General features: G+C 37.9%; 1 protein-coding gene across 3 annotated transcripts; it reads right to left on the bottom strand.

Moving 5' to 3' along the window:
* Positions 1-5,277: 5,277 nt before the first annotated feature.
* CGNL1 (cingulin like 1) lies at positions 5,278-77,895 on the bottom strand. Of its 3 annotated transcripts, XM_067305608.1 has the most exons (20): positions 77,867-77,889; positions 58,464-60,060; positions 57,995-58,089; positions 56,935-57,028; positions 55,625-55,726; positions 54,664-54,812; positions 53,288-53,423; positions 49,963-50,175; positions 32,763-32,969; positions 32,204-32,308; positions 25,584-25,736; positions 24,730-24,900; positions 21,285-21,446; positions 20,341-20,430; positions 12,115-12,198; positions 10,172-10,296; positions 9,501-9,609; positions 8,441-8,604; positions 7,637-7,790; positions 5,278-7,483 (listed from the first exon to the last, which is right to left on the bottom strand). In XM_067305608.1, the coding sequence occupies exons 2-19, from the start codon at positions 60,039-60,041 to the stop codon at positions 7,652-7,654; spliced, it is 3,876 nt and encodes a 1,291-aa protein (XP_067161709.1). In that variant the 5' UTR covers positions 60,042-60,060; positions 77,867-77,889; the 3' UTR covers positions 5,278-7,483; positions 7,637-7,651. The 3 variants fall into 3 exon arrangements, with proteins under 3 accessions (XP_067161709.1, XP_067161708.1, XP_067161710.1); XM_067305607.1 differs by having other exon boundaries at positions 5,278-7,790; positions 77,867-77,888; XM_067305609.1 differs by lacking the exons at positions 5,278-7,483; positions 7,637-7,790 and having other exon boundaries at positions 8,516-8,670; positions 77,867-77,895.
* Positions 77,896-121,210: the final 43,315 nt, after the last annotated feature.

Below are 121,210 nucleotides of genomic sequence, written 5' to 3'. Positions count from 1 at the left end.
GCTCATCTCTGCCACAGAGACCAGTTCCAAACAGCACAGTCTCCTCTCCCCTTCCTCTCCAAGGGCAGCAATATCTTCTTTAATCTCTCCCAGAAAAACACAGTGGTAAGCACATCTTCAACCAAAAGCCCAAACCAAGAGAAAATAGAGCACCACATACACAATTTCTTGCCGGAAAAATGGTAAGAGAAAAGGTGAGTCACACAAAATAGACCCTTCTGATACTGGCAGGCACTTGGGTATTCAAAGTTTGAAGGAGCTGAAAGTACTTTGTAAGACAGAACTACCCACATTGCACAGGTGCATGCAGCGAATCGGCCTCCGTTCACAGCACAGCCACAGAAACGCATGCTGCTCTGTTTTCAGCACTATCATTTGGCTCAGCTGGACTCTCTTAGGATCTTTGCTGCAGAGGCACACAGGCAGCAGGCATTCCCTAGGTACAAGCATAGCTTGTGCCACTCTTGCTACTGCATTGTGTTCCCTCCCAGCCTTACCCTGAACGTTCAGAATATTTCTCTGGAAATAAAATCTTACATCCATCCCAGCCTTAGATCTCTGTAGATTTAAGGTGGCTTGAGTGACATTCAGTGCCAGGCTCTTTAAGGAGGATAGATGGAAGAACAAAATCTGTTCAACCAGAGCTGGATCCCCTGTTGATCTTTCTTGCTATCTTTTCTCCCTTATCTCACACTATCCCTTTGCCAGGTTTCATCCTAGCTGGACTGCATATAACCAAAGTAAAAGGACTGCTCGATATGCTTAATGCTAGTGAAAATAGCTTTGTAATCCAATAAATAAGGAATTGTTCACAAAGCCCATTCTGCTGAAGGAGCAGAAATATACAGAAAGCTTAGAAAATCTCAAAGAAGTTACCTGTAATGAGTCCCTTCTCTGCACTCACACAGAAGTGTTCCTACAGTTTTCCTTATTGGTGAAGTGGAGAGCGTAAACTTTCATCATCAACCTGTGCTCAGAATTTAAGTAAAATTTTTTTCTTGCCTGTTTTTCTGCTAATGATATGGAGCTTCAGGATCTGAATAAAACAGCAAATTGTTATTAGTTATAGAGGAATGACAGAATGTTCCCTCTTTCACAAAGCATACAATCTCTACTGATATCATATGTGCTTCATTGGTACTAACCAGTAAAGGACTGTCAACTTGTACTGATGTAGGGGAGTCCAGTTCACTGGGACCCTTCCAGTGAGCCAGCCTTTGGCAAGGAGCAACTGAAAGACACCTGGCACTTTGTCCTGAAAAATTCTGGAAGCTAGTATTTCTCAGGAATCAGGTGGCCACAGTCTTTTGAGGTGAAAAGGGGTTTTACTAGATTTAAACTCTGAGTGTATGAGGTCCTAAACAATTTCTTAAAAGGAAAAAAAAAATCGAAACCAGGAGATTTTCACAAGAGTCATTTTTCCTTCCAACCTTTCCCTGAAAAAACATAATCACTGACTGTGGTGGCAAGTGAAATATTACCCTTAGGACACATGACAAAGTCATTACTCCTACAGAAAGCCACTATTACCATGAATTTGAGAATCTGATCAGACCAATAACATGGAAGGGAGAACAAAAGGAGGTAAATCGTGCCTCTTGCCATCATGGCGCTCTCTGACAAACTAATTCAGCAGCTTTGCATCAGGGCTAAAATCACTGTTACTCTTGCCTTGCAAATACCATTCTCAGCACACAGTCCTGCATAAAGTGCACTATAGTGTGCAGTTGTACTTTATACCACACTTCATCTTGTCTTTTAAAGGAAAACACAAGTTGACAGACAAAACCTTCTCAAGTATGCTTGCAACTTTATCATTGAGATAATTATTTCTCTTTGCTCTCATGTCACAGATTACCTAAAATGCCTAAGTGCAGTAATGGATATAGTAACACACGGAAAAATTAACTGGCATCTTCATATGTGCTCATTCAGTGCTGCACAGGTCCAGCTGAATACTGATGAAGTTAATGGGCGCCTTCCTCATGATTTCAATGGATGGTACTTTGGGCCACAAGATATATTATTAGGGGCTGTGATATCTTTTTTGTGAAGGGTTTGTTTACGGGAACTGAGTCAGAACAGTGGTGATGCTGGAAAAAATTTGGGGAGTAAGGACTGTCAAACCTGCACCAGGTGGGGAAGCCAGAGTTCTCTATTCAGCTTTAATTTGGTTCTGACACTTGCCAGCTGTGTGATCTCTGTCTCACTTCTGTCTACATCAACAATCAGATAACATATACTTTCTGGGCCTGCTGCGAGGCTAGTTAATATCGCAGAGCCCCTTTAAACAATAAGCGTTTACAAAAGCTAACAACAGACAGCTTAGCCTGACCCTTTGAAGAATAGCACGGAAGGACGTACTATCTTCTTCTTGTTTTATTCTGCATTTATTTAAAAATGCACCCACTATTTCATGATACCTCTTTTTTAAGCCAGGAAGACAGGGAGGGCTATGCCTACCTTTAAAATATATAGCTTTTACCTGTACTTGTCCATTACCAATCACAACGAATGTAGTCAATCTGTTTATTCAGTATGAAACACAGTTAAAATAGTTTAGCTGTCCTGCAGTGTAACACTTGGAGTACTCAGATATACAACCTCTAGAAAGAGCAACCTCTAGAAACAGCAAATAACCACTGCCATGCTGAGTATTGGCCTTTTCTAACGTGCAACAAGATGTGCCTCTGTACTGGTGAACAGATGAAGCAGTATAAAGCACGGATTGCAGATGAGGGAGATACAGAATTGCTGCAAATAACTGAATCACAATAGTGATGTTTCACTTAATGACAGGGATTCACAGAGGAAAAAAAGACAGTCCACACAGACATTACCAAGCCAGAGAGCATTTTTCATCTGACAGCCCCTGCCCTTGGCCTTGACTGTTGAATCTTGCTTCCCTCTGCTCATTAAGTTTTCCCTTTCTTACATGTTAAGAGAAAAACATTTACTACCAATAAACTTTGCTATTCATTTCCATACCTTTTCCTCAGTAGTCCAGTCCTCAGGAACAAGTTTCGAAATAACAGCAAAATTTTCCTCAGTATAACATAGCAGGGTCAGTAGGTTAAATATGTGCTAATCAGCACATTATACAAATAAGAACAAATTAAAATGTGTTATAAACCTGGCAATCTCTAGAGAATGTTGCTTGTTCAGCAAAGTCTGTGAGCATTTTGTGATGTTACTTGATAACTGCAGTTGGTAAAAATTAAGCAGCTGAAATGTGTAGCTCCACTCATAGGATAGGAAGCTCCAGTCAGCTAAAAACGTCAATGTTTTATTACTGAAATATGCTGCCTGATCCAGAAAAGGCCTAAAAGCTGAAGCTATTGCACTGTGGAGCTCACTCAGCAAAGGACACAGCTGGCCTGTACAAATGAAGAATGCACATGGCTTCTGGAATAATTTAGAAAATCTATAATAAATCAGAACAGATTATTTAACTCAGTCAGGAAAGAAGGAAAGAATTAAGTTGAGAAGGATGAGGATAAATCAGAGGAATATGCAAATTAATCAACAAGTTATACAATCTAATCACCAGCAAACTGTACCTTGGGGGAAAAGGCTGCCTGGGGAATGAACAATAAAAAGCAACCCACAATGCTGACCTAAGAAAATATCTGCCTCGTCTAGGGCTTTCCTTAAATCAGGTAGGGCATGGGGAAGCTGGTACAGGGGACAGCAGCAGAAATAAGACAACTTTTTCCTTTTCCTTTCTCTGTGCAGTAAAAGGAGAGAGAGGACCGCTGAAAGACCTTAATGCTCCTATGAAAAGAGATGCCTTCCAAACTCAAGGGCATTAAAATCTGTTAGAAGTGAAGAATATTCTTGATTTTATTACTTGGACAGTGAGAGTGAGAAATTAGTGGAGCACAGGAGGATTTTGTTTGTTTGTTTTAACAGTTTGCATTGTATAGCAATTGGCATCGAAAGATCTTTAAGAACTTGCTAAATGTTAGTGATTTAAAAACATTAAAATACCCCTTCCAACTTAACTTGTGTTCTCATATCTACAAAAGTAGGCTCAGAAAAATGAGAGGCTCTGCCAGAGCATAAAAGGCTAGGGAAAAAGCTCAAAATAGAATCTAGACTGGATTCTTAAAACACAGAATTACAAATGACCGCACATGTCCTCTTAAGGCATAAGTTGTCAAAAACTGAATATGGCAATATTAATCTTACACAACTGTTTGAAGAACATGTTTATTTAGGCAGAATAGAATCTTAATGAGAGAGACATTTTCTTTGTAGAAGGTTTATCTCTCACTACATACAAATGGTCAAAATCTCAGTGAGATAAGAAAGACTATTAATCCTACAGATGGCATAAAGTTCATTGTTCTTCACAGATTAATAAAGACTGAAAGAGAAGCATCCATTGTATCTGTCATCAGGTTAGGCTCATAACATAAGTGATGTTGCTTGGATCTGCTTAGTGTATGAGATGCTATGGTATCAACAAAGAAAATGGAAGGACCTGTTGCCGAAGGCCTCTACAGCTCAGAATCAAGCTCATTTATGTAATATACCAAAAGCTCTGATGTTTCTGCAAACCCCTAGGGTCTGAAAGTCTCACAGACATGCTTCTTCGCATATTCTGTTATTGCTTTTACCGGTCCAAGACCTCAGCTTCTCCTGAGATTCAGAGGTGCATTTAAAGATAGACTACATGAAAATGGCAGGCAAACTTCTCTAAAATAAATACTGACTTAGGGTAAATTTTGACCAAAACTTGACATGAGATGGAATGAAAAGATTGGACTTCCCTAAACTATTATCTTTGTGACAACCAAGTTCTAAACCCTACCCTGACCATAGCTAGAGCATTTATCAGACACAAAATGTAATTAGTGAATGGATATTGGTATTTGCATGTTGGTAGCTAATAATCTGACATGTGAAAAAGAGGCATTTCTAATAAATGGAGTCAAAGCGCAACAATTTCCAAAACAGAGTACAGCAGGATTGTTTTACTTTCTTGAAAAGACTTTAGAAATAAACTACCCCAATTACCGATGTGATCCAATTTGAGTGCATCATGTATCAAAACAGAGCTACAGATTGTTCTGTGAATGAGTCAAAATGCCCTTTTCAATATCTTAAGAATTTCTATGATTTTAATCACATAATTTGACAGCTCTAAAGAGGAAATGCCATTCTCAAGTCTAAATGAACAGACATTCAATGCAGATATGGCGGGGGGAGTCTAATAGGCAGGCTCTCTCCCGCTAAAGTTCACAACAATGTCTCAAGGAGGAGACAACAAGAGGGGAGCCCTTGTATTTTATTTTAAGTTCAAATGAGAAAAGGAATCTTCTAGATATTGCACATGCTTTACAAGTAACAAGGAAAGTAGCTATCCAAAAAGAATAAAATGCAGAAACTTGTTTACAGCATTAATATTTCCTGGATAAATATTTTCCTGTTATATTTTAAACACAAACATTTTCCTAGGAAATTCAAACATCAGATCAAGCTAAATGTACCATAAAAAGCAGAACTGAAAGAGCTGGCTGACATTTTATTTTAAGTGAATTTTATCTTTTACAGTTTAGTGTAACTGGAGGTAGCTGTGATATTAAGTGATTTTCTCCCAGTGGTTTGAAATAATAGTCATCTATGAACATGAGGACAGAATGCTGCAACAGAACAAAAATTGGAATCAGTTGTTTAAAGTTAAGCCTAAAATAACACATAAATGAAGCAAAAAATAAATCACAGCAGGTTATATGATGATTGTCAGTACAGTATAGTGCAGATCTTCCTGGAGGAAGGGCTGGTTGTATGTTGTCAAAGTAGTAAAGCTAGCACCACAAAAGAATAACATGCTCTATGCCTGAAACGACCTGAAAAGATGTACAAGATTCAGAGACAGGTTATTACAACTATGCAGTTCATATTATTTCCCATACATTTCAAATCATCAAAATCATGTTGAAGGGAATTATATGGCAAAAGAGTCTGTAATCTACTGTGCACGAATAGATGTCTGATCCTGCAGGCAGTAGTTTCATTTCATATAATCATATGAGAACTGCCATTGTCAGCACTTGTGCCTTAACCACGTCTCAGCCTCACTTTCAGAGTTGCTACATTTATCCTTGAGTAGATGCCTGTGTGGCAGTAATGGAAGCTCCCAGAAACTCCAGGTTAAAGTATTTTTACAATTACATTAAACTATTATTTGGTTCATTCAACAGAGAAGTAGTCACTTAAGTGTAACTGGGAACAAATGCTAATAATCAGATAGGACTTAGCTATGACTTGTTATCAAAATTATATAGTAGTGCACTTTCCTTAAGATTCTAGATTTGCACAAGAACAAGTTTGTCTGTGTAATATAAATGGCACAAAAAAAATTTTTGCAATAAAATGGAAAATGCATTTAAAATAAAACCTGCAATGCTCTTTTTTTATTTTCCCCTCAACCTTTGTTCACAGGATGGATCTCCCAAAATGCAGATACTGCTATAAACTGAAAAACTAATATATATCTGCATATATGATCATACACTGCAAGATTTCACAAACAGATGCTAAAGAACAAATTAGGAAAAAAAAAAAAAAAATCAGATTACAACCTTTGTATTTTCTGAAATTGGTGCAATTTCTTGCCAGGTGCATAACATCCCAGGATCAATTAATCAACACATTTAGGCATGTGCTTAATTCAAATGCCACATGTAATTTTACTGGAATGGCTGGGACTCCTTAGAGGCTTTAAGATAAGCCTGTCCTGGTGTCCTCAATTGAGCAGGCCTACAGTGTTCTGCACCTGGCAGTACAGAGCCCACTCTGGGAAATGAAAGATGCCAAGTAATAACTCACCTCATTCTCACCCTACCCTACTGAGAACAGAAAGCTTCAGAAACAAAAGGTTACAATAAAGTTATAGGCAAGCCTCACTCATCATGCGCACATGATGGTCCCTCTAAAGTCAACAGGCAGTATCTGAACTTGGAGATCTAATTCTGCATGCTAGCATTTGATCCCTAATACGCATAATACATACAATAAAACACACTGATTTTAAAACTGGAACATACTTTCTGGCTCAGGAACTGTGAATCTGCTCCCTAATACACAAAATGTATTAGTTTTGTTTTGTTTTTTTCTTAGTTAAAACTCAAATATAACATTCATTATAAATTTATGTACTTTACATATGGAACTGATTTATATAATATTTGAAACTTTACAAACTTGTACTAAAGTAGTCAATAAAATGATTAGTTTTAAAATATTTACATTCTATACATCATTTCCCCCTACTTATAATTATTAAATAATCCTCTGTGGCTTCTTTAATTTTAGAGAAAATCTTTTAATAACTACAAACTAGTTTTGAATTATTTTCAAATGGCTCTTTACTTAAACAGAATTTTAGCAAAATTGTATTACCAACATGAAACGTCATCCCTATGTTTTCAGTAGCAGGTATATATATTCATGTTTCATAATGCAATCCTGTTTTCTACAATAAACAGAGAAGATCCAAATAAGAAAATGGTACAGTATGGATGGAAACATTATATTCCCAGCTCTTAAATCCCTTTATGTCATTTGGCTTCTAGAATATCCAGTCTTGGTAATTTAGGTTATTCTTCCAGTACTTTCAAGGACTCACAGATTCAATACTTATTTAGATTTTTGTGTCATCATCTTTTGACAAGTTACTTCCTGAAGGTGCTTCACAGAGACTATCTCCATCTGTGCTGAACTCATCATCATCATCATCATCATCAAAATCAGTCAACGCTTTACTTGGTGACTTCTTCCGTCTAGTAAAACAAAAATACACAGGTATGTGGTATTAAAATTGCACATCTACATGTGGAACACTTATGCAAAGCCCATAAGATTGATGGGTAGCATCTGCATTTTTGAAGGATGTTAAAGAGACTTGTGATCCAATAGTGGCAAATTATCATAGACTATATCTTATACAAAACAGATATACGAGAAAATGAAGTTGAATCGTTTATATCTTCAAGCACCTCTACCTAAGGGCACAAACAGGGGAAACTGTAAACTTTGCACGCTGAGATGTTCAAAGATGGCTGAGGAAACTAAATGCAAGACTGCTGTTCCTCTGAGTTTTTAGCAGGAAATTTTCTCCACTAATAAGTGGTTAGAGTGCTGAGTCCCACCCACTTGTTTCCATTTTCTGTCCCCTGCCTCAGTGACTTTACTCAGCAGACAGATCATGGAAAGAAGGTTTGGGCATCCAGAGCACCCAGGAAGGAGTTGGAGGATATTTGTAGAGAAAGATATTGCAGGAGAGTTTCACAGCTCTGCCTCTGAAAGTCTGTCTGCTTATGACAAACTTGAAGTTTGTTAGAGGAAGCCCCCGGCTCATGGACCGAGGGAGCAAGAGGTCAATGTTGCGAGCATTTGAGATGTAACTGTAAGGTCCAACAGGTCACCCTACCTTAATTCCTTTTTCACAGCGTTAAGCTGTCCTTGCAGTTGTTCATTCATGTCCAGTTGCTCTTCCAGTTCTCTCTGGAGTTTCTTTTTGGCACTTTCCAGTCTGTCTATTTCTTCTTCAGCTTCTTCAACTTGACGTTTCATTGCTTTCAAACGCAAACTCAACTGAAATATTTACATGTCAGCTGATTAGAGGACTATTTTAATAAAGGAATTTTATTCTTCCAGCATCTATGAGAGGGAGAATAAAGACAGAACTTTGCCAGTGTCATGACACTGCAAAACTGCTTCAGAAGTATTCAAAAGTCAGCATTAGACTTTGAGACTAGTCAATTGATAGGATACAAATTTTAAGAAAGAAAAACACGACAAGCAAACACAACCTCAATAAGAGTAAGGTGGTATTATGGGATGGAAAGAGCAAGTTATCAATAATGGAAGACTGTCTGGAGCTATTACTGTGTCTTAGTAGCAACTTTACCAGGCAGATACTATAAAATATATTAAAAAAAAAAAAACACAAAAGATTTTAAAAGATTGTTCCCATGACAGACATTTTGAAACACGCTATTCATTCTCTAGTTAGTATATTAACTACTTGACCCACGTACTGAAACAATCCATGTTTTAAGCAAAGAATCAATAAAGATCCCAGAAATGGCATAGCATATTGCTATTAAAATACCAATATATGCCTAACATTTATAGCCTATATTTAATAACTAAAGATAGCTTCTTTCTTGAAACAGTACTTTATAGCAAGACAGAATATATTATTTGTTGGTGTATGTATTTATGATTATATTCTCTGCTTTTAGCTTTATTTCTTAAAAAAATATAGAATTTCTTTATGCAAAATACTTCATTTTCATAATTTGGAAATGAATTAAAATTTTCTATTAGGCAGAAGAATATGATGACAATGGGAATAAAGAATCTCATTAAATTGGAGTTCTTAAACAAAAACAGTATCTATCTATATTCTGAAATATCTTTTATATATAATGATTTATGCTAGTAGGATTAATATCAGATATTTGCATATTAGTCTTTCCCTCTACCTGGTCCTTTTGATCAGTCAATGAGAGATGTTCATCATCTACTTGCAACATTAATTCCTTCACTTTTCTCTCAAGTCTGCGGTTACTTAGTTGGAAATTAGCTCTATCCCTGGAAAAATAAACAAACAAACAAACAAACAACAGGCTTGTAGAAAGAGGAACTGGGATACTTCCAATCCTTCTGAGTAATTTCCTAGCAATATTCCAAGTCTTCAATAAATACTAATGGCTTCTGCTTTACTCACTGATTTCATGCAACATACTAGAGTTTTGTTCAAAAGCCTGAACTGGTAAGGAGAATTTCTTTTGTCTTCAGAGAAACATTTAGATAAAAAATACATTTCTCCAAGTGTAAACTATGAAGTGAATAAGCAAACTGGAACGTTAAACTACAGTTAGTATTTCTAAGGCTGTTACTGATGGCAAACATTGATAAAATAATGAGATATGTAACCATGTTACATTGCTGCCCAGTTTTAAACTTATAAGTATGAATATAAGTATTTTTAAAATTTATAAGTATGAATAATTTATTGTATGAAACAGTAGCCATTTTAATTCAGTGCTTGTCAAAAAAATTAAATTCATTGGCCTAAAGACTTACCAGTAGCAAGAGGTCAAATTAACATATATAAACATAAATATTTTGATCTTAAGATAGCTAATTTTACCTCTCTTCATTTTCAAGTCGTTCTTCTAGCTCTGCAATCCTTGTTTCCATTTGTGCAACAAGTCCCTCCTTACTGGATCGGTAAGAACCTTCCAGGTGAAGGATTCGGCTCTTCAAGTCCTTATTCTAGAGTTGGAACATACATGATTACTATATACATGCTTTTGTTAACAAATACCACCTTAACACAAAATAAGTTTCTTTAGAAAAACATAAGGTGATAAGTATGTTTTTATTTCATGAATATAGAAAAAAGAGCCAGTGAGATTTTACTGCAAGACTAGGCAAAATATCTGTAGCCAAGAGCAAACACATCTTCTATCACTGTGTTTTATCAGTAAGAGTTTAATGTTAGTCCCGAGTTAAAACTGTAGGCTTGAAGGCCCCTCAAACTCCAGATGGATGCCAGGCCCTTCCAACACCATTTTAAAAATCGTCAATATTTCATAAATAACTTTAGATCTGTCTTATTCTCCAAGCTTAATTCTGTTGTCAAATTCTGAGTCCCTCCCATGTAACTCACTGGTGCATGGATAATACAAGCAGACGAAGAAACAACTTGTATCCAATACTGCTTTTACTCCAACAAAGCTGCATTTGCCTGTGGGTTTCTTCTTTCCTAAGTGTCCAGTGCTACTCTGACTAGATAAGTAGTTTGAAGAAGTTTTTGTCTTTGTAAGCAGCATGATTTGTAAAAGCAGGTTTTTTTGCTAAGATTTGCACTTTTATCTTTATGAGGCTAGGCAAGCCAGGTTTTCAACAGGGACCTTGAGATAAAGTTTCAGAAAAAAAGAAAAGTTACATGAAGAACAGAAAATGAGGCTTTGTTGTTATACAACTTCAAACCATTATCTCAGATTTCTAACACTGTAAAAAAGGTATAATAACAGAAAAGTCAGCGCTAAAATAGAAGGATGTATGTAAGATATATCAGTAGGTGGCATTCCTCCGTCTCAAACAATTAAGAATTAAGATGGGATCCCATTTAAGTCACCAAAAAGTTAGGTGTCTGGTATGAAATTGTTGTCTAAGTTTCTTTTACAATTTTTTTTTTTTTCTCTTGAGACTGTCAGTAAGATGTTCACTTGCTAAGATATCTGTAGAATAAAAAGTCACAAAAAGCTAGAAAGTATTTTAACATACTTTCCATCACAAATATTAAAATGTATGAATCATATTCCTTCCTAGGTAACAGAGAGTAACAGTTCTCCATCAAATCTGTATCTTTTCTTTCAAAGACATGTCACTTTTTCATTTGTTTGCTTCTATAGAAGAAAACATTGAACCAAAATTGGAATTGCTTGAAATGGTGGTCTGCCTTCAAGAGTATTCCTTAAATGCTATTAAGAGTTTGAAAGATAGCTCCTTCAAAAGTGATCAAGGGGTTTATAGCTAAACTAGCTAAATATCTTTGATATTTTATAGTCTTTCCTCTGTATTTGTCTTTTTAAAGTTTCTGTATTATGGCTCAGTTTTATTCTACTAACAAGCATACAAAATCAACTGTTACATTTCTTTATTTTAATGTCTTTGATCCTCAAATGTATAGACAGAACTTGTGCAGTAGAGAGATGCCTGCACTCACTACTTCACAAATGTCTATTAGATTGTATAAACAGGTATATGTACAGTTTGAGCGCTTATTATATAACATTTATAAGTTGTAATAAACCTCAAGCTATAGAAGAGGTATACAGAAAGAAAAAAAAATACTAAGAGCAGAAGTAACAAGATTCTAATACTGTAAAAATAACATTATCATTCTTTTGAGTATAAATGTCAAGATACTCATTTTTTTAACCTATTCTTAATACAACACATACTTCCAGCACACTCTGGTAGAATAGTGCCTGAATACTCTAGTCCTTAAATGCTTAGTTCCTAATGAAAACAGCGAGCTGCACTGTTATCTTGCTAATGTGATGGTATGGCAGCAAAAATTACCTGTCTTTCCAAGGAAATTTTGTCACACTCCAAATCTTGCTTTGTAGCTCTTTCCTGAAGTAGCTCAGTTCTCATTTGTTCAATCTATTATACAAAGAAAAGCCAGAAATATTAAGAAAAGATTTAAATTATATCTATCTATATGATATTGTGTACATACACACACACACGCACACACACACAGTCCGTATCACATCTCTACAATGAAATAAAATTCACCCATTCTTAAAACTCAGGACATATGAGTGATTCCCAATAAAGTTTACAATTATAATCTTGGACAAAATTTTTCCCTTCAGGAAGCCCACATCATCTCCAGTGCTTTTTATAGGTATTTTCCAGTCACATGGGGGATTGCTGATGACCAGTAAATATTTTCTATATTGAAATAGCAGGGAACCGACCTCTAGAATGTCACATGAGTCTTCAAACACCTTCTACAGCTGTTTTCCTCATACTTAAGCCTGAAGCTCTGAACTGGCACCTTACCTTTAAGCTGCTGGCTAGTCTACTTTAAAGTTTGACTTTACTAAGCACAAACTGGTATCTGCAGAAAAGTGCCTATAATTCAGCAAGAAATGCTACAGACAATTTATCAGTTTTCTGTGCTTGCAAGAATAGTAAAAGCTGTTTTTCAGCAGACTCTGATGCATGCTAGCTATTAAGATTTTGTTCCACAAAACCGGTCAATGTCATGTCCGTCACACTGCGAGAGCACTGACTTCTGCACTTGAGGTGTATTTTTGTTGTACCTGCTGTTTTTTCTAAGCCTTTGCTACAGTTTCTGTAAATATTTCAGTTGCATCTTCAATAACAAAAAGAAAAAAGTATTCTTCATGCATAAGATGTTAAAAAACAACCTGATCAATACAGAATCAACATAATAATACATAATTTCTGTTTATCTCAGTATTCATTTTGACTGAAAAAAAACAAATGTTCTGAAGATCAAAGAGAAACTCTAAATTGCCTGGCAGCTGCTGTTGCAACTTTTCTGGGCTAAAAGAAAGTCAGGAATGCCCAAATGCTTTTCTTTTCCCTTACAAAATGAAAGCAATGCTGAGAATGTGAAGGTTAAACAAGTAGAGTACATAACAGTTTACCTTAGGCTTTTCTTTCCCTTTTTTTTTTTTTAAACCACACTATAATCTTAAAAGCCATATTTTTAGTTAATCACATGTTAAAAAGAAGTAATTTATACTGTTTCTATAGCTTCTAAATGAATATATGAATACAAACAATGCTGGTAATGCATGCAGTTGCATATGTTATGTGCCAGTATGGTTTTGGAATGGTAGAAGACATTCCTGAAAACTAAGGTCATATCAATTACTGGACTACAAATGTTAGCACATGGCTGTGTTCTGGCAACAGCTGAATAATTTCCTAATAGATTTCATTGCCACATAGAAGCTTAAAGACACTGATTTCTCTTTTCCTTTAAATACATTAACTAAAAATCAGCAAAGTTATTTAATGAGAGATCACTTAAATACTTTACTCTTCTGTGCTCTATGAAAATATCTTTAATGGGACAATTACCAGATCAAATAACTTCCAGATAACACAGGCCCATCTACATTAAACAAGTATTTCAAAAACAGCCCCAGACAATCATTAGTAGCTGTCAGTATGATCTAGCTTTTCTCTTATGAAAGAAAATGAGCAGCAACACCTTCTGAAAAATTATTTCATGAATAAATGCAGCCATCACACACATTAGTGACTCTACTCTTCCATTCCATATACAAACACATACATGAAAAGAGGGATTACACAAATTCATTTTGCTATAATTGTTTCAGCCATTAAAACAGGCACAGAAAAAAATTGAAACAGAATCTGAGGTAAAAAGAATGACTAATTAAAAATACAACTGCTAACTAAGGAAAAGGTTTGTGTTATATGTAGGAACTTGCTTAATGGATTACAATGTGGTTCCACACTCTAAAGCTCTATTGTGCTCTTACTGTGCTCAAAGGCTGTGACGAATTTGTGCAACCTTCCCCAGATCTCAAATTAAGGAAGTATCGACTATTATATTTCCAAGATGACTGCTACTGTGGTTGGGCACTTCATGGTAAAAGCAACCTCACAGAAAAACTGTGGGAGAGGGAAAAAATACTATATCTGATTAGGATCAGAAAGCCAGGTGGAAATACATACAAAAGCTCATAAAAAGAGAAGAGTAACAGGTCACAAATCTTGCTGCGGGAAGGGGAAACTGTTTTCTATTATCTCCTTGCACTTTTCTTCAGTAAACATGTAATTAACACATGCAAAGGAAAAAAGCAGTTGTCTGCCAAAATGTGCTCTGAAAGATTCCACTCATTTCACAGCAGCTGCTCCGGGTAGGCAGCATGCAGGATTTTGTGCTTCACATTCTACCTTTAATATATCTTATATATATATATAAAATCTAACATATTCTAATTATGTTAAAAGAATAAACTAGCTGTGCAGCTTAAGGCAACAGTTATCACAGCTGGATTTGAAGAATGCTAACAACAGCATTTAAAAAAGCAATAGTATCAGATTCTACAAAGCTTTATTAGACATAACAGCATTTTGTACCAGCTTTAGGATTAGAAGCAGCTGTTGAGTTCATTATTAGTGTAAGTAATTTGATTTCTAGAGATATTTTAGACGCTATCACCATCATTTACTATCTCCCACTGGGCTCATGGCCTATGTTTCTTTTGAATATCTAAATAGGGAAAAGTAAAAATATATATATGTGCTTATATCTATTAACCTATCGTACATGCACAGTTCTCAAGTATGTACACAATTCTCATGTACATGACAAAAAAAAATGATCTTTAACAAACAGACAAGCAAAAGGCAGACAAAAGCCTTTGATCCTTCATAATTGAAAAGGAACCTTCATCTCCATGTTTTCATTTATTTGCTTCACACACCTGGTGCCAGCTAAGGAGCAGGTGTACAGCTATCCATTGGGAATGCTTTACTAAAAGCAAGTGAATGATGCAGCCAATGCAACTTTATTCTTCTATATTTATTCTAAAATTGCCATGGAAACTAGTCCTTTTTTCACGCTTACTGGAAGCAACTCTGGAGTCAATAGACTCATGTTTGCATTTTCACAGAACACAAAAACTGATGAGGGTATCTTAAGTATGTTTCAATCACGTTTGCAAAAGCAAAATGACACAAGGTATTCTACTTCTTTGTAGACAAAACTGTCACGTACTAAAATACTTGTCTTCTTCCTGCTCTCTTTAGCCTCAAAGAGCAGCAAGAGTGCACTAGCCTGTGCATGTGTGCGTGCGTGTTGAAGCCTTTGCTCTTACCAGAGCTGATAGTACATAATCATTTTAAAAGTAATAAGTTATGATCCACCTTCCCCCAATATCTCAGCTGTTGCAAACTTCCTCAAAGTTTTGAGCTATTTAGACACAGAATTTGGATTCTAGACTATCACTTTTCAAATATAATGAATAAACATATTAAATTTCTGATTTTTTGAGGAAATGAGAATGACAGTCCTAATCTATGCTAGTCACACTAAGGACTAACCAGCATTTCTTCTTTGCAGTAATTTATTAATTTCAGCATATACTCTTGATGTGTTTTTTGTCTGTCTACTTTGGTTTGGGTTTTTGGTAATTATAGTGTGTGTGCATGCAAAAAGAAGGTATTTTACGGTACCAGAAACCATTGGGATTAAAAATAATAACAGGAGTTTATGGGACACAGGCAAGTCAATTCAAAGAAAATACACACAAAATTAAAATCTGAAGCAATTACAAAAATCTATTACTAAATTTAGGTTATTAAACAAACCATTTAGCATTCCAGTACCAACAAGGATTCAACCAGACGCAGGTCTGATTGCACAATGCAGGAATATACATCAATGCATACTTTACCTAGACAACCTAACTGCCCAGAAAACAGGAAGAAGAAACAACATCCGTACAGCACGGCAGTCCTATGCTTACCGAATAGTTAATAAAAGATATTGAAGAGGGATTTGCAACAGAAGACAGAAAGTAACCTAGTGGATTAACTTAAGAAATCCATTTGTGAATGTGTAATACAAGAAAATCAGGTGATACAAAAGTGACGGCTGGTTGTGGACAAAGGAGAAGACAAACAGACACATTGCAGTGACAGAGAGTGTCTGATGCCTTCTTCAGTCATGGTAAGGACCAAAGGTTAAGTCAAGACTACCTTCTACAGAGCTGAAGAAGAGAAGCAACAGAGAATGACTGAAATTAGGTTTCTGCAGCTATGTTTTGAAAAGATCTTAACAGTCAGAAGATATTTAAGATTAGAATGAAGAATTTTTGCATTTTTAAGGACATTAAACTACTGAAGACAGGATAAGAACTTTCATTATCTTGGCAAATTTTCTATAAGTTAGAGACCTACAAGTGTCGCTGTAAGGAACTAAAAGTTACTCCAGATCTACCTTTTACCTGAAGCTATGCAGAAGTTCGCTAAGTTACTGGCATCCACTCCAGAGAATTTTTACTACAAGAATGTTTATTCACTGAGAGGTAGATGGAGACCGCTTCTTTTATACAAGCACTTTCCTATCTTATGCACACACAAGCAGGCTATAGCTGAAGAACAGGATTCTTTGCATTTCAGCAATCACATGGCAGAGCCAAAGGACAGTCTGACAAACCCCCATCAGATGAATTTTAAGTGATGCCCAAAGATTTTTTTTTTAAAAGTAGGCAACCCAGGGAAAACTAGAAATTTTGCTTTGCTGCAGTATTTCTTGAGAATGAGGTAGGGAAGATGAAAACCGTGTCATGCAGTCCTTCCCAGATTCAAAGGGATATTTAAATTAGAAAGGGGATAACGTTTCATGGTAAATGGAATGTGAACTATCAGCCTTGTCGATGCTTATTCAAACATTTAGCTTCATGCAAAATATAACCAGTTGTTTCAATTTGTTTTTACTAGAAATTTGTGCATTATACTTCATTATCAGTATATTAAAATAACATATTTATGTTAAAAAACATTTACAGAAACACAGATATTACCAAAATAAATCCATTATCATTTCTCATGTCATTATAAATGCTTAGCAGACCCTGAAATACTTTTTAGTAATTTGACTACTTAGTCATTCTGGCATAAAATCAAAACAAAGCAACCTTTGTAACTCATGCGTGAAATGAGAAACTCCAGATCTCAAAATAAACATGTCTTTTGCCCATTATGTAACATTTTTGTCATGATCTGTATTTTAGGTTTCTATTTAGCTAGCAAATTAAATTACTGCCTTACCCACTGTTACAGCTATGACCAAGATTATTTCATCGCAGGCTTACAACACCGGCACAGACTCTATCATTGAAGGTTTCCTAATTAAGCAATAGCATGACCCCAGATTATTGTGGGCAGATAATAAGAGCTTTTCACACACACACAGCCTCAGAGTCTGTATTTTATCAATGGAATAATAGCAAAGAAATTATACTGCAATCAAATAGAATCTCAATAACTTGAGTCCCAATAAAGTATTAATGGTGCCTTGGTGTTTCAAGGATGCATGAAAGGAAGCTGAGCTTTAACTCATTTGAAAACTCTCCAGCTGTCTCAGTGGAAGATACAATTTCATTGACATGGAAACTAAGGCTTTATTTTCTATTCTCCTTCTGAAACTAAAACTATTCAAAAGAATACCAATAATTCGTTTTTCCTGGAGAAAGAAAGAGAAGTGAAAGCAGGATAGACTATTGTGTGCTGTACCTCTGCAAAGGCAAAAAACATTTTCTGATCCCTGATACTGCAAGACAGCTACATCAACACATTCCTTCTCATGGACCTTGCGTACTACTGACTACAGACCTGTGGCTGTTTTGCTTACTTTTTTAGTCGTCAAGCACTATTCTCTACTTTTCTGTAGAAAAGAAAGATTTGTAACAAATCTTTGTTACAAGAACTATAATTTCAAATGTCTGTTTATCTAGAAATCTGGAAAGAGATTATTCAGGCATTTTTCTTCAACAGAGTGAACTACAAGTTCTCTTAGGCTTGGTGATTTCCAGCTCAATGGCCTCATTTCCATTAGCCTATTCCACTCCCCTCACCCCCACCTGCATTTTCATTGGCTTTATTGAATACAGAGGCAAAATATTCATCAATTTGAGGAGGCATACCTGGATTATTTTTTATCTTGATTGATACTTCATCATACATCATGTGCCATTGCCATAACTTCTTTGTTCTACTTATACAGTCAAAAACTTTTTGTTAAATGTTTGAATTACTTCGCTAGGTCTCACTCAACTTGGCAAATCTCATTTTATCTTTACATTTTCTGGCCCGTGAGAGACAACATTGTTAATAAAGCCTTCTTCCCTCTTTCTAGACTCTATTTATTCATATAGTGTTTCTGGAGCTAATAATTCACACTTTCCTACTGGTCTTTTCTTCTTAACTTTGATATACCTTCTTAAACAGTTTTTATTCTTATGATTGAAATGAATTGCTGGCTTCCTCTCTGTTGACACTGGCCAGCCTCATCCATTCAGCTAACTTCACTAATTAATTCCCATAATTTCCCGAACTCTGCCTTCTCTGAAATCAAGACTCTTATCTGCTGGCCTACTTTCCATTAAGGTTGAAATGAATGGAAGGTTAAAAAAATTGTCTTTCAATCTAAGATACTTTCTACAGCCAGCTCCTCTCTGATTGCCTTATTATCTAAAGCTAAGCCTAGAATAGCATCATCTCTGACTGCATTAATGACTGCTTCATGAAGAAGTTGACTGCATGAAGAATATCTAATGATGGCCACTGGTCTTCAAGTCTTTAATTGCAAATTATGTCTTCTCAAGATAAAATTTCTTGTACTGTTAATTTCCCTAACAACATTAGAGAAATCTCCATTGCTAGCTAAAGGCAATCTCAGTAGTTTACTGCAAGCAACAAAAAAAATCTCTTTTGGGGCCATTCTTCCCCAAAAACATTTTATACTAAAAGTTCTGTTTTATCTTATTTCCAGGACATTTTTAGCAAATAATTGTATTTTTTATTTATTTTAATTTACTTCAATTATTTCATTTTCAAGCCCTGCTATTCTACATGCTATTCTTACAATACTAACTTCTTTGAGCATTTTGCTATACTTGACTGGCCATCCTTGATCCATTTCCAAGGGAATCTCACACTGCCATTTTTCTTTAGTGTCTATCGGACTTGGCCTCCTGGGTCCCTGTGCAGTGCTCAACATTTCCTTGCTTCTATGTTTTACAGTCTACAATATAAACGTAATGTTTCTTAATCTGAGAACATTTTTAAATGGTGTTTACCCAGCTTTTAAAAACCATTTACATAGTTAGATTTTTTAGAGTCAAGTTTTTATGCAAATAAAATGGTCTGTGTACACAGGTGGACTTTTTGCATACAGAAAAACCTGGGGAAGAAATATTATGTGTGCAGGTATACCGAGAGAAAAAAGGGAGACAAACTATCTGGAATCTTACACATTACTGGTTACACATAGGTTTTTACGGGCAATATATATTTCTACAAATAATTCCGTATGCAACTAATTTCAGTACAAAGAGAACACGGCATTTCTTAATAAGTAAATGTTGAAACTGTTAAATAAGTATGCCACAGTCAGTCTCTGTTTTGAAGCTAGCATATGGCATTAACAGAACATACAATCATTTGTGTGTGTTGGGTGGGTACAGATCTGAATCCCATGTCATATTTTATAATCACACATTATATAAATCTAAAAACTTTTTTGAAACACTGAAGTTTCAAACTTCTGCAAGAATTGTGTGGTTTAAGTTAGGTTTATCTTCTATTTAATGATGCTCTAACAGACTGTACTATCTGCTTGAAAAACTAAGTGGGGAAAGGTTGTACACTGATTAAAGAATGCACAGAGCAGGAAGGTCTACAGGAATAGGAATGAGAAAATCTGGGTTCTGTCTGTGGTCTGAAACAAATTTTGTGGATGATCCCGGACGATACATAACTGCTGTAGGTTTCAGTTTTCCAGTGAGGAAAATAGGAAAAAAACTGATCTGTTATGATGCAGACAGACATATTTAATCATGTTTATGAACCTTGGCTTTTTGGATTTAATACTCTGCTTAAGTATAGTGTATAAGCCCTATTGCTGGTCATTATCTCTTTACTTAATTAAAAGTGTTTGCAATCCTAATAATACTTTTCCTCATCATTATACAACAGTTGGACAATGTAAACTCAATCAAATACCTGTTCTCTGCATCTATTGATCCTCTCAGACAACAAATCTGAATTAGTCCTTTCTTCATCAAGCTCAAGTTCCAGGTGAGATAACTTGTCCTAAGTGGAACAAACAAAAGTAATTTCAACATATTAGTCTCCCATCCTCTTCAGACTGCTACCAGGTCATTCTTCCATAAACTTCAAAGACTTAGACTGTCTGAAAGGAAAGACTTGAAAAGTGAAATGCCTCTGAATACATGCAGAAATTCTAGAAAAAAAAGATGGTAGTAGATAAGCCTCTGAAAATAAACTTGCTTGTTTGATAGAAGTAAAACAGAACTTTTTTTTTTAAATCAATTCTACAAGTTTTAAGAAAATAAGAGAAATTCTGTAATTAAAACACTTGTTTCTAGAAACACTTTTCAGATTTTCCAAGTAACAACATACATTTGAAAAATTTCTTTTCAATAATCAGAACATATGAGTACAGTACAATGATAAAAAAGTGCTTATGGAAGTCAAATTTGGGCTTAATTGAACTGAACAATTAAGCTAACCCGATAACAACTGAGAAGTACGATGTTATTTAGGCTCCTGAAATGAACTTATATTTAATGCTAAATAGAACTCCTAAATACTTTTGAAGGTCTGGGTGAAGGGTCTATGAATGAAAATATTCCAGTTTTGCCTGATGAACTCTAGATGAAATTAATTAAAAAGAACTTCCGTTTGTCATCAGTTAAAGAAAATAATGAAAGAACACTTACAATTGCTATTTAGAATGCATTATGCTGTAGTAGATTTGCTAACAGATCACCTTCAAAATACTTTAGAATAATTCTTGCATTACTACTGCAGGGATTTTCTACCACATCAAGTTAATTTGTTTCTTCCCAAGCAGAATGCATGTAAAATAACTAAATTATTCTAATCAGTTTAATAAAATACCACTCCTTAGAAATGGCTTTTACCTCCATTAATTTGATTTGCCTTGCCCGATCATCTTTCAAGTGGTTTTTAGCCTCCAGTTCATATTCTAAGCCTCTCACAGTCTGTTCCAGCAGCTGAGTTTTTGTAATTGCCTCATCCTGAGCTCTCTGGTGGTCCCTCAAGTTTTCTTCCATAAGATGCATCTGAAACAAAAAGAATCACAATCATATGCTCTATACTATGCTTTTTATAAATAAGTGATATCTGCAAAGGGTATTACAAACAACAGATCTGGAAAAACAGACCATAGTATGATAGGAATTACATAGAGCAATGTGTTTTTCACAGTAACTTTTGTTTCATCCACAAGATGGCACCAACCAAAGGAACTTGGATCAAAGTTGATACTGTAGAGGTTCTGAGGCTCTAAAGATGCCTTGAACAACATGTTCTACAATCACAGTTATACATAGTCATATTTTTTATTTATTCATTTTTACCCAGTTACAGCCAACCAAAATTTTTACACCTTTGTAAATGGTTATATCTTTGGAACTTTTCCAATACCATTCCTTTCCTTTCCAGACACCAATACTTCAGCTTTTTCATGCTTATTTTTGTAGTGTCTGAGGCACTTTGATTACATTATATCAATGATATAATTGCTAACATACCTATGTCTAATAAATATAGCAGGGATATCTGCTGAGAAAAGAAGCTTCCTATTCTAGTCACAATGTACACTCAATAAAACTATCTAAAGACTTCATAAAAAAATATTAGTAGTGGGTGGGTTTTAGGTTTTGGTTTTAGGCGAGATTGTGATGCTTCCTTATGTTTGTAACTTAATTTGTGACATGTCTATAATATGTGATCAGAGGTTTCTTCTTCAGCATGCATTCTTCCTCAGTTTGGTCAAGTGCTGATTTTAGTGATGAAGCTAAACTAATGTATTAGTGACTGTTACAGAATTTGCTATCTATTGCTAAGTCCTAACAACAGCAAGTCAGACATCTGCAAAGTGCATGATCTGGTGAACAGCTAATAAGTGCAGAGATTTGTATGTTAATAGAAGTATCTTATATGTATTTAACATTTCAGAATGACATTGGATTGACAACTCTTAAGATGGGAGCCTTTTATGTATCTACAGAGAACCTATAAGAGAGGCAGCAGCAATGAAGAACTCCCATGTTGCCTTGCCAGAATGTTTCAGTTTTGCTGCGGCTCCTAGAACAAGAAGATGCTCTTGTAGCCATGATCAGTACAGTCCTCAGCTTTTAATGAGACTCTCGAAAAGAATATTAGGTGTGCTATGACACCTACCCAAGAGGATCTTGATGGACAACAAACTCTTTTGCATATACTGTGAATAGCAGGACTATCTATTTGTACCTCTTGTTAAACACAAGAAGACAAAGACAGAATAAAGATTTTCACTTGTCCTGAATGTTTAGTCTCTCTAGAAAAATCTACTGTTTAACCTGCCTTTTCTATCATTTCAAATTTTGCTTCCTCTTCTGCAGCTAGTTGCCATACTACAATTTTAATGCTCTAGCAGTTTAAATATTGCCTTGTGAAGATGTAGAATTCCACAGCCAGTAATATTTTGCCCTTTTCAGAAGTGTTTTGATTGTCTTTTTGTCAAATAATTAAGGTTTACTTTTTTCTGTGTGTTTTTTTGGTAGTTATATAACACTAGAAGTATTTTTCGTAATAGTTATAAACATATAGTGCACATTTACATAAACATATAGATTTTTATATATCATATATCATTATATCTTTTGTTCAAGAGGTTCACTTTCATTTATTCAATTTAAGAGCCATGTTCTTAATATCCTGGTTTTATCTCTCACAGTTCATTGTGACTCTTCAGCTCTTTACAGAAGCTCTCCATCCTTGGATGGAATAAATACAGAAGGAAGAATCACAGAATCGCTGAGGTTGGAAGGGACCTCTGGAGATCATCTAGTCCAACCCCCCTGCTCAAGCAGGGTCACCTAGAGCACGTTGCACAGGATCGCGTCCAGGCGTGTTTTGAATATCTCCAGAGAAGGAGACTCCACAACCTCTCTGCGCAACCTGTTCCAGTGCTCTGTCACCCTCACAGTGAAAAAGTATTTCCTCATGTTCAGATGGAATTGTCTGTGTTTCAGTTTGTGCCCGTTGCCTTGCGTCCTGTCGCTGGGCACCACTGAAAAGAGTCTGGTCCCATCCTCTTGACACCCTCCCTTCAGATACTTGTACACATTGATAAGATCCCCGCTCAGTCTTCTCTTCTCCAGGCTAAACAGGCCCAGCTCTCTCAGCCTTTCCTCATAAGAGAGATGCTCCAGTCCCCTAATCATCTTAGTAGCCCTTCGCTGGACTTGCTCCAGTAGTGCCACATCCCTCTTGTACTGGGGAGCCCAGAACTGGACCCAGCACTCCAGATGTGGCCTCACCAGGGCTGAGTAGAGGGGGAGGATCACCTCCCTCCACCTGCTGGCAACACTCTTCCTGAGGCACCCCAGGATACCATTGGCCTGCTTGGCCGCAAGGGCACATTGCTGCCTCATGCTTAACTTGGTGTCCACCAGCACTCCCAGGTCCTTCTCCACAGAGCTGCTTTCCAGCAGGTCAACCCCCAACCTGTACTGGTGCATGGGGTTATTCCTCCCCAGGTGCAGGACCCTGCACTTGCAGGGTAGAAGGTAGAATAACACACAGGAACTACACTTCCACTTCTGTTACTGTTCTTTTAAATTAAATGTAAAAAAAGCTTGTTAAGGGAAGAAGGAAACAGAAGTCCTGAGTTGGAAAAATCAAACTATTAAAATACTCTTTATACAGAAAACATCTGTGGCCAGCATATTCTCATGGCTTTTCCAAGTGCAGAACAAGTATATGTAGACCTTTAAAAGACTGGATTGCTTTTATGGCAGAATTTACATGCTAAAAGGCAGACACTTCAAGACTGTGGCTGATTCTTGGTTGCACAGACAGCTTTGTCATTTAAATCTGCAACTTGGCTCCCACAAAGAAAGAAGAGAATGTATGTCAACTCTTCTAAAAGATAGAGACAGGCTTTGGTTTTGTTTGTTTCTAAATAACTGCTTGTCTTTTTCTAATTCAAGGATATTTCCACATTCTAAACTCCTTCAGCACTGAACATTAAAAGAGCAACAGATCATTAATGGAACCCTTGTCATATCACTTTGATACATTCATTTGTCAAACGCTCTGCACTTATCCATCCACCCACTATTCCATCCAGGAAACCCCATTTCCCTAGCAGAAGTACCACAGTGATGATCATCACGAAGAATGAAACACAAAAGCACACTGATTGAGATCAGTCTTCCCTGATGATACACATCACATGAATCTTTGCTATCACAATCACACAAGAGCGTGATAGCAAAGATTCATCATCTTAAAAATTATCTGAGCAGAATTCTAGGTCAAAGGCTAAAATATGTTATTGAACTTATGAGCCATTACCTCATCCTGCATTTTCATGGTTGTCAGGCGTGATTTTTCTACCTCAAGGTTTTTTTCTTTTAATTGTCTCTGCAGTTCTGCAAGTTCCCTGCGATTTTTCTCCTTGTAGTCATCAAGCTGGTTCTGAAACTCCAGAGCTGATGTTCTTGAGACTTCTACCATTACAGCCATCTGGGAAAAAAGCACGTATAAAACACAGAGTGGTATAAAAGATCATGTTTAATATACCAAAGTGTTTTTTCTTCCAGCTTCTCCTATGTTCAACCCAAAATTCACCATTTGAGAATACTATCAAACTTGTGCACAAACAAATGAATTTCTGTGTAGAAGTGCAAAACCACAAAATGCTAAGGTTATTTTCTAACAGAATGTATGGCCAGACTATGCTCTTTTTGTCTGTCAGCAGTTCTTTCAGTTGGCTGACATAATGAACTATACTTTCACACTTTAGGATATCAATATCAAGTTGTATGTTTTACACACAGATGGCAAAACTAAAGCTCTAATACAGTAGCAATTTGAGGAATCAGCTGTAAAACAGTGACATCCAGCTGACCAAGAACTGACTTTGATCTGTAGTATACACTGGAACTAAGCTCAAATCTGGAATCTTGTTTTAACAAAACAGAACTGTTTTACAACAGTATTTTGAGATAGCAGTGTTCCAACTACTGTTCCAGTCCTGAAAGCTTTTATTGATAGTCTCCAGGTTAAAGAAACTAATAGCAAAGTTCACATTTCACTTCCTTTTACATGTAAAAATACCCCAAAACTTATTTTGCAATTTGGCAGCTCATTTGCTTCTGTCTGTTAGATATTTAATCTCCTGCAGCCTCTTTGGAATGCACTCATACCTCCTCCTGTAACTTTTCAATGGTCTTGTTTAGTTGCCATCGTTCATTTTCCATTTCATTCTTTATCTTCTTCAACTGTTTCTTCTGGTAAGTTTCATCTTTTAACTGCTCAGTTAACTGTTGTCGTTCCTGTGAAATACAACTAATGTTCTCCTGCAGTGGATTAAAAAAATATATATATATATATATACAAACACACACACACACATATACACTTATATACACACACACTTAAATGTACACCCTCTTTTCCAATATATTAAAGAAATGTTATATAACACACTGCGCAGCAGTAATACTAGCAGCTGTCATAACTTGAGTAAAAACCTAAGTTGGAAAAATAAAAAAGTTTATGGACTTAGAGTTTGTTAAGACAAACATTTTTTAGTGATGCAGTGCTTTATCCTTCCTATAAACTTCTGAATCTTGCAGCATTCATAGGATATAAGGTAGTCCATTTTCATGGTTCTATTGCATGCAAAAGCATACATTCATCTGCAGTTGCATACATGTTGGCAAATCTTACCTTCTACACAAGCTTCAATACTGATTTCAGGTTTCTTATTTTCCTATGTGCCCCCCTTTAATTCAGTCTTAAAGGATTTCCCAACAAAATAGTCTTCCTAGGCTAAAAAAATAAATAAATAAATAAAATCTGTTCCTACCATGAGAGAGAAGTGAGGATTTTTTTCCCCTTGCTGTGCTTCTATAGCACCCAGAAGCTCTATTCAGGATGATGTCCCACTGTGATAGGCACTGTGCAAACAGAACTTTCTAGCAGAGATCCCTCCCCTTCCTGAAGGGACATCTCACATTAATGTTCAAATAAGACCTCCATATCTGGATTAAATTTTGAATGATCTGCAGAGCTATGCTCTATGTTCATCTCTCAGGAGCTCCAGAACACTACGTATACAAACAGACCAAATGTTTCTGCAGTCATGCTCAGGATGTTTAAGAATTTGGCACCTCTCAGCTTCTAAATCCTGCCCATCAGCAGGAGAACTGACTGTCACTAGTTCATTCCAGTGCAAGTAAGGCAGGTTGGCTTATAGCTGCACGGTGGGACCCTCACCTCTTCCTTCTCCCTCCGTAAAAAAATACCTTCATGGCCCTACTCTAAATAGATATTACAAGGTTAAAACACAGTTTGCTTTTATCAAGTCGGAGAATCACCATGAAACTGACCAAAACCAGATGACAGACACTTTAAATTGTTCAGACAGAAAAATGTAAAAAAATGAAAATAGTCATGAATTGTAAAAGCATTCCAAAATATAGCTTTAAAATTTAATTCTGTTTTTAGAAATGCAAAACTCTGCTGAATATCTAATACTCATGCTGTTTACTTTATTATATTTAAAAATACTTTAAATGTGAAAGCACATTAGCATTTCTGTAGGCATTGTAGATTATAATCTGAAATAAAACTGTACTGTTACAAGAGAAAAAGAATGCTGTCGAATGTTAAAAGGTGAAGTATTTTTAGATTTTTGTTATCTCTTACATTCCTGTATTTCAGTATTTTTAACCCATTAACAAATGCATCTCTGATACAAACAGGAGTTAAGGGCAAATGCCAAAGTAGTAGACACATAATCCTAAAATATCCTGGGGGCTACTAGATGCTGTTCTGCAAAGCCTAATTCTACCACAGAATTAATTTAGCTGACACCACAGGTTTTTAAGAACCTTGAAAAGGTTCGGCTTTAGCACTTCAGTGCTAAAAACTGCTGAAATCCTGGGACCCTGCTAATGTGCCATATTCCAACAGGCTATAAAAACCTCATATGCTCCCCTCTATCAGTCTTTCACAGATCATTTAACTTTACAGTTTGTTTACACATCCTTCAGAAACAAACTGTGCAGACACAGATCAGTGAAATACATTGTGGCAGAATAATGGTGCTGGTGGGAAGTTATTCTGCATTTGCAGTTTGCTGAAAAGGGAGGTAAACATCAGAGCTAATCTGGTCACTCTCTGTACTTCAGAATTATCAACAAAAATCAGTCACTGATATCAGATAACATTTCTTCTACCAGCTAGGGCAATTACCAAATTAATAATAGATGTGAATAATTACAGCATTTATAGGAGCCAGTAAAGAGGTGGTATGACACAAGCACCTCAATTTTCATTAGGTCACGTCATGCTAACTTTTGCCTTATTTTCAGATATGTAGCAGACTGAGACCACAGAGTTTGAAATTCAGCTTTTTCTCCTCTGGGTTATATTCTGGCATCCTGAAAAGAAAATGTTTACTTTCCACACATTGCATCTATCTGTTTCCATTCTCATTTTATTTTCAGTTTATTACTGAGAAGGATGGGAAAATCAATCCTAAGCACATTACTAAAAATTAAAGACACTAAATTTTTAATTGTAATTATTCTAATGGAAAATGCAATTCCCCAATAATCAACTTTTTCCAAGAGGAAAATGTCAGTTTTGCTAAATTTATTTTTAGTTTGTTCAATAACAAACTGACAGCAGCAATTTTGTTTCACAGTATCATAGGATCTGAAGTTCAGGTGCTTCATGCTCTCATTCTCCCACATCTGTTAAAATCTCTCGTGTCCCTCTCTCTCTCGTGATGGACCAGTATCTGCTGAGCCATTTGACATGCAATAGGAGTCACAGGACTAAGCATTTCCTGGGCCCAGGAGAGATCCTATCACCCTCCAGCCTCCCCTTCATTACATTTACTAGTGACTGGAGAATGCAAAGGTTTCTCTGTGTATAGATAGAAGTATGTGGCTGAAAAAATACACACGATTGTTTTTTCTCTCTGAGACCAACAAATTATTAATGCACAATCAGCTGGTTGATGTGCACACTGAGCACAATTATGCTCTTTGGAAAAGTGTGTAATAGCCAATCGTTCTCTGGGCTTGATGAATTCTACTTGGCTGGAAGTGGTGGGTTTTCCCCACAGTTCTGCATAATTTTCTTCTTATGATCTATTTAATAGGTGTCCATACTAAGATCTGTATTATTTAGCTAGCAAACAGGTCACCAAATCATTTATTTTTGAAGTAACAAGATTACCACCGAAGTATGACAACATCCTAGCTGTTTTGCTAAAATGTAGCCAGCTGATAACTTGATAACACATGTGTAGGGTACAAATATTCCCAATGAAAACTGAGCATTGCAATAGAAATGATCTTGTTCTAATAAAAACCATTTTATACTACAACGGACGCTACTGTAGTCCTGCAATAGCATGGGAAACAGCATGTCTTCCGCAGTTTCTGATTGACAAACTAGGACATGATATTTCTCTGTTCTAGATAAGCTGATAAAAAAAGAAAAATACTGATAAAAATTAGCATGTCTAGCCTAACATACTTGAGAAAGATGCTAGAAACAACTGAACTTCTATTTATGTCATTTTTCTTAAGTATTAAAAAGGCTGATGAAATGAAAATCTTGCTACTGACTATACAAACATTTCAGTTTCCTCAGTTTCTAGCCTTTGGATGTACTTTACAGAATTTCAATATTTGAAATTTGGAATATCCTATAGGACAACTTGAACAGTCAACTCAAGTTGAGTATAACTCCTTGAATACTGTTTTCCTTGAATACTGTTAACTGGAATTGACTGGCCTTTCAGTTACAACGTAACCACAACTCAAAGTCAACAGTTTGTCAGTTGCCAATTTAAAACCAATCCGTACTTGCAATCAATTATTTTGTGAAGAAGCTTAAGTGTTATTTCAGTGCAAGTAGCCTAACTCTACAGCAGTATTTCTCAATTTCAGGTCAGTGGGCAGTTAGTCTAGAAGACAAGGAGCCATAAAACAACATTAAAATACACCCAACATTTCCACATACCCAAAAGAGGAAAGAAAACAAAATAGGGAAAAAGAGAGTGGCAAATCAAAATTCAGTGTTCAGTCTAATTTTTGTTTTCGTAGTAGCCAAAAAGTTACTATAGTACTTGCATTATTTTTTCCAAACAGTATTAGTTGAACATTCTCTTTACAAAATTAAGAATGTCTTTTAATTGATAACTGAACATTAAAAATGCATTTCAACTGAAAGTGCTTCACAGCACTATCTCTATTTGTCTACAGTTATTTAGCACAACAAAGACATAACTTTCATACTTTCCACCCACGGAAAGAATGCTATATTCTGATCATTTAATTTAACAAACACAGAATACTTAGCACTACTATTCAAAATGTTGGTACAGTTAACATTTTTTTAAAATATATTGCAGTACCATGTGTTCTACAGTTAAGTTTCATAACAATTACATTTAAATATTTTCTTTCCTAACAAGTTCTCAAGAAACTTCCAAAAGTGTTCTCAATGTTGCAAAGATTTTAAGATGTAATTCATTTTTTTTGAACAGCAGACTACAAAGAGGAGGCTATCACAAAATAAGTTATAATTCAGGGGTTATGATACTTTTTAAAAGTGTTTGAGCATCATAAAATTGCAATATATACCAAGGCTGATTTTGGACAAAATCATTAAAACTAATTGTCTATGATAATCACTTATGTGTACTGCAGCTTTAACTTTTCTGAGTACAGCTCTGGGTTGGAGGAGGAACAGATTTGGCTATGTTTACTGTAACTGTTTCAATTCTATTCACATTTCCACTGTCTTTATGTTAATCTATCATTAAAAGTTATTTGCATTACATAAAAAGCAAGATGGGCCAGTCAGGAATTAAGTTTCCACTGCGATAAACATCATTACTGTGCCAGAGTTTGTGGTCTAAACTGTCAAAGGTAACACAAGGCTAAATCAACCTACTGCAGAACATTGTTCATAAAAACAAGCACAACTCTAAAGATAGAAAGGCTGAATTGTTCCAAACCAAAGGCACCGCTCATTACATCCTGAAGTCCGTTACTGCTTGCATCCGGTGGACATGAGTAGTGTAGAATCAGAAATGGAGGACTAAACTTGGTGTGTCAGAAATTTGGCATAACTCATATGTAAAGTGGTATGACAGACTTTTTTTTTTAATCTGTCACCTTTCTTAACATTCTTTAATTTGGAGAGCCAGCCAGGAGGCAGCAAAATTTGGCAGGAGGCCTGGAGGGCAGGTGAACAGAAAGACAAGAACATACTTTTCAAGCACCTTGGTCCAAAGCTAGTCAAGAGCCAGGAAATATATGTGGTGCATTGGTTCATGGTGTGTAGGAATATCAACTTGCTAGACTGTGAAAAAGGCGGTTCTTTGAGCACAGGGCTAAATTCAAGCTACTGATGAGCAATGAGCCATCTGTTGTGCCTGTACAGACTATCAGTGAAACATACAATCAAATTTGGAGAACCAGTGAGGTAGAACAGATAGAGATTTTAAAAGAAAAAAAATAATCATGGATGAAACAAGAAATTCCAACTATTTACTTTCAAAGAATGTCGGATTTAAAGCATCATTTTGTAGAAATAAAATATCCTTATGCATACTGTTACCACCTTATATTCTTGAAGCTGATATCATTTTAAAGACATAAGATTATTCTTTTTTTTAATGCTGTTTTTTCATTTTACTATAATTAACTGAACAATACAATTTTCCCTTGATTTATTATCCACTGGTAGCCAAGTTTCATTTTCAAAATTCTAAAACAGTAATGTAAAACTTGTGTTGCGGACAACAAGAAAAAACATCCCTTCAATTAAAAAAAGTTTCTGGCAACATGTATAACCTTATATTTGTGTCTGACTTGTCTAATGGAATCATTTAAAAACTCTGCTTCTAGAAGCAAAAGCAGGGGAATTTTAAACTATCTAACACTGCAGAAACAAATGCTTTTACAGTACATGTAAAAGGCGAATTATGAAGTTTGCACCTTTTAAGTTTGCACCTTTTTCAGATACAGGATATGATGTCAACAAGAGGAGTTATAGGATTTATTCACATTTGTTTCCTTACTAAATACATCTGAATTTTCACCCTATCTGAATCCTTCTGTCTTTACCCCTACACAGTGTTGCCAACATCCCTTTCCACTGCTCTGAAAGCGCCATGCTCTCCACACTACTCATTTCAGGGCTAATTTAGGAGACAGCATATCCTTCCCTGGATCCTGAGTAGAGGAAGGACCAAGGTGAAAACAGGACTTCATACACAGTTTCAGAGGCTACCAGTCCTTATGATAAGCGCTAAATTTCTGTGGTTTTGAGATGAACTATACCAGTTCCATGCAACATTTGCAAATAAGACAAGTTCATAAAAATAAAACAAAAAGAGAAGCCGCTTTGCTGATCTTTGTGTCTCCTACTTATATTTTAGTTCATATTCAAGTACCCCCTTTCTTTCTCTTCCATTTAACTAGCTACCTGCAACACAGCCAGAGTTGAATGATCATTCAAAATTATAAAACAGATTTATAAAACCCTAGACAGTTCATTTTGTGATTCATCTCCCTCAAATTTCTCTAGATCCATTAAAGGGAAAAAAAACTTCAGCAAGAAAACAATTTTAATCAGATGACGCTATGCTTTAACACTGCAGTGAGACTGGGACTTACAGGAAAGGTACTTCAAAAAGAATTAGACTTTATTCTGCAGAAAGTAATGGTGACTCAGGAAAACATATAGGAAACTTTAAATGCAAATATTCCAAGTTTGCTCTTGCCCTGACCTGCATATCTTCTAGCTGGCTTTCCAAAGACTTCTTTAACACCACCAATTCTTTTTCCTCGTTTCCAGCATGTTCCAAAGCTTCTTCTAATTGTTGCTTCTCTTCCTGCAATGATATGATTTGATGTGTTCAGAAATAGTGGTAAGGCCTTTAATCTGACATCATAAGACCTACAGTTAACCAGTACCATTTAAGTAGTGCATGCAAAACTGCAAATACTTAGCAATACATTCACTGGCTTCCTTGTACTTCCCATTTCCAGATATCCACATGACACAACTCTCACTTATGAACTGACCTATAAACTATGCTCACTGTTGCAAATCATTGACATACCCATTTCCATGCTGAGACTTGCTTTTACACTGCTTTTCACGAGAGAAATCTTTCCTATAACTTGTCAGTAAACTGCATCTTGCTTCTTGAAAACCAAGGCTTTGCTCAGCTTTCTAAATGACATTGCCCATCCTCTTACTTTTCAGCTTTGTTCTTCTACAATGTGTTGACCATATCACAAATAGGAAGAAGACTACTTCAGGGGCTTTTTTTCTTGACGTACCTCATATCTCTTTATTTTTTCCTTTGCTGTATCTTCTTCTCCTTTCATATTATTGATTTGGTTGTACAACTCTTTAATTTTACTCTCTAGCTCACCAACTGTTCTCTTCAACTGTTCGTTTTCCTCAGTCAGCTCCTTGACTTGATTTTGTATACTATTTCGCATCTCTTCCGCAGCATTTCTTTCACTCTCAAGGACAGCAGCACTCTAGTAAAAATAAATTATGCAACGTTAAAAAAAACGCAAAAATAACTGATGTTGTTTCCCAACACAAGTTTCACCATGGCACCACAGCAAATACAAATAGGATATAATGTTAAATTGTCAATAAAGAATTAACGTTAAAATATGTATGTATTAGAAACCTGTATCCTTATTCAGATTACTGTGGGAGAATGAACAAAGAACTTTTTTTTTTCCTCATGCATAGGTACATGCTAAAGTAACACACAACCTCTGTACAGTCTCGTGTCTCTCATCCACATATTCTTACCTTAACATCTTCCTTTTTATTGCCCTAGAATATTTTCATTATCAAATCCCATTCTTATGTATTTCCAGGCGACCTAACAGATATCAAGAGCCGTGTGGGCCTTTAAGGTGGCCAAGCACCAAGGCACTGCCCTTTACATCCACGCAACTATTTGTGGGGCTGCGCAGCGAATCAGCTCTAAGGAATAGAACCAGTTGGTTTTTTTTAAACATACAAAGAAATCTTTCCCCCCTCAAAAGGGAGGAAGGGGGATGCTTACCAGAAAAATGCCACAACCCGTCCCAAAACACGGTCCCACAAACTGCTGTGCGAACACAGCCGAGCAGAAGGTGAACGGGCAGGAACAGGCTGGGAATACCTTACAGGGGTATTGGTGCAGCTCTATCTGCATAGTGTCCAACCACCACTTTGGGGCTGTACTTATTCAGAAGAAGTTCTGCTTGGTTTTCAGTTGCTGTCTGAGGATGAAAGGAGTTCAGCTACTGAGTTCAATTCGTGTTCAGAAAGATATGCTTTGTATATTTTTTCAGAAACTGAAATCAATATACAGCACAAAGACAAAATTATAATAAACTATTCATCACATGGTTTATCACATGTGCAGCACGTAACTTTTCCAAGCTAATCATCACCTTAGTCTCACCACTTAACCTCCCTAAAACATGCCCTACCATTTAAAAGGCTCTGCTTTCCCCTAGTTACAGTTAAATTTGATGCTTAAGTAATATTGTGGAACCCATGAAGGAAAGTATGTTTATACTGTTACACTATACTATATTGCTATACTAAAACACTGACTTCATATGTACATGTAAACATTTATTTCTGTGGAGTAAAGAGCTGAAAGGATCTAATCTCTGCTCTTCATTGACTAGTCAGTCAGAATTCCCTCCAAAGGAGGGGGAGATAAAATCTGAGATAAAGTTTGTAGTTCTTGCTCCTTGGCATTCAGGATCTGCTCTGAAGTAATCCTCTGTACGAGATCTAGTTCTCACATACAGACCACTACCTTCTGCATTAAGACCTTAAAGAAAATAAGCACACTAGAACTACCATGTAGGTCAGTCCAGACTAGATCGTCTCCAACAGCAGCCACAGCACGTGCTTATGGAAGAAAGAATAGGAAGAACTATGGCACAAGAATTTCCCTATTGCATCCTCCCAGCTCCTACTGTTTTTTCTGTCTGAATGCATCATCCATTAGTTTCTCTAAGCCTTTTTTGAATCCATTTATACCTTTGGCCTCGACAGCATCTGGTGGCAAAGGGTAATTATCCATTAATTACTGAAGCATAGCATTTCTGCATGTGAAATCATGCTTACCTGTGTAAAAACAAAATAAATAATTTGGTGCATCTTTGTAACTAACTATTTTGTAAAATATTTGATGGAAATATGAAAACCACTTTCCAGTTATGTTACTTGTGATTGTAGCTCCCAATTCTTCTCTCCCTCCAAAACAGGCTTAAGCAACGTTATATAAGAGGCTGTTTACAAACTGTGCCCTCCCTAGATTGTTTTCTAGCAAGCAACAGCTTTAAAAACATGCAAATTAGTTTGAGAGAGCAGTAACTCAGCGAGCACTCAGACTGTCTACAGGGTCAACAAACTCATACGAAAACTGGCAACATAAGCAGGCTGACAAGTTCCGGTCTTTTGAAAATACTGAAAAAACTTGTTTTTTCTGAGTATACAACTGCTTAAAAAGCTCTGAAATAGATCTCTTTTGATGCTTTAAGTTCTCACATACTTTTCAATAGCAGTTATATATTCCTTTAATTTTTGCTTTTTGCATACTGCGCAGTTTTACTAATTAGCAAGCACTCCACCAGTGGCTCCTTTTTGTCTCCTTTCCTGGTTTTGGAGTGGAGTGAAAGCAGCCGGGGCAGGCTGGGGAGCTCAGCGACAGGAATGTTGATTCGTCTGTTCTTTTTCACCCAACTGCCTACGCAGGCTGCACCGGAGGCGAGCACCACCGCAGAGCCATGCTGTACCTGACCAATCCAGCACCTCATCTGCCACATTTCACGCTACTTTCCCCACACAGGAAGCACTGTTTACTCAGAATAAAGCACACACACATGCATAAAATACAAACAAACAAAACCCATGCATACACACATATATTTAACTGAACAGGTTCAAAATTAAGTTCAGCCTACACTGATGCAGTCATATATAGAGATCTGCTCCAAACTGTCTTTTGCTGTATGCATCTTAGGATACCATCCAAGCCATTCTAATTAAACTAAACTGGTATTCTTTCATCTCCTTCATTATGCATTTCAGTAAGTTAGTGAGATGCAAGCTGAACTTTTGTAAAAGGTAGCAAAGTATAAAGAGCAAGTTCCAAGTACTGCCTTCGCTAACCTTCCTTAAAACCTTGGAAATAAATTGGGTGTATAAGTACTATCTGCCTGAAGTTCCAGCTGCCTGTGCGACCAGCACTTAATCAGCAGATCTCCACAGGTCTCTAATGACCTTGGCATTTTTACAAGGATTATACTTTCACATGAGTGAACTGTTCCCAAACACATTCTCTGACATATTAAGTACAAAATTCCTTTCTTTTACCCTAATAGGCTATGTCTTAAAAGGTACCAATAAAGTATATATGCACGCTTCTTCAAGATGCTAGGAAAACTCTGTTAGTATATATAGGAAGCTTTATTCTTAATTGTAATTGAACTGTGGACATTTTTCTTACATAGCTTGAGAGTAGGAGAATTTTTCTTCAAAATTCAAGTGTTGCAGTACAATATTATTTCATCATTTTTTAAACCTGTTCTGGATGAGATTGAAAAGAAACACAGGAGCATCTATCCTATCAGTTTACCCTAAGACAGTAGTACAATACACACAACGAATGGAGAATCACCTTCTGAATATCATTCAGGATGGTATTAGAAAAAACAACAATACATGCGTATCTTCAATTTGATAGTGAAATTTAAACAAAGTCAAACTGCACAAGTATCACCTAGATATTCTTTGAGAAGATAATGCATATGTAGCAACACTTCTCCAAAGGAGTTAAATTACATGGCAGGGTTTACATAGAAACAAAAAAAAGCCTATCTTCACTTATCCCCAATGTAAGTAATTTGATGAGAATCACATGCAGAGCTCTCCACTGGCATAAATGAAGCTCCTAAATTATAATAGCTTTTGGCAATATACAACCTGTCCTGTAGCATATTACCACACAAACTTAAGGTATCACAAAACATCATGTCTCTTTCCTTCTCCTTTTCTCCACTGTTAGTCTTATCCTGCCTTCCACATTGCCTTCTACCTCCCCTCTGGGTCTCCTCTTGGGAAAGCACATATAAATGACAGAAGAGAGCCTGGGTATCATTAGAAAGGATACGCAAAGGAAACAAGCACTTTTACATGAGCCCGGGAGAATGTGTGTGTAGAGATCCCTACTGAACATATGCTTTAGAGCAGCAGCTATCAAATCATACGCAGACACTACTGAACCAGAGAAGGATCTTTGGCTACAGAACCCTATATGTGGGCAATGAACACTATGACCATAGGCCCAAGCAACAGTAGGTTAAATTTACTGCTCTGTTATTAGAGAGGTCCCAGAGGAAATGACCTACTAAGTTCTCCATGCCAGGAGAAGACATGAAAATCACTGCACTGAAACTAGAGAAAAATTACTATATGTGTTAACAAATTCTGAATAGCAATTACTGTGTTTTATAAGCTAAAACTGAAAGTGGCAATAACATAGACAGTTTAAGGTTGAACAAAGATGGTATTCACTAACAATCAGCGGTAATCCTAACCTCTTTGATTCTGTCTACATGAGCAGAAAGGCATATCTTTCATTTAAAATTCAGTGACCAACTCACACATTCAAAAAGGAGTTGAATGTTGTTTGCAAAGGCATGAAGTTGGAGCAGGTTAGACTGAAGAGGACGAAAGCAGAAGGATAACTGAAAACTATAGGGCTATTAAGCACAACTGAGAAAAGCATATCTTTTTTGCCCAGACAGGTAAACTTCGCAAGTGTAAATCACGCTGTGCATCTGTACCCCTTTATTCCAAGCATGACTTAATTGTAATGGTACTGTACATGAATAACGCGAGTTAACATAAGGTCCTTCAGGCACAATGACACTACAACAATTAATGACTGCTGTTGTTTCCCATTCATAAAGCATTTACGTTGCTACATTTGGTATTTGTGGATGCTGGAAAAATTTCGGCAATCTTTTTAACTAAGTCTATACAAATTAAACCCCCAGTAACAGAACTGTAGAAAGGTCATAAAGTACTTACTTAAATTCAGTATGAAACTTTAACAAATGTTATTTAATATACATACGATCTTCAGTTCACTGGATTGCGGATTGCAGTCTTCAAAGAGCTGAAATGTGATTATGTACGTAAACACATGCAAAGCACATAACAGATAAAACTGGTCAAGCAAGATTCTTGAAGACAAAAGCTGGAACGAACTACTGTATATTCAGACATATTTGCCATACCCCCCAAAAAAAAAATTGGAGAAAAAAAAAATTATCAAGCATTGAAGTGGACTCTTCGGATCTTAAATTAACACACCTCAGTTCCAAGACTGCAGTTTCTTCCCTTTGGTATATAAGGCATGCTTATTCCTTCTTAGTCTCACTTGCTTGTTGTGACAGTATGTTTTAGTTAATCAACTTTTTAAATTGTGGAGTTATTTTTATTTAAGGTAAAAACCCTATAGCATTTTCCTTGTCACTTTTGCTTGCCTGCATTTTAATTTGTCTTTTCTTCCAATCTGTCTGACTTCCTGGGCATTCAGTGCCTTCTCCTCCCTACATGTAGTCTATACCCCAATAAGATTCCCATCTCTTCTATCCATGAAAGGATAAAACCTTCCTCTTAATAGCCACATCTTTGCAGACTTCTTATACAGTCACACCTTCTTCTCATTTATTACTTTTTGAACACATGAAATATTTCATTATGCTTTCTCAAAATGTCATTTTATCACATTTAAATTCATGTTTTAAGACTGAACAAGCCTCATCAGCAGAGTTAAGCTATGGACATTAGGTAAGGAGTAGATAAATGAAGTTGGCAACAAGTTGCAAATTTCTGAGAAAATGTTGAAAAACAAAAAAGAGAAACAAAAGACCAAAAGAGCCTCTCTAGAAGAAAGCAAGCATAGTTGTAATGACGAGGTCCCACAATGCAAAGTCCTCTGGAACCGCTTGAAGATAACAATCTATATTTGTATTAGCATGGTTGTACAAGTTCTCAGCTCTCCTAAAGGAAGGAAATCTGAAAAGTAAAAGTTAGATTAGGTGGTACTGATTTATTTCTTTTACTAAATGTCATACACTACTGAATATAAGCCACAAGCCATAGCTGAGGAGGGCAGAAATCATAGGAAGTATCAGTAAATACAGTATTAAGTACAAGATCTGCCATTGAAAACTCCGAAGTTAACATACCAGATGCTATATTTATTTCTTCTCATTATAGGGAAATACTGCATTTCTAAAATAACATTGGTCTTACACAGTTGCATCAATTTAATTTCAAGTATTTGAAAGCAAATTCACTCAAGTCACTGTCACATTTTGTGTGGACACTCAAACTAACTTACATATCCATATAGCATTGGTGCTTACAGACACATAATTAATGTGATACACAGACACAGAGTAAATATAAATATACCAATACAGCTGTAAGCAAGCAAAACAGATACAGATATGCCCCTTACTTTAAGACAGTATCTACTCGTCATCTGTTAACTCTGAACGTTTCCAGTTACAAATTATTTGCAACAGAGTTCAAGATGCTTTTGTTCACTTCTCCCACACAATAAAACGGCTTCTGCTTCCTGATTTTGTCATAGTGCCATGTAAAGAGGCAATTCAGAAAACAGCCTCTGTCTGCACACGTACCGGTATTACTTATTAGCCCAGCACTGGTACTGATACATGCTACATGTGCACACCAACACATACATTAAAAAATATATATATTGAAATCTCTATAACTGAGTTCAATCCTAGTAGCAGTGACTGAATTTATCCCTAGGACTTCCATACAAAAGGTAGTTAATAAGATGTTGACAAAGTCCTAATGCAAATTACTGTTCAAAAGAAATGTATAATTACCGTTATTAAAAGACCATGGTGATATCATCTCTGCATTATAGCAGTATCTTATCATTGATATTAAATATGGAACATTAAATAATTTCATATAGCCTTCAAATCAAGGCATTAATTTAGTACCATGGGCTCAAACAACAATATATAAAACAAGTTATCAAATCCTAAAAGAAAGGTCAAGGGTGAAAAATCAGTTTCTGACAACAACAACAAAAAGATCATACATGGAGGAAAATAATCTACTTTGGCCAACAAAAACCACCGAAATCTTTTAAAAGAAGTTCTCATGGATTTTAAGTTCTGGAGAAATATCAGGTCAAACTAAACCTTGCACAGGCATCTTAGAGGATTACTCAATCAGCTTTGTAGGCAAGTACAGATTTTGAATGGCTGGCTTGACATTAGACAAAAGAATGAAAACTTCTCTCCTGAAATAAATATATGGGTGGATGTGAGATACACTGTTTTTTCTCAAATATAAATTCTGAAGGTAAAATGTGACAAAACATTGCCAAATCAACACAATATTCCTGACACCTCATGTAACTGAAGTAATTCTAATCACTTCTGAAGAGCTTAAATATGATGCATCTCTTACGACAATTCAAGAATTCTCTTGTTTATAACATGCATACAACTGAGACTAAGATTTCTCTCAATGAAGAAAATTTCATTCAGAAGCATATGTAATTAAGCTACTTAATTACTTTAGCTTCAGCCCTTTAAATTTCCTCTTCTGTTCCGCAGAATCTGCCTCACTGAACAGACGTTACATCTGTGTAATAAATACAGAAATCTGCAGAATTACTATGCTGACAAAGTTAGGGATGCTGAAAACTAGGAATGCAAGTTACATGTTTCTGCTAAATTTTCTTGGGACACACAACCCTCATGGTTTATACTGACAAACCTGTGCTTTCATGATTAAAACTGATTCCACTTCACCTTGCAATATGGGAAGCAAGGCATACTGGTAAACTTCAGTGAGGGGTGCAACTGTGCCTGTACTACTTCTGACAGAGATAGCTTGATCAGGGTAACACCTCTTCATACCCCTGCTAGCATGGCCTTATTTCAAATTTACTTGGCTCAGTTTCTGAAATTTCCTGAAACTAAACTGGATTAAGTCACAACTTAAACTGAGACGCATAAATGAATTATTTTAGTCACATAGCATGATTAAAGGTAGCTATTCTGCATATTAAAAATTTCATCAAGGAGTTTGTAGTTTAATTTTAAACCAAATGACAAGTCAACTTGCATGAATCTATGGAATCCACAGCAAAATAACCAGAATGAAAATCTCAGGTAGAATGAAAAAGGAGTTGGGAAGATGCAGGACTGTAGGAAGGGTACATTGAAAGCAAAGGAGCAGAAGTGGTAAAGGTTGTGAGAAATGGGGAAAAGTGTTGTACCTGATAAAGTACTGTTTTTTCTGGTAGCAACAAATATCTGTGAAATCTTTGAGGAAAGTCTCGTCTTCAATAGTATTGGGCCAGATAGAAAACTACAGACTCCTATTTACCTCTGAGGGCTTAAATAGCAGAGGACTCCATGTCATCATTGATGTCACCTTAGAGTTTCATACTTGTACGAATGCATTATTATACAGTCTTTAACTAGATGATGCCATATGGCAGCATGTCCACAGAATCACTAGGTCATTTACTGCACAAAGCAGACAATGGTTAGAGAACAAATCAAGGCTACACAGTGAAACAGGCTGTTGCTGCAGAAATAGAAAGGAGTGTAATGAATGAAGCAGTAAGAGAAAGAGTGGCTTCACAACCAAGGTAATTGAATGCAGCCCTGGAAGATCTGAAACAGAGATTCTTGTCTCTGCCAAAAGGTTCCTATGTGATGAGGCAAGTCACTTAACCCAAACTTTCCAGAGGCGCTCAGTAACTGCATGTTCCTTATTTTCCTGACTGATTGATTTGAGACCTAAGGTCTGGTTTCCAAAGTGCCCAGTGCATGGCTGCAACTGAAGTCAACAAAAATTGTACTCCGAACATATCAAGGACTATATAATGCTTAACATTATGTCCTAGGCATCTCAAATTGAACAACCAAAACTAACGGATTCTTTTGACAGTAATCTCTCTACCTCCTACTTTTCTGTACCTAATATGAGAATTACATGACTCACAGAACTCATAGGTGTTTTGAGAAGATTAAAGCTCAGGAAACAATCAATATAATTCTCTTTTCAGATTAAGTTTTGAAAAGTGTATACTGAATGCAGGAATAGACCAAAGTCTGAACAATGTTGATAAAATACACTGTTAGAATAAGTCTTCATTAATGAGTACAAAGCTACTTCTAACTCGTAACAGGAGGGTTGAGAAGAGAATGAGAGAATGCATATTCATACATGTACTATTTAATTTGGTATGCCTACCTGATCTATAAAGATTCACCCGGCTTAAGTCTGCATGTCTGAGCCCACGACATGGCTGCTGGAGTTCATAAACTCTCAGCATTTCATTTCCAGCTTCAGGCCTAAGTTAACTCTCAATAAGGGAACAACAGCAGTGGAATTCAGTTCCCTCACTTCTCATCCATCTCCTTCAGGTTATTTTGCCTGAGAAGAGATGAATCTAATGAAGTTTGGCTTTGTGTCCTTATATATAATTATATACACATCCAGAAACATTTTAAAATATATTAAAAATAGTCAAAGCAAGTTTAAATAAAACAATAAAGATTTCTACAACATAGGATTTGGGATGACCTCAACAAGGCAACTGTATTTATCTCACTCTCAATTTGAGTGAAAGTAGTGAACAGACTTAAAGAATCGGAGATGAAGCTCAGTCAGTACGAAAGGCGTTCAAATCTTTCCCACCATCCATCACAGTGTCAAACCCAAAGAAACCAGACAGAGCACACGGGCAGCGTCCTGGAGTTTCAAATGAAATACTCTATTTCAGCTTAAAGAAAGCAAAAAACCTCTTGGACAGGAATGCAGAAAATGTTCTGTGACTCCACACCTTCTTTTCTACCACACCCTTAACACTGGCAAAGACATGCGAGCAGCTATGTAACTCATTAAAAAAAGGTTTTGGCTGACTTGGTGTTTCAGCTGGTGAAATTCCCCCTCAGCAATGACCTTGTAGCACAGGAGCTTTAGAGTCTTTCACACTATACAAGAGGGGCTGAAGTGAGGGGAAGCTAAGTATCTCAATCACAGTTTATTAGGATTGTTCTATTTTGGCTAGATTTGATGTTTATTAGGCACAACTCAGCCAAATTTTCTGATAACCTTTAAATTTCCTCTCAGAATCAAGTCCAACCAAGTAAAACTGAATTCAGCTAATTAACTGTTCACTCTTTAAATGCCATATTTGAAGCACAAATCTAAAGAATAAATTTCCATTCAAAATGAGCTAGAACATAAATAAAGTTTTTTCTTTTAATAGAAGTAATAGACATTCATACAGTCATACTTGTAGAATCAAAGTAAATGACATGATAATCTTTCAAAACCTCTGGAAAAAAAGGGAATGGTATGGCTGCTCCCTTCACTTTCTTCCCAGTGTGGAACATTTAAAGTATTAAGGAAGATATAGTCTGCTGAAGGCAACCCTAAATATCCAGTCACATGGGTCACATTTTAAATTTGATGTGGACTAAAGATGTTTAGCTTCATGAACTGTACCTAAAAAATTTCATGTGACCTCAGGGATTAAGGTCTACCCACCTGTCTCAGCTAATCCTGATAGTAGCTGTAATGCTCCTTACCACTTCAGTGAAGACAGCATCAGAAAACAGCATTATTCAGGTATGGTCATCCAGTTTTTAAAGCTCATGAATGAAAATAATGTGTCTTTATTTCTGTTTGTAATTCTTTTTTTTCCCCTGCTGTGTAGCTTTGGGCAACTCTTTTAACCTCAAGCATTATTCCTTCAAGCAGTTAGAGGTCCTGGGATGAGTAACATGATAATAATTATATAGATAATAAAATCTCACACCTCTAAAAAAGGAATGTGAAAATTGCTTAAAAGCTAAATGGGGTATTATGTCTACCAAATAAAAAAAGAAAGCTTCTGGAAAAAGAGACTAAATGGCCTTATTACTTTTCTACCTTGCACCAATTATATTTATTCTTCCCATCATTTCAAAAGGAGACCTAGCCTGCTTCAACACATGACTATGCATTTGGAAGTTAACAATGATTAGTTACCTATTAAAAGGGTCAGTGTGTTTTTATCTCAGTGAGGTACACTGCAGTCAACCTGAATTCTCACCTACACTTCAAGAGATTACTCAGTAAGCAAATGCACAAACTTATGAAAAGGTCAGACTATTTTTCTCTCCATTTCAGCCAGAGCCATTCTATTAACTGGTTAAAAACTATTCACTTAGGACAGTTTAGGGACAAGATTTTTTCTTGCCAGGACATTTTCACAGATCTAAGTGGTATCGTATCCTCAGTATTATTTTCAAAATTATTTAGGTTTTGATTTATGAAATGTAATGAAAGATTTAAATGCATATATTTTTTAATTGAGAATGCAACCCTTCTTTACATGGAACTGATTAAACAAAATTTCCTAATATAAGCAGGACCTAACATTCACACAGTTAAAATAACCAAAGCCAGGAAAGTATTAACCTCTCAACAAGTAGTTATTTCAGTGTCATATTATCCTCTTAGCTATGTATCATGACATACTCATTTTGGCTCACGCTAACAGTTTTGTCAAGGTCAGAAGTTGTTGCAAAGACCAGAGTAAAATATTAACTAGGTTCTATGCTCATGTTGTACCCTACTGAGTGGACTTAAACAGCCACACACTCCACACACTCATGCAACCAAACATATACTTTCACAGAACAAGCCACCTGAATGTATACACACAGTCTTCTGCTAATAAGGATTCAAGATCCTCCTGATGATATTAACAAAGTATCTGATACTACAAGCTCTTGCCATTTTTCAGAAAGCAAATAAATAAATAAATAGATCTCCCAAACCCAGACTAACTGAAATAGTCCTGGGTGAACTGGATTAACAATGGTTTATAATAACTATCATAGATAAAACAGATGTAGACAGATATATGATCCATTGTGGAAAGAAGCACTATCATGTTTGTAGCTGTATTTCTTCAGGATGCTCAGCACATTGCTTTCCCCATGAATAGCAAAAGTCATGCTAGCCACAAGGGCTAACAAGCCAACAGGACATGGACTTTATGGCAGCTGCCTTCTGTTTTTCCCCATCTTACAATCATACAATCCAACTTGAATAGAACTTTACAGGACAGTTTTGCTCAAGGGTTTTCTTGACCCTAAATGCAGTAAAAAAAAAAAAAATCACTTGTAATTTGCTGGGATACTGGATTTGTAGCCTCCTTTTTACAGCATTACTTTAGGAGAAGCCAGTGCAGATTTGTTTTTCAATGCACTCACACAAACATATGTCCCTGCCAAACAAATGGAAATGGAAGACCAGAGGAGATGGAACTTAAAAACTTTGCTTCACCACCAAAGACAAAGTCACCAGATTACATCTCTGGTGTGCTTCTGCAGCATGTTTATTTTTCTAGTTGACAACACAGCTAATATTCCACAATTCATTTAGCATTTAACTTAATGGGTGCCTAAAAACACACATGATGCTATTACCAAACAACTTTCTTTCCACACACAGAACAGAAACTTATGGCAAAACAAATCATAACTGTGTCCCAGGTTTTCCAAATACATTTCTACAATGTATGTTTCCAATGGTGATGCACCTCTGTGCACCCTCTTCCCTCACCTCATATGTGGGGTCACACTGGAACTGGATCAGAAACATACTTGGGTTAAAAACAAAACCCTAGAGGCTAGTAAAGGAGGAAAGAAAATAAAGAAATGAGAGAAGTCTTTTCTGTGGTTTTGGGTTTTGGGTATATATATATTTTTTTGGTAAGCCAAGTCAATCCACTGATCCACTGTATCATGTGACCTCACAAAAATTCGACAACATGCAAGAACAAGCTACTAAGGAGAATGGGAACTTCCTAAGCTAGTGTTCCTACCAAGAGTTCCATATCATGAAGGGGTTTCAGGTTATGTGCAAAGGAGAAACACCAAATATTGCAAGTGGTAAGGACACATGAAAGGACATGGGAGAAACAATGGAAGAAGTGTAAAGAAGAACAGCAGTGGAAACATAAGTACCCCTGTCATCCTTTGGTTCAGCTCTGCCACTAAATCTTTTCAGTATCCCCAAAGTACCAGTGAACTTAGAAATAAATTACCTTGTGAATGACTTTTGGACCCAGAAACATAGCTTAAGTAGATTACTGTTACTCAAACTAACTTAATGGCATGACATTGATTTTTCTTACATGGGATTCAGGTTGTTTATTATCAAGATGTCCAAAGTGATTAAAACCATAACTTTGTTGCTGTTAATGGAGTGCACAAATAAAGACATTCAAGAACTGTTCATATACCTCACTAGATGCATTTTCCATGGAAACGTTGGCTTGGACTAGTCACTCCACTGCCTATAGACTCTATACAGTTTAGATTAGTAACTACCTGGCTTCTACCACATAAACCAAAAAGTGTTGTCTCAACATGGCAACGGTTGCCTCAGGCCAAGAGAAAAGGAAAATCCACTAGCAACATTTTAAATCCTTGTTCATCTTCTCTAAATTCTTCCCAACTGTACTCTATCTTGTTGGAGGTGAGTGGACCAAAATTAGACACAACATTCAGGATGCAGATTCAGGTGAGTTACAGATATCTATATACAGGGGCATAATGATGTTCTTAAGTTCAAATAATTCCTATAATTTCCTGCCTTGATTGCTGTCAAGCTGATGTTTTTATAGAGCTATCTACTATAACACCAAGATTTCACCTTAGAGTGGCAGAAGTTAGTTTGGGGACTATCATTTTTTACGTAAAATTTTAAATAATTTTTCCATGTGTATCACTTTATAGTTATATACATTAAATTTACCTATCAGTTTACAGACCAAACTTCTAGTTTCATACAGCCTCTCTGCAAAGCTTCACAATCAGTTAATGTCTTCACTTTACCCACGATAACTTAGGCACTTAGGCCACCATGATTTGGTTTTGTACAGCACTGTTCTACAATAGCTTCTCAGAGTATATCAAGCTTAGTTATGTTTCATTTTACATTTAAACTGTATAAGTCAAGCCATATTTACAAGTAAGATGCACAGTATATATCAGTATCATTTACAACACTTAAGCTAGTTCTTGTTAACCTTTGCTATTAAAGAAATGGCTTCTGATCTATGTGGGAGATTTTTACTGCTAGCTTTGAAGAAGAAACCTGATACTCTCAGGTCATGCAGAAAAGATACAGTATTCACAACCACCTAATACACATCCAAAAAAAGGGAAGTTATCAGAGATTCTTCTCATATATGATACATGATATTTAATATTATTTTATTTTAAACAGAAGGAATACATGTATAGTTTGTAATGTGCAGAAGGTAACTATTGTCTTCTGCTGTTCTTATCACTTGCTCTGATAAAATCCCTTCTTCCCTTTAGTCACACCACATGTCTTAATACATACATATCAGTTTTAGTTCACATGACCACAAGTTTCACTGCACTCTTCAAGTGTGTTGATAAATGAAACAGCTTCTGAAGTTTGTATGTTCTATCTCTTTGTGGATCAGGTCAGAAGTATAACGGACACTGAGTAAGTCAGTCAAGGTCAGGCTTAGACAAGCCTCGTCAAAGTGGAGGTTTTTAATGTGATGGTTACAGACTTCTCTGAACAATGACATTTGTGCAGCATGCTTCTCAAAACAGGTCACAATTTGACAGTGCTGTGCAGTTAGCAACTGCACTCTCCTGAGCCGATACGATTTCAGTGGAATTTGAACAGTACGAACTGCTGTTTGCGGCAACCTTTTACCTACAGTATTGTATTTCAAAAGCTAGTTCCAAATTTTGCTGAAACAACAGCCTTTCATCTACACTGACAGCAAATTCATGGTTAAGTAGTACAATTTGGCCTAATGTGTTGGAGGTTCAGATTAAACGATGTAAATTTTTAATACTACACTAAAATTAGGAGGGGATTCTTAATCATTTCTCCTACAGAACTTCTAGGGACAAACTCATCCCTTTTTAGTTAGGGAGGCATTCATTTATTAATTTATTACAAAGTTAAAGGTCTTTATTATCCCACAGAGATATGTTACGGAAGCAGAACATTTTTACTGTTTTTACACGGAAAACAATTTGGTCACAGTTTTATTAAACAAGCATTAAAGAAAGAACAATCCAGGTATCTCAATAAAAACACAAGCAAATATAAAACATGAAAATTACTTGGAAGGGTGAATTGTAGCAAAGAAAATCTAAATCTTAAGATTAATGGAAATAAAACTTAATTCACTATTTGTATACCACTGAGCTTCATATAGTAATCTCTCCCTCTCAAAGAAAAAAAAAGACACCCTAATACTACCACATCAGTGAGCACGAAAACAGAATTGCCTATGAAATATCCTCCTTTGCTCTCCCATCAGATAACCTTGACTATGTTTCTAACATGACAGACCCATGTGGCATTCTAATCACACAGACTAAATGCTCTTTACAGTATCTGCTAACCTACCTGATGTCTCCAGTTGCCGAAAATTCTGTTGATTAAACACTGGCACATAAACCAGATTAATCATAGGACCAATAATTTACATTGTACATAAGATTGCAGCAGATCACTCATTACTGTAGAGTCTTTCTCCCTGCAGAGACTGGTTATACTTTTCTCACAGATGATACATTAAATACAACAACTAATATCAGGCAGCAGGCATATAGCTAATGTTGTGCTTTAAAATCATTAAGGACATTAACACCAGAGAGAAGAAGATACTTCTGAATAAACCTGATTAATTTTCCTTAAATTAAAAAGAACACAAAATCACTTAAAGTAAAATGGGAAGAGTAGAACTTGTGCTTAGAGCAACATTAATTAAACTTCACTTTTGAACATCTTATTAAATTTACTATTAGACAATGTAATGCAAGTAAAGAACAGCTATTTATAACTATCCCTAATCCACAGCAACCCAGTCATAGAGCCATTTCCCAGACTGTGTTATTGTTATACCAAACAGACTACTCTTTCATTTCTCATCAGTTGTAATTACAGTTCCATAGTTGAAATACAGTAAATTACCATGCAGTACCTTTGAAAGGTGGTTCACTGAGGTTAAGCTGTCACTACAATTACTGTATAATAAAAAATGATGATTTTAAATGCTCCAGTTTTCTCTCAAAGAAAAAAATATGAATTTAGTTCAAACAGCTCAGATGAGGCAAATACCTCCAGGATGACATAAACAATGAAAAACAAGAAATTTAAGCAAAGCCAAACAATCTCAAGTAGAAATGCAAAGCTCTATAAATAAACTGCTGCATATAAACTTTAACTACTCAATAAACTTGCACATTTAAAAACAATTCTTTACAAAAATACTCTTTATCAGAATTCATAATCATACAATATCTATCTAGCATTTTCCATAGGAGCTTCATAAAGCTTAAGAGACTTCTTTTCAAGTTTAATTTTAGTTCAATTCTACATTATGTTTTCAGCCATGACTATCGGATAACTGCAACTCACCTAACACCAAAGAGGAGTGGGAAAAGGTATAAATTAGCACAAACATTTCTAAGCATAAAACTGGATCTATAATTTTGACTTTCACATTGGTCAAGGAGAGCTTGCTTTCAGAAATTTCCTCAACTATTTGACACAAACATAAAATGAAGAAAGGAGATACTGAAAAGACACAGACAACTGTCACTATAAAAATAATACTCAAAATGTTACGAGAACTGTTTCCTTACAAAAATCTTTCAGTAAATTGCTACTGCTGTCTCTTTTCGAAAACAGTACCAGATACATTCTTCTGCAAACTGTCCCTATTCTCCCCAACAAAGACTGCCTGATCACGCTGGAAAAGGCAATTCTTTCAGTCCTCTTCTCCTCCCTGGTTCCAGCCACCCGCTCCCTGCTGTTTCCCTTGTGCTGGCAATCATTTGACCATGTAGTGAACAAGATCAACTCGGAGGAAGGGGGAGAGGAAAGAGGGAGGAAGGGGGAGAGGAAAGAGGGAGGAAGGGGGAGAGGAAAGAGGGAGGAAATAGAGAAGCTCTGCCAGAAGCTCCAAAGCTGTAATTTCAGGAGTATCAGTGGCAAAGCACAGTGGCACTCTTCAGGCCATTCTCAGTGTTTCAGTCATTCCACTTTGCCCAAGACAAGCAAATGGTCCTCAGCACCATTCTCCCATTCATTCTCTCCCAAAAGGTTGTGATGAAGCAAAACCAAGCATGTAGTAAGTAACTGTTTGAAGAAAGGACCACAACTTCAGCTCTGGTAAAGAATCAAAGCATTATATAACTGTATGAAATTAGACTTATTTTCAGCAGCTAAGAATCTCCTAGCCCAAATCTTTACCTATATGCTTTACCAAGAAAAAATTAGGATCTGAAAGCATGCAGTACACAACATCTATGATAGGTATGATTTTTCTCTGTAAAGATTAATTGTAATTACTTATTTCACCTCTGTTACTTTCTCCAGGCTCTGCTGTAGATCCAGCAATTCTTTATCATGTTGCTCTTTAATTTTATCCATCTCCATGTCATGGCTAGACACTTCTTCTTTTAGTGCTCCTTTTAAAGCTGTAAGCTCTCGCTCTCTCTTTCTCAATATCTCTTCTTGTTGATCCTTTGCCACTAATACTTCTTGCAGATCCTGCTTCATTTGCATCAGCTCCTAAAAAACATTAAAAACAAAATTAAACACAACTAGCACCAATTACTCCAGTAACTGGGCATTAAGGCAACACATAAGAAGTTTCTTAACAACTCTGTGTATGTTGCAGTATGCCAAAACTATTAATGTTAACAAACAGATATAGCATTTCCATTCTCAGATCAATTATCTTTCAGGTTCATGAAAAATATTAAGTTCCCAGATACTATTGAGATAACGCTATTGACCATGGTGTTAACATGATGTTCATGTAACAAGTAGTTCTTAAATTATACAGTTATACAGTATAGCTACTGTGCAACTCAAGATGTGCTGAGAATAATTCCCAAAGGAGGAATTAACTGTTCCATTTGTGTTGGAGAGAATAAAAGCATTTCAGTATAAGCCCTGCAAGGCCAGCTTTGTTTCTTGTATGACTGATGCATCATTTGCAGCTTTTATAGAAAGCTAGGGATTTACTAAAACCCAAGATTATTAGAAGTATTAATGTATAACTGATGCTTTATACAATGGGTCAATAGATCTGATACCACAAAACTAAGAAAAAATTTTCATGATGTGTGTTATGCTGTCTGTAAATAAAGCAGGAGTCAAAGTAAGGTTGCAATTTAACAACTCCCTCAGTCTCACCTCCACTAGCAAAGAAGAAAAGCCTTTTTACTTCTCACGCTGCAGGAGAAGTGAACCCAATGATAATTCCTTGTTGGCTTTTCCATTGAAAAGAAGAGAGAAAATTACTTCTGCAAGTTAAAATAGTTCAACTTGCTGAGGCGCTGAAGGCAAAACAAGTGCTTTCCAACCGAGTCCATGCCTCCATACCCTTTCTCTTCCCACTGTGTTTCCCCTAGAAGTCATTTCCCCTCTCCAAACTGCTGGGAAGGAAGCACAGAGTCAGTGACCCTCCTGGGGACAGCCTTCACCTTTGCTGCACTTGGCTCAGCCCAAACTTCCAACTGTCTACCATGCAGAGTGCTAGCTTAATACTTAAGATCCTTAACAACTGACAACAGAATCAAATTATGCAGATACAATATTGTTAACACATTTTATTGCTTTGTATTTCTGTAATTTTACTTTTAACCTTGTAGCCAGATTCTTAACCCTTTATTTCAGAAGCATAAACCTAGTAGTATCTTTAGATCTTACCTAGTAAGAGGGAAGGTCTCCCAGGGACCTGAGAGGTGCTAGTACTCTGTTCCTGGAGAACTCCAAATTTACTTACTTACAAGGTGAAGTGTCAGAGTGAGAACCCTACAACATGTGCCAGCAAGTTAGGAACAAGCAGGGTAAGTGTTTTCTAGCAAGCTGTGAGGGTTGGGTGGCTCTGGTAAATTTAGGTACCAAGAAGGCAGAGGTAGGGTAGACCCTGTTGGAAGGTCCAAGTGCCTCCAGGTATCTGTGACATGGGGAAAGCTGGCTCATAACTCATCTCTTTCTCATGATGATGGTACTTTGCTATAATGAAAACTATACACCCATGTCCTCAGGTTTAGCAGCACTTTTCAATTAGCCCTGATGTTATAACCCTCAGCTGGTGCACTCTTGCTTTCCCTTCCCTTAGTTCTTGTTGTTGGCATCTGGAGGGTGCATTAAAAACTTCTTTCCCCATCTGTCCCTTGTTTCTGTCTTTTAAATGGATATTTTTGTTACTATTCCCTACGTTTAAATCATGCCATGATACCAAATGTATTTCCCATTTTTCCTGCTGTCATCAGCTTTTTGAAATTACAGCCTTGCCTGAAAGGAACCAAATAGTTAGAATTTGTTCTTTATTCTTGGATCAGTCACAAAATTGTAACTTAAACAAGTCACATTCACAGAATATGCCATTCTGTATAACTGCATATTTCATTGTCTAAATTAAAATACTGCTTACAGTCCTCATGTGGTTTATGTGAGTACCAATTAATTGCTATGAAATTCTTCAGTGAGCATTCCACAGTTATTGATCATAGGACTAAGGTAAAATCCTGGACCACACATTTTTCTGTTTTTCACCTGTCACTGTAAAATCTATCTTTTCATGTTTGGACCCTCAGGACATAAAGGAAGGAATTCATCTTGAAAAATTACTGCACTGCACGTTTGTAGGCACAAACTACACAGCTTGTGGGCACGTTTTTCATGTCTACCAAAAGAACACAAACAAACTTTTAATTCTCAGAAGTTAAGCAAGCCATTTCGTCTCTTTCAGAGGAAAAAAAAATTAGCAGACTTTTAAAGGAATTTTTAAAATACTGTATTATATATGAAAAGCAGTATGTTTTATCTTTCTGATACAGTTTACTCTCACATTCTAAAATATGGCACTGGCCAGAAGAATAAATACAAACATGTGTATACAAACACAGTGTAAAACAGCAGGAGCAATCATAAAAGCGTACAGCTTTTAGTATTTCTCAAGCACTGAATAACTTCACTTTCAAAAAGCGTACAAACTTCCCCAGCAATGAGACATGGTAAGTACACCTAGACCATTCCTGGCAATATCCACACCAATATCCTGCACCAATATCCACAAATCAAATAAACAGTGTTCTCTATTTCACCATCAGTAAAAATTACTACTATTACCAGGGAAACAGCTGATTCTTATTGCATCCCAACATGACAGAAAAGCCATAATAACTTTTCTGTTCCTCTTCAGATGCTGTCCCTTCTCCTCTCTCCCTGGTCTCATCAATAAACAGTTAACAATGTAGAGACTGCTTTCAGGAGTTCTTTGAATTTTCTTAGTGGAATCTCTTCTGGTGTTGCTAATATGTACACCTCTACCTTTTCTAAACATTCTTGAACATGGTCTTCTCTCTTCTGACCACAACCCTTTTTGTGAAAACAAACAGCAGCAGCATTGGATAACTCAGTTGTCCCTCATCCACACATTATTTGTTCTCCTTTTCTGTAAAATAATAGGAGTTATACGTTGTATTCTTTTTAGTGTTAATTTAGCTATTTTAACATACCCTCTTAAGTCACTTACTAATGTTAAATTATTTTGGATAGATCAAATGGGAAAAGCTAAAGCATGTCTGTCTTCTACTATATCTCAGTTCCCACTTTTTGTACATTTTTTTGACCTTTTGATCCTTTTTCTAGTACTTTTTTCACTAACCTCAATCAGAACTTCCTTCTCCCCTTCATCAGTATGTTTTGCATTATCCAGTTCATCATGCATCTCAGACAGCTGGTCTTGAAGATCTCTGATCTCAGTCTGGTATTGTTCCCGCTCCATCTTCACTTGAAAAAGCCTCATCAGAAAAAAAAAAGACATGTTTTTTAATTTGTGGAAATGCTAATTTGTTCTTCCAAATACTAAAAAGATATGAGTACCTATTCCCATGCTCCCCACCAGGTAACGGGATAGAATGAGGCAAAGCAATGACATGTCAGAGGGGTAAAAATGAGAACTCTTTTTAATAGATATTTAAATGGAAAGGGTTTTTTTTTTGATCTAGCACCCAGACAATTGTCTTGACTACAGTGCTCAAGCATTTCTGTATTTTAAAGACTGAACTATACATTATGACCATGAAATATTAAAAACAATTCACATTTATAAAAAGATTATAAATCCAGCAATCTTTCTTTTACTTCAAGATATTCCAAAAATACTCAATTTTTAAACAGTTGAAACACTTCCTATAGTAACAAAGGCCACTCTGTATGATTCACAGAATCACAGAATGGTTGAGGTTGGAAGGGACCTCTGGAGATCATCTAGTCCAACCCCCCTGCTAGAGCACGTTGCACAGCATTGTGTCCAGACGGCTTTTGAATATCTCCAAGGAAGGAGACTCCACAACCTCTCTGCACAACCTGTTCCAGTGCTCTGTCACCCTCACAGTGAAAAAGTTTTTCCTCATATTCAGAGATAGAACTTCTGTGTTTCAGTTTGTGCCCGTTGCCTCGCGTCTTGTCGCTGGGCACCACTGAAAAGAGTCTGGTCCCATCCTCTTGACACCCTCCCTTCAGATACTTGCACACATTGATAAGATCCCCGCTCAGTCTTCTCTTCTCCAGGCTAAACAGGCCCAGCTCTCTCAGCCTTTCCTCATAAGAGAGATGCTCCAGTCCCCTAATCATCTTAGCAGCCCTTCGCTGGACTTGCTCCAGTAGTGCCACATCCCTCTTGTACTGGGGAGCCCAGAACTGGACCCAGCACTCCAGATGTGGCCTCACCAGGGCTGAGTAGAGGGGGAGGATCACCTCCCTCCACCTGCTGGCAACACTCTTCCTGAGGCACCCCAGGATACCATTGGCCTTCTTGGCCACAAGGGCACATTGCTGCCTCATGCTTAACTTGGTGTCCACCAGCACTCCCAGGTCCTTCTCCACAGAGCTGCTTTCCAGCAGGTCAACCCCCAACCTGTACTGGTGCATGGGGTTATTCCTCCCCAGGTGCAGGACTCTGCATATGCCTTCCATTCATCTAAACGTTTTAAGAAAAGGAAAAAATTCCAGTGAATAAGTTTTCTAGAACAAACTCACTCCTCTAGGTTTTGTCTAAGTTCCTTCTCACTTTCTTCCAGCCGCTTTTTTAAGGCATCTTTTTCACATATATTTTCATCAAGTTGCAACTGAAGTTCTTTCAGGGTTGCTTGTGTAGCATCTCTCTCTTCTTTGGCATTTTGCTGATTCTAAATTGTGTACAACAAAAGTTAAGCAAGATAATAAACTAAGCATAAAGAAATCAAAGGCTCGTTTATTATGATATAAAAATAGCCATTTCATGACTTTGTTATTTTCAGTTGTAAAAGTGTTTACTAAAAGTTATGAATATTAAAACACACAAAGCACAGCTTTCGGATTTTTATGAAAAACAAGAGAAGTCTCTTCAGAATTAACTAAAGAGTTTCAAGTATATTGATTCTTATCACAGACTCAAAATGGAAGCCAATCTGTCCCTCTCATGTCTTTAAAGCACGGTTGTACTTAGCTACATTGCATTCAGTACTGAAAATTAATGCTGTAATTAATAAACAGCAACTACCTAAGTAATACAGTTTGTCTCCCATTCCATATATGTCTCCCTGCAGTCAACAGATTTTAACATCTACCTCTGCAGATATTTAAGAAAATTTTTGTACATATGCCTAATATTTTAATTCACAGCTCCAAGCTCCCTCTCAAATACTACTAAGAAAGAGATTTCTTAAAAAGGGTAACTATGCTATGAGCAGCTATACTATCTAAAACTTACCAGTTACCCCACAGGATGTTTTAGAACCCACTTAATGCAACAAATATTATGTTCCAAATCCTTAACTACATAAGCACCAACAGCTTACAAAGCATTCCCAAAATGTAGTCTCAAATAGAATACTTAGTGAAAATTGAACAAAATATATCATTTTCTTCTGTACAAGATTCAGTTGGTTCATCTGTTGTCACTTATTTAGAGAAGCATATCTGAAATATTCAAAAGCTTTCTAACAACAAAATGCAGTACCCTAATTTCTAGATCCAGTTTTTTCTGCAACTCTTCCACTTTCCTTTCAAGTTCTGTTTTTTGTTCCGACAAAGCTTTCACTTCAGCTGAAGAATCAGAAACCTACAATTAAATAGAGATGCTTACTCCAACAAATTCAAGAGGTTTTCTGACAATTTCCTTTTAAAACCTAAAATAAAACCACAAGAAAGGCTTATAAAGTATTGCATCAATCGCCTGAGCTCACCTGGGACTTTTCATATGGGTCAAGCCAAGCTAATATTTTCAAAGAAACCATGATTTGATTTTCACATAACTTCTTAGTAATTGCTCAAAGCATGTTGCCAATAAAACAGAAAATACTGCAAACCTAAAAAAAAAAGAATCAAACTAGGCAACATCTGAATTAAATCACTAATATTCGAGCCAAACTTCACTTTGAGATATCACTGATAACACTCAACAAAGGAAAGTGTGCGGCTGTGTGTCTGTCTGAGGACAGATTTTCAACTTCTCTTTTTTGTAATTATTCACGTGTTTTATATTTTTATTTTCATTCCTTACAGCCCAAGATAAAATAACTCCCAAAAGCAAGCGTTTAGTCCTTTTTATGCTATCACTGCAACAACTGGGAATTTCTTCACTTTTTTTTTTTTTTAAAGAACTGAAAAACTGGTGCGTCACTTAGCAGGAAATCATAACTTTTTAATAGGCAGATTGTCAAATGATGTTATTGCAACATAATTTTAAAATGATATCCTAGATTACTGCTTTTTTAACATTACATACACAACAATACTATCTCCTCATACATACCTATTTTCATCATTAGAATGAGAAGATGCTCCAACATTATTTTTAAAAGCTATATATGTGAGCTTTTTCTTTGGTCCAGCAACCCTTTGATGTCCATAAGATTTACTGTTAAGCATTCATCTCTCTCTTCATCTAATATGTAGAAGCAAAACGAACCCCAAGACGGCCCTCATGGCAGATTCCTTTACATTCTTTTTTAGCTGTTACCAGGAAGCTTTCCCACAAGGCTGATTCAGTAAAGAACTTAAGTGAGAGATTATCATTAATTTACACTACTGGGAGACTACAAGAACACTCTCACTGAAATCAGTGATGGGATTCAAATTTTTGAAGTAGAACATGTTTAAGCACTCCTTGTAAGAGATCTGCAAAATATTCTTCAAGTTTGCTTATGTATCTTTGCAAACTGTGCACCTCAAAGATATCCTAAGCAAATTACCAAATTTAGACAACCTAAAGGTCTGTGTATGAACACTGCATCACTATGAAACAAGCCAAAACAATTAATTATTCACCTGTGCATTTCCAGCAGCTCTTGACTTTAAAGTCTGAATTTTCTCAAAAACCAAGTTGACTTTTCTCTTTGTGGCATCATCATTATCAGCACTTCTGAAACACAGACACAGTGTAAGTGAGCAGTGATATGACCAAAGACACTACTACTTTGGTAGGAAGAAAACAAATTCAAAGTATCCAAACTATTGAAAATAACCACCACAAAAACCTACTACAAACAAGTCAGAAATTATCTTAAACATGATTTCATTAAATCATTTAAAAGAAGGTTGTTAAAAATTTTAATTGCAAATGTTTCAGGAAAAAAAAAAAAATCACTGAACTCCTTAATCACAATTCTTTTCTACAGGATGATGGCTGTGAAAAGTCAGGTATTCAGCATGTATATTATTCAAGAAACCTACTGAAATTAAAAGTAATTAGCACTAGGTTCTTCAAGTCCTGACTACTGCACCATAAAATACCTTTTAAACTGCTGCCAGAAACTGCTACATCAGTAAGAAACTTCAAGGATGCACCGAAATTTAAGTGTATCACATGTACTTTAATTCATCTGTCCTTCCTTCCTCATCTTTAAATAAGTTATCATTAGAAAACACAAAAGTGAAAAAAAGATACAGGTGGAGAAAGGATTCAATGCACAGCAACAAGAGAACCTCTGTCAAACTAAGAAATACAAGCACTTTTTTTAAAACAAGCTTTTTTTTTTTTTTTTTTTTTAACCACTAAGCTCACATGAGGTACGATTCAAACTCTTCACAAACCTGCTTATCACAGTAAGTTCATCTCCAAAAGTATTTAAAAGAAAAAAATCAGATTCTGATTCACCATTTCCAGGTACATTTAGTCAGATCCTGAACAATACCTCATGTAAGTCTTGATTGCATGGGTATGTCGAGATCCTACAGCACCTTAAAGGATAAAGCTGAGATACACAGTTATGAAGTAGTCATTTCATTTAGTTATAGTTTTGATTTTACAGTTTCAAAACAAACATAGTAGAAAATAAATGTTGAGAAGATACAATTTCCCCTCTAGGAGTTAGCTATGTTTACTAACCCTTCTTTAAGGTAATTGTAAAGGATCTGTTTAGCTGTCTCTTCATTTGTTTGCTGTGCAAGATCTTGCTGGCCTTTTAAGAGATCAGGAGTTGCCTAAAAGGAACAGATAAAATGTCAAAAAAAAAAAAAAAATCATATGAGGGTTTGCAAATACAACTTTTACAATCAAAATTCTCTGTTCTATTCTATTATGAAGAAATATACTTACTGTGTACCTCCTTGTCCCCACCATATTCATTCTCTCAAACAAGAATGAGACTGTTTTCGAAAATATTTTTTCTACAGCCTCATCCAGGGGATTACTTTTTGTATTTACAATTCTCCAGAAAAATCCTGCTATCCCATTCAGAAGTATTACATGATGGGAGTTTGCTCTAATGAAGAACAGAAAAATATGCATCTAACAATATGACAGCTTTAGTATACTACAGCACAAAATACAACTTAAAGAGTAAATTCAAAATTACCTGTATACTAGGGATGGATGAAAATGTTTTTACAGAAATCTTCTTGGCTCCTGTATCTGGTGGAACTGTAAATCGGTTTGGCAACAACAGAGTAGAAGTTACTGTTTTAACTTCCTCACTCTTACTCTGTCCTGGGAGTGTAGATGACCTAAACATGAAGCTCTCAGTTCTATTTTGTTTATGATACTGCAAAGAATTGAAATGGCTGTTCTGAATGTCTTTATCAGGCATTTGCAGTTTTCCAGTACTTCGAGCCAAACCTTTCATCTCTGTGGAAGGAAGCTTCTGATCTCTAGGTAACTGCTTATGAAGGCAAACTTCAGATGGTCTTAGCAAGTGCTCAGTTGACTTACCCAAGCTTTTACTGAATTCATGTAAATAATCTGAATTTACCTCAAGGCCTAATGACAAGGCACTATCAACACTTCTTGATCTTTTACGATCATCTGGATGAATCTTATTCCTTTTTCCCATCCTACCTCTTCTCTGAGGACCAGCTTTCTTATCAAACTTTTCAATTAGCTGATCTACTCCTGGAAGTGAACCAGTGTCAATATCACGGCCAGTTCCAGGTAAAAATGGAATATACCTTCTGTTTTCATGCCGATTAACATTGTCTGCATAGATGGCATACTCTTGGTCATCAAGTAAAAATTTGTACAAGGAATTTGCAGAAGTGGGAGTAGCTGATGAGGATGATGATCTTCGTGAGTCATCCAACACTGGCCCAGCTGAATCTTGTCTGCGGAAAGGAAGAACATCAGGTCTAGGTTTCCTTGTTTCCAGATGAGCAATAGGACTAACACAGGCGGATCCTCCTGCGGATGAAAGTGAATCTGAAACATGTGCTTCATTGGGACTGATCACACTACTGGGACAATCCAATGTCTGCTTATTTTGGTCTTCCACTGACCTGTTCAAGTGTATTTTTTTTGCACTTGCTTTGGTTGACTCTGCAAGATATGGATTTGTTTTCTGTAGGGACACTACTTTGGATGAGGAAATCCAAGGCCTTGCTTCAGTTTTACCTTCATCTGCAAAAGATTTAGATTTACTGCATATAGAAGATTGGTAAGTATCCATGTTCAAGTTATTTTTTTCAGGATCATAAGGCTGTAAAAGCTCAGGATGTCTTTGAAAGTTCAACAAACTGGAGGATTTCAGTGTCCCATCTTTAAAATTCGATATTCCATTTTCTTTTTCATCCATATTGGTTACCTTTAGGCTTTTAAACAAACAGGGTTGCACATGCTGTGTTCCAGGAAACTTTGTGTGTTCACTGTTTTCGTCCTCCAACTTAAAAGCAGTATTAGAGTCTGTGGTTGGCCTACTTATAGTCTGAGAAATGACCTGCTGTTCTTTTCCCGATGGAGGAGGATTTTCTGACAAACATCCTTCTGTATTGTTTAGTACTATGTAAGGATGTCCATGAATTCCCTGGACTCTAATACTGACACCATAAGACCCTGCCTTCGAATTTTGTGCACTGCTAGTTTTTTGAGTCTCCTCACTGGCAAGTTCAAGAGTAACTTCATAGTCCTGCTGCACATGCTTAAAACCAGCAAAATACGGCTCCATGATTATCAGAAGATTATAGCTGTGTAGAAAAATATATATATATTTTAATTAATTGTTTAAAATACTTTAGATTAATTGCTTTATTCAGCCATTCAGCGTGACTCTGAAAATTAAGTGATATGCAATGAAATGAATACACAAGCTCAAAGTGAACACATTGTGAAACAAAGACAAACGGCTGACTGACAGATTCTGTGTCAATGACATTTTATGAATGTAAATATTATGAAATAACAATGGTGCAAGATTACCTACATATAGCTCTTGCTAGTTGCTTTGGAATCAAAATATTTCAAATATAAGCAAGTTTAGTATTTTTTGAGTTAACGCATCTTTTATTTTGGGTATCTCCACTATATTTACTGAAAGAGCATACCATCACAAACCAAAGGTCATTTTACAGTCAGCAGTTAATATCAGCCATATTCACACCTAAATGTAAGCCCAGAAGGGTAAAACAAGCAGGCAGTTTTAGGCTTAGGTAACTAAAGCACTGCAAGAAAGGTCAATATCCTCATGCCTCTAAGTTGTGCTTTTTATCTGCTTTTTCAACTTTTGTTTTCAGAAATGGAAATGTGTCACTGTTTCCTCTAACATTGTCTCCCCATGTCCTGTAAAACCTTTTATGTCACTATCATATTTTATAGTAAAAATATTATTTGTTTCTAAGCACATCTGAAAATAAACTTTTACATCTATTACCTCATTGTCATCCATAAGTATAAACTATGCTACAAATTAATTTAAAAATCTGATTGTGGGCTTTTTCCAGAAAACTCTAGCTGGTGTTTTAAAACAGATACTTTGTTGAGCAACAGAAATGGAAAAATACTTTTAGTATTTCCAAAGCTGATAGTCCATTTTTCAGGAAAAACAGAAATGCTAACTCAATGCTATATGTGCCAAAACGGTTTCAAATCTAGAAAACAACAAATTAAACCCTATTTGCACTTTAAATATTAAATCCTGTTTTTTCTTTCTCTAGGCACTGTTTTTGTGGGCAGTTTTACTTCACCGTCAGTTGTGTATTATGAGCAAACAGCCAACTGGTTAGTTACTCATGGCAGAGGTAATGCGGCAACAGTAGGAGCTGTGTCTATAGAAGACTGGAAAAGAAGAGGGTGACAGACTGATATGAAACCTGGACGGAGTAAACTTTTGAACTAAGCTGAAGACTTGAGTAATCACTGCAGCCTGACAACCAGATCACTAAAGAAAGTTGAATAACTGACATCCAAGGGGAAACTGAAACAGCAGCATTATTCTTTAGAAAACAAGCCTCTGTAGCCAGTTCCATTCTTCTTATGTATCTCAGCATGAACCATCTTCCTCAGATATTCTAAGCAGCAGCAGAATTACCATTTTCTCACAGTGATTTAAAAAGCTTCACTTGATATTAATAACGTGCTAGTCGCCAGCCAATTCCTCTTCTTTCTAACATGCCAGCTCCCCTGAAAAGCCTTCTCCTCTCCCTAAAATCAACCCTAGGTATTCCTCAACTGCAAATTCCCTTCATCTGAAGGAATCAGCATGTTCTTCTCAAGACACAAGGCTAGACATCAATTGATTGTTTTAATGAAGAAGAAAAAACAACAAAAAAAAACAGTCTCCATGTCAAAGTTTTCCTTAGCTACAAAAACATTTGGTAAACTAGTTACCACAGGGGTTCACTTCACTTAGTAAAGGGAAATAAAACAGATGCCATGAATCTGATCTCAATTTACGACTTCCTGCAGTAGGAAGAGAAACAGAAAAAAGAGAAAAGCTCCGATGAGCCAGTGAAGGCCGAGGGAGGTGCAGAAATGAAAGAGGAAGAACAATGGAAGGAAACACAAGCACCAATACACTTCATTGTCTTAGGTCTCCTTTCTATAGATTTCTCCATACTATTTGACCTTCTTTTCTGATTACCTATAATATCTCACATTAATTACACTGTTTCTGTGAATAAGCAGAAGAAAAGAAATGGCAAATGGCAGAGGCTGACTTTAATCACTCAGAAGTCAAAGAAGAGACCTCCATTGATCTGTTGGGTTTTTGACCAAGACACTGAAATCTGCTACTGAGCAGCACTGATGCTGGCTGAGACAGCAATGGAAGAAAAACAGTTAATGCTGTACAGAGTTGTAACTTAAAAAAGACAGATACTATAAAGGAAACAAGCTACACAAATCTAATAAATGGTTGTGCTGAAGCTGGAAAAAGAAGGCAGGCTCTTCACTGTTGAGTGGATCCAAATTAACAGTTCTTTTTTCCCCAACAGAAACATCAATGCCTTTGTACAGTTTTTTGTTTCAAAGCAACAAAGTAGTTTAAAAAATTCCTAACTTCTTTTGAATAAAATAAATAATTTGAAGCTTTTATTCTTTCAATTTTTATATTATTTTATAAGATGTTGATCTGGAGTTACTACTACAGATATGTTGCAAAATATTCAAAATTTATATCATTACTAGTTTTAGCAAAACAGCAAATTTAAAAATAAATTTTCTCGTAAATTTTTTAAAACTAATCTCTATGGTTGTCTGGGAAAAAAAAGAAATCAATGTCACCAAGGCATGATCTAAAGTTCTAAAACAGTAATAATTTCTTAAATAAAATTTTTTTCAAAACCCAGAAAAATGATCAATCCTCACTACATCTAAAAAAAAAAATTAGTAAGACAGTGTTACAACATATACTTCAGATGAACAATAACATCATTAGTTAAAATTCAGACTCCATTAATTAAATCCATCTTTTGATGCTGAACTAAATTTAGACTCCAATATTACCAAAAACCCACTTAATTTTCCCACTCTACATTCCAATTCATATGGTGACAGAAATAATTTGCCATGCTCAGTCTGAATGCAAAAAGATGCACTCAGTTCTAGCTAGGCATCATCATAGCCCAAAACCAGTGAGTAGAAAAGAATATGCATTCATAATTTTGATTTTTAAAATATGTATTTGTTATCAACTATTTCACCACTGAACTTTCTACAGATACACTCTGTCCCATACTACCACACTGCTTCTTGTATCTTCAGGTGTTCTCCATGCCCTCATCCCCAAATGTCTTTCCTGTATACCACTCACTTAAGCATTAGCACTACAGAAATCAACATATCTGGGGAAAAAAAACAAAGATTTAAAAGAGGAAGCTTTGAACTAATTCTAGGGTTGTTCTTTTTTTCCCGTATTTATAGACCTTTTACATTTTCAACTCAGACCTATTACAGAATTTTTACTGGATAAGAGCACTACAGCAGAAATAGAGTATGTACTTTCAAACACAAGAAATAAGTCCATATCATAATGATATGTTGGACAACTTATTATGTTGACTGATATATTGCTATTAAATATACTGATATACTGCTATTAAAACTGAACAGACCAAAAATCAAGACATGAAAAACCACTGTGGTTCAGAAAATGTGTACTGGTCCTGCCATTCAAATATTTGGAGGCTTTACTTAGACTTCATATTTTGTTAGATGTCAAGCCACAGTAGGTAACATCCCACAAACTAGATATTACCAAAGTGCCTTTTTTACAATATATGAAAATTATAAATTTTTATTAAGAAAAACTAATAACTGTTTAATTACAGTTACATTCATATTTTTATGCACACATTATACAGTCTGCATCTCAGGCTTTGCCAGGCATGCAGCAACAGATTAAGATGAGAGCCTGAAGCTATTACTCTCCCATCTGTCTGCCCTACTCCTCGGACAGATGTCACCATCTCAAAAATGGGGGCATCTGAATCATTCATGAGTCTACATTTCAGCCACCAAAATTTGCAGCCTGGCACACTAAGGTAAATGCAAACTATCAGCCTCGTTTTCCATACTAAAAATGACTTAAATTCTGACATGTGACAAAGGGGAGGAGCTGGCAGCTGGGTGTACTGGCAGCTGCAACTGTCTGCTTTTAATCCTCTTTAAGTCTGCTGCAGCCCTCAAATGTTATGAGAGAACAGTTTGTTTACTATTAAGCTTATGAAAAGAGGTTAGATAATTTAACAGTAGTTAAGAAGAGATTTTCCCTATTTGTGGGGCTGCTTATTGTCTCCTTGTAGTTACTTGTTAAAGGAAGAAGCCTTTTTTAACAGAAGGAGACAAATTCAAACATTGGGATTTCTGCCATACTAACTACTTTTAAGTAGTAGAATCTTTTTAGTAATTTTATTTGCAGTCTCAAAAAAGTTTAAAAAAAAGAGACATGATTTTCAGAAAATACAGAAGCAGTGATTCTGCAAAAATTCTTAATTAGATAAAAGACAGTCTTTCTATTATTTTGTAAAACCAATTTTTATCTCCTATTTGTGAAGTAGATGTTAGCACAACAGCTTGTACCAATTAAGCAGGACATAAGAAATAACTACTTTAACAAATTATTTTCTTTTGAAAATATTCCATTTGCTAAAATGATAGAGAATATTTATAGTCAAGGACATACAATCACCAATATCTTTGAGATGAAAGTTCAGCTGCAATTTAGAACAAAGAAGGTATGTTGTCATCTTCTGATTGGTAACCTTATCTGCTGTTCACAGCAAGCCAAATTTTACTGAGCAACAAAGTTTCACCTGAAAACTTGAGAACAGTCCAGAAAAAGAAAGAGCCTGACTTTCTACAGTTACATGTTATTAACTTAAGCAGCTGGACTTACTAATCACCAAACTCAGTAAATCCAGCCATTATCTCAAGGAAGTTTTAAAGAAGACAGAATTAAAGATCCAGGTAACCTAGTCAGACACAAGTGAAGCAAATTTGCTCCACTAGGTAACACAGTTCTACAGGTATCATTGGAGAGGATATTCCCTGGATGCCTACACTTTTTTGAAATTTCAACAAAAAGGTCATTTTCAATCAAATACCTCCCTGAAGACTGGCAAGAGCTGAAAGAAACAGACATCAGAAATGAGTTTTCCATCGATTCAGCCTGAGCTTGCAGGTCTTTGTATCTATACACACATACGAGGCCCTTCCTTGCTTTGAAACCCAGTGAAAATTGTGTGCAGTTCCTGCACGATCACACCCACTGCTTCATTAGGTTACCAGATCAAGTTGCTTAAAAATTCAGAATGTGTTGGTTTGAATGATACTTTACTTCAACTTATCATTTTCCCAATCATCTTCAAACACCACAGGCCACAACATGCTGCCACTGAAAGCCATAGTTCTGGCACCCCACTGCTCTCAGCTGCACATTCCCCCTGCTCCTTCAGTGATAGCGCCAGCCACTGTGCAGCCACATGGCAACCCAGATCACCTTTACTGATCCAGCAAAAAATGGGCAGTTTTCTATCAGATCAGCGAGTAGGGCACCAGGAGATACTGGGATCATCTACTTTGGCAGCAAAATGGACTCAGACCAGTCTGAGACCAATCACAAAATCCCAAACTGAATTTGTGTTTTAGCCCCATTTTCAGAGGACAGAAACCTTTAAGCACTCCTGCAAACAAAAAGATTGGCACAGAAAGCTGTTCAGGCATTTGGGTTTGAGCATTTCTTTTCAAAATAGCCTTCATAAAGGGCCTTAAACCCTCATTCTGTAAAAAAAATATTGGCCTCCAGTGCATATGAAAGTCCCACATTTTATCACTACTCAGAAGTGGCTTCATTTTTCTTAACAAATTATTTTGGCCAAAAATAGAAACTATGACTTTTTTTAATATATAAAAAGAACTTCTCAGGAGAGGGTCTCATGTCTGAAAATCCAGTACTCTACATTGCAAGGCATATTATTCTCTAACAGTTTGTTCTTCAGTTGTGATATGATACTTTACAAACTACCATGGGAGTGGAACACTGAAGGTTTAACAGGTCAAAAACATTTTTAAATGCCTGCAAAACATGTCCTTTCACAGCTGCTATCACCTATTTAAAAGTTAGCTACCAGTAGTTATTTGAAATCTTGCCTTACAAGAAAGAAAACCCCTGTAATTTGGAAACCCTACTGCTCTCCTTGCCAACAAAAGCAGAAAAGAGTGCCTTTGAGAAACATATTCCTGTCCCAGAGACGTCCCTTCTCCCTGGCAGCTCTGCAGCACTCCGAACACTACAGTATCAGAGAGGCAGGGAATTGCAGCCACTCATCAGTGACAGCTCTTCCTTAGCCAAATCTATAAGCCAGACTTATCCAAAAACACGGCTTTCCAAATCCCATGCTTAGCATATGCAGCTTGCTCACCTGTCCCCTGCCTCATGCACACTCATTACCAAGAGTGCCTCTAACACATCCACAGTAAAGCACCCTGCACTTTTTTTGCTTCCAGCACAGGGGCTGACTAGTTTTCCTAGTGCCGGATAGCCAGGGCTCCTGCAATACCGTATAGGCAAAGGTGTTGACCAGCATTTGGGGGCACTAGCAGATATATTCGCTTGCCTCCTCCTTGAGCCACAGATCCTTCATAGGCATTGGCTTACACATACGTATATATTCCTTAGCATATATCTAGTAAGCGCATCAGCCCTCTCGCACATATAGAAATATGGAAAAATACAAAGAATCTCGCTTTTCCAGTTTTTTCCATTGTACTAGGATGATCATCTCTTGATGACAGAAAAATAGAAACTCCTTTGTATCCAATATCATAATCCTGAAACTCCTAAGACTGAACCAGGCAAAGATTCTTCAGTAAAGCAAGATTAGAGCATACCAGTATCTTTCAGAATTTGTGTAATTCCAAAATTTTCAAGCTGCTAAAGGCTAACTGATCAAATCACATTTTCATTCTATGCAAGTTACTACTAACCCACACACAAAAAGATGAAAAAATTCACTGCCAATACTACTTAATCAGTGCCTTAAAACTGGACTTACTATACTGGATTAGATTTCTAACCCATTAAGTGCAGATTTCCACCTCTGAAAGTAGATTATCCCATCTGTGACAGAAGATTTTATTTGGCACTGCTGAGAAATATGAAAGAAGAGACACAATTGATATATTCATGGAGTGATGATTTAGGAGTACGTATTCCTTCTTGTCTTTCATATTAATCAATTGATATACTTGCTATCAACGAATGCCCTAAGGTACAGGATTTGAATAATCTAATTTTGACAGGTGGACAAAACTACTGTTAACTTTTAAAACTCATCTATGGCATTTAAATGTCAGATGGCTTTGTAAAGCTGACAGAATGCTATTTAGGAACACATTTAGGACCCATAGGCCTCCTGCTATCAAAGAGAACTCCACACAACATTGCATGTAAGTCTATGCAGCGCTAACTTAAAATCTTAAAAAACTTGTTACATCTCCACCCACACACTCCTCTTTTAAGGCTCTTTCAGAATTTCACTCATCTAATAGTCAGTAACCTTCCAAATTCATACATTAACAATGCATAAATATCTGTTCTCTTTGCCTGCTATTAATTTAATCCAATGCCCTTGCCCTCACTTTATTTAGCTCTTCATCTAATTCTTGCTCTTGGACTGATGAAAAAGAATGTGAAAGTTGTAGAATGATATAGAAAAATTTAAGCTTACACAGCTTTATCCATATGTTTTTTTTAAAAAAAGGGATGTAACAATTTATGGATGTTTACTCCAGGTTTTTCACACATGCACAGCAAAATGTCAGGAAGAAACTATAAAACCTGTCTTCCAACTTTACATAAAATTGAGCTTGCTCTCCAAGCTAAATAAGAGATTCTCTGTGCAGCTGACTATTCAAAAAGCAGCAGCTACATCGCAGAAAGACAACCCGGGTGTTAGGTCAATAATAAACGATAGTGCTGTGGAAAAAAAAGCACAGGAAACAACTTCAGGAGAGAAGAGGAAGGAAAACTTGCATGCTATGAGGGCAGAGAAAAGGAAACAGAAGATAATTCATGGAAAGACCAAATGCTGTAATGTTTTTACACTTGGTAGAACACAATCTCACAAATACGCCTTGCAAGCATGAGGGAAAGCTGCATTACTGTCAACCCTACCTACAATCGGAGGGTTCTGCAATGGGAAAATGGGTTTGGCTGCTGTCTTTTCCTTTTAATCTATATGGAGGATGGCTCTGGGCAGCTGAGTTCACTTGATCTTCTGTTTACAGGAGAGCGGAATAGAGAAAAGTGAAATTTGAAAGCTCTAGGTATGTGTCTGTAAAATGGCATAGGTGAAACAGAGTCATGATGCAAGCTGACAATATCCAGCAATAGACAGTCCTCTGAAATGACAAGCTCGCCATCTTTCCAAGATGTTCCTTTTCCCCAATTAAGTTTTTTTTTTCACTTGAAGCATATTTTCAGTCTTTATAAAATTATATATATGATATCTAGAAGCCACTCCCTGCAATTGCTAGAAAGCAAATCATGACAGCTACAGAACACAAGAAAACTTCCAGATCAGTTTCTTTTTGTCCCTATACTAACAGTCTGTAAACTATCATTCGCTTCCTAATGGTCAAAATTGAAGAGTTTCAGAAGGCCTACCCAGAGAATTTTCTGCAATATATCACATAATAACTCAGTATGGGGGCCTCTGGCAGGCAGCTGTGGAATAAAATGAACCTGAGAGAGAATTATTTTATGCTTAGTCAACTTTTCTGATGACAGCATCAAAGACCTAGCTAAAGATTCTATTAATGAAGAACTGGAAAACAGACCACTGAGCTTTAATATATTCACTCCATTTACAAGAAGCCAGAAGGCTTTATGTTCCACCTCTTTTTCCTACCTATTGGAATGAAAAACACTTGACAAATTCCATGCTTGAAAAATCATGAGCTGCTGGGAACCCAAGCCATATGACATACATTACTCACAACTCCAAAAAAGTGCAAGCATTATACCACAAAGACTTATACTTGGCATCACACAGGCATGAGAGATCAAATCAAGGTATCTTTTCAGCCTTGAAGACACAGACAGAATAAATCCTACATATTTCAAAGCAATACAGTAATTTATATTCTTCCAAAATGCTATATATAAATGAAATGAACAAACTATTCTAAACTGGGTGCTGAAATCCCATCTACCACCTTAGATAGAGTCCATCCTCATGCAGTCCCTGCATGCATCTACACTCCTTAGAGGTTCCATGCAAGGAGAGAAAAAACAGTGCTTGATCTGCTGCCATCCTTTATGGCCCCCAGGACTGCAGACTCACATTTCACCATTACCAGCAAAGAAGTTCATACCAGTTGTTGGTTCAGGGTGTCCGTGGTGTCTGTGTAGAGAAGTAAATGCTAGAGGACCTTGCATCCACATTGCACATGGGCACTCTAGCCGGTCACTGAGGTTATGCCATGTTTAACCTGGTTCCCCCAGGAAGGAAACTACTTCAAGTGCAGCTGCAGTGCCCTCACATGTGCTCCACAAGACTCCCAAGAATTGGTACAATGCACGCTTGCACCACGCAGAACCCCTCTAGAGTACTAAATCACAAATTGCAGACTCACCATGTAGTCTGCACAACAAATTAGGAATGTGCAGCTCTCATCTACTACTTTTCTTGGCCAGTAAGTCCCCTGGGTTGTTTGTGATCCCTTCACTTGTTATCAGGTACCCCAGCATTACTTATTCATGTTTCTGGTACCAGTTGCTTTTCTGTCACCAACTCTGAAGTCTGCTGCCTGAGTAATCGCCACAGCCACAAGAATCACAAAGCCAGAAAACGGATCCATAGCTAACTTCCTGACCCCTAATATGGAAAATTGATAAGAGAGCTCCGGACTGGAGAATTCAGCCTAGGTGTACAGTTGATAGGTCCTTTGTGCAAGTCAAACTTGAGCCCTTGCACTAGCTCATATTGACCAGTAAGAGATCATGAAAGGCATCAAAGGAAGTAATTGGGAACTGATCCTGTTCTAGTCTTATATTTCTTCAAAAGAATAGATTTATAAATGTATTATTCATAAACTGGGGCAAAAGGCTGCCTGAGGTTGGGAAGGAAGGTCAAATAAATGGGGTGACAAAAAGCATGTGTATGTGATCCAGCTACTTACAGCTGGTCAGATAATCCACTGAAAAAGGCAGTTGCTGCACAATCAAAAATTTCTATAAAAATATATTGTTTTTTCTCAAAATTTTTAATGTTGGGTGAAGTCAAAATGAAACATTCATTTCAGGTTTTTTTTAATCCAAAACAGAATATTTTGCACTTTTTCTGACCTAAAACATTAAAAAACAACAACAGCAACAAACAATTATCTCCTTATGAAAGGAATAATTCCAGCATCCACATCAGGATCCATATAGTTCCATGCCTCCCATAAATAAAACATGTTTTTTCTTTGACCAAGGTGTGAATAAATACGGTAATTACATGGCTCTGGGTGCATAATGAAAAATGAAGTCCAGCCAGGAACTCTGACCCATATTTCTTATACTGATTTCAGATAACAACCAAAGGATGATATGTCAGAATTTCCTGAAGGATGAAAACTCCAAATATCATTTTTCTTTCATAGCCATTAGTGGAAGCAAACGGTCACATTTAGGCTAGCATGGATTACACAAACTATTTTATCAACTTCTCCTGAAAAGCAGTGTAGCAAAGTGGTTGAGTCTTGGATTTGTTGCCTTAGAGATGAGGATTTTGGTTTCAGTTCTGCCCAAATATTAAACAGCCTTACTCAAATGCTCAACCTATAAAACAAAAGATTGATAGTCACCTCTTCAAGGATAGGAAGAGAGTTGTGGTTAATGAAGACTGGGAATGGAAGGAAACATTAATAGCAGTTAGAGCAAATGCTGGGCCTAAAACTACTCTTCCTTTGGCTTACAGCTTGGTTCATGTTCCTGACGACTGAAAAATGTCACGTGTGAGGGAGTCTCACTCTCTCAAAATGCAAAACACCTCATTAGTCCTATATAAGTATGTGACAGATCAGCCAAATGCTTGAGCTGTGTGACAGCTCACAGGTTTTGTTAGTTTATTTACATTTTTTTTTCAAAAAGGAAATTCTGTTTCAATGGCTGTAAGTCAACAATAAGACATCTTAGCAGATCCTCAGGTCTCATAAATTGTCAAAGTTTAATTGAAGACGAGGACATAATATATACCGCATTTTCTTAACCTGCTATATATTAATTCAACTAGTCATAATTTTACAGGATTTATTCTCAGATGCAATATAGCATTACCTACTGACCTTGCTTACTGGGTGAAAATTAAAGCCTTAATTTTTGTTAATCATAAAAATGTTTAGAAAACTCATTTCTTCCACAATATATTAAACTGTATTTCCATTGAAATATATACTTTGTATCATTAGTTAAAAAGCTCTTTTTCTTTATTAAAATAATGGATTTCTAGATTCTCCCAAATTCTAAACAAGACACAATTGGAAACTAAAGGCATATTAAAATTCTACTAACACAGAAGTCAACCTGTATCTGTAATATAGTTCTAAAAGACCGATTCATGTCATCTGCCTCCACTATTCAGGCCATGTATACTGTGGTATACAGTTAAGTCACTGGAGGAGGATGGAGAGTTGCTTTTTTTTTTTTTTTTAATCGTTATATTGGTTCAAGTCTTCTGTGGACATAGACACCTGTATAAGCATGCTCATACCACTACACTGCTCCATCTTTCACAGGAGAGTAATATACACCTGTACAAGCTCTTTTATGCCAGTATCACTGCAACCAGTCTACTGGGGTTACCTACTTGCACTTTAAGTATACTGACACCATTGCAGTACAATCAGCATTTATAAACTTCAAATTCGGAAAACAAGCAAACAACAAAACCTTGTAAATATTTATCTCCAAGGTTAATTATATACAGATGATCTGACCACATTCAATTTTTCCTTCATTTTATGACAAACTTGCAAAAGAGATGGAAAGAAAAACATACCAACAAAATCACCAAGAGGAATTCTTATTTTATATATTCTCCTCCAGTTTATCAAATCATAAATGTTCATTTCTACTGAAGAAATTCAGAAACATCAACTGAGTGACACAAGGATACTTAGAGGTTCTAAACGCAGCTTGTGATTTTAAATACAATAGCTGGTTTGTACCCAAACATCTAATACTATAGTTACTCCACAAGAGATTCTATGTTGTTTTACTACATTTTCCTCCAATTGTCAGCATTAGAAACTTTGCATTTGGTTGCAAAGGAAATTATTGTAATACATCCCAATGATATCATTATTGTTTAAATAAAGAGTATCCTGTGCATAGTTTTAGAGGTTGTGGCAAAAATCTCAAGCTTGTTAAAAAGAGTCTTTTAGAAAGCCTTTCTCAAAGAAATGGAAGCAGTTAGAGCCACCTTTGTTAAAGAAGTTTTGCCAGTACTTCAAGGACACAAAATTCTTTTTAGTATTATCTAAAATGATGTTCACCTACTCAAAAAAAAAGTATTCCTTGGTTTTAGATGTCACACATCACTGGACCTTCTACACAATATCTCCACCCAACAAAAATATAATCTTGTCTACACTAATTACAGGTAAAGCAACACAACTGACCTAAAATAGATGCAGTCAGTGTAACCTTGATTATACCAGTGTAGTTTATTCCCAAACAGAAATAAGATTGAACTATATTAGTACAACTGTGTGTAGAGAGTGAGGTGTATTATTACACCTATATGAAGACACGAAAAAGAAGGGTTAATCTCTAAGGAAATGCAACTATTTAAGTATAAAAATTATAGGTAAAATAGACTTTAGGAGTCAGATTTATACAGCCAAGACAGGGTCAGAACTTCACATGTATTCAAGCTGGTTATGGCTCCAATTTTTCTATTGTTAAGCTTGGTCTTAATTATCATTGTATTCTTTAAACACTTGGCTTCACACCCATCTAGTTCCTTTCAACTAACTCAACCATGCATTTTAAATTCAAATATGAAGTCAGAGCCGTGGGCCCTGAGCCCAGACACCATGAGACACCAAGATGATATCATCATATTCAGTCTGGGAGGCATAGGCTGGTAGAGAGCAGAGGCCAGATACTCCACAGAGGAAAGGAGCTTCACAGGGTCCACCAGGAGAGGCAGCACTGGGAAGCCCTTACCAAGCCCGCGCAGCCAAGGCTGCCTAGCGTGGACCCTCCTTGCACACTGAGCGCAAGTTTAGCCAGCTCCACAAGCTACCACTCTTCTCACCCTCAGGCTGGAATAGCATAATGGCTGGGGGGAAATGAGAGAGATGGGACTGCTTCTTTATGAGGCTTAAAGTGCTTGTGGAATTATAATGTAACATTACATCCCAATTGTTCTCGCAAACAAAGGCTCCTACTGCTGGACCAGTTACAGGAACCAGACATTTGTTCTCTGGGTGTAACAGCTAATGATGTGCAAATGACTGTATGAAGGCATATCTCAACCCATCGACAGCTTCAGCAAGGCCTAACAACATATTCTGAGCTAGAATCACTGAAAGCACTCCCCCATACCCATATAAAACCTGAAAATTTACCCCTTTGTGCATTATGCTTTATGTTGAGATAGATCACAATTCATTTTCCACTTTTAATTTTGAATGCTTTTATGTGAATAAAATACATTTTTCCCCTTCAATAAACTTCAGTAGCTCTCAAAAACCTCTTTCAGTATAATTTAAAATAGGGCTGAAACATTCCTAATGGCTGGTAAGTACTTACAAGACTTCTGCAAGAGTGTATGCGCACATGCACATGCACATACACACACACAGAAATACATATACACACATACATGTATGAATGAATGTGTAAGCATGAGCAGCTGAGCCAGCAAGTCTCATTTTCATAGTATATTTACACAGTTTTAAAATCAACACTTTTAACTACATTAAAATGGTGCATGTTATTTACCTAAAACTTAATAATTCTTCAGTTCTGCAAATGCCTGAAGTCAAACTCCTGTCACGCTCAGACTGCTGAGAGTCATGTGGTCACTTGAATATTAATTACACCTAAAACGCCTGCCTGGCAAAGCATGGGCACCCTTGCAGAAAGGGGCAGCTGTGCTAATAATTCAGGCATGTTCCAGCCTTACCAATCTTGATGATGGCTTTTAAGTGAAAGTGCTTTCTAAGAAGTTTCTCTCATCACCATTATTCCTCGCTGCTGACTTCACCAAAATCAAGCACTGAAAAAGGTACTACAGAATATCCATTTTAGATTTGATACTGTCTGGTTAATGTATCTCAGAAATACAAAAGATGGAACAACTTATTTTAAAAAACAGAGTTCATCTTGGCTAAAAATTTAATTAAAGGCATACATGGAAAAACTATACTAGATATTTAAAATGTTTGGCTATGGATTTTGTCATTCGTTCTATTTCACATAAAACAGAAGTTTTTGTATTACTCCTACACTTGGATAAATTTCTTCAAGAAGGCTGCCAGCTCTGTTGGCAGAGATGGTACAAGGTCACAGCAAATGCACTGAGCTCTAATCCCAAACAGTGGTGACTCCATGACTACCACTTCACTAAATCTTCAACCCATGCATTCCTAGCTTGTTAATTCCTCAGGTTTAAACATTAAATTGTCATACTCAGCCATACTGAAAAATATTACCATTTAGATTTAACTCCACTCAGAGAGGCAAGGCCAAAATAGTTTCTGAAATGTGTTAATGTTTCCAGATAAACATGTCTGAAACAGTCACTCTGAGCACACAAAATACCTTCTCTCATGCAACAGCCTGATAAGATGACATTCTCCAACGGGGTTAGAAACATCCTTTTGCCAAAGGAGGACAGAAAACACATAAACAATTTTTCTTTAGCATTTACTACCAACACAGCCTTCAAGACTTACGAAAAAACATGTAAACTGCCAAACATAAGCTGAGGATGAGTTAAGACTACTGTCTCCTTCGGGATGCAGTTTGTTGAGATCATGGCTTCAGCAGCAAAACTAGAGAAAGTCTAACATCTTCACCTCATCCTGGCCATTCATGATGTAGTTCTTCTTCCTCCCTATACTGTGCAGAGGCAGCTCTTTGTAAAGCCCGGTTGTGAACCATGTCACTGAACTGTGAAGATAACCTCCTCCCACCAAAAAAAGGAAGGGGATGCAGGGCAGAGAGGAGGGGGAGAAGAAGAAGAAGGACATATACTTCTAAGTCTACTTCATCTGAATACAAAGGCAGTATGTAACTCCAAAATTTCTGCTGCTGTTCAGAATTGCATAGACAGGCTGCAGAAGTGAAGAAACTAGTCTATCTTTTTACTTTTCATTGCCGTTTTTCAGAAAGCTGTTGGCATCAGTGATCTTGACCAGATTCTTGCTAAATCCTCTCCAGCAACACAAGTAGGCACCAACCTGGATTGCAAATCATTTTGCATCATCAGGCTTATGTGCTTGATAATAATACAGACATTTTCAGGTTATCATCCCAGTGAAAGAAAGGACCAGGTAATAAAGACAACATCATCCTCATGTGTATAACTTCAAAAAGCAGAAATGGTTAAACCTCAAGCTGCAGAAACTACACCAGTCTATTTTCAGTTAACTTCTGACATCAACAGAATTACCCAAAAATACACAGGGTAGCTATTTTTAAATAATAACTTGCCCACCATGATGCAGGCTGAATGGACGCCTTGCAACAAACCGTTGCAAAAACACTCATCTCTCATTGCTGCACGACAAAAGATTTAAATATTTAAGGTCATGCCATTTCACCTACACATTTCAGATGACACTGCAGACACTAGACAAACCAGTTTCACCAGTACCCCGAGAAATATCAACTTCCTATTACGCAATACATGACAGAAGAAGGAACAGAAGCATACTGTCACCCATTCTTTTTTTCTGTTTTACCATCCTTTTATTGAGGTAAAATTCTTTACACAGGATCCATAACTGCACCACAGACCAGGTTTGCAGAAAACTAAATTCCACACCCTCCGTATATACCCTGTGAAGGGAAATCTAAGTGCCTTCTCCGACATTTTACTAGTGACAATGAGAATCTAAAAGTGCAGTTAGCAGAAATTAAAAAATGCTCAATTGCTTGGAGACAATTCAGGCAGCCTAAACAGTCGTGACATTTATTAGATTTAGAACAAGCATAAAGCAATCAAGTCAGATGCTGAGAACAAAAACAGTTGTGTTACACACACCCATGGAGAACACAGTCTCTTTGGGAGAGCACCACAAATTCTGTAAGCAAAGAAGTTAGCAGTGATTACCCCTCCCTTTTCATTGCTATTATAAGGTTACTGACATTCACTAAAACAATTCCCTCCAGTGTGTATTTGCATTGAAGTGGAGTTTGGAAACAGTTAATGTCATCTGCAATTCCAGGAGCTTTTCCAATGATTAATACATTTGAAAAACAACACTAAATATTAAATACATACATGTATACATGTAAAGATATCAATTCTTTCATAAAACTTTTAATCTGAATCACTGACTTTTTTGTTTAGTTCGTATCAAGTTTGTTAAACAGATTGCCTTTCTTAATATGATAGACTTCTTCACGTAATATGCTGCTTACCACACTAACGGCACACTCCAATACTGTATTAAAAGTTTTAATTTTCATTTATAATCTTTTCAAAAGAAACAAAAAGTCTGACGGCAAAATTGCACTCTAATATAAAAACCTACTAGCGACTTTGTATACTTTTATATTAATCAGCAATCACCATAGTATACATTACGCATATAGTGGAATTTATTCTGGGTCTAGCACGGGGAAAAAAAGATGAGGCAATTCAATGACATTTCTAGAAAATATAATTTTTTAATGATTATTCTTGCTAGTCAAATGATTTTTCACAAACCACCACGAAAAGGTTACCCGTGATTTGGTTTTGCCATCTTAATTACACTTTTACAAAACTTTCAAAGTTCTGTTAAAACCAGCTCTATTGAGAAAAGCTTAAATATGAGGTATGTGACAGGGTTCGTTGTCAGAATAAACATCAGACACTGAATCTGCCAAATTTATATAGGTATACCACAAATCATTATATCCTAGGGGTTTTCTGATTCATCTACAGAAATCATCTTTGTCACGCTACGAAGGTTTGATAGTCAATCTTACATGAGTGTGCGCAAGTCAAACACAATGCAGATATTCAGATATATAAAACCACCTTCAAGGGTAGGTTCCCAATATTTCTACTTTGATAATTATTCCAACCATATTGCAGTGATTTTTTTTATATTCTGTCCCGAAAAAAAGAAATCAGACTGTAAAGCGAAATCACATGCAAAAAAACAGGAGAAACATAAAAGCTGTAACAACTATTCTTCCGTCAACTGGTTATCCAAATTCACCGCAGAACTTCTATCGCCGCCCTGATCTCCCCACAAAGTTGTCATCGCACGGGGGGGAGACAAATCACCCCCGCTGCCGAGCGAGCCGGGAGGAGGCGCAAATGGCCGAGGCGCCGCTCGGAGCCTTCCCTGGGAAAACGAGCACGCAGCGCGCGGACACGCCCTTTGGCAAAAAAAAGCCAAAAAAAACCCCAAACAAAAAAACAGAAAGCCCACGCTAATAAAAAGGGAGTCGCAGAAGTCAGGGTGCCCCTGCCTGAGGAATGCCAGGAATCCCCGGAGGAATGTGCGCGGCGGGCGGCCCCCCACGCCGCCGCCCCGGGGGGCTCCCGGCCCGGCCCGGCCCGGCCCGGCCCGGCCCGCGGGGGGCGCGCGCGGCCCAGCTCCGCTCACCTGAAGCCACGGGCCGGGCCGGCACCTTCCCGCTGGAGTCTCGGGGAAGGAGGCGACGGCGCCGCGGAGCCGCTGCCGCCACCGCCCCCCGCCGCGGGCAGGAGCCCCCCGAGCCCACCCGGCCCCCGGCGCGCCCACGGGGAGAGTCAGGCGTCGCGGGGTCCCCGCGCGGCGCCCGGAGCCCCCGCCGCCCCCTGCCCCTGCCCGCGCCGCCGCCGCTCTCCTCACCGTCCCGGGCCGCCTCGCCCTGTGCCGCGGGCGCCCCGTCAACTTCGCGCCGCGCTCGCCGCCGGCCCCGCCCGGGCCGGGCGCGCTCGCAGCCGGAGCCGAGCGCCGACTGCCCGCCCCCTCCTGCGAGGGAGGGGGCGCCGGGAGCCGCCGAGGAGGAGCCGGGGCCGGAGCCGGGGCCGGGGCCGCGGCCGCGCCGAGGAGGGGCCGCGCGGGGGGCGCTCCCTCAGGTGAGCGAGGGGCGGGCGAGGGGCCGCCTCGCGCGCTGCCGCCGCTTCCCGCCCCGCGGCCGTTGCGCGCCTGAGGGGAGCGCGGCGCGCGCGGCTCCCCGGGCCTCCCCCCTCACAGCCGCCGGCACCAACCGCCGGCGGAGCGGGGAGCCCCCGTGGCACCTCGCCCGGCGCCCTGGCGCCCAGCCGAGCCCCCGGCCCAGGTGCTCCCGGCCGGGGGTGCGTTTCTGCGGGCAGCGCGGCGGAGGTAAGCGGGGGCTGGGGAGCCGCGGCTTCTCGGAGCGCGCCCGGGCTCTCCTCGGCGGTTTGAATGGTTTTTGCAATGTCTTCCACCAGGCCAGAAATATCACCAAAAGGTGTTCCCAGATTTCCAGAAAATTCTGCCCATGTGGGGAGACCTGGAGCGCTGCCGTGCTGCGGTTATCTCCCTCAACCCGTGCGCAGGGGAAGGCTAGCTGCCTAGGGCCGCAATTTTAAAAATGTGGCGTATATCACATCCTTGAGTGACTATAAGCATCTCAAAAGAATCGGGCCTCTGTTAACCCTTTCCACCCTCAGAAATTTGTTCTCAGGGTTTAACTGAACCAGCTAAAACAAACGGTAGCATTGTCTTGGAAAAAAAAGACTATAGCAAGTACACTGAAAAAAAATCCAAAATTTAATGATAGGCCCATGTCTAGAACAGAGAGAGAAACGTAAGGCAGTTAACATGAGAAGGAAGAATTCAGTATATGAGCCATGCAAACCACTTACAAAGTTGTTCTACAGAACAGTATGTATAGGCACACATCCTCTTCCAAATCCAGCTGTGCTGGATTTGCTTTTCACATTTCTGGCACTTCCCATGCACTTCTGCTACTTCCTATGTCTCTGTCAAAAGAAGCCTAGTTAGCAAACACCTACAATGTAAACTGTAGGATGTTGTGCAAGTTTGCTGTAGAGAATGCCCCTGCCTTAATTAGGATGTATAAACAGAAGGGGTTTGACTAGAAAAGCAACTGTTCTCAATGCAACGTTCATAGTGTCATTTCTGGGACACCATATCCAGTTTTAGGTTCTGTACTGGAAAAAATAAAAAGCTCACATGAATCTAGACTACTTCAGAAAATTAAGGGCAAAGTTGCCAGTCAGTTGAACTCACAGATATGTATATGGCCATATGTTACTACAATTGAAGTGTGAAGAAATATGCTGACAGTTTGTTCAGTTCATACTCTAGTTTTGTAACGTGGGAAGGTATTGAACTTAATAGGCAACAAAATGTTTCACTAAAGAGGTGTATACACCCATAATTTTCAGGAAATTGTTAGAGGTGAAATTAAAACAAGTGTTAATCAACAATGTTATACAATAATACATTTCCATGGCACTTAGAAGTAAAACGGAAAAAATATGAGAGATTCATTTCTTTCTAAAACAGCCATGCCACAATGACTATTAGTCATTATTATGTAGTCTTTAATTATTTTTTTTTATTAAACATTACCTATCAGGTAACAGTTCAGGAAGCAATTCAATTCTAATGTTGTGTGCTCAGTATTACACTGCTTAGGAAGCTGTTCTCCTGTCCCACATTTTTTTGAGATTTTCAGAAAAATTGTTTCACATAAGAATGAAGCCAAGATTTTTTTTCTTATCTTTTTCTTGGTATTAAAAAAAAAAAACAAAGAAACAAAAAAGCAGGACCATAGAAGCACAATTACTAAAACCGTTATTTGAGCTATGGGAATCCCAGACTGACGAGCAGACCTTTGACTGGATTTTGACTCACAGTTTTATCCTAAGCTTTATAAGCCTTTGAGGAAAGTTTAATCTGAACCTGTACATTTTCATGATTTTTCAAATGGTATTTTCAGTCAAACATTTTGTCAAAGAGTTCCTCACAGATCTTTGGCATATTCTGAACATCAGTTTTATACGTATTTGGTATAATAATGCTACAAATATTAAGACTGTTCAGTAAGAGCCACAGTTCATCTGGAATTCAGTAAAAGCTCAAGATCGGCCAATTAGGTACAAATTTTTTGAAGGAATGCATACAAACACAGCAACCAGACAGAATTGCATGAAAGACAAGAGATAGGTCATATACAGAATATCATCTCAGTGCAGACTACCATTTCCTTTCCCACTCTCATCTACCTACTTTTCTCTTTCTCCTCTTTAAATGAAAGCTTTGGTCCTTGTTTACAAAACTGGCTTGACACCATGATTAATGTCTCTCAGTCCAGGCAGTGTATTAGCAGGCACTTGTGAAATACAATACAAAATGGAGTAAGCAGCTAAAGCAAAAACAAACAGTAATGCCCTAGCAGCTTCTGCTGCTGTAGATTAATTCCAGCTGCTAGCTACTCCAGCACACCTCAGGTATTGTATAGCACTCCCTAAATTCAGCTCTCCTTCCTCATTGAGTTAGAGTGTATTGAAACCTTGAATTTAAAGTGCCCTAGCAAAATACATGTTTATCTCTTACTATTCAACTACATAGTGAACTGAATTATGACTCTTTATTATATTCCCCTGATTTCCTTACAGGAAAGGATCTGAGCCAATAATTTCTCTCATGGTGGAAAGGAAAAAATCCTCCTTTCTCACAGCATATAGATGCTTGAAACACTGCTTCTGACACAACTTTTACAATATATATTGCAAGGTTTTTAGTGATTTTCTTAAATTATTAAAAAAGGTTAGACATCTGTTACTTAAGAAATGACAAGATTATCCCTATTATTACTGTATTCAATAGAGTATGTAATAGACATTTTTATCTATTTCTTTTTTCAAGAAATACAGTCTTCAAAATTCAGGTCTCCTTTCTAGTCTCTACTATTATTTTCACCTACTTGTTATTTTCTCAAAATATTTTATCTTAAGCAGAATGCTTAGAGAGTTGATTATAAAGTTATGGACAAGGCACTTCTGAGTTATACAAGCATGAAAAAGTACCCTTTTATAAAAATTAGAACACTTCAGCTATCACAGAACACCAAGAAACAGTCACATTTATACATTAAATTTACTATGGAGTAAATTTCCTCCCAGAGGAGGATTTGGTTTATTTGAAGAAATTTAATTTTACACTCTTGCCAGATGCTTTCCTAACATATGATCTCTGCTTCCTCCAAAGATTACCAGAAAGGGAGGCCATTCTTTTTTTTTCACCTTTCTTGTTTTTTTTTTCTTTTCCCAGTGACTTTTTTTTTTTGGTAGTCTGTCTTTTATATTTGTCATCGCATGTTTTCCCATATGCAGCTGCTAAATGCCCAGAGTATTGCTGATATTACCCAGAGCACTAGGTTTCCTCTGTCTCTAACCCATGCACACAATGTGGAGAGGCGCTATTCTAAAAAAAAATCTGAATAATCACAGCCATTAGAGCAGCTATCCAGGAAAGTATTTACAATGCAGGACTTTCTTATATTTGCTACAGTAAGATGTGGCAAATAAAATGCCTAAAATGACAGATGAAATTGTAGAACAAGAGATGAGTAATTTCAGGTATGCCTTCATTAGGAAAAAATGCAAGCTTTTACTTCAAGTTAGCTAATGCATGCTAAATAAAAGGTTAGCAGATCAAGATTTAACCATAAATTGTCATCTACAGCTTCACTTTAGTTAGCTCGAGTTTACTAATACTCTTCCTACTGTATATAAGACTGGAAAATTGTTAATCTTATGTAAGAAATCAAGGGTGAGAGAAGATACTCAAGGGTGCAAGGTGACTGGGAGGTGAAGAGAAGAAGGTAGCATTGTCTTTAAAAGGTGTTTGAAACACACACAACACAAAGTTTGATTGCATATAATATGATAGTTCCAGTATTAATTTAATACTTAGAATATAATTTAGTATTTAACTGAATATTAGTACTGATAACAAACTTGAAGATTTTTGGCATTGTTCTATGTCTAGCCACCATGAGACTTTTTGACCTCCCATTCTTCTTGGGCAACTTTCAGCTATATCCAGTTTTCTTCCATCACCTTAATACAGTCTTGGTCCCACTAGCCATACTCAAGCAATCCTAGTAAAGACAAAAGAAGTTTTGCCAAGAAGAATCTACAGAATGCCTAGATACTACCAAGCACACCTTCATTAAAGTTCGGTAAAACATTGTTACTGTTATCTGCTCTGCTGTTATCCACTTCTCTGTAGCTGCTCTTGGACAAGTCCAGCCTACTAGGATTCAGCTATGCCCACACTGCAGAAACAAACTCTTTTTTAGGGGGTGGCACATACTGAGTCGCCATTGTGCATAAATTATATAAAGTTAGTAATCTGGTAGCATTAGTAATGAGTTTGAAGAAAACTTAAAGGGAGAATTGTTTCTGTCATCACAATCATAAACAATGGATAACTTATCCAAAAAAAAAGTAAATTACATAGCTCTTTGTAGATGTAGCTCTCCAGAGCTATTACTCTTATTTATATTATAATAAAGCCTGCAGTATTAGGACATTATGCCAGGCATTGTCAAGCTCCATGCAGATACAGATTCTTTCCCAAAAATGCTTTACAATCTAAGTAGATACAAGATTTAATCAGAAAAAAGAATACAGAAGGCGCTATGTTAAAATCAAAAACATATTTCATGGCAAGATAGAGACTTTCTGAGTAATTTAAAAACCCAGTCCTTCATCCTGAAATAACATACATACACTTAATGTACAGCAAATGTAAACATTTCTCATGTATTGAAAGATAAGCCTAACATAAATATTTGCAAAATTAAGGTCTAAATTCTTAAGATTGGCATACAATGATTGCATCCTGGAGACAAATATGTTCTGTGTATTTCAGAAATACTTATTTCAAATCTTATTTTCCCTTCCAGTAGCTTCCTTTTGTTTACAGTGCATATCAAAGATGATCTTGTTTTAGGGTATACAGGCACTTGAACATGTTGCCAGTGTACCAAGGAAGCCAGAACACAAGCACAAAATTAATGCTTTTGTGTTTTAGAATGTACTGTTGAGGAAAAATATAGCAGTACAAAGTTTGATTTAGTTTATTGTATCTAGGAATTAGTCCCTTAAATTGCATGGGGATTTGCAAACATTTGCATCTTATATTCAGTTTTCATAAAAGTGTGCATGTGCCTTTGATAAGAACTAGGGCCAATATCCGCCAAAAAATGTAGACTCCATATTTTCTATATGTAAGTAAAATTCTAAATATATTCTTGGATTCAGACCCTGGCTTGGATATTCTGGATTTAAACGTCTGAAACAGAGATAAAATCATCTATATCACATGTAAAAGTACATTGTTAAAATCATTAACTAATTTTTTTTCATATAGGAATGCTTTCATCTTAATTAGTCCTTCATTTTTTCCTGCTTTTGAACACAGATAAGGAAAAAATTCCAAGCCTATGAAAGTCTAATCCAACACCTTTCACCTAACTGTAATTTGATGTGTCTGTCAGCCAGTATAATTCATGATGTTGTGCAATAGCACCGCCTGGTGGGAATAATTATTTTAACCATTCTGATACATCTCAGTAACATGCAAATTAAGACCAGAAAAAAAAAGTATTACCTTTAATATTCTTAAGAGTGTTTTTAGCTTTAGACAGCTTCCACACTCTCTTAATCAGGTGAGGGAATACAATCAAAATAGCTCTGTGAAGCAAAGCTCCAGAAAAGGCATAAATGTTTCAGTAATGGCCAATATAAGAGACATTAAGGATCTACTCACAAAAATAATGTAAGCAGAAATTGGTTCTTCTTTTTTAAAGGTGAAGCACCACTCCTGATACTCCTGCAGTATCTTAACCACTGATTCACTGAAGACTTGAGAGAATAACAGTGTCTTTCTAAATCTAGGCAATACCCAGAAAGACATGTTAAGAAAGATACGTCTTACAGGACTGGAATTTCTAGCCTTTATAGATTTGTTTTGTCAGGACTTGTGACCTGATGCAAAAAACTACTTAAGCATGTACTAAGCTTAAAATGCACTCTTCAGTCCTGTTGATTTCAATGGACAGTTACTTAAAATTAAACATGGAAAAATACTCAGGGTTATAACATATCACTTGGAGACCAAAGTGGGGAAAGGCGGGGGAAAAATGGATGAGTGATCTGGAAACCCTTTGCTTTTTCTTTTTTTCAAGGAAAAAAATGGAGGTAGTAAATACACACCCAAATTTTTTTATTCACTTGGAAGGGTGGAAACCATCGCAGAATAAAGCCTAGTCTCTCCTAACTGAAAAAATACATCCTGTGTATAGTTTCTCTTAAAAAAAAAAAATATTAGTACACAACAGAGGAAAGACTATTAACCTATAAACAAGAATTACACTCCAATAACAACAAATTATGCCTTCATAGTATCAGATTCACCATGTCAGGAGCCAGTGGAAGGGTCTGCATGAAATTGAGGGGTTGCTGAAGAGAAGATCCAGAGGCACGCTACCTTGTCTCTCCTTGCTTTGAAGCTCCAGGAAGGACTTGTCACGTGTTTTATGGGAACTGTTAAGCAAAGTCTAAAACCAAGCAAGACCAAAGTATTTGCACACCAGAATGTACATGTGCATAAGCACTTCATGGAGAATTAATTTTTTTTCAATTTTTCAGTTCAGCCTGTGAACCGAGGGAAGTGCTTTGTTTTGCACCACTCTTGCAAAGAGTATTCCAAGAACTACAAACAAACAAAGAGAGAGAAAAAAAAACTCAGGGAAACTATTTCATCCTGGCCTTTACTGTGGTTATTTTCTTACTTTCTTTTGACACTTGTAAACACTGTCTAGGCCTGGGTTTGCACTTCAAATCCCGCAACAACTTCTTAAGAAGTTAAAGCCTAATACTAAATCATCCCAGAACATTTAAGATACTTTAAATCCTCAAATATGGAGGCTTTAATGATGAAATGGGATCTATTTCTGGCACTCATGCAAAGCCTGCTTGTCCTGATTGGGGCTTCAGGCACTCACAAAGAGCTGTTCACACAGATCTGAGACTATAATGCACTGCAGTTTTCAGTTAACGTTTTCTCTAGGTAAAAGAGCTTTTCTTTGTTAGATAGTGTTTTGTGACTGTAGAGGGTGCTCTTAAAATACTGATGATGGTAGTAATGTCCTGCAATCGGTTTCTCTCTCTAAAGCTTATCAATTTTAGGATGTTTACTTTTAGCAAAGAAAACTGTTACACAGTCTGTTTTATTTTGGATATGGGCAAGAGTCACTCTCCACATTTGTATCCAAATACATCCCTTCAAACTTTTCTGGGGTTAGTTTATTTTCGCAAGTGTGTTTCTGCCAAACAGTGATCATATCTTCTGAGAAAACTATTGGTGATGTCTAAAACAAATTGAAAGAAATACTAAATAGAGCATATTTTTAGTTGCAAGGCCATTCAGAGTTGGATAAGAGCTTATTGTTCCAAAGAAGTCATTTAAATGTTCAAAAAAATTCTTCAGTTAAGTGAAGTTGGTGCTCCCACATTATGCTATCTGGAATTCTGTTGAGAAGGATTTCATTTTATTTTGTTATACTTTTGTTGGTCCTTAGGTGAATTGCTCCCCTATGTATTTGCTCTGCATATAGAATTAACTCAGTCATTTGTTTGTTGTAGTGAGGGGAACATGTCACTTTATATTTAAAAAGTACTTTAAATTGTAATGTCGAGGAAAAATGTAGCAGGACAAAGTCTGATTTTAGTCTATTGTATCTAGGATTTTTCTTCCTGCTGGTTCAGTTAAAGAAGTGTAACAAACAGTTTGGGAAATGTTACCTCTTTTCAGTGAGGGTAGTCTCACATCTATAAAACTCAGAAAGGTAAGAATTTGATTTTAATAAACAGAGTTGATTTAAGTCAGTTCTAGTACAGTTTGAGAAGAGTTAAGTTAACATTTCTGAGGTCTAGACCTTTTTCTTGAGACCATCACTAGGTTGCAGGCTTCTGCTAGCGCTGCTCTGTCAGCTATGGGTGTGATGAGATGGGATTTTTGACTGACATGATTGTGTCAACTAAAGACCATACTGTAACATACACTTATAACAGCAAAACTACATTTTTTCTTATGTAGCTTGTTAAACTGGTAGGAGCTGAAGCATTTTATACTGCAGAAGCACAGTTTTGCCAAAGTAATCTTTTACCGACAATTACCCTGCTTATACTGGATTTGTATACCTAACCTGAGAAGGTATTCTTAGACATGACCTCACCTAGTAAGACTTTTGCCGGTGGTTGCTCATTTGAGACTCAGCCAGCATGGCAGAGATTTAAAATTAACCCTATTTTAGACCAGGTCAACAGAAGATACTTGTTATGTATCATAATGTTACTAAGGCTGTGACTTGCAGCACTTTTGTAACAGCTCTGCTATAGGCACGGTTTAGAGCACACAGCCCAGTGCAGCTTGTTTTTTGGGGGGAAGCCCTTTAAGCTTTTTTGGCTAACTTCAGCAGCATCTACTCTTGGGAGTCTTTGCCAAGATCACTACATTAGAAAACCTTTTAAATGCAGACCGAGCTTAACATGTGTTTGCTGGCTTCTAATGAGATGAATTTGGCATGTTCCAATCTCCAGTTTTCACATCAAATTCACCACTCTATTAACTTGCAGGATAGGGTATGTCCCTTACATGTTTATATACTACATCAAACAAAGGGAACTTTATATTACCTAGGACTGTGACTGCAGACTTGCCATGTGAATAGTCATATGAAATGCTGTCTTTGTGAGAGCTGGCAATACTATCTCATGCATTAGGCAAATCCCTTTGATACAGGAAATGATGCTGCCTGAGGTCCCATCATGGGAAATAATTCTGATGCCCCAAGTCATATGACAGCAAGGGACACAAAGATAGGCTGAAGACAGGAAGTTTGTCTTGTAGGGCCTGCCTTCCTCAGGATTTGGTATTAAGTACTAATTTCAACAGAGACAGAAATCTAGGCTTCCCCCAACTTTGATGAATGCACAAACTATTCAGATAAATAGCTGTGTTTAATCTCTTCTTATCACAGTATTTCTGGTGGGCGGGCAGTGTTTTCACTTCCATAGGAGAAACTAGAAGTGCCTCCCCTAAACATCCCATATACTGGAGTTCTCAAAATGCAAATCTAATCCTCTCAGGAACAGTCAAGACTTGAACCCAGACTTCTGCTATCTGAATCTTCTAATCACCAAACTATTAGATGAAAAGAGGTAATGCTGCTTTTTTCTCCTGTCTTGTGAGAAAAGGTTGGTGTAAGTTTCTAACTCCAGAATAGGGTTCACAATTGTGTTTTGGCGATTGTTGCATCTTGACAGCTTGCATTAAGGGACCTGAATACCAGAAACAGATGGGACTCGACATCCATCACCCTTTCTTCAGTCTTTATTAGTGGCCAGTTGGGGTGTTGCCCATCAGCTTTGGTCACTTCTGTGTTGGACCCTTTTTCCCCCTAGTACGGAAGGAGCCAACGCACCACATTCTGGATTGTAGATTCCATTGGGCAGGAAAGCCTCACAATACCAAACCCTCTGGGGACCTAGCCTGCAGCCACTTCCAGAAAACTACCCAGCACACTCTAAACGCAATCTGCCTTTACTGATTCACTTTTTAAAATACACTCTACAGTTCTAGCAAAATCCTAAAAGATCAGAAGAAAAATCTTGCACTGTACAGTATTTACATACTTCAAGCAAGGAAAGCTGCAAATGATGCACATGTTGGAATGACAATAAGACAAATGGAACCTTTCATTGGGGAAATGCAAACCAGAAGACAGATAGCTTGTTTTGCTTTAGGCAAGGCATGAATGCAAACATTTAAACTGGAGAAACTCCCCTTTCCTTCTGTGGCCCCTCTGAGCCATTACATTAATTACTTGGAACTATTTACCTACTTCCTTTCATTTAGGCCCCAGGTGCAGACACTCTTGATACCGAAAATGATTTTCATTCTTTTCACTAGGGTGGAAACAAGAATATATGGAAACACTTATCTTTTTCTTTCCTAAATGCAAGAATGTGAGGAGAGACTGTATTGTGTATATATTTGTTGTGCTTGATTGTTTTTTAACATCCTCTAATAAAAAGTGAGAGCCGCAGGGGGTTCAGTGGTTTTTCTTTTTCAGAGTGTAACGAAAATATTTGTTTAGTTTTGTTGTAATAGCAGGGGCAGCTGGTAGTGTTTGCATTTATGTGTCTTCTAACACTACACTGAAGAGATACCCCTAATCTTTGAAGAAAGACAAATACCTAGTTTTGCAAATGTGCTGACCTGTGTTTATAATGCAGTGGCTCTGAGAGTCAGCCTTCTTTGGCAAGCAGAATGTTAGCCTGTTTTTAAAACGTGTCCTTAAAATATGACCAGCCAGATCTGGGCACAGTCTTGCATACATTAAGTTAGAAAATGAATGGAAGCATTAAATGTTTAGAAAATAAAAATCACAACAAAGGTTCAAAATTAAATTACTAAATTGGCAGCAAGGAGCTCAATCTCAGTATCTAAGATTCTTTTTGGTAAGATAACCATGTCTCTAAGCCCTTGCCTAGAGGTTCCCTTCTTTCTTCTCTCTAGGGAAAAAGAAAATGAATTAAACCTTTTATTGTCCTCATACTGAGAGGTTCTTCTGCTCCTGATTATTTTGGAATACAAACAGACTGTGGGACACTGACTTTATAGATATCTTTAAATAACAATTAACAAAATTCATGGTTATTTGCACAAAGTATATTCAACTCCTCCCTTCCCAATAAAGAGTATCAGGGTAGCCCAGGTCATTGAGGGGCAGCTACTGGCTTTGACTCCCCCTGCCACAGCTGCCTGGCAGTGGGCCCACGCTCAGGAACAGCCAGCTGGCTCTGCTATGCATTTCAGCTTCCTCCAAGTTTGCATGTGGACCTGTAAAGCAGCTGAGTTTATTTTGCCTGATCAGCTTATTTGTTGTCAATCCAGAGAGTTTTTTCATTGCCATGACTGCTGCTTATGTAGTCAGTGTACACTTGAAGTTTTCTCCATGGCCTATGTGCTCTGTCATTTCTGCTGTTCTGCACCGTCTCTTCGAAAGATCAGATCTGTTTCACAGATTTTGTTAGGTGTCAAGTTAATTCAGCACTTCTTTGTTCTGATCCAATTGCTTGTCCAGCTGTAGAAATTTCTCTATCTGCTAGCTTCATTAGAGCAATAAATGGCCCCTCACAGACTCGGACTATGAAAAAGAAGAATCCTTCCTCTCCTTTCTCTTGTGTTTCAACTGCACACCTGCCTATACCAAGCTATTAGGGTAACCCTTCACTTAGAAGATCTTGTTAGACCACAGACACCTCCGTTCATCATTACTGATGTATATCAAACTTGATTTTAATCAGAAATATAGAACTCCCTTGCAGAACTGCGGCCAATAATAATGCAAATAAAGTCAGCCTGTTCTGTTCATCTTCTGATGTCAAAAGAGGGGTATAAGTAGCTTCTGTCATATAAACAAAGCTTTGAACTCTAGGACGTAAACCACCCATTCAAGGATTTTCAGAGGCAATCTCAGAAATATTTCACTGTCAGGAATAGGAGAGTACCTTCAAAGTAAAGAGATTATTTCCCAAAAATCACTGTCTTTCTTTAAATTAAAAAAAGGGGGCCCAAAGTATGCAGGAACTGTTTTTACAGAACAAACTAATGCCCTGTCAAGTTTTGTGTACTGTCTTGAATAGAAAGATCCAAAAGCGAAAATACTTCCTAAAGTACTTTGCCAACTGTGCAACAAAACACTAAAGAGAAAGGTATCTTCCTGTTCCCATCTAATAAAATAATTTTTCTGGAATAGAAAGATATTTGACCTAAAGAGTATAATAAGCAGGAATTGTTACTCATATAACAATTCAGTCATATTTTTAATCTCATTAATTAATATCCGCTTGCATTTAGTTACCCACATGAGGGAAAGAGGTATTTTGTAAAATGTTATTTTATTATCTGGTCCTTTTTATCGTATGTGGTTTTCTTGCTTAAAAGAATAGTGCTAAAAAGCATTTGTACTGATATTCATTGTTTAATCTAACCTTGTGATCTTTAGTTACTTACACTCTCAGCTTGGTAACACTATTTTTCACAAAACTGTCTTGAGTATGAAAGCCTTTCCGCATTGTTTTTAATCGTTCTCATCTTCTGGACTTATCTCTATGATTGTGGTGTCCTTACCCAAAAGGGAATTTGAATGAGGAAAAATGGTCTATTCTCAAACTTCCATACCCAGGGGAGATGAATGACCTTGTCATGGGTCAATGGTGGCCTCTCTAAGCTGGGCTATCAGTGAGTGAGGAGAGCACATTGACACAGTGGCATTCACAGGCATAGGAGGAGGCATTCAGCTGTTTGAACAGCTATTCCTGTTCACTTTTGAAGAAAGGAGTCAAATCAGCTGCAGGCATGCCTACTGGCTGTTTGACATGATAACAACTACTTAGTCACACAGTTACCTGCAACAGGTCTTATAATTTCTTCCATCTTAATTTCTGTTCTTTTCCTTTTACATGCCATGGCCATCATCACATCTTCACTTTGCAGACTTTTGTAAAGGCACTAACGAATGTCATTCCAATAGTAGTCTATTCCACACAAGTTAACAGGGCCATCTTATTTAGTGTGAGTTATTTTTAATTCAGCTGGACTCAAATTCATCTGCTTTAATAGTACACAGTTATTTATCTTTGCCCTGTGTCTAAGTTCTTCACGACCTTCCCTATTCTTGACTAACTATATCATTTTAGCTTGCAGCTTGTCAGGAACTTCTGTGGGTATAGTCTGTGCCAGCAGCTAGCACACTAAAATTGTCTGGCAGGTAAGTTTATTGTGACTGAAGCTTAGTCAGGATGGCATCTGAGCTTGTGTTGAACCTGGGTGTGCAGGATTGCTCACATACCTGAAGCTACTGGTACTATTTCTGCATGGGCACCTTCTTGAAATGGGGCCTTCATCACCTGTAAGCATGAGCAGCTGCTGGCTTACAAAAGAGTAGATAATTTCTCTGGTATGAAAGTCTGATTTACATTCTCTTCTCAGTGTCTAATACTGACCTTTATCTATTCTGCATTCACACATTCTAATTCCTGTTACATACCTTTCCTATAAACTCAGTCAGGATTAGTATGAAAATATATAAACCTGGAAAAGATTTAGTTTTAAATTGTAATGTGCTTGAGAGCTAGTGATTATATTAGGCATGGAATCTATGTAATTCAAGTTTTTTCCTGCTATTTGTTTTTTTACTTTGAATGAAATTAGGCTGATTGTGAAGAAGTGTTAAAAAAGGAAGTTGAAATTTTTGAGGGATATAAGATGTTATCACAGTCACAGTATTTGCGGGGGGAGGCTAAAAAGCTGAGTGATGCTAACCAATAAATACAGTGTTCTTCATGCAAAAAGACTTGGGAAGAAAACAATTCCTTCTAATTAGGAAAGTAATTTTAAGCAGAAAAAGAAGTAAAAGCTTAAGGACTGTTCTTGTCAGAGATGCTTCTGAGAAGAATTAGGGCAATAGAGGATTATTGTTTTGTTAAGCCTTTGATTGAGATCTCAGACTTTCATCAGTTCTGTAGCAATGCAAGCAAAAGATCTAAGGCTCAAAAACATCTCCAGAAAAGAGATCTTGGAGTAAGAAAATAAAAATAACCCCAGACTAGGATTTAGCTTTTAGATATTTATAACTCCTGATTGAGAGCCAAGGGAAAGTTTTTCCATGATCAACCTGCTACTTTGAAAACCAGAAAAAAAAAATGTTGCTTTTGATTTCTCAGTAAAAACCTCAGTTATTTGAAAAATTCCAGACCAGAGCATGAAAGATCCTTTATAGAGGAAAAACTCCAGAGTTGTCATTTAGGGGCTGCCTGGTATAATCAAGATTAGACCCTTTAATGAAAGCAAAGCTCACTTATCTGATCAGATCCTAGCATAATGGTGCTAGCACATGATACTGTTCTGTGTAAGTTACGTAACTTTGTTGTTGTTGTTGAAGAGCAGGCTTCCCTTCAGCAGCATGTACAACATTTTTAACTAATTCAGATCCTTGAGAACTGAAACAGACTTTAAGGAATAAAAACAGTAATTGAATATTTGTTAACAACAAAAAAGTCAAACCTTTCAGTGAAATGGTTAAGATGAAAGCAAGATATGAAACTTAAAGAGAATCAGAGAACCTGGAAAAAGATGTTGACAGGCTTGTGCACTGGCAATGTTAAACCACAAACTATGAAGTGTTAGGTTTTTGCTTAAGTATTTGTCCACAAGACTGTGTTTCCTTAATAAATGCTAGAGATTACCCACAGCTCATTTGTGTTTGCAGGTTTTCTAGTGAGCACATGTGGGTACATCCTACTATTTATCAGCCACAACACACTGAGGTCACAAGTCCCCTGGCCTCATTAGAAGACAGTGAGCCAATTGAAAGAAAACTCCCTTCTCCCCTGGGGCATCTGAACATATGGTGCAGGAGTAATATGGTTAATTTTGAAACAGTCAGATCTGAGAAGAGGCTAAGCAGTTAGGCAAAAAGTAGGTAATGTAACTTTGTCTATAACAGAGAGCTAGCTCTTGTGCCGGACAGTTTTGCTGTTTTGACAATAGTAGTGGACTACATCTTCAAGCTTTTCAAGGTTTCTTTCACATTGAGAAATAAAGATTAAAAAATTACAATACTAAAAACTTTAGTGGAACAATAGGAACAGAAGCATGATCCTGCTCCAATGTGGAAGTGTCTCAGAGCTTCACAAAAATCAGCAACTGAATATAGAGTGCTGGCATGCTCAGACAGCATAACCTGATGTAGGAGCATTGTATCATCAGGATGTTTTTTACATTAAAAAAATACAATGACAGAAGAAGAGAAAGTGGTTGATTAACTCTTTACAGGTCTAATACGCCACATTAAACAATTGTTTACAAATTCCACAATACAGACTTGTGTTTGCCATTGCCCAGGTCACAGTCAAAGCCAGAGTATGGAAAGTGCTAGCTGCTGTCATGCCATCACTCTTACCTTTTTGCCTTGACATCAAAATAGGGTGCCAGTTCCTGTGGTTCAGACAGCTTTTTGCTAGGACAGATAGTTTTTGGAATGTCTGCAAGTCAGAGTCAAACCTCCCACCATCCTTTTGCACAGGGAAGCTGGTATTGCTATTGTGTGTGTGTGTATAGCTTTTACCAAGCTAAGGAAATCCGGCTTTAAGAAGAAAACATTCACTAGAACTTTTATACTTTGAATGCAGACCTTTAGCGTTTTGTTCAGAATGGTCCTCCAGAGAACACAGTGAAAACAGTGTCTCTTGGAACAATAGAGAAGCTTTCATCAGCATTGAGAATGCAACTATTCATTGTTTCTGGAGCCAAATAAATCCTCACTGTTTGGTGACACCATATATTCAATCAAAATAAAATGACTCTTGGTTTTCATTAATTGTTTTTAAGATGTCACATTCCCTGCTGAGTATTAAATCGGTTCTTTTTATAAAGCTTAACTGGAAAGCACTAAAGTTAGCTAACAGGGAACGCGGTTTCATTGCCACAAATAAAAGGCCACTGTTCTACAGCGTCATGACACAGTCTCATACTGATGTAAATAACGTATGAGAGTGGATAGCAGCACTTTCCTGTCTACTTAATACTGTAAGTTCAAACTTTTGCATGAGGAATAGGCCAGAAGAGAATGTTTAAGCAGTACTTCTTAAAACAAACTTTCCCTTCTGTGTTTCAGATACATAAGCTAATTACTTATTATATTCTTAACTCACAAGCTGGAAAGATGTTTCAGAGAGCTCTTCCTACAATATTTGCACAATGAAAGCATATTACCCAATGACAAAGTGTTTCTGCAGCTGAAAAAAAAGGTATTGGGGTAGAATAAATGGAACAAATGGAGTAAGGCAAATGTTGGGATAGAGTGTCACATTCAGTTACTTCCTTTAACCTCTTCCACAACATGCCAAGAAATGGAGTGACTGATTTTGTTGTCCAGAAACAGCTGTTGTCCTTCAAGTTTCTATGCACATGGGTATGAGTGCCTACACATATAAATGCATGTATATGTACCCAGCATGTTTCCACACACTCATACCTTGATGGGGAATGCCTACCTGTAACTTTTTCAGTCACCTTCAGCCTACAAGCAGTTCAAGCACAGCTCCAGCACCAGGGTTATGCTTTGTTATCAGCAGAAGGGCTGCAGTAACACATGGGTAGTCCAAATCCCTGAGTAGAAACAAGACAGCTGTGGATAATGAACCCAGTATCACTGGACAGTACTAACAGAGTTGTGCACTGGAATGGGAACCTGGAAGTGGAGTGACACCTGGAAGCCACTTCCTGCTTGTGAAATGATCTCCCTCCCCCTTCCTCTCAAAGATAAGTATATACCATGTGGCTTTTTGCCATAGCGAGTTTTTAGATTTGTAATATCAGGAAGGTTGGCTTTAAAGGCACAAATCCAGCTCTTTCCTTAAATGGAAAACTTCAAAAGACCAAGTTTTTCCTCCTGATGCTTTTTTCAATCTCATTTGACTTCAAAATTTTCCAACTCTGAGAAAGTCTTTACAATTTCATCTTGGAACTGGCAAATGAACTTAAACAGATTAGAAACTGCCTAGGTGCTGGGCCTGAGCTTTCATACTGCCAATGCCAGAGCCACTGACCATTGCTGTTCCTCACTAACACACAACAGTTTAAGATTCCCCCCCACCCCTTCTTAAATACTTGAAGTTTCCTTGGCTATGTAAAATAAGAACATATTTTGTCCATGAGAATGTCTTTGAGCAGTATCTTTTCTGTTAGTTCGGTTTCTCTTGTGCATTGTATTCTTGCCAGGAGACATCTCCTGACTCTTTTTTGTCTCTGGAAATGTTTCATTTGGCAGAACGGTCTCTCTGTTATAGCTATTGGGTAAGATCTTGGCCCCCCTGAAGTCAACAGGAGCCACTGAATTCAAAGATGCCAGGATTTTTACCTACTGTCTTTAAAAATACTTAAGACTAGAAGCATGCAATGGTTTGTCAGTTTGAAAATGCTACAGCCTTTTCTCAACATTTTCTGTTGAACTTTTGATCTTAGAAAAATAATAGCAGAGGTGGAGCACTCTTGTATCTCTGACACAAGAGTATAAATAACTTCTGAATCAGTTTGGGGGGGGGGGGTTGCTAAAGGAATTCTCAGGATTTCCTGAAGGAAACTGAAGTCTAGAAAATTTTGAAAACAAATTTAAAAAGTTAAATGTTAGAAGGACAATAAATGTTTTTGCAAAATCTCATACAAGATCCCACTCAAATATTTATCAAGGCTTTGAAAGATTACTTTTTATTAAAGACATCTGTTTAAATCAATTCATTAATTTCATTAGTCTTAAAAAAGAACACCCACCTATTGCAATAACTGTAAGATTTTAATAACTGCTTTTCATCCCTTTACCTGTGATCCATGACTGTGAAGCTTGACTCCAGGGTTAGCCTCCAAATTTTGTTGGGGAAGGTGGGTCTTTGTAGGAAACTGTCACTCTTTAGAAAAGTATGAGTAATAACATGAAGTGTAAGCGGTCAAGGCACAGCAAGGGCTGGCTGCTCCCTAAAGGCTAGGGAGTGATAACAGGGTCAGCAGGGCAGGGGTCTTGCCAGCCAGGCCCATGCCACAGTACCCAAGCAAGGGAGCAGGGCAGGTCCAGGGACAGCAGCTGAGAGTCCAGATCATCGGGCAAGTTTGTGGTCACGAAGCAGGTCCAAGGGCAAGCCAGGAAGTCAATCTGCTGGTCAGGGTGAGGCCTGGTGAGACTAACCAGGGCCAGACACAGCCCTGTGATCACTGGGCAGGTCCATAGTGATAGAGCAGAGCCAAGGTCACACCAAGAAATGAGTCCATGAGTCAGGGTCCAGGTCAGCAGGGCCCATAGCCAGCCACCAGCACTCCTACAGCACAGCTCAGGAAAGGACTGAAGGCCTCAGGCTGAGCCTCAATGGTGCTCCTGGGCCCATGGGCAGGGTTGTGGGTAGAGGCCCCAGGTGAGGCTGGTCAGGGCCATTAAAGCCTGTTAGTGCAATCAGGGCTCTGACATAAGTCAGTGTAGCATCCAATCTCATATTTTAACATATAAGCAAGAAAAGGGGAGAATTATGATTGTGGTTTGACCTGTGCTGCATTTTCTGACCTCTGAGTGCTTGATTTCTCAACCACAGTCTTACAGTAATGCTATGTCTACCCATAGTTTATATAAACACAGAGTTTGTTAAACAACTGACTTATGATGTGATACTGTTGTTTCCACTGAATTCTAGACCATCTGTGTGCTAAAGAATTTCTAGACTTGGAAACCAGATCTGATATATTCAGTTTCTTCACTAAGTAGTTACAGATATTCCTAGAGTTTTCTTCCGTATATAGCTTTGACATTTATATTTCATTCCTTTTTTCATTGCAGTTAAGCATCTATTGGTTCTCAAGGCATGGTTGATGCTTTTGTACTTTTGAAATGTCTTCTTTGTTGGTCTTAAATCTTTAAAATTCTCTATTTATGTGTGGTTCAAATTCTGAAAATGAATGCAAGCTTTTTCTCAAAGACTTAGAGTTGCTATAGCAAGGTTTCAGGGCACTTGGTTTTCAAGAACCAGCTTGGCCCATATCTATGGATCAGTAATGTTTTGGTTTTCATCTTTTCCCAGCTGAGATAATACAGGCCACTATCCTGTATCCTGGGACACAGAGCAGGATGTCAGCAGCATTGCAACATACAATTATAGCAGCCAATCTGTACTTCTTGGAAATAATTTCTGATCACTGTGTAAAGTGGCTTACTGTATCTCCCCTGTATAGTTAATAAAATGCACAATTCTCCTTTTGGCAGAATGAATTTTCAAAGCCCTACCACGTTCTCGTTGGGTAAATACAGACAGAAAGGATCCATTTCAGTGCTTCACAGAAAGGGATTAGATCTTAGCAGACTGTTTCAGTACTGAGTGGGGCACAGTCTTGTGCTTCCCTAGATCTGGCTGACTGGGCCTAAAAGCAAAAGAGAAACAACAGCTTTGGTTCCAGATAAAAAGTGGGAATATGTAAGAAGTTAAGAGGAACTGTACTGGGTCAGCCCAAAAGCCCATCTAGCTCAGTATCCTGTTTTGGACAGTGGCCAGGGATGGGTGTCTTGCAGGAAGAAAAGGTATCTCAACATTTCCTTGCAAAAATGATTTCCTCCATACCTCTCCTTTACAGAGACACACTGGCTGGACAACCGTGCAAATGCCAGTCATTCATATTTTGTGCAAGATAAAAGGGCTCCAGATCTGGTATAAACAAACAGCTTTGTTGGCTTCAATGGAGTATGCCAGTTTATCTCAGCTGAGGTTATAACTTAAAAATTTTACCCAGAAAGAGGAATCTAAGTTTAGACAGTACTCCAGTAGCCATACCAAGCTTCATAATCTGTCTACTTTTGATGTCTTCTAGCAGATCCTAGTACTGCTTTTTCCTGTCTGACACTTTGTTGCCTAATATGAATTAAAGTAGCAGGTGCGTAGCAACACCTTGTTATGGGAGTGGTGTTTAATGCTAGTAGGCATGTTTAGCAAAGAGAAACATTGCTGATCCATGGCCTTTGTCTCAGCCTATGCAACACATACCTGATAAAAAAAACAATTAACCCCTTAGCTTCTGGATAAAGGATTGTGAAAAACATGTATAAAATACCAACATAAAAATTACAAGTTAGTGAAGTTATGGGAGACCATTAGTAAAAGAAGGAATATTCAGTATGGTCACTTGATTAATCTCACTGTATTCCTTAATAATAATGCTGTCAACCGTGGATAAGCTGGAGATGGCCTGATGATAAAATGATGCACCTAAAAGGAGGCAAAAACTGAAGAGAAGGATTCCTGCCCAGCACAAAATTAAAAGAAAAATGTGGGCACTGACTGACACAAGCCGACTGCAGCTCACATCCAGTAGAATAGTGAGGGCTCACTGAATGAAAGAGTAAATGAGAGGATTATAAGAATGAACTCAAGGCGCTCCAGTGAATTCAATTCCCCTAGATTGCTGGGACAATGCAAAAGCTGCATATCTTTGTTTCTTGCAATTGCTTTGTTCATTACTCCCTAAGTCCCCAAAACAAACAACAAACAAGCCAAGCCTTCCTGTCACACATAGTCTTGCTATTACAAAGGTTCCACTTGTAAAAAATGCTCTTGTCTATTTCTGTGCTTTTTAACATTTTATCCTCTTACCAGGTTGAAGGTCAACAGAGCTCACAAAGAGAATATTGTAATTTGTTTTGCTAGCAAATTAGTAGTTTGCCAGAGACACATATTGTACAAGCCTGTAATAGTGCAGCCTTCATGTTTAACCTGAGTCCCATTCAGAATTCTGAAAATACAACCCTAAACCCACTGGAAATGTGTGTTCTTTAAACTAGTTTTAAGCATTTAGCAAGTCATTTCCAGGGCCTTTGCAGCTTAGACAATACAACTTACTATTTGTTTTCCTTAACCATTATTTCTGGTTTTCTGCCACAATAAGTTAAATGTATCCTTCAGTTTCTCTTTCAGCTACTGGGGCAAACCCTATACACTCCTAATTCTTCTCACATATTAGCTAATAGCAGAAATCTTTTTGCACTCCTGTCCACAAATCCAGGATTGCTTTTGCATCCCCCAGACCTGCTGTATAATTCTTTTCTGTGCTCTAAAGCCTGTCATTCACGAGTCTTTCCATCCTCATCAAGCTGCAGCCTCAGTTGTAGAGAAGGTGATGGACTGGGTATCATTTGAGGCCTCATGAGCTGCCCCTCATACCACCTTTTCCTCATTCTACTCTTTTTTTTGGTATGATGCCTGAAATGCAGTCACCCACCAGTACCAGCTACCAGCCATTTCAGAGATTAGCAGTCAAGCTCCTAATTCCTTCCTTCGCTTGTTCCCTTCTGCAGCCCTAAGGATCCTCCCACAGAAGCATTACAGTCAGAGAAGTGAAGCAGACTGAAGATCAGGAAATGGAGTGGAGCATGAGGAAAAAACTCAGTGTGGGCCTTAGCCATTGGAAGCTCCTGCTGGAGAGTGAGTCTAGCATGGAAGTTGTGCTGTCTAGCTTGGGTACAGCAGTGCAGGCAGCTTGGGTGTAGCAGCAGGGCCACAAGTAGCGACTTGTCAGAATAGGGAAAGTGTCTCAGGTCCTTTATCAGGGAGGAACTGTCTGGAGATTAGTCAGATCTCTGTTAACTTTCATACCTGCTACCAGCTCAGAAAAAACAGCTCAATAAAGGAAGGAATGATTTAATGCTTAGGACTGGAGCAGGAAAGAGTTGTTTGTTCTGATAAAGTATAATTCTAGCACAGAAATACGCAGAAGTATTGTTGTTATTATCTTAAATTAACCAACACATAATGTAAATTCCTGCATCACTGAAGTTTTCAATCTCCATGGCTTCAGTACTTGAACAACATTGCCTGTCTCTCATTCTGAAGCATCAGACTCTGCACTTTCTGATGGAAAAAATCAGGAAAATGGCAGACCTTAAAGACAAATCCAACCCACAGTGACACAAGAGAGGGCTTTCTAGAATCTGTTTATTAAATACTTTTAAAAATATATTTTTGGTCTCAGATACCAGTTACAGGTATAATTTCATTCATTCTCAGCAAAGAAACGGGGAACTTAGTTTAAGTGAAAATTTCCCTTGGAGTTTTCTGCTTTGGCAATGAAATGTCTTGATCTAGTTTCAGTTCTGACCAAGCTGTTGAAAGCTATGTTCTCCAAGAAGTGTCTGTTAATCCAGTATGTTTAGATGCACTACATGCATATTTTACATGGAAAAACGTATGTATTTGAAGGCAGTTAAACTACACAGCATAATTAGAGGAATGAGCCTCAGGTTGCTTTGTCAAAACATTCTTTAACTGCTGGATTTTAGGATTATTGGATTAGAAGATTAAATGGGATGCCTGGAAATCTTAATTTGGAGCATTGGGTAAAGTAAGGCTTTTCATGAATCAGAGTACAATGTCTCTATAAACCTCTCAGTTTGTATCAGCTGCAATAATAATAGATCAAAGATATTTTCATGCTAGGACACAGGGGTGCCAATTATGTTTTCTCTGTTCCTCCTCCCTCCCTCTTCCCCCCCCCACTTTATTTTAAACACAAATCTTAATTTTAAGGAACTTGTTTACCTTTCTGCCTAAGAATCAATCACCAACTTTCATGTAGTCCTGGCTGCTATAGTTACTCTGAGCATGGGCTGTGAATCACTAAACTTTGCCTGTATGTTACTGAAGGAATCCTGATACTGATCAGATATTGTATGGCATCTACCTTTTGGTGCATGTTTATCACTTAATTACATTACAATCAGTAAGCACAGTTACAATTTTTATGGCAAAAGAAACGCTCTGTTGTCAGAGCATTTTGCATTGGTTAAGCAGTGTCTCTGAGTCCCAAAGAAGACGGTCAACTACAGACTGTCCTGTTTTTTACTGAGTGCAATTGCAGATTCACTAGCAAGTTCAGAGTCTCCACACCTGGCATACAAAATTGCTCTGTCATTCTAGCTCATCTCAGTTCCAGGGGAGACATAATACTTCAATCCCTAAAGTTTCTGCAATAGAGAGAATGTCTCCAGCTACGGTGCTAGCCCTGCTTGGTCCTACATGCTGCGTGTCACAGCTATGGCTACAGAAACTACAAGAGAGACTGTGCGTATGTGTCTATGAGCAGAAAAGTAAGGACGCAACATTGTACAGATTATCAAATGGAGAGGGAAACTTTGGGAACTGGCTCAAGTCCCTCTTAAGAAAAATGCTATGAGGTTTGTCATGTCAATACTGAGCAGAAGTATCTGGTAGATCCTGCTGGGGACTCTGAAGCTACAGGTTTAGAGTGCAGATGTTTCCAATGGCACAATTACAGAATCGCTGAGGTTGGAAGGGACCTCTGGAGATCATCTAGTCCAACCCCCCTGCTCAAGCAGGGTCACCTAGAGCACGTTGCACAGGATTGCGTCCAGGCGTGTTTTGAATATCTCCAGAGAAGGAGACTCCACAACCTCTCTGCGCAACCTGTTCCAGTGCTCTGTCACCCTCACAGTGAAAAAGTTTTTCCTCATATTCAGATGGAATTGTCTGTGTTTCAGTTTGTGCCCGTTGCCTTGCGTCCTGTTGCTGGGCTCCACTGAAAAGAGTCTGGTCCCATCCTCTTGACACCCTCCCTTCACATGCTTGTACACGTTGATAAGATCTCCTCTCAGCCTTCTCTTCTCCAGGCTAAACAGGCCCAGCTCTCTCAGCCTTTCCTCATAAGAGAGATGTTCCAGTCCCCTAATCATCTTTGTAGCCCTTCACTGGACTTGCTCCAGTAGTGCCACATCCCTCTTGTACTGGGGAGCCCAGAACTGGACCCAGCACTCCAGATGTGGCCTCACCAGGGCTGAGTAGAGGGGGAGGATCACCTCCCTCCACCTGCTGGCAACACTCTTCCTGATGCACCCCAGGATACCATTGGCCTTCTTGGCCACAAGGGCACATTGCTGCCTCATGCTTAACTTGGTGTCCACCAGCACTCCCAGGTCCTTCTCCACAGAGCTGCTTTCCAGCAGGTCAACCCCCAACCTGTACTGGTGCATGGGGTTATTCCTCCCCAGGTGCAGGACCCTGCACTTGCCTTTGTTGAACTTCAGGAGGTTCCTCTCCGCCCACCTCTCCAGCCTGTCCAGGTCTCTCTGAATGGCAGCACAGCCCTCTGGGGTATCAGCCACTCCTCCCAGTTTTGTATCGTCGGCAAACTTGCTGAGGGTGCACTCTGTCCCTTCATCCAGGTCATTGATGAAGAAGTTGAACAAGACTGGACCCAGTACTGACCCCTGGGGGACACCGCTAGCTACAGGCTGCCAACTAGACTCTGCACTGCTCATCACAACCCTCTGAGCTCTGCCATTCAGCCAGTTCTCAATCCACCTCACTGACCACTCATCTAACCCACACTTCCTGAGCTTGTCTATGAGGATGTTATGGGAGACAGTGTCAAAAGCCTTGCTGAAGTCAAGGGAGACAACATCCACTGCTCTCCCCTCATCTACCCAGCCAGTCATTCCATCATAGAAGGCTATCAGATTGGTTAAGCACGATTTCCCCTTGGTGAAGCCATGCTGACTACTCCTGATCACTTTCTTGTCCTCCCATGCTTGGAGATGGCCTCCAGGATGAGCTGCTCCATCGCCTTTCCAGGGATGCAGGTGAGGCTGACTGGCCTGTAGTTTCCTTCTTGCCCTTTTTGAAGACTGGGGTGACATTCGCCTTCTTCCAGTCTTCAAGCACCTCTCCTGTTCTCCATGACCTTTCAAAGATGATGGAGAGTGGCTTAGCAATAATGTCCGCCAGCTCCCTCAGCACTCGTGGGTGCATCCCATCAGGGCCCATGGATTTGTGGGTGTCAAGTTTGCTTAAATGATCTCTAACCCACTCCTCCTCCACCAAGGGAAAGTCTTCCTCTCTCCAGACTTTCTCTCTTGCCTCCAGGGTCTGGGGTTCCTGAGGGCTGGCCTGAGCAGTAAAGACTGAAGCAAAGGCGGCATTCAGGAACTCTGCCTTCTCTGCATCCTTCGTCACCAGGGCACCCACCCCATTCAGCAAAGGCCCCACATTTTCCCTAGTCTTCCTCTTGCTACTGATGTATTTGAAGAAGCCCTTCTTGTTGTCCGTGACATCTCTAGCCAGATTTAATTCCAAACGGGCCTTAGCCTTCCTCGTCACATCCCTGCATACTCTGACAACGTTCCTATATTCCTCCCAAGTGGCCTGTCCCCCTTTCCACTTTCTGTAGACTTCCTTCTTCTGGTTGAGTTTTGCCAGGAGCTTCTTGCTCATCCATGCAGGTCTCCTACCTCCTTTGTTTGACTTCCTACTCATAGGGATGCACCGCTCTTGAGCCTGGAGGAAGTGATGTTTGAATATTAACCAGCTCTCTTGAACGCCCCTTCCTTCTAGGGCCCTAACCCATGGGATTCCTCCAAGTAGGTCCCTGAAGAGGCCAAAGTTTGCTCTCCTGAAGTCCAGAGTTGCGATCCTACTTAGTGCCCTGCTTCCTCCTCGCAGGATCCTGAACTCCACCATCTCATGGTCACTGCAGCCAAGGCAGCCCCCAACCTTCACATCTTCCACCAGTCCTTCTTCGTTTGTTAGTACGAGGTCCAGCAGCACCCCTCTCCTTGTTGGCTCCTCCACCACCTGTGTCAAGAAGTTGTCACCAATGCTCTGCAGGAACCTCCAGGACTGTTTGTGCCTAGCTGTGTTGTCTTTCCAGCAGATATCAGGGTGGTTGAAGTCCCCCATGAGAACCAGATGTTACCTTGATGTTACTGAGCTGGTTTTGTAATTTTTAGGAAGATGACTTTTAATTAGTATGTTAAACAATTTCAAGAGTTACTACTAATTTACTACTAATAGTTTGTCATCAATTTTTGTGAAGCCTTAGACATGTACAGAACAGGATTTCTGTTTACAAGCAATATGAAAGCATCTATGCTAGCCATATTCCCAAACTGTTAACAGAATAGCCATCAGCACTTCAAAGTACCATATTCCCATATTACTTCATATTTGCACCATCAAAATGACAGCGTCCAAAATAAAGCCAAAATGTTGAAGTGTTCAGGTATGGTGGAGATGATGACTATGCGATATATCTGAACAGTAGGATCAATACAGGAAGTTGTAAATCATATTCTTATCATCTGGGGTAAAAGAAATACTTTGATGCAATTTTGGCATCTTTAAAATCAACTGGTATTTTGTCACTGACTTCTACAAAGCAAGGGTTTTGCTCTTTGGGTCTGTCAGTCTTGTCAGGATTTAACATATATTTGAATTATATGTAGTTATAGCTTTCGTATTTCCAAATTAAACCTGTGGGAATAAAAAAAATTGCATTTTCAATCATTTCTCTCTTTGGTTACAGAGCCCTATCAAGGAGAAGTGTTTTCACTAAATTCTCACTATTTCAAAAATTTCTGTTTAGATGGGTGGCACAGAACTGTCCAACTTCCTTTAAAATAGCGACCCGTGTTTCTGTTTAATCTAAGGACTAATATAAAATGGTTATACTGCCTGGCATAAAATAAGGAAATAGCTTAACAGCTGTTCAGTGGAATACATTTTTTCCCTCTGTTATTGGTGCCTGCTCACTACTATTGAAATGAAAAGAAAGTACCTGCTAAAGCCCTTTGCCTACCTAAATCAAAGAGGCAGTCTGATTATCCTAAGTCTTGTCTAAGAGTCAGAAGAAGGGGGGTTCACTATCAGTGACAGGAAGGAAGCTCTAATGTAGGACAGACCTTTTGCCGGCATGAGCTCTCATCCTGTTAGCAGACACTGCAATCTAGGTGCTATTCTGTTCTCCTTCATTTTCTACCAATTAAACTATACTGTCTTCAAAGAATATTCCTCACATGCACCAATCTAAGCATGAACAGACTGCAACCTTTCATTTAGTACACACCCCCCAGAAGCATTTATTTCTGCAAGTGAGACATTGCAGCAAGACAAATATACAAAAAACTAGAAAACATGGCCTGTGAATAGGGAGAGAGGTGGATTTGAATCACTGTCATCCAACCCTCCAAGTCTTCCTATAACCTGGGGATCTTGAAATTAAGAGAAATCTCTGGACTGCTCTGAGCTGCTTTTACTTACAGTTTTTCCCAACCCCACATGATCTGGGGGTGAGTAGAACCACTGCTAACTTTATGTCAGTCGATCTTTTCTTCTTGCCACTAGTGAAGTCTCTAGAAAGCCAGTTGTCTTTGTGGCTTCTTTGCCTCTTAAAAGATATACAAGATAAGGTACTAAAAATTTTTCTGTTCTCAGAGAAATACAGAAAAAGAGAGAAGTGTAGAAGCTTGTAATTAGTGCCTGAATCTTGCGATTTAGATTATAGAAAAGATTTTTGTAATCAAAAATATCCTTGCCAGAAACAGTTTCAGGTTTCTTTGGGATTTAGAAATCCTTTGATAAACAAAGTAAAAATGAATGATAAACAAAATCAAGTTTCCTTTGAGCCTGATGTTCTTGCAGCTGCACTCCACTTTTAGAGTAAACCATTAGCTATTAATTTAGAATGGCATTAGCAAGCAGTCCCCAGACTTTAATTAATATCTTTTTGACAAGCTCATAATCTTTCTAGTTAATAAAATCTCCCTTAAATTAGTTTAACTCTGATTTCACTTACCATTGTAAGCAATCATCATGAAAACTAGAGTAGTTTATAGTACATTCTCATTTAAAATGCTTTTAAATGTGAACTTACATTTAACGGAGTAGAAGTAGGATTTGATGAAGGTCACCCTCAATCCAGTGGCAGAGCTGGAAAGAAAATCTAGGTTCCTGACTGCCAATCTATTGTTTAGTTAAGCTAAACTGTGGTGCTACCTCCTGTCTTTGAAAGAAAGGATTAAATTCAAATTCCAAGTTGCATAATTCATTGTTTTCCTTTATGTCATAATGAGATCTTAGTACAATATTGTAACTATAATACAGTGAATTATTGTCTGTAAGAGTTACTGAAATAGTAAGCATCAGTGTAAGATAACGTAAGAATCAATTGCTTTTCAGTGGAACGTGGACTCTTAACTACATATGTTTATTTTTGAAATCTTTGCCCTTAATATTCTGTGTCAGCTTTAGTCATAGGTCTGATACAGAATACAGAACCAATCTACATCAGGAGGTTATACAGCAACATCACTGTGTTATTCTGGTACAGGAGATAATACTTTGAATTGAAAGGGATGCTGAGATAAAATCTCCTTTGACTTCTTGGTAAATCCACAGATTTTTATATAGGTGTTCTGAAATATGCTATATGTGTGCTTATCACATAAGTGTATTATGAAAAATAAAATGTTACTCTTTACTCACCTGAACCCATTTTTTCATCTAGATTATGTAATGAGGTAATTTCTACATGTAAGCTCACCTCAAACTTTTTTTCTATCATCTACTTTGCCTATAGAATAAACTAAGAGGTGCGCAAGTTACTGTCAGGCTTCAAGTTTAATTGATAAGCTTTTTTAGAATTTAGAAAACTCCAACTTCCCGAATGTAAAGTTTTACACTGACTAGGCCTTTACACCTCTGGGGAAGGCAAAAATATGTTTTCATTTTACAGGTAATCAATGTTTTGTATCTAACAGACAACTGTAAGAAATACCTGTCTAAGCACTGGATGACTCTACTGTAACTTATTGCCAGAGGAGATTAAAGCAGGATCTTTTTTGAAGGTAATTTTGACAAGTGAGGATATAACCATTTTAATTTGGTGATTCACAGGGGTGGCTTATTTTTACTTTTACTTTTCATGTAAGATGAAGAATGAGAAGAAGATGGTCTATGAAAAAAACAAGTTTTGCTTGATAGTCTCCTCCATAAATGTAAAAACCTAATTTAAAAATCTTTGTCATTAATAAAAACTAAAATAATTAAGATGGCTGAGAAAGGTCAGTGATGCAATGCAATTTAATTGGGATCCTGAGCCTAAAAGTCATCTTACCATCTCTGGAAGTCATGAGCACTCTGCCTGTGCACTCTGAAAGTACTTGTCTATGACATGTAAAAGTGAAAATAGTATGTACCAAATACTCTAGAACTGTTATAGTGCCAATAGACATCAGCTTGCACCATAGCCTTAGAATACCAGCTTTGGACACAAAAGTTATTTTAGGCTTTTTTTCTTTGTTCTCTTTGTTTTTTCCTCTTCTTAAGTCAACACTGAGATAAAAAAAGTAAAGACAGGAGACAGATATTAACAGATGAGGAAAAGTGTAAAAAATGTTTTCAATCAGTAGGATATTCCTCAGCAGATTTTCTGCATTTTTTTCCTTAAGTGCCTGCTGCCAATGTCAGTATCAGCATGCTGAGCTAGAAGCCTCATTGCTATGACAATTCCTGTGTTTCTTTGGCAATGATAATTCCATTCCAGAAGCCACAAATTAGAAAATGGTTTCTTATAATGAAACACCAAACCCAACACAACATGATCTTCCTCCTTTCTCATGCGTGTTAACTGTAAAAAGTTTCTTTGTCTGGAATGTGGCTCTGATTACATTTTTCTATCCAAAAATAAACATGGTGCAAAAGAGAAGGATATAGGGAGGAGGGAAAGCCTGTCAGTGGGCCACCCTCAGGAAAACCTCACAAGATCTACTGTCTATCTCTGCAAGCCATGGAAGTGCTGAGGAAGTGATCCCAGCTTGGTGGTCTTATTTTTAATTAAAACAAATGAGGCTCTTTCAGCTGCTGCAGATAAATATTTGATGAAAAGAGACAGGGACAGATGTCAAAAAACTATAGTAAATAGAGAATAAGACCAGAAGAGCAAATGTTACAACAGCATTTTATATACAAAAAAAAAAAAAAAAAATCACTTTACAGATTTCTGTCAAATATCTTTCCATCCAGAGGCCAATTTTACTAAGATCATTTCATAAGCAGGAAGAGTAGTTGTTCAAATGCATATAGCTAAAGAAAAAAATTTAAAGTCACCTTGTTGCACATTATATGCTTAAACAAAAAGGTTAGTTCTTGAGCTTTTGAGGAGATAGAAGACTTCAAAGTCATTTGGATACTGCCATGAGAGATTATGGTGATTTTAAATTGACTAACAGAGTTATGCTCCAAAAGGTATGTTAAGGATGCACAGTGAGACATTACTTTGAGCGATACAATCTGATACAAATCAATTGTGAGAATGAAAAATATAATAGCAACATCCCCTATTGCAATAACCTGTCATAACATTGATAAGTCATGTACTTCATGGGCAGTTAATTTTAAAAGGTGACTGGGGCACCCATTCAACTTTTTTCTGTAGTCACTGTTGTATTTGCCAATACACTTGGATCTAACTTCAGACTTGGTCCTGCTCTGAGTGTGGATTTACACCAACTGACCTCCAGAGGTCCCCTCCAACCTTAATTATTCTATGATTTGATAGCACTGGGTCTAGATTTAGTATGCTTTTTTGCAAAATCATGAATACCATTCTATGAAAAAAAGAATGCTCTGCTTGAAATAACTGAAAAATAGGCCATAAAGGAGCACAAAGTAATTAAAAAAGGGAATATTTGACTAGTGGGCTCTTTTAAGATTAATCTCTTCATTTTTAGCGTTATATCAGCATTGTCTGATGATTTAAGGTCTGATCTTGCCATTCATGGGTAAAATGGATATTTCCATTGAGTCCAGTGTGGACTACACATCTGAGTTTGAAAGAACTGATTCTGTGAGTAAGGCTTACAAAATTATAGACCACTATGAGTGGGAACCATGAATTCTTAGTGTTACATGAGGGGTAAAGCATACTGTATGTATACTTGAAACCATAAGGCTGTATACACCAATTGACAAAAAGGTCCATCTTACACTGAAAATTTACCTTCTTACCCAACTTGAATAATAATTAAAAAATTCCTAAATGTAGGCCAGAATGTAAAATGCCCTAAAACATGCAGATTTAATTAATTAATTTAATGATCATAGATACTTCAGAGTACAAGAAATCCTAGTAATGGTGTTAATCCATTACTGAATATGAATAATAAAGATTTAGGTATTGATGAAGAAAAACCTAATATACTTTGAATGTCAAAGAAAGCTGGAAGGTAAATTCCATATTACATTAATCAGGAGATACTTCCTATTCTAACAGGAATATAGCAAATTGTTAAACAGTAATACCTACAGTGCTAGGTAACTAGCACAGGAGTTTGATAGGAAATATTTAATGTTATGCCAATATTTAACAAGAACAGCATGGTTGATTCAGGTCACTAGAAGCTGGATAACTTGGCGCTGGAATAATCCAAATCATGAAAAGGCAGGTACAACAGTTAGGAATGACTGCAGATCTGAAATATCTACCTGACTCAGAAGACAAGAAGAGGAAAAGTAAAAAGCTGATTGACTGCAGTGTGTAAATATCTATATGGGGATACTATAGAGTTATTCAGTCAAACAGTAAGTACAGCTGAAGGCAGAGCAACTCCAGTGACAAGAAACAAAAGGTAAATAAGTTCAGATGAGAGATAAGGAGCAAATTTTAAACACTGAAGAAAAGTAACCTTGCAATAATTTACCTTAGATTGAGGTGGATTTTCCATACTTTCAGGTAATGTAATCAACCTGGAATTGTAATAGCTACTTATTGTTTAAACTGGAATGTATGGACTTCTGTAACAGCTATAAGAGGTACTTTGTAGCCTGCAGAAGGTCAAATTTTGCTCCTTCATAATTGTTCTTTCTGGCCACAGCACCTGTGAATTTGTAGTGTTCAGCATAACATTACATCCCAAGCCTCTTGAGATTTTCTGAAGCTGACACAGAACTTCTAATCAGTGGGTCATGCAAAATACCTGCCCTTCTTGTTGCTGTGTATTTCACACAAAAGAAGTGATATTCTCAAGTGCAAAACAACCTGACAGGCAGATTTTAAGTTAGGAAGAAAATGTAGGTTCATACTGCACTGTTAAGTTTATGGTGTCATGTTCCTTACAGTGGGTCAAAATTACAGATTCCTGGGCATCTGATGTCTTATTTATGCATCATAAATCTTATTTAATGAAGATCCTGAACAGTTGATTGACATGTCATGAGTAGGGCTCCTGGATTGTTTGGATGGGGCAGTATCTCAGACTGAGCTACCTGATGTTCAGAAATCCAAGACAAGTGAGCTAATTCCTCTTCTTCCATTCAGAGAAAAGTTTTGGTAAATGCTAAGGGGGAGGAGAGACAGTAAAATCCCCTTAGACCGCCTGGGACATCTCCTCATATTTGCCTATTGCTGAGTTCTCCATTGATGTAAAAACTGTAAGGTTTTCCATTTACCTTTACAGAGATAGGATCAGGCACTTTGGTAGAAATATTATTGCCTGAATGTTGAAGCTATGTGTAATTAAAGACATATTTTATTTAAAACCAAACTCTTCTTGCAGTGCAGAGACACATTAGAGTCAAGTATGTTTTTTGGTGGCCAGATTTTCCAAATTAGTTTCCTTTATTATAACCCATTAAGAGAAATACAGGATAACTTACTGAACAATGTAATCAGATGAGTAGAAGCTTAAGATAATCTACGCTGTTACAAAGATACCTTATTACAGCAACAATAGAAATTTTCCCTTCTCTCCTGCGTTTGAGTACATGATAGATACATACTTATTTCTGTTCATTAAAGCAGGTATAAAGGAAGCTGCTATCTAAGCTAAGCCTCCACAAGTAGATACTGAGACAGATCATTTCTAAATCAGACACTGGAGGACAGCTCCATCCAGGCCAGGGAAGAAAGGAAGAAACAAAGTTAGTAAATCTTTCCCTCTGTTTTAAGCCAGTAGGAGGTAGGTGTGATTGCTGCTAACCCCACACCCTTCCACATTGTGAGCCTAACCGTAACCACTGTGACCATAAGCTCTTCTTGCCTGTGTAATTTGGGGAGTTCCCTTTTTCCCTTCTGGCTTTTGGAATGGTGGTGAAGATGCATGTCTGCAAAGGACTGCAGAGTTTTAAAAGACAAAATTCAGCCTTTGGTTTACTTGCAAAGACATCTTGGTATAGCTTGATCTTAGAGGCTGGGAGACTCTCTCTCCTCTTTAACTCCCTTCCCCAGAATAGCAGCTGCATTCTGACTGCCTTAATTTTCTGTTCTCCTCATTTCCTACCCCTGCATACCATTCATCCACCACCCGTTCTCTGCTCCTACCGATGCATGCGCTTTTCACAGCCTAATCCTGACTGTTTAGTCCCCTTACACAGCCAGGACCGAAATATCCAAAGCTAGAGGAATGGTAAACAGGAAGAGTGGTCTGCCGTAATACCAAGAGTCGAACATGAGAAGGGAAAACATTCTTCATCACAGCAGAAAGATTGGTAGAGGGAGTTCAGACACGAGCTAAATTAATAGCTGATTCCTACCTAAGTCCATTATCTCTGTAGAGTACAAAAATGCCTGTATGTGGGTGCATTTGGTCTTCTCTTATAATTCTAAATGAATAAATAACTCGATGTAAAGGCCAGCTCTAAAATGCAAGAGGCTAGGAATATGGAGGCTATATTTTCAAATGAGCCATGGTCTGAGGACTCTGCTCTTATATAATATGTCTTCCAACATTTCTGAAGAAGTAACAGTATTCATATCTAGGGAAGCAAAGGAACTTGCTTACTAATACACAGAGAGGTAAGGCCTTGGGTAAGAAAATAGCAGCTGGACAATCTTGTGTGATATTTATTAGTCAAGTATTTATGAAAGTATGAGAATTAGTAATGCTACTAGGAATCTGCTTTTTAAGATTCTCAACAGTTAACAGAGCACTCAGTTACACATGAACAACTGATGGCTGGTACTAGAATCATCAGTGACACTATTTCATGAATTAAAGTCAAGACGGAGTTCCCTGCCACCCTGTCTGTTAAGTGGCAGAAGCTATGGATGCTGAGGAGGCAAGGACATAACAGACATCTACATCAGAGCAGTGCTTTCTCAAAGACGAATGCATAGCCTTGCACCTCTCACCCAAGGTGAAGCAGTTATCTGATGGGGAAAGGGACAGGAGGACAGAAAGAAGAAGTTCCCACCAAATTAGGATCAAACATAAAGAACTCGATAGCAACTTTGCTTGGCACAAATTTACTCATGATCTGATGAAACCAGTATGAACCCGACAAGCTCCCAGAGATAACAGCTTGTCAATTTTCCATTTCAAAGGCAGTGTGATAATTGAAAGCTTCCAGATATATCACATGGAAATCAAACTTGCAGCAAACAGCAAACTTTCTGATAAAGGCCAAAGCCTAATTCCATTGAAGTCAATGGCAAACCCCAGTGGCTTTCAATAGAAGCTGGGTCAGGCTCAAGGTGAAAAACAACTCTGAGAACAGTTATAATCAATTTATTTCCAGTTAGGACAGAAAAAACATGAGAGGATGCTTCACATGAATGGTGTCTGGGTTGAGAATTCACATGTAGTGAGTTGCCAGGATCTCTGACACTGAGTGCTTTAAGGGACCTTTGCAGAAGCTGATGTCACTTGGCAAGGTTAGCATGTCCCCAGTTAGCATGGCATTACCATGTCCTGGCCAGCTGAGAGCCTACATGGGACCTCACAGCAGTTACCCTCTTTATTTAGTCTCGATCTATCTATAGGCTGTCAAAACAAGCTGCAGTCAAACGCTGTACTGGGGTGTAAACATACAGGCTGGGGCTGATGAAGCAATAAATAGCATGAGTAGGCAGAGGGGGCACCTACTTTGTCTCTGCTTTCTAAGCAAGTGTAAGGAGTGCAAAGAAAAGTACAATGCCAGATCTAAGGCATGGCCAGCGCAAGACATGAGGGAAACAGGCAATAGACATATGTATACTGTTTCTGCTTGTCTCTGAAGCTGAATATGCCAGAATATGACCCAACCTCAGAGCAGTAAAGAGTCACTACACTGGATCCATATGCTCCAATTGCAGACAAACACTCAAAATACCCTTATATCAGTTCTATGCTGCTGGAGCCACAGCCAAGGGGCATTGCCATTTACACAGGCAGAAACTGAGCAGATTTTATAAGCAACTTCTCTTCTGTTTTTCATAGTGCAAAGGAAATGGATGGGAGACATTTTTGGTCTTCATAACCATTACTGGTGTGTTTATAGAGCTGCCACTTCTATAAAGATTATTGTGCTAGATGAAATACAAGCAAATAGGAAAGAACAACCTTTGTCTAATTCCTTGTTAAAAAAATAGGAATAGAAGGCCCCAGAATAATAATCACCCCCTTCTCCTCCTTTACAGGTGAGGTTAAGGCAGATAGGAATTAAAGGACTTGTTCAGGTTATGCAGCATAGTCAGGATTTGAACCCAAAACTTCTGAAGCCAAGGCCAGTGCCTGATCTGCACACTCATTTTCTTCTCCATGTGGCCACTACTGGTGAAATGAAAAACAGGTGCAGCTCCGTGAACAGATGGGAGCGCAGCCCTGGCTGATCTCTGGAGGATAATACAGGGTTGCCTGCCGGCAGAGGATTCCAAAGACCCGCGGAGGCAGCCAGCACCCCCACCCCAGAGCTGGTGCTGCTCTGCAGCGCAGGAAGCATTATCTCCCCCAGCACAGCAAGGGGGAGCATTGAGGCAGGGTCTGTTGTCTGTCAGCTGTTTTACTGACCTCTCAGAATTGCAATATTGACTTCTCTTTTTTCAGGCATCTCTATAAAGATCTTAGAAGACTAATTACAATTCCGTTCTTTGCAGTAACTGCAGCCAACATTTATAAGTTGCTGAAACATGAAATTTCTTCCCTTGAGTGGACAACTTTTGAATATCTAATGTCCCAAAAATGCCATTAGTCATATGCAGAATCTGTCTCTGGGAAAGTCAGTAGTGGTGTGGGATAAATGAGCCAGGTAAGAAGAATAACATATTTATTCTGGATCTATAAGAACAGATCCACTTTTGATTTCCAGTTCACAGGGAACTGACAGCTTACTTGGCAATAAGTGGTTAAACAAAGAACTTGGACTGCTTTCTCACCAGGAAGGTGATAGAAGATTACTAACAGGGCAGTTAGACAAGACAGAAGTCTAATATGCAAAATACTTCCTTTGCCTTCTGTGACCCACAGTTGCAGTGCTTTTATGGTACAAGACACGTTTTGCCTATGTGTTACTGAGAAGTCAGGGCAATGGATACACCCTGGTGAAGTTTCCTTTAGTTTCCACAGACCACACAGCAGATGCCAAACCCAAGAGGAAAGCTCGTGCAAGAGGATAGGCTCACTATGTATCATCTTAGATGCTTCCAGTCCCAACCTTTCTCATAGGTTTCTGTTGCTTCTTGCAAAAACAGTCTCTTTAGCGCTGTATCTGAGAGGGAATAGTAGTCCTTGTTAAAGCTGCTTTTATAGCAAAAATGTATGTTCCACCTGAGCCAAGAAATTCAAATAAGACCTGCCTGTTTCCTTAGCCTCTATTTGGGGCACACATCCTGATTTGCAACTTTAGACCAAAAAATACTGCTAACAAATGTGTTCTGCTCATGCTAAACTGTAAATCAAGCTAGTTGGGAAAATCTTTTATCCCAGTTTCAGTCAGGTTTTGAAGGAAAACATTCTCCACAGATGACACGAATAGAATTTAACAGCAAGGACCACCCAGGACACTGGGAATCTCAGACTGCTTGGCCTCAGGTTCTCTGATTTGTTCTTCTCAGCTTCATGTGTGCTCTTTGAGAGGCAAAGAAAGTGTTTCCTTCATTTTGAACTTGGATTTCTCTTCCAGCTGAACATTCGCGAAAGCATCCAGTCCCAGGGGTGGATTGTTCCAAACCCCTGTTTGGAGCCAAGCGTGTATGTTATGGAGTCCGTCATGACACCGCTTTACAGAGAACAGACAATGAGTTTTGAATCTTGTAAGTACCTTTTCTCCCTGTAAAGAAGTTCCCTTCCCCCATTCTTTTAAACATCTCGGTCTGTATTGGAAACAGAGGATGTAATTTATTTTTATCGCCTTCCCTGTCAAACTGGCCAGCTGCCACAGGTTTCTGCTTTCAGATGTAGCAAGAGGCAGGAGAATCACCATGAAGCACCATTCATTTCTGTGGCTCCTCCTCTGTTTTCTTATCTTATTTTGAGGCTATGTACTGTGCTATCTTATCACTCCTTCTAATCCTGCAAAACTTCTCTGCAACTTGGTATTTCCCTCCTTCTCCCCCTGCCCCCCCCCCCAAACAGCCCTGCTTAGGCCTCCCTGCTTCTTTACTCCTGATTCCTACCTTGCAGAGCCCATTGCTCCTTGCTTTGTTACTTTAGGACCCTTTTTTCACCATCTCTCTTACCCCCCCACTCCTCCTTTTCCTAGCTTACCAACATTCAGCTGTGTGGCCTCCGTAGGGTATGCTTAATTTCTCACTGTCCAGCCTGCCCTTTGATGTCTGATGAACAAGGGTCCATCTTCTTTTCCATCTCTTCACATGTGCCTTTTAATTACTCTCTTCAGAGAGGCTGTTTACTGACTATCACTCTGTTTACAATTGAATACAGCTAAACATTTGGTCTTCACAGTTCCCTTTCTTCTACACCACCCACCCAGTTACTTTCCAGTTGTTGCACAATAGATATCTCCAAATCACTCGGTAAAGTCACACAGTGTACTTACTTTCCTACACCCACCCTACCACCCTTAAACACTGCTTTTTCTTCACTTCTGGAGAAATAAAATAAGGCACTATATTGGTGGGGTTTGTCTCCAGTTCTCTAACAAAGAAAGAAGCAGTGAAGCTTAACAATTTGATCTTTCTGTTGCACATATCCCTACCTGGTGTCTTGGAGAAAACCCAGAAAGAGCTGTATGCTTCAGACTCCTGACCTGCGAAGAAATACTATGAACTCAATATGAAGTATATAAGTATGCCCATTGAACTGAGAAGAGGATCCTATGCATAAAGACAAAACTGTGCGTATGTCTTCATGGGATCAAGGGCCCTTGGGTAGAGGGAATATTAATAGGATGGGGGGGGATAAACATTACTCTAGCAAATGCGTAGAGGGGAAGAATTATATGGTTATAATGCAGCAATTCAGATCTAAGATGAAAATTCCTTCAGATGTCCTTCTCGTTGCTCCATATGGAGTTTAAAACATTACAAAAACAATATGAAATAAATTTAAAACAAATGTGGCTAAATTATGCTTTTTCCAATGAACAGATTATTGTCAATCTTTTGCATTAAAACAGTATTTGGGAGAAGGAAGGAAGCAGATACCTCAAAGAGGTTAGGAACTGATTTATGACAAGGTGTATGAAACTCACAGAGTGTGAGCACGAGCAGGAATGCATGAGAAGAAGGCATGCACTTAGTCTAACAGTGGAACAACCTGAATACCCCAAATCATTTCCTCTGCAGCTTAGCATGGCATCCTTGTCTGTACAGTTAGAGATGGTTACATTTCTTATGGGTAAGGTTGCCTGACGCTTTTCAATTTCACCTCCTGCTTTTAGTGGCCTATTACTTTACAGTTTTAACTATGGAACAAGTTTTCCACTCCTGAGAACCTGGGCTGAAATCTTTTATGATTTTTGGCAAAAATAATCCAGCTTTCCAATAATTAGATTAAGAAAAACTGTCGATTTGTATATATTCTTTTTTTGCTACTGATGAGAAATTTTACTGCCCACATATTAGAATTTACAGTTCACAAAGTAGAATGATAGCAGACTCTGATACGTTTTTTTGAGTCCTTGTATCAGGCACGTGCCTTTTCTTTGAAAATTGACTGTGTTTGACCAAGCTACCTTGTTCATATACGCTCGGTATAGACTCATTAGATTCCCCTGTGATTACTCCTGCCAGCCCTCAAGGCAACTGCAATGCCACATGCTGGAACTGAGAAGGAGGACTCGGTCTTCTCCTGTCCCCGGTGCTTGCTCCCCTACGCCGAGGAGGAAAAACAGCCTGCTGCTTTACTGACACGAGGCATGACGGGGGCAGCCCCCACAAGGGGCCTGGAAGGAAGAGGAGCCAGGTGAGAAAAGCTGGAGGAAACCTAGTATTGCTGAATTTACCATTGCTCTTCACATTGGAGCAGTAAAGCCGTTCCACGCTAATCACTCCATTCATTCTGTGGCAGAGGTATGTACTTGGAATATAAACATTTTAAGCTTGCTTATGACCAATATAAATTGGAGACCATATCTCCTGGAGTGGAAATGAGTGGGAGGTGACAAGGGAAGGGGTGGTCCAGGAAAACCTACAGAAGTGTGTACGGAGAGCTCAGTTTACACAGCCTTACAGACGAAAAGTCAACAGTTACAGAAATGATAGAATTAGGTAGTGTGTGGTTGTGGTTATTTCACAGAATCACAGATATCCCCAATACGCAAAATAGCCAAATCAGAAAAATAGTGAATTATAAAAACAAACATGTCATTTTTGGTTCCATTCATACTCTTTTCCCTGATTCCCCTGAATGATTCTTATAAATGCATTATCTGTATTTATATCCATGAAAACTTTATAATGAGATCTTTATTGACACATTTGTTATACTTCTATAACATGGGATAATGACCATCTGGCTACAGATAGTGACAGGCACTAATTTATGCTGGTCCGATATCCTCCTATTCTGTAGATTGTCGCTTTTTATGTCTTTTTTTTCATTTTTAGCTTTCTTGCCCCCCTGTTGTATTTGCATTTTATGATGCTCACATTTAATGTTCTTGCATGCTAGGAAAGGAATGAGCATTTAAAAGCCTTGTGTTTAATTACACTTTCTGCTATTAATTACTCATGTAAACAAATTAAATGGACATTTAATTAAACATTATCATTTTAAAGCTAGAAGCAGAGCCCAGGCACTTTAAACTGATACTGTATGCATTTATCTTAATTAGTCAGGTAGTGTTAGGGAATTAATGTGCTTTAGCTGTTGTATTTACAATCAGATCCATTATCATTTACGTCTCTGTAGCACAGAGAAGATCTGAGCTCTCTTGTGCTAGGTGCTGTACAAATGCAACTTAAGGAATATCTTCAAGACTTACCTCCTTTCTTCATCACCTCTACAAAAGTAAATTATCGCTACACCATCTTCTTCAGCTTTTACAGATGTGAACTGATCATTCTGATGACTATTCAAAACATGCTCCAAAAAGTTTCCCTTGCTCATCACTTTATACTAAGATTTCTTTCCTATAGAATGGGTTTTCAGTATTTTGAGATGGGAAGTTTTTATTCTAACATACTGAGGTTCTAGCCTGAGTGAGTGAGGCTGATACAGTAAATACCAAGCACACAAATGCCACAAAGAATTTATCTGATTTTGAAAGCAGTTATTTCAGTGATCAGAGAATACCATCTTAGAGCGTTCTGGAGCAACCAACCTGATCGTGCAGCATACAAAGTTAAGGAAGTAATTAGGAAGGGGCAAAAGCACATAAAAGTGTTTCCTTTTCATGAGATTTATATAAAAACTTGTTCTAATATAAAGATTAAAGAAAAAAAAAGAAATGTGATATAGCCAGGAAAATAGGAACAATTTGAACACGAGCAAGTGACAGAGGTAGACTTGCGGAGTTGGAAATCTGCTCAGTTCCCTGAGATACACTGGATGGGAAGTCTGGACCATGACAGATCACCACATATTGATAACGATTTGGCTGGTTGGTGCCTTTCCAACAAACACACAAATTAAGGCTAGTGGTTGATTCTGCATCTCTGATGTTACTGCTTCAGATACTGCTCATCTCTGCTCATTCATGGGTGCTGGGGAGTGGAAGGCTGAGCGATATGCTACTTCTCAGACATCTTCTACAGACAAATTTATAAAACCAGCTCTGGAGCTCTACCTCTTGTGTCTGGAGAACTTATTTTTTTACAAAAAATGCTACAGAATCAGTCACGTTGCTCAAATTTCTTAAGTCATATTTAAGTATAAAAGATAAAACTTCCAAAATTCTACTGTATATATTTATTTTTTCCTCTTTGCATGCTGGATAGAGAGAATATGCGTTAGCACAACATTGTGTGTCAGAACTTCCAGGAACATAAGGAACCATTGAATTTATTTGTACCTAAAAATGTAATTTAGCAAATTAGTAGATCAGTCTGTTTTGGCGTTTCCTAAATCTTCCTTAGCCATCAGAATATAGTGAAGGCAGATAGAAAAGCCTCAGCAGAGAAATAAGAAAGTAGGGCCAAAAATCTGCTTTATCAAGTTACCAGGAAACTGTGGTGTTCATTTTGTACTAGGGTCCATTTGCTTTGAAAAATCCCCTCTTGGATTATTTCTTTCTTGAATAGCTGAATTGTTGAGTATTTCAAAGCAAATATATCTTTTCTTAGTACCTTACTGGGAGTTTTGATGAGAGGAGAACAGGGGCAGAACTTGCTTGATCTGCATAGGTGTCTCATGCTTTTCTGAAGTCCAAGACTAACTGGAGTTTATGACTATCAGTGACTGAATTTTAAGTTATATCATAAATTGCCATCCATTCAACCATATAAAGTAGGAGTTACTCTTCTGACATAGTTTATATTTCATATCTTTGTCTTTATACATTGAGATACTATTAAAAATACAGTGGATCTCCCTTGAGAATGAAACTGCCTTGGCATTCTTGTTTCTCTGTTTTATCTGAAATAGCCAGAATTCCAAAATATTTAGCGCAGCCACTGACATGCTAAAAGATCTACCCTCCAGGATCAGTTTTGATTAACATTTTGAGAAATTATTTCTATTTGGCTTGATCTTTAGTATCACTACATTTTTTTGTAGAGTTTATTTCCCCCCCCCTTTTTTTTAATCAACTCTTATTTAGCAGGTGCTATTTTAAAATATATCAGAATATTTGAAAAGTCAGAATTAGCAAAGAATTTTAAAGGATGCTATTTACAACCCAAACAATTTGCAGTGTTGGTGGCCAAGGCCTGGTCTATGTAATTTATGACCAATACATTCCCATGTGACTGCAATCAAATACTTAAACGAACTGAAGCCATGCAATTGTTTGGGTTATTAGTTGATCAGTATATTCATGTCTTAATCACAGTGCAAGTGCATCCATGTTGATGGTGAGATCAATTGTTCAATAACACAAATGATGTTGTAACAGTGTAAACCACTTCTCTCCCCACACCTCCCCAGCGGCTCCTGACTTATCTGCTTTTTGAGAGAGGAGCCGCGGAGGGAAGAGAAGAAAGAAGGACTGCTGAAGTCTCCCATTAGCACCATTTCCCCACTTCCTGACAGGGAGAAGGCCCCATTCACATTGTCTGCACAGTGCAACGCTCCCTAGAGAAGCTGCCTTGCTGCACCAGAAAGGTGAGAAGCAGGAAGGCGGGAGATGGGGCTATGCCTCTCCCCGGGGACAGATGTGCCATCCCTGTACTAGCAATGCCCTAGGTCTGGGGCAGCCCCACAGCTGCACCGCTGCGTCATCCCTGGGCTAGCAATGCTCTGAGATGGGGGCAGCCCACCACAGCACTGACCTACCATCCCTGGGTTAGAGGTGCCCTGGGACACAGGCAGCCCCACCACAGCACTAACCACCCTCTCTCGGTTAGCGATGCCCTGGGATGGGGGCAGCGCTGCTGCTGCACCAACCACCATCCCTGGGTTAGCCATGCTCTGGGACAGGAAGAGTCCTGCCAGGGCGCCAACCACTATCCCTGGGTTAGTGATGCCCTGGAACGGGGGCAGCCCCACTGTTGCACCGATGCGCTGTCCCTGGGTCAGCGATGCCCTGGGACGAGGGCAGCCCTGCCGCACCAGGGTCTGCACAGAGGCAGGAAGGCAACGGCCTTCTCAGTCCTGTTGGGCCTGCTCAAACCCCACTCTGAAATGCTTCCAGGCTCTAAAATTGGGACAAATTATTTCATCTTTCTACAAGACATTTTAGAATCCACAGGTTAAGTATAATTAGAAAGCATAAAGTATTGTTATAAACAAAAAGCAAAAATGAACTTTATCTATCAGTACCTACACTGTCTTTTACAAACTGTTGCATTATGTTCTGCCATGATTTCCTAACATTAATGGTGAGAATGAATGTTAATTCTTGGAGGAATGTTAATTCTTCTGTTAAGAATCCAGACTCTTCTTTTTAACAGTATCTACTTGGTGCTGGAGAGGAAAGATGGAGTTTATTTTAAGTATTTCCCAATATTTTAGGAGCTTTCCCACAATATTCCTCACATGCTCAGAGATTTATAGTGGAATATTGTTTAGCAAAGGAATCCCAACATGCACCTCTTACACTCTTTCAGAAAAAAAAAAGAAACAAATAATATAATGGAGAAAGAAGAAGGGACTGTAACAAAGTAAGCAGAATGAGGAATTGGTAATGAGGCAGTATATACAAACAGGACAGCGCAAGTTTTGTAAGAAATGAAAAAAAGAATAAGGGGGGAAATGTCATTTTTACTCTCTCTGAAAGAAGTGACAAGCTTGGAGCTCTCTCATTCAAAAAAGGGGGACAGGGCTAATGACAAATGCTAAAAGTCTAGTTTAGAATCACGTATGGTACATTAAAATTGAAAAACTGTGCTGGGGAAGGTACCAGGGCATCTCTTCCACAGTTACTAATAAAAGTTGACAACTGAAAGATGTACTTACATGACTGAGTCCCACCTCCCATATTTGGC

Source organism: Apteryx mantelli, chromosome 15 (genome assembly GCF_036417845.1).
Source record: "Apteryx mantelli isolate bAptMan1 chromosome 15, bAptMan1.hap1, whole genome shotgun sequence".
NCBI classification, from domain to species: Eukaryota; Metazoa; Chordata; class Aves; order Apterygiformes; family Apterygidae; genus Apteryx; species Apteryx mantelli.
Note: the sequence above shows the minus strand (reverse complement) of the source record. Positions and strands in the feature narration are given on the sequence as shown.

What these genes read in the sequence shown, in the direction of transcription:
- CGNL1 (XM_067305608.1), bottom strand. Translation starts at nt 60,041, where the DNA reads ATGGAGCCGTATTTTGCTGGTTTTAAGCATGTGCAGCAGGACTATGAA. An exon ending in AGAAGGAAGTTCTGATTGAG is followed by an intron (nt 50,176 to 53,287) that starts GTTAGTGAAAAA and finishes AATGTTTTTTAG; the next exon opens with GAGCTGATGCAAATGAAGCA. An exon ending in AAAAAATAAAGAGATATGAG is followed by an intron (nt 32,309 to 32,762) that starts GTACGTCAAGAA and finishes ATATCATTGCAG; the next exon opens with GAAGAGAAGCAACAATTAGA.